General features: G+C 38.3%; 7 protein-coding genes across 14 annotated transcripts; 3 read left to right on the top strand and 4 right to left on the bottom strand.

The window, feature by feature from the left end:
* Nucleotides 1-7,910: 7,910 nt before the first annotated feature.
* Nucleotides 7,911-9,893, bottom strand: LOC117324036 (gremlin-2-like). Its single transcript, XM_033879646.1, has 2 exons — nucleotides 9,607-9,893; nucleotides 7,911-9,041 (listed from the first exon to the last, which is right to left on the bottom strand). Exon 2 carries the CDS (start codon nucleotides 9,038-9,040, stop codon nucleotides 8,426-8,428), a length of 615 nt encoding a protein of 204 aa, XP_033735537.1. The 5' UTR covers nucleotide 9,041; nucleotides 9,607-9,893; the 3' UTR covers nucleotides 7,911-8,425.
* A 6,764-nt stretch (nucleotides 9,894-16,657) lies between these two features.
* Nucleotides 16,658-18,547, bottom strand: LOC117322737 (DNA-directed RNA polymerase II subunit RPB1-like). The gene has a single exon (XM_033877676.1). The coding sequence runs from the start codon at nucleotides 18,545-18,547 to the stop codon at nucleotides 16,658-16,660; it is 1,890 nt and encodes a 629-aa protein (XP_033733567.1).
* Nucleotides 18,548-20,599: 2,052 nt separating this feature from the next.
* Nucleotides 20,600-27,568, bottom strand: LOC117324035. 4 transcript variants are annotated; one of them, XM_033879642.1, is made up of 2 exons: nucleotides 21,077-27,568; nucleotides 20,600-20,919 (listed from the first exon to the last, which is right to left on the bottom strand). In XM_033879642.1, the coding sequence occupies exon 1, from the start codon at nucleotides 27,398-27,400 to the stop codon at nucleotides 25,337-25,339; it is 2,064 nt and encodes a 687-aa protein (XP_033735533.1). In that variant the 5' UTR covers nucleotides 27,401-27,568; the 3' UTR covers nucleotides 20,600-20,919; nucleotides 21,077-25,336. The 4 variants fall into 4 exon arrangements, with proteins under 4 accessions (XP_033735533.1, XP_033735535.1, XP_033735536.1 ...); XM_033879644.1 differs by having other exon boundaries at nucleotides 20,600-21,190; nucleotides 21,350-27,568; XM_033879645.1 differs by having other exon boundaries at nucleotides 20,600-21,076; nucleotides 21,350-27,568.
* A 3,949-nt stretch (nucleotides 27,569-31,517) lies between these two features.
* LOC117324034 (mitochondrial ribonuclease P catalytic subunit-like) lies at nucleotides 31,518-49,614 on the top strand. Of its 2 annotated transcripts, XM_033879639.1 has the most exons (9): nucleotides 31,518-31,633; nucleotides 33,910-34,954; nucleotides 38,193-38,228; nucleotides 41,990-42,028; nucleotides 42,430-42,664; nucleotides 43,037-43,176; nucleotides 43,755-43,944; nucleotides 44,877-45,044; nucleotides 46,562-49,614. In XM_033879639.1, the coding sequence occupies exons 2-8, from the start codon at nucleotides 34,593-34,595 to the stop codon at nucleotides 45,012-45,014; spliced, it is 1,140 nt and encodes a 379-aa protein (XP_033735530.1). In that variant the 5' UTR covers nucleotides 31,518-31,633; nucleotides 33,910-34,592; the 3' UTR covers nucleotides 45,015-45,044; nucleotides 46,562-49,614. The 2 variants fall into 2 exon arrangements, with proteins under 2 accessions (XP_033735530.1, XP_033735531.1); XM_033879640.1 differs by lacking the exon at nucleotides 33,910-34,954 and having other exon boundaries at nucleotides 31,523-31,633.
* Nucleotides 49,615-53,958: 4,344 nt separating this feature from the next.
* LOC117324032 (adenosine 3'-phospho 5'-phosphosulfate transporter 1-like) lies at nucleotides 53,959-70,888 on the bottom strand. 2 transcript variants are annotated; one of them, XM_033879637.1, is made up of 3 exons: nucleotides 70,803-70,888; nucleotides 58,909-59,138; nucleotides 53,959-58,033 (listed from the first exon to the last, which is right to left on the bottom strand). In XM_033879637.1, the coding sequence occupies exons 2-3, from the start codon at nucleotides 59,129-59,131 to the stop codon at nucleotides 56,919-56,921; spliced, it is 1,338 nt and encodes a 445-aa protein (XP_033735528.1). In that variant the 5' UTR covers nucleotides 59,132-59,138; nucleotides 70,803-70,888; the 3' UTR covers nucleotides 53,959-56,918. The 2 variants fall into 2 exon arrangements, with proteins under 2 accessions (XP_033735528.1, XP_033735529.1); XM_033879638.1 differs by lacking the exon at nucleotides 70,803-70,888 and adding an exon at nucleotides 63,999-64,029.
* A 242-nt stretch (nucleotides 70,889-71,130) lies between these two features.
* LOC117324031 (proteasome subunit alpha type-6) lies at nucleotides 71,131-79,066 on the top strand. Its single transcript, XM_033879636.1, has 7 exons — nucleotides 71,131-71,264; nucleotides 73,774-73,868; nucleotides 74,919-75,000; nucleotides 76,445-76,600; nucleotides 77,021-77,199; nucleotides 77,629-77,723; nucleotides 78,506-79,066. The coding sequence occupies exons 1-7, from the start codon at nucleotides 71,189-71,191 to the stop codon at nucleotides 78,561-78,563; spliced, it is 741 nt and encodes a 246-aa protein (XP_033735527.1). The 5' UTR covers nucleotides 71,131-71,188; the 3' UTR covers nucleotides 78,564-79,066.
* Nucleotides 79,067-85,806: 6,740 nt separating this feature from the next.
* Nucleotides 85,807-108,839, top strand: LOC117324030 (tetratricopeptide repeat protein 27-like). 3 transcript variants are annotated; one of them, XM_033879633.1, is made up of 24 exons: nucleotides 85,807-86,032; nucleotides 87,209-87,392; nucleotides 88,458-88,584; nucleotides 88,732-88,872; nucleotides 89,156-89,258; nucleotides 89,691-89,730; nucleotides 90,445-90,569; nucleotides 91,131-91,267; nucleotides 92,981-93,090; nucleotides 93,624-93,693; nucleotides 95,088-95,201; nucleotides 95,403-95,498; nucleotides 96,566-96,688; nucleotides 97,019-97,192; nucleotides 97,482-97,535; nucleotides 97,805-97,903; nucleotides 99,996-100,048; nucleotides 100,156-100,234; nucleotides 101,136-101,222; nucleotides 105,494-105,607; nucleotides 106,019-106,102; nucleotides 107,491-107,602; nucleotides 108,128-108,228; nucleotides 108,659-108,839. In XM_033879633.1, the coding sequence occupies exons 1-24, from the start codon at nucleotides 85,954-85,956 to the stop codon at nucleotides 108,776-108,778; spliced, it is 2,526 nt and encodes an 841-aa protein (XP_033735524.1). In that variant the 5' UTR covers nucleotides 85,807-85,953; the 3' UTR covers nucleotides 108,779-108,839. The 3 variants fall into 3 exon arrangements, with proteins under 3 accessions (XP_033735524.1, XP_033735525.1, XP_033735526.1); XM_033879634.1 differs by lacking the exons at nucleotides 105,494-105,607; nucleotides 106,019-106,102; nucleotides 107,491-107,602; nucleotides 108,128-108,228; nucleotides 108,659-108,839 and adding an exon at nucleotides 102,771-102,842; XM_033879635.1 differs by lacking the exons at nucleotides 105,494-105,607; nucleotides 106,019-106,102; nucleotides 107,491-107,602; nucleotides 108,128-108,228; nucleotides 108,659-108,839 and adding an exon at nucleotides 101,614-101,685.
* Nucleotides 108,840-114,903: the final 6,064 nt, after the last annotated feature.

The raw sequence follows: 114,903 nt of genomic DNA, 5'->3' as shown, positions 1-114,903 counted from the left end.
ATATAGTCCTCGGGGACTATTTCCAGAGGCCACAAGTGTGTCCCTAATATAGTACTCGGGAACTGTTTCCAGAGGCCACAAGTGTGTCCCTAATATAGTCCTCGGGGACTATTTCCAGAGGCCACAAGTGTGTCCCTAATATAGTCCTCGGGGACTGTTTCCAGAGGCCACAGGAGTGTCCCTAATATAGTCCTTGGGGACTGTTTCCAGGGGCCACAAGAGTGTCCCTGATATAGTCCTCGGGGACTGTTTCCAGAGGCCACAAAAGTATCCCTAATATAGTCCTCGGGGACTGTTTCCAGAGGCCACAAAAGTATCCCTAATATAGTCCTCGGGGACTGTTTCCAGAGGCCACAGGAGTGTCCCTAATATAGTCCTTGGGGACTGTTTCCAGGGGCCACAAGAGTGTCCCTAATATAGTCCTCGGGGACTGTTTCCAGAGGCCACAAAAGTATCCCTAATATAGTCCTCGGGGACTGTTTCCAGAGGCCACAGGAGTGTCCCTAATATAGTCCTCGGGGACAGTTTCCAGAGGCCACAAGAGTGTCCCAACTATAGTCCTCGGGGACTGTTTCCAGAGGCCACAGGAGTGTCCCTAATATAGTCCTCGGGGACAGTTTCCAGAGGCCACAAGAGTGTCCCTAATATAGTCCTCGGGGACTGTTTCCAGAGGCCACAAAAGTATCCCTAATATAGTCCTCGGGGACTGTTTCCAGAGGCCACAGGAGTGTCCCTAATATAGTCCTCGGGGACAGTTTCCAGAGGCCACAAGAGTGTCCCTAATATAGTCCTCGGGGACTGTTTCCAGAGGCCACAAGAGTGTCCCAACTATAGTCCTCAGGAAATTATAACTACATACCAATCGGAACACTAAACAAGAGATCATCTACTGTATTCATCACAACTTTTAAAAAATCATTCGCTATGTATGTTCTGATTTAAAGTCAAGATATGTACTCCAAAATACATCGTGTTCATGGTGCTTTGTTTTCGAGCTCACTACACGAACTTTGCTCTTTTGAGGACGTTCAAGCCTAAAAACGTCGGTGTCGGCATGGACACTGGAGGTCAAGCAATTCCACTATCAGGCCATTCTGATATTCGAACACTCGTAATACAGAACAAGGACATATTAGTCGTCGCCAAATAGTCGCCTATCATAGGACCAATCGTGTATCTCCGCGCTAAAACAACTCGGCTAACAGTCATTGGCTAACTTTACAACAAGACATTGTCCGTCATGGACCAATGAAATCAACCACCCAACATCCAGTAGTATCTGTCATAACGCCTGGTAGTTCTCCTGTAGTAGTTATGACATTAATACCATGATGTCGCTATGTCAGCTAGGAGTAAGGGCTAATCTTATACATCCCAACTGACCATAGTAGACATCCCAACTGACCAAAGTAGACATCCCAACTGACCAAAGTAGACATCAGAACTGACCAAAGAAGACATCCCAACTGACCAAAGTAGACATCCCAACTGACCTTAGTAGACATCACAACTGACCAAAGTAGACATCCCAACTGACCTTTGTAGTCATCACAACTGACCTTAGTAGACATCACAACTGACCATAGTAGACATCACAACTGACCTTAGTAGACATCAGAACTGACCAAAGAAGACATCCCAACTGACCATAGTAGACATCACAACTGACAATAGTAGACATCCATACTGACCTCAGTAGACATCACAACTGACCATAGTAGACATCACAACTGACAATAGTAAACATCCATACTGACCTCAGAAGACATCACAACTGACCATAGTAGACATCCATACTGACCTTAGTAGACATCACAACTGACCATAGTAGACATCCCAACTGACCATAGTAGACATCCATACTCTCAGTAGACATCACAACTGACCATAGTAGACATCCCAACTGACCTTTGTAGACATCCATACTGACCATAGTAGACATCCATACTGACCTCAGTAGACATCACAACTGACCATAGTAGACATCACAACTGACCATAGTAGACATCCCAACTGACCATAGTAGACATCCCAACTGACCTTTGTAGACATCCATACTGACCTCAGTAGACATCACAACTGACCATAGTAGACATCCCAACTGACCTTTGTAGACATCACAACTGACCTTAGTAGACATCACAACTGAACTTAGTAGACATCACAACTGACCATAGTTGACATCACAACTGACCATAGTACACATCCAAACTGACCTTTGTAGACATCCCAACTGACCTTTGTAGACATCACAACTGACCTTAGTAGACCTCCCAACTGACCTTAGTAGACATCCCAACTGACCTTAGTAGACATCACAACTGACCTTTTTTGACATCCCAACTGACCATAGTAGACCTCCCAACTGACCTTTGTAGACATCCCAACTGACCTTTGTAGACATCACAACTGACCTTAGTAGACATCACAACTGACCTCAGTAGACATCACAACTGACCATAGTAGACATCACAACTGACCTTAGTAGACATCACAACTGACCTTAGTAGACACCCCAACTGACCTTAGTAGACATCACAACTGACCATAGTAGACATCACAACTGACCATAGTAGACATCACAACTGACCATAGTAGACATCACAACTGACCATAGTAGACATCACAACTGACCATAGTAGATATCCCAACTGACCTCAGTAGACATCACAACTGACCTTAGTAGACATCACAACTGACCTTAGTAGACATCACAACTGACCATAGTAGACATCCCAACTGACCTTAGTAGACATCACAACTGACCTTTGTAGACATCACAACTGACCTTTATAGTCATTACAAATTGATCTTACTTGACATTGACCTTTACATTTAATTGACATCAGACATCACAGATGACCTTAGACGTCACACCGAAACGTCCACTTCCTGATGGCGCCTCGTCTCGCATTCTTTGGCCTGCTCCTATGGCGGCAGGGTCGACAAGTGCAGTTTTGTATACCTCACGGAGATAGTTGGGCAGCCGATCATCAAAGCTATCCCCACACAGACACTCGTTGTAAACAAAGTGTTTGTGATTACTGAGTTTCCCCCACCCCCGGCTCCAGTCTGCTGCTGTGGCGAGCCTCACCGTCGCTATGAGGTGTTTTGAATAATAACCAAAACAATAGTCGAGGTACAGTCCGTAGGTAAGATCTCATGTTTATCCTCATAACACACTACTGGGTCCCCCCTGACTTTTCAAAATAAATGACGTCAGCGTTTGTACTACCGTGACATGACGTTCCGCTAAATTAAAGCTACGGCACTGTCTGAGTAAGAACACATCAAAAGTGTTATCTCTACACGAGTTTCTTGTATTGATGAAATGACTTCAGTTACTTTCAAATCGTCTAAGATTTCGATTCATGCCGTAATAAATAGTTCGGCTGAATTTCTTTTAATTCGTTATCGGCATCGTAAATCAGAATGAATCAACTTCTGAGTCCAATAAGGAATATAAGATTCTTAATCACTACAGTCTTGCCTTTTTTCGGATGTGAAGGAGTTGAAAATGTGCTTCTGCAGATCATAGAATTCACTCTTCGCAAAATGTCCATCCGAAATGTACCTAGAACGTCTGTCATTCAAGAGTCATCTGAACAAAGACCGAGTTTTAGAAATTCGACACTCGCCTGACTATAGGCTAAGTGCTATATGTGATATCATGTCCGTCCTGTTATCTGTGATATAATGTACGTCCTGTTGTCTGTGATATCATGTCCGTCCTTTTGTCTGTGATATCATGTCCGTCCTGTTGTCTGTGATAGCATGTACGTCCTGTTGTCTGTGATATCATGTCCGTCCTGTTGTCTGTGATATCATGTACGTCCTGTTGTCTGTGATATCATGTCCGTCCTGTTGTCTGTACTGTGATATCATGTACGTCCTGTTGTCTGTGATATCATGTCCGTCCTGTTGTCTGTACTGTGATATCATGTACGTCCTTTTGTCTGATATATAATGTCAGTCCTGTTGTCTGTGATATCATGTTGTGTGTGATATCATGTCCGTCCTATTGTCTGTGATATCATGTGCGTCCTGTTGTCAGTGATATCATGTCCGTCCTGTTATCTGTGATATAATGTATGTCCTGTTGTCTGTGATATCATGTCCGTCCTTTTGTCTGTGATATCATGTCCGTCCTGTTGTCTGTGATAGCATGTACGTCCTGTTGTCTGTGATATCATGTCCGTCCTGTTGTCTGTGATATCATGTCCGTCCTGTTGTCTGTGATATCATGTCCGTCCTGTTGTCTGTACTGTGATATCATGTACGTCCTGTTGTCTGTGATATCATGTCCGTCCTGTTGTCTGTGATATCATGTACGTCCTGTTGTCTGATATATAATGTCAGTCCTGTTGTCTGTGATATCATGTCCATCATGTTGTGTGTGATATCATGTCCGTCCTATTGTCTGTGATATCATGTGCGTCCTGTTGTCAGTCATATCATGTCCGTCCTGTTGTCTGTGATATCATGTACGTCATGTTGTCTGATATATAATGTCAGTCCTGTTGTCTGTGATATCATGTCCGTCCTGTTGTCTGTGATATCATGTACGTCCTGTTGTCTGATATATAATGTCAGTCCTGTTGTCTGTGATATCATGTCCGTCCTGTTGTCTGTGATATCATGTCCGTCCTGTTGTCTGATATATAATGTCCGTCCTGTAGTCTGTAATATCATGTCCGTCCTGTTGTCTGTGATATCATGTCCGTCCTTTTGTCTGTGATATCGTGTACGTCCTGTTGTCTGTGATATCATGTCCGTCCTGTTGTCTGTGATATCATGTACGTCCTGTTGTCTGTGATATCATGTCCGTCCTGTTGTCCGTGATATCATGTACGTCCTGTTGTCTGATATATAATGTCCGTCCTGTTGTCTGTGATATCATGTCCGTCCTGTTGTCTGTGATATAATGTCAATCCTACTGTCTGCTATATAATGTCCATCCTACTGTCTGCTATATAATGTCCATCCTACTGTCTGTGATATAATGTCCATCCCACTGTTTGCTATATAATGTCCATCCCACTGTCTGCTATATAGTGTCCATCCTACTGTCTGTGATATAATGTCCATCCCACTGTCTACTATATAATGTCCATCCTACTGTCTGTGATATAATGTCCATCCCACTGTCTACTATATAATGTCCATCCTACTGTCTGCTATATAATGTCCATCCTACTGTCTGCTATATAATGTCCATCCTACTGTCTGTGATATAATGTCCGCCCTACTGTCTGCTATATAATGTCCATCCTACTGTCTGTGATATAATGTCCATCCTACTGTCTGCTATATAATGTCCATCCTACTGTCTGCTATATAATGTCCATCCTACTGTCTACTATATAATGTCCGCCCTACTGTCTGCTATATAATGTCCATCCTACTGTCTGCTATATAATGTCCGCCCTACTGTCTGCTATATAATGTCCATCCTACTGTCTGTGATATAATGTCCATCCTACTGTCTGTGATATAATGTCCATCCTACTGTCTGCTATATAATGTCCATCCTACTGTCTGCTATATAATGTCCATCCTACTGTCTGCTATATAATGTCCATCCTACTGTCTGCTATATAATGTCCATCCTACTGTCTGCTATATAATGTCCGCCCTACTGTCTACTATATAATGTCCATCCTACTGTCTGTGATATAATGTCCATCCTACTGTCTACTATATAATGTCCATCCTACTGTCTGTTATATAATGTCCATCCTACTGTCTGCTATATAATGTCCATCCTACTGTCTGTGATATAATGCCCATCCTACTGTCTGCTATATAATGTCCGCCCTACTGTCTGCTATATAATGTCCATCCTACTGTCTGCTATATAATGTCCATCTTACTGTCTGCTATATAATGTCCGCCCTACTGTCTGCTATATGATGTCCATCCTACTGTCTGTGATATAATGTCCATCCTACTGTCTGCTATATAATGTCCGCCCTACTGGCGGCTATATAATGTCCATCCTACTGTCTGCTATATAATGTCCATCCTACTGTCTGCTATATAATGTCCGCCCTACTGTCTGCTATATAATGTCCATCCTACTGTCTGTGATATAATGCCCATCCTACTGTCTGCTATATAATGTCCATTCTACAGTCTGCTATATAATGTCCATCCTACTGTCTGTGATATAATGTCCATCCTACTGTCTGCTATATAATGTCCATCCTACTGTCTGTGATATAATGCCCATCCTACTGTCTGCTATATAATGTCCATTCTACAGTCTGCTATATAATGTCCATCCTACTGTCTGTGATATAATGTCCATCCTACTGTCTGCTATATAATGTCCATCCTACTGTCTGTGATATAATGTCCATCCTACTGTCTGCTATATAATGTCCATCCTACTGTCTACTATATAATGTCCATCCTACTGTCTGCTATATAATGTCCATCCTACTGTCTGCTATATAATGTCCATCCTACTGTCTGCTATATAATGTCCATCCTACTGTCTACTATATAATGTCCATCCTACTGTCTGCTATATAATGTCCATCCTACTGTCTGCTATATAATGTCCATCCTACTGTCTGCTATATAATGTCCATCCTACTGTCTGCTATATAATGTCCATCCTACTGTCTGCTATATAATGTCCATCCTACTGTCTGCTATATAATGTCCATCCCACTGTCTGCTATATAATGTCCATCCTACTGTCTGCTATACAATGTCTATCCTACTGTCTGCTATATAATGTCCATCCTACTGTCTGCTATATAATGTCCATCCTACTGTCTGCTATATAATGTCCATCCCACTGTCTGCTATATAATGTCCATCCTACTGTCTGCTATACAATGTCCATCCTACTGTCTGCTATATAATGTCCATCCTACTGTCTGCTATATAATGTCCATCCTACTGTCTGCTATATAATGTCCATCCCACTGTCTGCTATATAATGTCCATCCCACTGTCTGCTATACAATGTCTATCCTACTGTCTGCTATATAATGTCCATCCTACTGTCTGCTATATAATGTCTATCCTACTGTCTGCTATATAATGTCCATCCCACTGTCTGCTATATAATGTCCATCCTACTGTCTGCTATACAATGTCTATCCTACTGTCTACTATACAATGTCCATCCTACTGTCTGCTATATAATGTCCATCCTACTGTCTACTATATAATGTCCATCCTACTGTCTGCTATATAATGTCCATCCTACTGTCTGCTATATAATGTCCATCCTACTGTCTGCTATATAATGTCCGCCCTGTCGTGTACGATATCAGGTCCGCCCTGTCGTGTACGATATCAGGTCCGCCCTGTCGTGTACGATATCAGGTCCGCCCTGTCGTGTACGATATCAGGTCCGCCCTGTCGTGTACGATATCAGGTCCGCCCTGTCGTGTACGATATCAGGTCCGCCCTGTCGTGTACGATATCAGGTCCGCCCTGTCGTGTACGATATCAGGTCCGCCCTGTCGTGTACGATATCAGGTCCGCCCTGTCGTGTACGATATCAGGTCCGCCCTGTCGTGTACGATATCAGGTCCGCCCTGTCGTGTACGATATCAGGTCCGCCCTGTCGTGTACGATATCAGGTCCGCCCTGTCGTGTACGATATCAGGTCCGCCCTGTCGTGTACGATATCAGGTCCGCCCTGTCGTGTACGATATCAGGTCCGCCCTGTCGTGTACGATATCAGGTCCGCCCTGTCGTGTACGATATCAGGTCCGCCCTGTCGTGTACGATATCAGGTCCGCCCTGTCGTGTACGATATCAGGTCCGCCCTGTCGTGTACGATATCAGGTCCGCCCTGTCGTGTACGATATCAGGTCCGCCCTTCTCTCTGTGATATATGTAATCGGAATGCACATTGCTTAAATCCAAGAGTCAAACGAACCTGGTGTCACTTTTGTAAAATCTGTTTTATTTGACATACATGTACAAAATAAATAACTTTGATAGACAAAACAGTTATCTGACATTTAAAATAATTTGAGTGTCAACAGAATATAGCGTTTGTATTGTCGCCATAGCGGACATTAAATAGTAATCTATTTCCCATTTATCGTATAACTCACGGCTCTGCCCTATATATCCGTCCGGTTCTCGGCCGACACCCGGCCAATCCAGGTACACAACATCCAATAGTCACAAACGCATTAAGGACACTTGAGTCAGAAGTCTACACGTAACACGAACAATATTGCACTTGAGAAAGAATTTTGATCATATATTTTGGAAAACAAAAACAAACAAAAAATGTTTCCGTACCCGTTACAGTTGCCAATTCCACCGGAATTGACGGACGACGATTGGATTTTAGTCGCAAAGCTCCAGTTAGGTATCACACATTTACGACACCAGCTGCTAGATCAGGATGTATCTACCACACGCGATCACGTGCTTGACCACACTGTCACACGTTCATGTCCACCTTTTGTGCCATACAACGACACTTTTTGATTTTTAGGATGCGTTTTCGCTTGAGTCTGTAGTGTTTCCCAGGACACATGAGTGTCACCCGGATGGTCGAAAAGGCCCTTGGCTTACAAAACCCACAGGACACAAACGCTGCCTCCTTGAGGTCACGACGGTCAGACTTAGGAATGAAGAAAGAATTACACTGGCCGTAACAGAAGTTGTTGATTATAGTCCGGCTAAGGCACCCTGGCTCTCGAACTACCTGTGTGAAATGCTGAGTTTTGCACCATTCTTTCTTTAAATGTCGCCGTTTAGTAATCACAAATGAATTCTTTTTCCCCCTTGTTGGACGAATAATATCATTAACTTTTGCTCCAAGCGCCCTCCGCGAGTCTTTGATAGGGGTTTGTTCATCGCCAAACGGAGGTAATGTTTGTGTTCGCATTCTAGCTTTCACAGATCCACGGCGTCTGTCTGTTGTCCGCCGTCCTGTTTCTGGAGACGTCCGGTGTCTGTAACGTGTCTGTCTCATGGCTTCAGTGTCCAATAGAAACAGCCATACAATGCCGACAATGACAGTTGTCTTCAGTTGGACGTAACACAACCTCATTCTGAAATAACGATTTAAAACAAAAATAAGACGTGCCGCTGAAATCTTTGAGTACTAACTAACTAGACATTAAAGTTGAGTACTAATTAACTAGACATTAAAGTTGACTACTAACTAACTAGACATTAAAGTTGACTACTAACTAACTAGACATTAAAGTTGACTACTAACTAACTAGACATTAAAGTTGAGTACTAACTAACTGGTGTGTCTGGTGAACAGGGTCGTATGCTCGGGACACCGAACTCGTCAGAGAGCAAGTGTCCACAATCCCACCATCAACAATGTCGCCTGTTGTTTAATCGTACTAGATGTACCGTTAAAATGTTATAATCAACGGGTCACTTAGTACAACATGTAATATACTTTGGTCAACAGCAACAAATATAAATTGTAATTTTTTTTTTTTTTTTTTTTATATTTCCAACAAATATAAGCAACAGTAAAGTTTGGGGAAAACAACAGGTGGCAATCCAAGCATGAAACAGAATAGGAAACAACGGGTAGTCCAAAAGTTCCTTAAGGCAAAAACTTTAAAACAGGAAAAATCGGAGAAGAAAACTTACCTTTACGTTTAAAAGATGGCTATCCTGTACTGGCGCCCATTCTTCAATAGTATCGTGTAAAGTTATAGCAATGGTATCACACTTTGGTAGCGAGCACCGGCCGCCTGCATTGTCAAAGGAACAACTCCGACTGTCAATGTACATTGCTTCGTAATAAATGTATTTGTTGGGGAGAAGATAGACCTAAGTATCTGATAGTTTTTGACCGAGCCCTTTGGCGCCAAATGTAGAATTAGAATGGTGGAGGGCAGGCAGAGATCTGGCTGGCGGCCAACCCGAGAGAGCCTTGCTATCCCACCAGTCACGGATTTTGCCGCGATAACACCACAACACTGGTGTAAATGGGAAAAAACAGAGTCTTTAATTTGTAATTGATTTATTTGGCAAAGTGATGTTAGGAAAGAAAAAACTGTGAAATTCGTCTTAGCGCCACGATGGTGTACGCGGTGCCGGAGTTGGCGCGCTCCCTCTCATCCGCCGACTTTTCCAACCGACCCCATATATCAACTCGCGTCTGGGACCGCCATGTTACGGTCGCCGCGGCTAATAAGTTTATCGTTGAGGTCGAATTAAATGGACTTTTAAATAAATATATGATCTGGGTGATCGATAGGAACAAGGCCTCTAGACCTCCAGTCTCTGACCAGTCTCCGAGTCGTATGATTGACATCACGCGGATTTTAAAGACGGAGGCTCATTTACAAATACGATCGATATTCTGAGTCTCCAAGATCACACCTGTTACACTGAAATATATACTCCGAATTAATGTACATTATACAGATAGAATAAAAAAAATTACAGGGAAACAGCAAAAACCCAACAAAAAGGCCACACGTACCGTACACGTTTGTTCTACTGAAACTTTAGGGGTCGTTTACAGGAAGGACAACTTACGCAAGTTTACTGAAAACATCGGCCTTTTATCCAATGAATTAGCCCATTTGTATATATTTACATCTCTCTCTTCTTCACCATAGTGAATTCTGACTGCGAATAAATTGGCATATACGCAGTGAAAAGGGATCAGCGGATTAATAAGCGCTGGAATCGGTATTATAATTATGACGTCGTCTATTTGTGACGTTCCGGAACCCCGTCAACTAGACAGCGCCATTTTGAAAGGAATGATCAACACAATTTTAACGTTGCCTTCTGATACCCGATTGGTTCAGGACTAAAAGCTAACTTCATGTGAGCTAACGCGCTAACCATAGGAAATGTTCGTTGCCAACTGCGGGCATACTACCGTATATGCAGTCAAAATGAGATACAGTCCTTAAATATAACTCGTGTAAAACACACTGGGGAGCTGAAATTGATTGTGACGTCATAATATGGACAATGACGTTACGTCATGAATTGAAAATGGCACGAAAAAAACAGGTGTCCCTCACCCTCTGTTTGATTTTGTTCAATCTAATTAAAAACTTGGTGTCATGAGATCTGATTTTAAATAGATTAGATTGGATATTATTTCCTGTATTAAACAAATGATAACACATGAAACCTGTATTTTAGGCGGTGTCAGCAGTTTTTGAGGACGGACTGTAGAGTTACAGTACTAGTGTATATGGTTGTGTGATTTGATGAGGACGGAGTGTAGGGTTGTAGGGTTGTGTGATTTGATGAGGACGGAGTGTAGGGTTGTGTGGTTGTGTGGTTTGGTGAGGACGGACTGTAGGTTTGTATGGTTGTGTGGTTTGGTGAGGACGGACTGTAGGATTGTATGGTTGTATGATTTGGTGAGGACGGACTGTAGGGTTATATAGTTGTGTGATTTGGTGAGGACGGACTGTAGGAGTGTATGGTTGTGTGGTTTGATGAGGACGGACTGTAGGTTTGTATGGTTGTGTGGGTTGATGAGGACGGACTGTAGGTGTGTATGGTTGTGTGGGTTGATGAGGACGGACTGTAGGTGTGTATGGTTGTGTGATTTGGTGAGGACGGACTGTAGGGTTATATGGTTGTGTGGTTTGGTGAGGACGGACTGTAGGTGTGTATGGTTGTGTGGTTTGGTGAGGACGGACTGTAGGTGTGTATGGTTGTGTGATTTGGTGAGGACGGACTGTAGGTGTGTATGGTTGTGTGATTTGGTGAGGACGGACTGTAGGGTTATATGGTTGTGTGGTTTGGTGAGGACGGACTGTAGGGTTATATGGTTGTGTGGGTTGATGAGGACGGACTGTAGGTGTGTATGGTTGTGTGATTTGGTGAGGACGGACTGTAGGGTTATATGGTTGTGTGGTTTGGTGAGGACGGACTGTAGGTGTGTATGGTTGTGTGGTTTGGTGAGGACGGACTGTAGATTTGTATGGTTGTGTGGTTTGGTGAGGACGGACTGTAGGTGTGTATGGTTGTGTGATTTGGTGAGGACGGACTGTAGGGTTGTATGGTTGTGTGATTTGATGAGGACGGACTGTAGGTGTGTATGGTTGTGTGATTTGGTGAGGACGGACTGTAGGTGTGTATGGTTGTGTGGTTTGGTGAGGACGGACTGTAGGTGTGTATGGTTGTGTGATTTGGTGAGGACGGACTGTAGGGTTGTATGGTTGTGTGGTTTGGTGAGGACGGACTGTAGGTGTGTATGGTTGTGTGATTTGGTGAGGACGGACTGTAGATTTGTATGGTTGTGTGATTTGATGAGGACGGACTGTAGAAGTGTATAGTTGTGTGATTTGGTGAGGACGGACTGTAGGGTTGTATGGTTGTGTGATTTGGTGAGGACGGACTGTAGGAGTGTATGGTTGTGTGATTTGGTGAGGACGGACTGTAGGTTTGTATGGTTGAGTGATTTGATGAGGATGGACTGTACGATTCTATGGTTGTGTGATTTGATGAGGACGGACTTAAGGTTGTATGGTTGTGTGGTTTGATGAGGACGGACTGTATATTTGTATGGTTGTGTGGTTTGATGAGGACGGACTGTAGATTTGTATGGTTTTGTGATTTGATAAGAACGGACTGTAGGGTTATATGGTTGTGTGGTTTGGTGAGGACGGACTGTAGGGTTTATTGTTGTGTGATTTGGCGAGGACGGACTGTAGGATTATATGGTTGTGCAGTTTGGTGAGGACGGACTGTAGGTTTGTATGGTTGTGTGGTTTGGCGAGGACGGACTGTAGGATTGTATGGTTGTGCAGTTTGGTGAGGACGGACTGTAGGTTTATATGGTTGTGTGATTTGATGAGGACGGACTGTAGGGTTATATGGTTATGTGGTTTGGCGAGGACGGACTGTAGGATTATATGGTTGTGCAGTTTGGTGAGGACGGACTGTAGGTTTGTATGGTTGTGTGATTTGATGAGGACGGACTGTAGGGTTATGTGGTTGTGTGGTTTGGTGAGGACGGACTGTAGGATTATATGGTTGTGTGGTTTGGCGAGGACTGGCTGTAGGATTGTATGGTTGTGTGGTTTGGTGAGGACGGACTGTAGGTTTATATGGTTGTGCAGTTTTGTGAGGACGGACTGTAGGTTTATATGGTTGTGTGGTTTGATGAGGACGGACTGTAGGGTTGTATGGTTGTGTGGTTTGGTGAGGACGGACTGTAGGAGTGTATGGTTGTGTGGTTTGGTGAGGACGGACTGTAGGAGTGTATGGTTGTGTGGTTTGATGAGGACGGACTGTAGATTTGTATGGTTCTGTGGTTTGATGAGGACGGACTGTAGAAGTGTATGGTTGTGTGATTTGACGAGGACGGACTTAAGGTTTGTATGGTTGTTTGATTTGGCGAGGACGGACTGTAGGATTATATGGTTGTGCAGTTTGGTGAGGACGGACTGTAGGTTTATATGGTTGTGTGGTTTGGTGAGGACGGACTGTAGGTTTATATGGTTGTGTGGTTTGATGAGGACGGACTGTAGGATTGTATGGTCGTGTGATTTGATGAGGACGGACTGTAGGATTGTATGGTTGTGTGGTTTGGTGAGGACGGACTGTAGGTTTGTATGGTTGTGTGGTTTGATGAGGACGGACTGTAGGATTGTATGGTCGTGTGATTTGATGAGGACGGACTGTAGGATTGTATGGTTGTGTGGTTTGATGAGGACGGACTGTAGGTTTGTATGGTTGTGTGACTTGATGAGGACGGACTGTATGGTTATATGGTTGTGTGATTTGATGAGGACGGACTGTAGGTTTGTATGGTTGTGTGGTTTGGTGAGGACGGACTGTAGGAGTGTATGGTTGTGTGATTTGATGAGGACGGACTGTAGATTTGTATGGTTGTGTGATTTGATGAGGACGGACTGTAGATTTGTATGGTTGTGTGATTTGATGAGGACGGACTGTAGGGTTATATGGTTGTGTGGTTTGATGAGGACGGACTGTAGGGTTGTATGGTCGTGTGATTTGATGAGGACGGACTGTAGGATTGTATGGTTGTGTGATTTGATGAGGACGGACTGTAGGTTTGTATGGTTGTGTGATTTGATGAGGACGGACTGTAGGGTTATATGGTTGTGTGGTTTGGTGAGGACGGACTGTAGGTTTGTATGGTTGTGTGATTTGATGAGGACGGACTGTAGGGTTGTATGGTTGTGTGGTTTGATGAGGACGGACTGTAGGGTTGTATGGTTGTGTGGTTTGATGAGGACGGACTGTAGGGTTGTATGGTTGTGTGGTTTGATGAGGACGGACTGTAGGATTGTATGGTTGTGTGGTTTGATGAGGACGGACTGTAGGGTTGTATGGTTGTGTGGTTTGGTGAGGACGGACTGTAGGAGTGTATGGTTGTGTGGTTTGATGAGGACGGACTGTAGATTTGTATGGTTGTGTGATTTGATGAGGACGGACTGTAGGATTGTATGGTCGTGCGATTTGATGAGGACGGACTGTAGGATTGTATGGTTGTGTGGTTTGGTGAGGACGGACTGTAGGTTTATATGGTTGTGTGATTTGATGAGGACGGACTGTACGATTTTATGGTTGTGTGATTTGATGAGGACGGACTTAAGGTTTGTATGGTTGTGTGATTTGATGAGGACGGACTTAAGGTTTGTATGGTTGTGTGATTTGATGAGGACGGACTGTAGGTTTGTATGGTTGTGTGACTTGATGAGGACGGACTGTATGGTTATATGGTTGTGTGATTTGATGAGGACGGACTGTAGGTTTGTATGGTTGTGTGGTTTGGTGAGGACGGACTGTAGGAGTGTATGGTTGTGTGATTTGATGAGGACGGACTGTAGATTTGTATGGTTGTGTGATTTGATGAGGACGGACTGTAGATTTGTATGGTTGTGTGATTTGATGAGGACGGACTGTAGGGTTATATGGTTGTGTGGTTTGATGAGGACGAACTGTAGGGTTGTATGGTCGTGTGATTTGATGAGGACGGACTGTAGGATTGTATGGTTGTGTGATTTGATGAGGACGGACTGTAGGTTTGTATGGTTGTGTGATTTGATGAGGACGGACTGTAGGGTTATATGGTTGTGTGGTTTGGTGAGGACGGACTGTAGGTTTGTATGGTTGTGTGATTTGATGAGGACGGACTGTAGGGTTGTATGGTTGTGTGGTTTGATGAGGACGGACTGTAGGGTTGTATGGTTGTGTGGTTTGATGAGGACGGACTGTAGGGTTGTATGGTTGTGTGGTTTGATGAGGACGGACTGTAGGATTGTATGGTTGTGTGGTTTGATGAGGACGGACTGTAGGGTTGTATGGTTGTGTGGTTTGGTGAGGACGGACTGTAGGAGTGTATGGTTGTGTGGTTTGATGAGGACGGACTGTAGATTTGTATGGTTGTGTGATTTGGTGAGGACGGACTGTAGGGTTGTATGATGGTGTTATTTGGTGAGAATGGTCTGTAGGATTATATGATTGTGTTATTTGGTTAGAATGGTTTATAGGGTTATCTGTATGTGTGGTTTGTATGGTGTGATGAGGTCGGTCTCTATTTTTAGCCCACTTTCAGATGATTGTGAATTGTTAAATCGGCCTTCGTCCGTCCGTCCGTCCGCCAACATATTTTGTTATCGCCTGGTGACAGGACGTAAACCAAATATTGCTATTCTCCATAGATCCTATATATGTAGATCCCTGTTGGTACCTACAGAGTCGCCGTTGAGATCAATTGGGGAAAAAATGTCCCATATGTGACCGTTTTGACAAGTTTTTATGTTTTAGATTGATATCACTATTTCTTCCTCTTTGTACCCAGTTGTGTACTTTTTGGAACGACCAGAAAACAAAATTACCGTCGGGCGGCCATTTTGTGTTTTGTGGTTGTAATTTTGTTAGCATTATATAAAAAGGCGTAGGTTGCTCTTTGTCCCTAGTTGAGCATGATCAATGCAATTTTGACATTGATCACCAAACAACAGACGGTCATTTTGAATTTAGAAAGCCCATCTTTCTCATTGCTGTTTCTCGTTAAGTACCGTAACACCAGAGACCCGGCCACCACAATCATCACAACATATACAGTGTACATATGGTTTTATGTAATCTTCCCTTGTTTTCAAATGGTTCAAAGGAAAAGTGTGAAGACGAGAAAAGACAATATCAGTATTACGTAGACAAAATAAAGCTCACCCAATGTCAGGCGCCACGATCTTGTTTATGCAGCCTTGTTCAAATTCTTACACATTTGTCCGCATTACCAAATGCCAGTTATGAATCATATGTATGGTGGAAATATGCATTTGTGTTTGAGCAGGCGACACATTATCTACAAGCCGACGTCTCTGTTCCTGAGGAGGAGTAACAAATGTCGAGTGAGTTGTCTAGATGTCTTACCTGTCTATGTAACCCTATTGTTTATAATTACAATAAAAACGCGGGCCTTTGTATTGTTTGGGTATGTATATGAAGCAGGCTTGAAGCAATTCACCACCGCTCACACGTCCTCCGGATAAGTGTTCGGCGGAGCCGCATCTCAATGGGATTACAAATGCTCATTTGCCAAAATGTAAGTTTTATGGGTATAAATCGCATCGCAATATATGATATCAGCTGTACGGGGTACAATTCATGGCCTTCAGGAATTTCGGTGTCGTCTTGGAAGTGTGATAATACTACATAGTTGGCTGAACGTTTCCCTTATTCACGCCCTAGATGTCAGCGGAAGTTCGGTGGCGCTGTGAGGCAGTAGTGGGGCTGTACGTTGTGAGAGTGGTGACGCTGTGTGGCAGTAGTGGGGTTGTACGTTGTGAGAGTGGTGATGCTGTGTGGCAGTAGTGGGGTTGTACGTGGTGAGAGTGGTGAGAGTGGTGGTGCTGTGAGGCAGTAGTGGGGTTGTACGTTGTGAGAGTGGTGACGCTGTGTGGCAGTAGTGGGGCTGTACGTGGTGAGAGTGGTGGCGCTGTGTGGCAGTAGTGGGGTTGTACGTGGTGAGAGTGGTGAGAGTGGTGGCTCTGTGAGGCAGTAGTGGGGTTGTACGTGGTGAGAGTGGTGGCTCTGTGAGGCAGTAGTGGGGTTGTACGTGGTGAGAGTGGTGGTGCTGTGAGGCAGTAGTGGGGTTGTACGTGGTGAGAGTGGTGACGCTGTGAGGCAGTAGTGGGGCTGTACGTGGTGAGAGTGGTGGCGCTGTGAGGCAGTAGTGGGGTTGTACGTGGTGAGAGTGGTGAGAGTGGTGGCGCTGTGAGACAGTAGTGGGGTTGTACGTGGTGAGAGTGGTGAGAGTGGTGGCTCTGTGAGGCAGTAGTGGGGTTGTACGTGGTGAGAGCGGTGGTGCTGTGAGGCAGTAGTGGGGTTGTACGTGGTGAGAGTGGTGACGCTGTGTGGCAGTAGTGGGGTTGTACGTGGTAAGAGTGGTGAGAGTGGTGGTGCTGTGAGGCGGTAGTGGGGCTGTACGTTGTGAGAGTGGTGGTGCTGTGAGGCAGTAGTGGGGCTGTACGTATTGAGAGTGGTGACGCTGTGTGGCAGTAGTGGGGCTGTACGTGGTGAGAGTGGTGACGCTGTGTGGCAGTAGTGGGGTTGTACGTGGTGAGAGTGGTGGTACTGTGAGGCAGTAGTGGGGTTGTACGTGGTGAGAGTGGTGGTGCTGTGAGGCAGTAGTGGGGTTGTACGTGGTGAGAGTGGTGACGCTGTGAGGCAGTAGTGGGGTTGTACGTGGTGAGAGTGGTGGTGCTGTGAGGCAGTAGTGGGGTTGTACGTGGTGAGAGTGGTGGTGCTGTGAGGCAGTAGTGGGGCTGTACGTTGTGAGAGTGGTGGTGCTGTGTGGCAGTAGTGGGGCTGTACGTGGTGAGAGTGGTGGTGCTGTGAGGCAGTAGTGGGGCTGTACGTTGTGAGAGTGGTGGTACTGTGAGGCAGTAGTGGGGTTGTACGTGGTGAGAGTGGTGGTACTGTGAGGCAGTAGTGGGGTTGTACGTGGTGAGAGTGGTGGTGCTGTGAGGCAGTAGTGGGGTTGTACGTGGTGAGAGTGGTGGTGCTGTGAGGCAGTAGTGGGGTTGTACGTTGTGAGAGTGGTGACGCTGTGTGGCAGTAGTGGGGTTGTACGTGGTGAGAGTGGTGACGCTGTGAGGCAGTAGTGGGGCTGTACGTGGTGAGAGTGGTGACGCTGTGTGGCAGTAGTGGGGTTGTACGTGGTGAGAGTGGTGGTGCTGTGAGGCAGTAGTGGGGTTGTACGTGGTGAGAGTGGTGGTACTGTGAGGCAGTAGTGGGGTTGTACGTGGTGAGAGTGGTGGTGCTGTGTGGCAGTAGTGGGGCTGTACGTTGTGAGAGTGGTGAGAGTGGTGGCTCTGTGAGGCAGTAGTGGGGCTGTACGTTGTGAGAGTGGTGGTACTGTGAGGCAGTAGTGGGGTTGTACGTGGTGAGAGTGGTGACGCTGTGTGGCAGTAGTGGGGTTGTACGTGGTGAGAGTGGTGACGCTGTGAGGCAGTAGTGGGGTTGTACGTGGTGAGAGTGGTGACGCTGTGAGGCAGTAGTGGGGTGGTACGTGGCAGTGGTTGGGGTTGCTTCTCTCTAATCCCGTTACAAGTAAGACGTACGGCATGTTAAATACAAAATGGCATTTTATTGATGTGATCATTCACTTTGATTTAAATTGCAGCGGGAAGGTAGATTACGATTTTCAGTAGGACAGTGGTGAGTTCACCCTCAGAGAATAGACAATTATATTTGGAAGAGCTTTCTCGGTTAAAGAGCTTTCCACTTCGAACAACTTTTGGAATTGAAGAGAAAAAAATGTATGTATAATCCAATGTTTGAATTAGTGAAAATAACCAACCAACATTGATATACAACTGTATTAGATTTTACACCGAATTTGCTGTCACGTGAAATTGCGATACACCATTATGTAAAACGCTGAAGTGTTACCAAGTTAAACACCAGTATTATACGTTAAATTCATTTAGAGGGATATCGCTGTTAACTGTTCACTTTATCGCATTATCTTATCATGTAAACTGTTCAAATCATTCCGCTTACTGTTCACTTCATCGCCTATGTTTTCACTTTATCGCGTAAACTTTTGAGATTCATTGTATTTTAACACGTGAACTAGTGATAGCTTATTACCGCTTAATGGGTTAATGCGTTTTTAATTAAATGACAATTTTTCACGGTTTTGACGTCAGCAGTATTTCATACAGGTATACCATGTTCCTTGGTGTTTGCGGGTCTCTGGGCAGTAGCTATACTTACATGTACCGACGATTTCCCTTTTACAGACCAGAGAGACACTTGTCACTAAATAAATGTTTGGTATTTTCAATATAGACATTACATGACTGATCGACAGCTGGAGTATAGACCTCATGTTACCAACACTCTAAAAATGATGAGTATGCGAGTTAAAGTGTCGGATCCGATTTTGAAAGAAAGGTAAGAGAGCAACATGTATAAAGCAGATTGACCCAGCAATGTTAATTTGTCAGGGGCCAGTTAGTACACTATCTAATGTTCTGGTGATTTGACTAAGTCATGGTAGCATACCTCTGGGTGGTACGCTAAAGAAATGGCATTAGCTTGAATTAAACATTACATTTCCTAATAATGTAGATTACCATGACATTTGTACGTCAGAGGAAAACACTAGGCTTGTGTTGTGTCTATTCCAGTAGGTGTAAATCACTGTTCCCTGGCGGAGAGATAAAATTAAACAAGTTAACTTGGAAGCATATTTCAAAACTGCCAAGGAGATGTACTCTCTTTTTCAACATCAACAAGTTATCTTGGAGCAAGTTGGTTTGAGTTCCTGTATCTGATGGAAATTACAGGATTAGTATTGAAGTTATATACAATAAAACAATTGTTGTTTCCCCTATCCAGTCCCTGTCCGTCCGCCTCCAGGGGCCGGGATATACCTTGTATCCCTAAATTTCTTTTATACATTTTAGTACAACATTACACCTTTAGGTCCAACGGGCTTTAGGAACGAATCTCGTCATATTCCACTCAGCTGTTTCACATTGTTAAGATTTGATAGGTGAGACCATGAATGATGCTCTTCTGACTTGAAATGAGGGAGCCCATATATAGTTCATGAGTTTTCGCACACACATGATCAGGTACGTGAACGGATAGGGAGCGTGGAACCACTACCTCGGATCTTCACACGAGATAATGTGGCTGGCACTTTAACCATTTTTTTTTTACAATATTGTACTACCCACTAAAACTCCAACATATAGTTTACTGTTTGTGCTCATTTAACTGTATCTATTTAAATATTTTCATGCTACCATAAAAGACTCGGTTAAGAAAACTCTAATTTCATCTTTGACCTCCATTTAAATTTGATATTTTGATGTTAAAGGCATAAAAATATTCTATGACATGCATCCTAGCTATATGCTTCATGAATAAAAGTTCATCAAAATACTTCATGAAGCATAATAAAAGTTCATCAAAATACTTCTACTGTTTAAGTAGTGGACCAGACAAGAAATGCTAGGCAGATCGACACCATTCATCAAGATGGACAGAAAGTATATGAAGGACTCTATCATATTTGATAATCTCTGATCATCCAGCCTCTTTGGGCCTGCAGACAAGGTGGATATATGCATTAAGTAAACTGAAGTAAGAACAGAAAGGCAAATATTTCACAAACCATTGTATTTTCAGTAACATCAATAACTTGAAACAATAGAAAATATGCCACTGTGATACATGTAAAGATTTAAACAGGTGATGTAAATGACTAGAAATACCCAGAATTCTAATGGAAAGAACTCTTCCTCATTAAAGTACACAGAATAAATCACAGAAATGTAATATACAGACAACTGGTGCTGACTTTGTTATTACAGCTACATATAATATACAGACACCAGGTGCTGACTGTTATTACAGCTACATATAATATACAGACACCCGGTGCTGACTTTGTTATTACAGCTACATATAATATACAGATACCTGGTGCTGACTTACAGCTACATATAATATACAGACACCCGGTGCTGACTTACAGCTACATATAATATACAGATACCTGGTGCTGACTGTTATTACAGCTACATATAATATACAGATACCTGGTGCTGACTTACAGCTACATATAATATACAGACACCTGGTGCTGACTTACAGCTACATATAATATACAGACACCCGGTGCTGACTTACAGCTACATATAATATACAGACACCAGGTGCTGACTTACAGCTACATATAATATACAGACACCTGGTGCTGACTTACAGCTACATATAATATACAGACACCAGGTGCTGACTTACAGCTACATATAATATACAGACACCCGGTGCTGACTTTGTTATTACAGCTACATATAATACACAGACACTCGGTGCTGACTTACAGCTACATATAATATACAGACACCCGGTGCTGACTTTGTTATTACAGCTACATATAATATACAGACACCTGGTGCTGACTTACAGCTACATATAATATACAGATACCTGGTGCTGACTTACAGCTACATATAATATACAGATACCTGGTGCTGACTTACAGCTACATATAATATACAGACACCAGGTGCTGACTTACAGCTACATATAATATACAGACACCCGGTGCTGACTTACAGCTACATATAATATACAGACACCCGGTGCTGACTTACAGCTACATATAATATACAGACACCAGGTGCTGACTTACAGCTACATATAATATACAGACACCAGGTGCTGACTTACAGCTACATATAATATACAGACACCAGGTGCTGACTTACAGCTACATATAATATACAGATACCTGGTGCTGACTTACAGCTACATATAATATACAGATACCTGGTGCTGACTGTTATTACAGCTACATATAATATACAGACACCAGGTGCTGACTTACAGTTATATATAATATACAGATACCTGGTGCTGACTTATTACAGCTACATATAATATACAGACACCCGGTGCTGACTTACAGCTACATATAATATACAGACACCCGGTGCTGACTTACAGCTACATATAATACACAGACACCAGGTGCTGACTTACAGCTACATATAATATACAGATACCTGGTGCTGACTTACAGCTACATATAATATACAGACACCCGGTGCTGACTTACAGCTACATATAATACACAGATACCTGGTGCTGACTTACAGCTACATATAATATACAGACACCCGGTGCTGACTTACAGCTACATATAATACACAGATACCTGGTGCTGACTTACAGCTACATATAATATACAGACACCCGGTGCTGACTTACAGCTACATATAATATACAGACACCAGGTGCTGACTTACAGCTACATATAATATACAGATACCTGGTGCTGACTTACAGCTACATATAATATACAGATACCTGGTACTGACTTTGCTAGCACATGTTCAGCTATCATTACAACAGATGATGACTTGGTGCTTCATAAGCTTGTCAACAATAGAATAAAAATTATACTTTATATATGCAGTGAGATTATTGTTACCACAATATCACTACCAATTAAAATAACATTGAATGGATTTGCAAAACAGTCATTAATGTTGAGTATGTCAATGAACATGCAAGCATTGTAAATGTAAAAAGGGTTTTTAAAATTCACATTAAGCACATACATACATGATTGGTAAATCAACACAAATGGGTGATCATCAAAGTTACCTCCCCTTGCTAATGTTATATATGTATATATATATATACATTTGTATACCGTATATATATAGGATGACACTAATATGTCTCTGCTGTGGAACTTTCAGAACAAGAATTCTTTAACTAGAATCAGCATAATGACTTTGCTTTTACACCAAATAAATATTTATAAAGGAAGACAAGGTTAATTTTTTTATATTCAATAAAAATGAAATAATATTTTCTCCAAAAGAGGAAACTCAGTTATTTGTGATTTTAATGTTGGGCCTTCCGTACATCATTTAAAACATAGAAAAATTCTGATTTCTTCACCTGGAATTGTATGGTGTCAAATCCAATACAGGAACACTAGTACTTCCAGCAATATAGGCAGAGTGCACAATTATGAAGAGATATGAGATATCTGATTCATTAAACAGTTAATTTGGAAAAGAAATAAATAAATAAACACTAAACCAGTATAATCTGCATACAAAGGGATACAGGATAATAGCCAATTGAAAAGGTAAAAAGAAAAAAAAATTGTACATACAGTATTCCTAAAATTAGAAGGACTGTTTTTAAATATTGGATAGTCCGATACTGACCTTGTCATAACAAAAGAATTATCAGATTATCACAAGACAGTGTAGTATATTACTGAATGATACAAATGTATCCAACACAGTCATGTGTACAAGTAAAGTGTGAATATAAATGTGTGTAGACTATATATAAAACAAGTGAAATCTAACTTTCAAAATAAATTAGTTACCGGTATCTCATTCATAAATTCACATTATCTAAATCAACATGGTCCACTCTTACAACACTGCACGTTATGACCACAAGGTCCTGGGAATTATTTGACAATCTGATTTATCTACAATATTGTAGATACTATCTAAGACTTCTTATGGCATTACCTGTCAAAATTTAAACATTTCCATTGACAATCTTATCCAAAGGGATACAACTCTGGTACAAATAGTCAACTCATTGCAAAGCATATATATGGCACACAAAAATAAAATATATGAAAGAAATGCTTCAACAAAACTGATGATTATGTGAAACTCATGATCTGCTAAAGACAGTTCTTTTTTTTTTTACAATTTTTTCTTACAATTTAAATCTAATATCAATTTCTCGGAAATTGATACAAATGATGTCATAACAGATTTACATAAATTTACTTATTACTGAATAAATATGTTTGTTTAATATAATTTGATTATTTTACATAACATGATTTATATGGTATTTCCACTCTGAGTTGGAATTGCTCTATCTTTAAAGTTTAAAAACACATGATGTCAGTATAAACATTGTCTTTTTAGCAACATAATACTACAGGTCTGGGGTAAGATATTGAATCTGATACTAAATGCAAATGAGATCCTGAAATCTTAAGGCAAAATGTGAAGAGGCTACCTCCAAATTATCATAAATCTTAATAATCCTGTATTATAGGACAAGGAAAATGAAAAGAGGCTAGGTCCAATTAATCATGAATCTAAATACTCCTGTACCAGGACACGGTAAATGCAATGGACCAGATTTGAACCTCGTGCCTCCAGACTTTAAACATATCTGGATCCTAAAGAGATATCACGGACAGTCATCTGACCCAGTCCTGCTACACACCTATCAATTATAAAATCATATAGCTACACTTGCATTAATGGTGTACAAATTGCAAAACCAAAATACTGCTGTAAAAATATTGCATAATGTGTTACAAATATCCAAATACAAGTGCACAAATACAACAGATATTACAACACTGCCATTGACTGACCCACTATACACAGCTTTTACCCTGCAAGCTCCAGTACAGCACTATAGGAAAACTGCAAACACTTTTACAATAACAATATCATTATCTTACACCCAATTATACATGTATAATACAAACTGACTTTGTGAATAGTTTTACTTGGTGTAATGTACCCTGTGTATATTTTCTTGCCAATACTATATATATACTTAAGCTTATATCTTTCATGGCTTTTAATAGTACACTATGTCTGTTTTACCCTTGGATTCCCACAACCTTACCTATATGTATTAAACAGTAGCCAGGTGGATCCCCAAGACTTGCGTATCAAACAGTAATCAGACTGTATCCCAAGGCCCTCGAGCTCGGTCACCAGGACTTTTTACCAACACTACCCAGGATTCCAAAATCATGTGTACCCTTCAGTAACCTTCAGGATCCCCAAGACACGTGTACCCTTCAGTAACCTTCAGGATCCCCAAGACATGTGTACCCTTCAGTAACCAGGATTCATTGGCCCTTATATATATAATTAATCCCCAGGACTTGTGTACCCTTTAGTAACTAGGATTCCCAGGCCCTTGATACCCAAGACATGTACATGTGTACCCTTCAGTAACCTTCAGGATCCTCTGGACTTGTGACTGTGTATGCTTCAGTAACCAGGATTCCCAGGCCCTTGATACCCAAGACATGTGTACCCTTCAGTGACCTTCAGGATCGATCCCCAGGACTTGTGTACCATTCCGTGACCAGGATTCCAAGGCCCTATAATGCGAGGTTTTTTTTTTTTTTTTGCTTTTTTTTTGTGTGTTTTGACCTCAAAATCCACCAACATGTGAGGTTGTAAAATTGTATTGTTAGTGTTATCATTTATCTTAAAATAAAATGTGCTGTTATTTTCACAACGTACAATACCCGTGAAGTACTTCATAATACATATATTGAATTCAATGGAAATTCATGATCACATTACAGTGAAAAGCCAAACTCTCCATCAAGATCATAATCATAATCATATATATCATCATCATATTCAAAGTCATTGTCTGTATCATGCCCAGAGTGAGTAGTACCGCTATCGTCCGTGTCTGGATCGGAGAATCGCATTGTCACCTGAAGAGCATTTGCATAGGCATCATCATACAACTCCACAGTGTCCAGCTCCAGTAGATCAGACTTGGTCAGATAGCCAAAGGTCACCAAGGAGATGTTGTCTATTGGGGGCGGTTTGTGGATGATGGTTTGGGGATACATCTCGCTGATCTCATGCAGCGAAGTTGTGTATGGTGCTGGGTTGTTGAGTATGAAAATACTGTTGTCGGTGGCTGCCTGTATTTGATATCCATACATGTCAGTTAAATTATCAGTGAGTAATCCAGGTGTTGGCACCTTGCGAAGGGAGGTTACCCACTTACACCTGACTTCATCTAAGACAAGTGCAGGTTTGCCAGGGTGGTAGATGAGAACTGTGTCATCTCGGACACACAACATGTATGGCTTCACAAAATCATCATAGGAAATCTCAGGAGGAGAGATCTCCCAGGAGTTGAACACTTTTGATTTTGTATCAAACATGACAAAACCAACTGATTTTTTTATGCAGAACTCCTCAGAAGGACCAGTGCGATGACGGAACCATAAAAAGATGAATCTGTCATTTCGGACAGCTGCTCTTGCTAGACTGATGAAACGGGCACCAGGGATCTGATGACACTTATACTGATGATTGGTTAGACTGCACTGAAACAAGTTGCCTGCCCCTTCCTTGTTGCCGATTACATAGAGGTTGTGGCCACACACTGCCACGGCTGGTGGCACTGAGCGGTAGTTGGTCAGGGTTGTTCGGTATGTTGGGTTGTAGTAGTCTGCAGTGCGAAATGAGTATACTGCTGGTTGCCCCTTCAGAAGGTCAACAACCAAGATGTTGATCTTTAACATGTCAGAGGGGTAAGGGAAACTTGGACACAGGTACATGTAAAGGCAGTTTCTGTGGGCAACAAGGCTACAAACTGTTTGTCTGGATGGTATCATTTGAGAAAGTTTCTCACTGCTAATTGGAAACTGAAACCATTTCTGACTGTATATGCTATAGACCAAAATTCTTAGGAATTTCATACCTTGGTTGCAAATCACTGTATACAGAACTGGACAAATTGTATCGTTCACACTAATCGACTCGTGAAGAACATTTTCTTTCAGCATGCATGACATGTGTCCTTCAGCATCTCTTCTGATTGCATCCGAGAGAGAAGACTGCATGAAGATGGACAGGTCCCGCTGCTTTATGCCTTGTCCCAAAACTGTTGTAGCATTGTCCCCAGTGTCATATACCCATAGTTTGATACAGGCACACAGATCATTCTTGTACATCTCCCTGCTTTCTTTACAGTAGTCAACCCAGCGTGTGATCAGTCTTTTTAACTCATTGTAACTTGTCTGGTGGACTGTTCTTGGATCCTCTAACAACTGGAAAAGGTATGGTGGTGGAATTTCTAGAATTTCATCATTATGGATAAGGTAGTCGTGGAAACGAGATTCAATTATCTTTTGACATGCTTCACTTACTTCAAGTAAATTGTGGTTTTCAGTAAGAAATTTCACTCGTAAACAATTACTCAGATCCAAGTTACCAAGGTCAAGATAAAACTGTTGACAGTAATCTTTCACGTCATCTAAGAGTAAAAAGTCTGATACTCTGAGTATATCATCAACATTGGAAACATTGACCGTCAGTGACCCAGTGTACATATAATCCAACACGTTACTGAATATGGAATCATCTTCTAGCAAGAGAGATTCTGTCAGATCTATTTCTCGTGAGGATTTCTCTCTCATTTCACAGGTAAACATGGATAGAAAATATGGGCTCCATAGTGCTAATATAGCACGATGTGCATGATATACTCTTCCATTTATCCGGAGAACGACGTCGCATAGCTGCCCCGTCTCCCGTTGTCTCATCAACGGCCTGATGATATAATCCTGTGGATTCCTGAAGAACTGTTTCTTCTCTGCTCTCATGTAATGAGACATACTTGTGTGTTTTATGGCGATTTAAACCCATCCTCTTCTTGTCCACATTCTTGATGTTACTCTTGATCAAAATCAGAATAACCACTTTGCATTGATAATGATAAGACAGACACAATTGGCTTGGCTATGCAATCGATACTTATGTTGATGAGGAAGCGCCATATTATAAACAAATACAAAGCGTTTTATTGATCGCGATGGTTATCATAAATGCCTATATGGCAAGGCGGAACGTCTGCAAGAAACAACAGACTTCTGGTAGATATGAAATGTTCTTTCTACCACAATACCCTACCGGTACACTTTATTTGCATACGCGAAATTATACTTGGCCACGTTTCCCTTTGATTCAAGCCGATAGTATTGTGGTAGAAACAGGTCACACGACTCGAAATTGTTTGATATGGAATTTATTTCACACTCGTAAGTTGTTTTTTAAAAGTTGCAAAAAACACTCGCTAAAGCTCGTGTCTTTTGTAACTTTAAAAAAATAACTTACTCGTGTATATCAAACAACCACTCGTTGTGTAACCTCTATATCTCTAGCTGCGGAATTGCGAAACTAATGAGTTTATTACACTGTGATTCTTACTTTCTAAAATATCAATTTAATTGGAAGCAACGCATTTTTTCATACTTAAAAAAAATTATGCGGTGATCACTCAAACCGAATTGATTGCATTTTTGCCAGTGAAATATATAGAAGATATTGAATGGTTTCCCGTTTAATATAATATATATTTCACGAGTATGACAGAATATCGATATTTTCACGAGTGCGACGTGGAGTAACGTCACAAAGAGATGACGTCATTACAGATTCCCGCACTTTTTGACGCTATTAATTTAAAAAAAATTAGATTGCCATACAAGACACTAGTCAAGCATGTTATTTAATTATATAAACTATACAATTTTTTGAAATATTTCAATTTAAGAGGCCCCCGATCCTTAACAGTAATCTGAATTTCACAGACCCCAGTACACATATTCAGTGGCAGTATAGCAATATTGGCAACATTTGATCTAGGATTTCAGACCAAACTGAAAAATAACAACACTTGGTATTGCCCATATATCATGATCACTTCCGGAAAGTAAGAGATAAATCTGGAAGAAGTTGAGATGAAAAAATAACAACACTTTGTCGGCTTCCTTTCCGTAACAACCCCATCAATTCCAAGCTCAATGGCACCAGCGAAACTGGAGAAGTTAAAAATGAGTCATGGTTTCGGAACAACCCCAAAACAAGATACAAGCCATGTATCTGAATTGTTGCAGCTAAATATGGAGTTAAAAAAGGTTTTATCTGTTTAAGAGATGAAAAAAAGTTTGATTCTTGATTCTGTGAAGTTCTTATGTAGACACATCACAAAATCTAGTGCAACGAAACTATTCAAAGATGCGGAAAGAATTAAACATAGATGGGGAGGCATGTCTAATACTGACTAGCATGGAGGATAACTACAACATATTCACGAATAAATTATCAACTGCAATAGACAATCACATTCCAAAATTAAGTGTAGGAAAGAAGAAACGTCCACTGCCATTAGATATCAAAACATTGGAATCAGTCAGGAAAAAACATAGATGTTGGAGAAGATTCATGGAAACAAAGGATCACAACAAGTATGCAGAGTATGTAAAGATTAGAAACAAAGTAAAGGACTTGATACGAAAAGCTAAAAAACAGCGGGAACAAAACAAAAACCTATACCCATGCTACCTATGAAACACATTAAAAGTAATTTTGGTTGGAAGGAAATTGAGGAAGAGGAAATTGCTAAATTAATCAAAAATCTGAATTCAAACAAATCTCAAGGCCCAGACAACATACATCCGAAAGTATTAAAAGAACTTGAACCTGTAATATCAATCAATGCGCACGGGCTCTGTGCCAACAGCCTGGAAAGCGGGGAAGATGACTGCTATTTTCAAGAAAGGAGATAAACGTTATGCAGGTAACTACAGACCAGTCAGATACAATTATCGTTTGTAAACTACTGGAAACAATTATAAGGAATCGTATTATGACGCATCTAATAAACAACAATCTTCTTAGTACTCAGCAGTTTGGGTTTGTGAAAGGTAGATCTACAATACTACAGCTTCTTAAAGTCATGGATGACTGGACGAAAATCATTGATGAGGGAAGTGGTGTTGAGGTTGTATATCTTGACTTTATGAGGGCGTTTGATACCGTTCCACACAGATGGTTAATCGGCAAAATGAAGTCGTATGGATTTTCAGAAGATTTAGTACTCCGGACAGAAGATTTTCTGTCTAAAAGACGACAGCAAGTTTCTGTTAATGGTCATACCTCGAATTGGAACCAAGTCACCAGTGGTATACCACAAGGCAGTGTACTAGGACCGTCTTTGTTTGTTCTGTACATTAATGACCTACCAGAAGCCATCGGTGCCACCGCCCTATTGTTTGCCGACGATACAAAATTGTATAAAGACACCAGGGTACAGGGAGATCTTCAGCGGGACCTGGACAATTTACGAAATTGGTCGGATACATGGCTGCTAAAATTCCACCCTAACAAATGCAAAACTATGTATTTGGGAAAGAAGTCTAATAGTTCAAAAAAATCTCATTTATATCAGGATGTAGATGGCATGAGAACAACAATTACGTTATCAGAAGAAATAGAAGAGAAAGTACAAAATTTTATAAAATCCAGCGGAAGATTTTAACAAGATTTTAACAATATTTAACATGTTTGAAAATTTTATTGACTTTGTTATATTATTTTGTGTGAGTGCCTAATGTTATGTAGGCCTATATCTCTTTCGTACTGCAGTCGATCAGTCTGTAATATCATCTGTTGTCTATGTAACTATTGTAAGGAAATGGCTTCATAAGTTGTAATAACTTGTGCCAAATCCTATTTGCAAATATGTGTAAATAAAATATGTTTAAAGTAAAAGAAGAGAAAGACCTTGGAATAATTATCGATACCAAATTAAACTTTAGAAATCATTTACAAGCAGCCGTAAACAAAGCGAATCGAATACTTGGAGCCATCAGAAGACCAAACACCTACTTGGATAATAAATCGTTCTGCTCTCTGTATAAAGCTTTAGTTCGACCCCATTTAGAGTATATGGAGCATGCATATGGAACCCATATAAACAACAGGACATTGATCTGCTTGAAAGCGTTCAACGGCGAGCTACGAAACTTCTACCAGGAATGAAGGATTTTTCGCACGAAGAACGACTGCGTCGCCTTAAACTCCCGTCGTTACTATATATAGACGAAATAGGGGCGACATGATTGAAGTTTTTAAAATTTTGAGACATGAGAAAGTATTCGTTCACTCAAAGAATTGTAGACAGTTGGAACCGTTTAGACAAATTTTGGAGTAACGTCACAACATAAACACTCTTATATATATGTATATATATTAGATATTGTATAAACTATGATCTGAGAGGCAATTATCATGCCTGCGTTCAGAATAAACTAAGTTAAACTAAGTTAAAGAGCAAAAAACCCACAATAATGGGGTTTTTTCTGGAGCGTTGCCCCGCAAATGCTGTAAGTTACATATTGTTCAAAATTTATAAATTCAAAGACTATCATTATATTGTAACTATCAAACTGTATTTTAATAAATTGTTCTGTTTTATATTATCGCTGTAATATAATATTTTAAATGAAAAATATTGAAAAATGTGTTTCTTTAATTCGTACTTTACATATATTTGTATTTTTTAAACAATATATTCCACTGTAATACTTAACTTTTATTTCTCAATTTAAATGTAAATGTTAATAATCAATTAATGATAAGTACATTTTTACAACTTTCATTGTTTGAATATAATATTTTTATATTCAAAATCAATTTATACAAAATATTACAAATCTGAACTAAAAAAAATATGGGTAGGGACATCCACATTCACGATCATTAGCTACATGTACTTGTTAATACAGGCCTAGAACAAGGCTCGTATGAAAACAATATCAAATAGGCCTACAAATGTACATACAACTTCTTGTCCAACGTGTCAAGGGAAGTAACTCTGATAAATCAGAATGGTGATAAGCAGCCACTCCCCGTCTTTTTCATTGTATTTTGCAGTAGTTAAGTAAATCATCTATCTCATCTGAACGCTTAACTTTTGCTCCACAGAAAATATAAACACGTGCAAAGTTGTATACTACTTTTGAATGCTGTCAGCAAACAAAGAACATGCTTCACAAACAATTCAGGTATCATTGTAAAAAATAAGATGTTTAGAAAACATCATACCTGTTAAAAGTTTTGCGAGCCTCGTGTTGCAGCTTTGCAGAATAGATATGGTTTGTAAGAGTTAACTCCCTTCAACTGAAATATCGTTTGGACCAGAACCGATAGTTCGGAGTTATAAGATAAGTTTATTTCTGGTTCAGGACATTTCATAGTCCTCTACTGTATACCAGATTTGAACCCCCCCCCCCCCCCCCCCCAAAAAAAAACCCCCAGATATTTATATACATATATACATAACACATATAAAAAACATGTACACAAATATATTAAGATTAAATTTCAGTCCAAGATTTCTTGTTTTTTCCAGTGATTGTCCAAAGCGTTTTTGAAAGCGTTTAAGCTGGGCGCAGATACAATTATTTCTAGTAGACCGTTCCAATATTTTACTGTCCTTATTGAGAAATTATTTTTCCTAGAGCTGCTGATGTTGCTCGCTTCAGGTAGATTTTCTTAGAGTTATGACATCTGAAGGACTCGCACAACTAAATAATTTACTATGTGTTATTATTAGTGGGGGGGGGGGGGGGGGGGGTTATCTTGTACATCCGGAACATTCCGACTTTTATACTAGTATATCAATCCTCAGACCTGTGTGTCGGTCGTCTGCAATAGCCTGGTAAGTCAATATTTATATCTTAATACGAAATTTTGCTTAACTTCATCACATAGATTCAATAAGTTGATGATAATTTGTGAAGTTAATTGAGTTCATAATGAGAACAAGACAGAAACGCAAACATGAATAAGAATGCGCGGTTTTAACGTGAATAGAGTGATACTAATTACCGACAGGTACGAGGAAATACAAAAAAAAATTCGGCTCGCGCCTATGGCGCTCGCTTTATCACTAAATTATTGCCCCCCCCCCCCCCCCCCCCCTTTCGATTGCAGATCCACAGGGCGGCTTCGCCACCCTGGGACCCGCTGGGCGGCCCCCAGACCTCTCGCAAAAAGGGGGAAAAAATTGGTTCGCGCCTACGGTGCTCGCATGATCACTTAATTACTGGACCCCCCTTTCGAAACTCCTTGATCCGCGCCTGATCCCGAATTATTGGAAATGTGCTATATTCATTTTCCGCGGAGGGCTTAGACCCCCTTGAACCCCCTATCAGAGCGCTGCCCTAGACCCGCTGGGCGGCCCCTCGGACCCCTCGTAAAAAAAAAAAAAAAAGCAAAAAAAATCGGCTAGCGCCTACGACGCTTGCATTATTACTAAATTACTGGACCACCCGCCCTTTCGAAAATCCTGGCCGGGCCTGGTGATTCATGTTTTGCCATAAATAATATATCCTGATTTGCGTAAATAACTTATTTTGTACTACATAAATTATCAAAATTATCATGGGATGTTGAAATGGTAATTATTGCCTAATTTTGCGGAGATGGCATACGATTTGTTTAGTGCGTAAAATTTAAGGTTAAAAAAATTTTGCCCCCCCCCCCCCCCCACTTTTTGAGGACTTCCTACGCCACTGCTGACATTTACAGTGTACTGGAGAACCCCCATGTTGGGAATTCCCGCCTTTTTACACATGGAATCCTACATCATTATATTTTCAGTAGGAGTGTTTATTTTTGATTTTCCAAATCTCAAGACTCTACTTTTTATTCTCGTATATAGAAAGTACCCATTCATATGTTATTTACTCAGGAAAACAGCTACAACCATAAGAAACACATTTTCCTCAGGGACTTGGTTCAGGTGAAACACAAGCTGATTGGCTGATTTAGTTGTGTAAGTCATGAAGGAAGGTCTCAAAATTCCATGTCTATCTTATAAAATATAAACTTTATTGGGTCATCTTAACTGAAAGATCAGGATGATCTCATGTGCTTTCGATCATCCGTTGTTGCACATGTCTGCCCTCCGATACAAGATACTGACTAATACAAGAGCTACAACTTATCACAAAATGATCAATCAATAATTATTATATTTTATTAGAAATTTAAATGAACCACCTTCCTGCGATTTTTACCTTTCTGCTGAAATAGAATGTTGTCCTTTTCTTGCCTTTGTATACATACTGAAATGTGATGTTGAAATTTATGTAACAAAAAGAATCTTACTCATATTCCCATGTCTTTATCAAATAAATTACATGTAACTAGCTTGTCAAAAAGATCAATTTTGCATGAACCTTTGTGTGTGAAAATTCCAAGCAAATTCATGTATATCATTTGTATTGAATTACTTGCATCCTATTGATTAATTATATATATTTTTTTATTTCAGGATACTGATATTAACTTCATTTTTGTGAAAAATGACCTGATGAATACTAATGCCACTGATCACCACAAGTTCAGTTTTTATGAATATGAAGGAATGTGAGAAATGCCACAGGAAATTAGAACAAGTGAACTGGACAATGTGGATGATGTCTATGGCTTAAACATGTTTTCTAAGGTGATGATTTATAGGCTGAATCAGTTGTGTAAATACAGGTGTGGATGTTCTAAATACACAGGCATAGTACGACCTTCAGTCTGCACCAGTCATACATATCGTCTACAGCTCAACCGGGCATTGTGTTGTGTTGATCATGTTGCTTCTGGAGATATTTTCTCCAAAAAAAGAACAGTGCAACGTATGGAGAAACTAGTGCCAAAACTTATTAGAGGAGGGCATCCATTGGATGTTTATACTTTAAAATCTACTTTGCAGGAAAATAAACTATTCAACGAAGAGTTCTTCCCATATTTCATACTGAAAGCGGCCATGGCAAAAGAGCAATCCTTTGAAAATGTTGAAAAGATAGTGAAGGATCTGAACGGCAGCAAGTTTGATATTCCAGAACTTTCCATTCTTATACGTATCTACGATAATCATAAGGAAAATGAACTTGTGTTATCTACATACGAGCGTATGTGCGAAATCTCTGATGGAGTCTTTGATCAAGCAACTTTAAAGTAGTAATGAGAGCTCTGGCTGGGACTAGTAAATGGAGGGAATGCTTCAGACTGCTGGATTTGTATCTTATAATCAAACCAGATATACCCAATTGTTTTGATTCCCTCCTTGCTGCAGCAGCTAATGAAGGGGATTTCCATATTTTCTGTGACATTTTAGTTAAGATAGACAATGTGCTAAAATCAGATATTCAACCTACAGAACAAGTATTGCCATTGTGTTTCAGTGCATTTGTGAATGCATACTTGTCAGCACTAGAAAGAGGTGTGGAACATTTCACACTCGAAAACCTGTTTTTCTTGATGAGGAAGTACAAGTTTTATATTAATGAAAAGAATATTGAGTCCCTAGTCACACAGCTGAAAAGGTTTGTAACATTGTACTATGTACAATACATCCGTCATGTGGCTTATTAAAAAGATTCAAAGTGCTTCACATATTTATTATTTTCTCAGGCTAAGAAAATCCATGCCAATGAGGAAAAGTAAGAGAATGTTTGGTTTTAATTTTTAAATAGAGCCTGAAATATAAAGTAATTGATGTTATTGCATATACTGGTAAATAGATTGTTCTCATACATATGTGAAAATTTGGTGGGCATCAGTAGATATCAAAAATAAAGAAATCAACATGGCATTCTGTGACTGTTTACATTTTCAGGCCTTCCACACCATCTTCAGGCCTAATAATCGTAATGATATGACGGAATAAACAAGTACTTAAGATATCCTGGAAGACCTGAAAATGTTAGCAAACACAGAATGCTGTATTGATTTCTTTATGTTTAGCTCACCTGGACTGAAGGTCCGGTGAGCTTATGTCATTGCACATTGTGCGTCTTCCGTCTGTCTTCCGTCTGTCGTTCGTCAACATTTGCTTCAAATCGCTACTAGTCAAAAAGTTCTTGTTGGATTTTGACCAAATTTGGTCGAAAACATCCTTGGCGGAAGGGGATCAGATATTTAGCTCACCTGGACCGAAGGTTCGGTGAACTTATGTCATTGTGCAGCGTCCGTCGTCCGTCCGTCCGTCAACATTTGCTTCAAATCACTACTAGTCATAAAGTTATTAATGGATTTGATCCAAATTTAGTCAGAAACATCCTTGGGGGAAGGGGAACAGATTTTGCATAAGTGGTGACTCTGACCCCCAAGGGGCCAAAGGGGCGGGGCCCAATAGGGGAAATAGAGGTAATGCCTTTAAATTGCTACTATATATAGTCATAAAGTTATGAATGGCTTTGATCCCAATTTGGTCAGAAACATCCTTGGGGGAAGGGGAACAGATTGTGCATAAATGGTGACTGACCCCCAAGGGGCCAAAGGGGCAGGGACCAATAGGGGAAATAGAGGTAATGCCTTTAAATCGCTACTAGTCATAAAGTTAGGAATGGATTAGATCCCAATTTGGTCAGAAACATCCTTGAGGGAAGGGGAATAGATTTCGCATAAATGGTGACTCTGACCCCCAAGGGGCCAAAGATGCATAGCCCAATAGGGGAAATAGATGTGATTCCTTTAATCCAATACTTGTCATAAAGATATGAATGGATTTAAAACAAATTTAGTTGGAAACTTCCTTGGGGGAAGGGGGAACAGATTTTGCATAAGTTGTGACTCTGACCCCCAAGGGGCCAAAGGGGTGGGGCCCAATAGGGGAAATAATGGTATTTCCTTTAAATCGCTACATTAATTAAGTCATAAAGTTATTAATGCATGTTGTAAACTTGTTTGAGGTTGACAAACAAAAGGAATTGAACATGAACATTATTTTGACATTTGGTCAAATCCAACCAGGTGAGCGATACAGGCCCCATGGTCTCTTGTTGCTATATATAATGGGGGCCACGGTGGCCGAGTGGCCGAGGTGTCACGACACTTTATCACTAACCTTCCACCTCTAGGGTGATGAGTTTGAAACCCACTTGCAGGGCATTTGCCAGGTATTGACCATAAGCTTTTAAAAGCACATTAAACAAAATTTTTCTTAAAAGTATAAGTTTGAAATAAAATCTCGGCATGTAAAATCTTCATGGTAAAGAGATTATCATGTAAGTAACAAGTTTATTGAGGTGTTTTTTTTTTTTATATAATTCATTTTTTATTTTGAAATCATGGTGTATAATACATATACATGTATAATCACATACACATAACACACAGCGACAGTATTACATTGATGTTCATATTTTTACAATTGCATTCTCATTCACTCATAGAGTACGTAATATATATTCCTACATATACACATATATCCTCACATACAACATTTTAAAACTTATTCATTGTATCAATATTCATATTCATTTATTGTTTTATTTACACCCATACACCCATGCATACATACTAGTATATCCACTCTCACACTGAAACATAAAATATTTAAGAGAAGGGAAGGAGTAGGAAAGAAAGAAAAAAAATAGTGATAGAAACAAGGAGAATAGTTGTGGTTAATTTGAATACATGTACATAGAGTAAATTATGTTAAAAACTTAGAATTTAAGTATCAGTCCCCACCTACAAAGCACGGAGTTGTAAGCCTATAGTGAGTACAACTGCTAGTAGTGTACAGCCCTTTTTATTAAGTTATTTTTTTGTATTATTGTCTTTGTTTTAAACGAAAGGAAACATTTGAAATTTCATTCAGATATTATATTGTACTCTAGAAATTTATTATGACATTTTAGGTATTTTCTTTTGAAGTTTACTGCCGGAGGGAAAGCTTGATAGAAAGTGATATCATTGTGATAATTTGCATTCATTGACTGACATCCATCTTACAACATAATTTTCATAACATATCTAAGTAAATACTTTTATTTAGAGTGAACAGTCAGTTAAATAATTTCCAGAAATAATTAATAATGATGTAATTTTGCATCTATTTTTTTGTAACTTGTTGCTTATACAATTATCTTTCCAAACTTGAATAAAAAAGATCATTGGCCAATCTTGAAGTAAGTTTTTCTTCCTTTTTTTTTAGTGAGGGAAGGAAGATTAAGTGTTAATGCAAGGAATTTATTTTCCAATAGCAAATTATCTCCCCTTAGTTTTTGTTCGCTAAATGTGTCGCTCGTGAAATGTGTTTTCCAGTCAAAAATGTCGCTCACGCACTTTCTCCCCCATGAGAATTTTAAAAAGTTGGCAAGTATGTTATTTCTGTAGAGAGATAGAAATTAAAAGAGTTTCCTTTAGTTTAGGGTAGAGATGTGGGGAGTATTATTCATAATGGCATAGCTTTAGTTACAAATAGAATATAATAGTGTTTGTAAACTGTCAGGAATAAGTTTTGGCTATTAAATATCAAGACAAATAAGGTTTTTCCATTTACACCAAGTATTCGTGAATTTTGCTTTGAAAATATCATTCTGACCGTTTGATATGAATTTCTGCGTATTGTAGTAATCTTTTATGTTGTTTGCCAATGCGTTGACATTTAAGGATTTATTAAGACATCTCGTTCTATAAATGTATATTGTTTGATGATAAGAATTACTATATTATCAACTGTTGCATTAATACTATTGTTTGATATTGAGGTGTTTGTTAATTGTAGGTAAGGGATAATAAACTAATCATATTTTTTTTTTTTTTTTATATTTCCAGGTCTGGCTATTTGTGTCATACTACAGATCTCATCGAGTAAGTTGATTTATTAATAACACAGTTATATGGGCTCTTGAAGATCTTAGTTTGGAAAAGTTGTTATAACATTCAACTAATATAAACATGACCAAATGTCTAGACGTGTTGAATGACATTTCTTCTTGATGATAATTAAAAACGGGTGCTGCCTTTAATTATAATCTAAACCGTGCAGGAGCATGGAAAGGAATTACCTGCTGTATATCCCACTGGGGCCCCTTACAGGTGTGGATACAGAATCTTCCTGCTGTATATCCCACTGGGGCCCCTTACAGGTGTGGATACAGAATCTTCCTGCTGTATATCCCACTGGGGCCCCTTACAGGTGTGGAGAGAGAATCCGCCTGATGTATTCCACTGGGGCCCCTTACAGGTGTGGATAGGGAATCCACCTGATGCATATCCCACTTGGGCCCCTTACAGGTGTGGATACAGAATCTTCCTGATGTATATCCCACTGGGGCCCCTTACAGGTGTGGAGAGAGAATCCTCCTGATGTATATCCCACTGGGGCCCATTACAGGTGTGGATAGGGAATCCGCCTGATGCATATCCCACTGGGGCCCCTTACAGGTGTGGATAGGGAATCCTCCTGATGTATATCCCACTGGGGCCCCTTACAGGTGTGGAGAGAGAATCCTCCTAATGTATATCCCACTGGGGCCCCCTACAGGTGTGGAGAGAGAATCCGCCTGATGCATATCCCACTTGGGCCCTTTACAGGTGTGGAGAGAGAATCCGCCTGATGCATATCCCTCTGGGGCCCCTTACAGGTGTGGAGAGAGAATCCTGATGTATTCCACTGGGGCCCCTTACAGGTGTGGAGAGAGGATCTGGATGATGTATTCCACTGGGGCCCCTTACAGGTGTGAAGAGAGAATCCGCCTGATGCATATCCCACTTGGGCCCCTTACAGGTGTGGATAGAGAATCCTCCTGATGTATATCCCATTGGGGCCCCTTACAGGTGTGGAGAGAAGATCCTCCTGATGTATCCCACTGGGGCCCCTTACAGGTGTGGAGAGAGTATCCGCCTGATGTATCCCACTGGGGCCCCTTACAGGTGTGGAGAGAGAATCCGCCTGATGTATTCCACTGGGGCCCCTTACAGGTGTGGAGAGAGAATCCGCCTGATGTATTCCACTGGGGCCCCTTACAGGTGTGGAGAGAGTATCCACCTGATCTATTCCACTGGGGCCCCTTACAGGTGTGGATAGAGAATCCTCCTAATGTATATCCCACTGGGGCCCCTTACAGGTGTGGAGAGAGAATCTGCCTGATGTATTCCACTGGGGCCCCTTACAGGTGTGGATAGAGAATCCTCCTGCTGTATATCCCACTGGGGCCCCTTACAGGTGTGGAGAGAGTATCCGCCTGATGTATTCCACTGGGGCCCCTTACAGGTGTGCTTAGAGAATCCGTCTGCTGTATCAAAGTGGGGCCCCTTGCAGGTGTGGAGAGAGAATCCTCCTAATGTATATCCCACTGGGGCCCCTTACAGGTGTGGAGAGAGAATCCGCCTGATGCATATCCCACTTGGGCCCTTTACAGGTGTGGAGAGAGAATCCGCCTGATGCATATCCCTCTGGGGCCCCTTACAGGTGTGGAGAGAGAATCCTGATGTATTCCACTGGGGCCCCTTACAGGTGTGGAGAGAGAATCCTGATGTATTCCACTGGGGCCCCTTACAGGTGTGGATAGAGAATCCTCCTGCTGTATATCCCACTGGGGCCCCTTACAGGTGTGGAGAGAGTATCCGCCTGATGCATATCCCACTGGGGCCCCTTACAGGTGTGGATAGGGAATCCTCCTGATGTATATCCCACTGGGGCCCCTTACAGGTGTGGAGAGAGAATCCTCCTAATGTATATCCCACTGGGGCCCCTTACAGGTGTGGAGAGAGAATCCGCCTGATGCATATCCCACTTGGGCCCTTTACAGGTGTGGAGAGAGAATCCGCCTGATGCATATCCCTCTGGGGCCCCTTACAGGTGTGGAGAGAGAATCCTGATGTATTCCACTGGGGCCCCTTACAGGTGTGGAGAGAGGATCTGGATGATGTATTCCACTGGGGCCCCTTACAGGTGTGAAGAGAGAATCCGCCTGATGCATATCCCACTTGGGCCCCTTACAGGTGTGGATAGAGAATCCTCCTGATGTATATCCCATTGGGGCCCCTTACAGGTGTGGAGAGAAGATCCTCCTGATGTATCCCACTGGGGCCCCTTACAGGTGTGGAGAGAGTATCCGCCTGATGTATCCCACTGGGGCCCCTTACAGGTGTGGAGAGAGAATCCGCCTGATGTATTCCACTGGGGCCCCTTACAGGTGTGGAGAGAGTATCCGCCTGATGTATTCCACTGGGGCCCCTTACAGGTGTGGAGAGAGTATCCACCTGATCTATTCCACTGGGGCCCCTTACAGGTGTGGATAGAGAATCCTCCTAATGTATATCCCACTGGGGCCCCTTACAGGTGTGGAGAGAGAATCTGCCTGATGTATTCCACTGGGGCCCCTTACAGGTGTGGATAGAGAATCCTCCTGCTGTATATCCCACTGGGGCCCCTTACAGGTGTGGAGAGAGTATCCGCCTGATGTATTCCACTGGGGCCCCTTACAGGTGTGCTTAGAGAATCCGTCTGCTGTATCAAAGTGGGGCCCCTTGCAGGTGTTGAGAAACAATCTGCTTTTTGTATCCCACTTGCTACGATTTGTGGGCCCTTACAGGATCCAGGATGCTTGTTTGCTGAGAGAAATGTCAAATCTTTTTATCCAACTTTCTGTTATTTGCTTGTTCTTGATTGACATTGGATACAAAATGGTGGGATGTGACCATGTGCACCTCAGCTGTTTTGTGAATCTTAACACTTTGTTGTAAGCTTTTTAATGAGGAATCTGTGGTGATTTCCTTGTAATTAAAAGGAAGTTAAAAATTAATCTACCCAGGTAATTCCTTACTTCTATACATCTATACAGGACAATGAGGTAATCAATTTACAGCAGTAGGAACTGTCACTATTACAGGTTTTATCTGCAAACAAGCCCCTGTATTCATAATTAAGCCCTTTCTTAGATTTTTTGTAAAACAGTAACCAAAATGTGGTTAGAAAATAAGCCCTCCTCAAATTTCAGAATTGAAATTTTGCACTAGGGCTTAATATTTAGAAATAAATACATTACAAGTGTTTAAGGTAGTTACATCTACAAATTAATTTTGCATTTTGGTCCAATACATGTGTAAAGCCAGATGATGTCCATGCAAGTTACAAGTTTGAACATATTTTTATTATGAATAAATATATAATGGATATATTGGGGAAAATCCTTTTATTACAGATACTCTTTATATAGAGAGAAAAATATTTAGATTATTTAAATTGATGAAAAAGAAGTACAAGTAATTAGATATGGTGAACGTATTTGCTGATTCTTACATGTATAATAAAACCTGTATATAATGACGGCCTTTTAAGAGAGAAAGTGGCCCTTACAGGCAGGTCTACTACATGTAGGCTCACATATTTATATGCTATGAATTGTGTTACATAGGAAACTTTAACAGTTGGTCTTTATAGACAGGTTAACCATGTGCAGGTGGTCTTTATAGATAGGTTCACAACATACAGATGGTCTTTATAGACATGTTCATGTAGATGGTCTTTATAGACAGGTTCATCATGTACATATTGTCTTTAGGGCAGATTTGGCTGGATATATACTCTTTGAAAGAAAAGTATATAAGCTCTTTATCTCTTTCAGTCCTTTGCTAAAGTACCCAGAAGTTAGGGGATGGAATCAGTAAGTAGAGTATTCTGTTTCTATTGCTGTATGCCTGTACACATGTGTGGCATGACATCTTCTCTCATCTCTTGATTATTACGACCATTACTTGTGGTTAGGAAGGTAATGCTGAAACAAGATGTTAAATTGAATTTCATTCAAATCAAGTCAAAACAAGGTTTGAGTTGTCACACTGATAGCATTATTATAGATTGAATTAAATTTTTACAACTTGGAAAATACAAAGATGTAAATGCATTCTAAGTTTGTCTAATATCGTGTTATTAACATTGATCCACGTATTTGCAAACATTAATCTAAAAGATTACAATTTGTAGACAACAAAGTAATGAATTAGTTAAATTGCTGTTATGATTTTACTGTATATGTAGTAATAAAGTTTTGTATACTCAATTTAGGCTGCCAAGATGTGAGGTTTGCAATTTGGCTTTGAACAGAGAAGAGCTTACAAGTGAAGAGTTTGAGGATCTGCGAAATGCTTACTTCACTCAGGATGGTGTAAATGTTTATCTCAAGAATAATCCTGTTGAATCCAAGCTACTGGAAAATCTAATTAGTATAAAGGGTCCATTTGATGTGGTCGTTGACCATCTGAATGCATGTTTTGATGGAAGCAGATTGAAAACAGAAGTGGTAAGTTGAATGTGTTTCTAGTGTTGGAAATACAATTGTAGCAGAACTGGACTTGGCTGAACACCGGTGGCCAGGTAGCTTAAATGGTTAGTGTCTGTGTAGAGTTCTGAGGTCCCGAGGTGCAAGTCCCAGTCTATTAATATTGAAACTTGATGATACTAAACTGTAAACCTGCTGTCGCTCTATCTAAACGTTACCTTTAATTAAGTACAGATCTTTTTCAACCCATGTCAGACTTCTCAGTTGATCTAAGATGGACATAAATGAAAATATTTAATTAATGGGATCATCCTTAATGTATACACGTTTGTATACTTGATGTTATTGTTGAACAGAAACAAACGCATATGTACACAACTTGTTTCCTTTCAGAGTGTATCCATCTTAAAACAATTAAAAAGCAGAGGCCTTAACTGTCTTGTGGTTACCAGGAAGAAGCATTACAAAGCCTTTCCAGCTCATCTGAAGACAGAACTTGAAAAATGTGCTGCCATATTTATTTCTAAATCAGAGTAAGTATATTTTTAACCCACCATCCCAACCATCATTAGATGGTGGGCTATTAAAATCACCCTGCATCCGTGCATAAACAATTGTTTTCACTATTCCTTGATCATGAGAAGTACTGGAAGGATAATTCTCTAACCTCAGATGTAGCTTTTATATAGGTTCCCCTAGAGGATTTGTGTGTATATGATTAGTCAATATTAGTATTGTATAATTTGTATCTACTTTTTGTATCTGTATTTTCATTGCTTAAGTAAATGGGACAATCCCATTTAACCCCTAATTCCCATTCAATTTCAAGTCTGATCATGAAAACAAAATGACTAGCCCTCTTTGATTTTGACATTTGAAGTTTCTTGTTGCTTTTTCTGAAGAAGTACTGAAAGGATTTCCCCTAACTTTGTAATCTTTACAATGGTAAGCGCATAGTACCACCTTGATGTACATGTACAACAGTAGCTGTAACACCTGCGAATGCCATATTTATTCTTTCCTGTGTAATCTTTACAATGGTGAGCACTTTGATGTACGACTGTAGCTGTAACACCTGCGAATGCCCCATTTATTCTTTCCTTTGTTGCAGGTCATTAGATGACTTATTTGTATTAGATGCCACATTTCACAGTGGAATTAACACCATGCTGCTGAGCAATGATAAGTTTCATGACCATGCATGCCAACTTGGATCTAAAATGCAACAGGCTTTCTGGAGGTGGCAAAGGTGCAGACAGATCCTGCGACTCCATTCATCTAGAGGCGATATACATCTATATGTAAGTAATCTAGTGGTAATTAAGGCTCTATGAATGTTCCTGAAAGGAAGATTCTTAAATAGAAAAAAATGTGTAGCCAAATGAGAATGTTGCTGGGATTGCTGAAATATCCAGGTGAGCAAAGTCTTGATCTCTGGTTTCTTGTCTCGACTTTTCAGGTCATCATACAGTCACCATAATTTCTACAACTATACATCTTGGGATGGCATACGCTTAAGTTTACAGTAATTACACTATTTCTGAAGGAGGCATCATTGCCAATATTTTCTTTGTTCAGGGCTATCTTTTTAGGTCAACTGAGATGAAATCTCAAGTGACCTATTCTGACTGCTTTCTTTTTGCAGTCATTCACTGTGCATTCATAAACAATTTTATCGGTCAAAAACTTCTCACTATTGAAGAGGCCCAGTGTCATGATAATGATGTTAACTAAAATAAGATGCTGACAATGCTTCCAAGTCACAGGGATAAAATATGTTAAAATCTTATTTTATTTCTGCTTGACCATTTGCATCTGACCGACTCCCATTTCTGAACCGTAACTCCGAAACTGTTAAAGATAAATTCACAAAAAAATTCCACTTGTGGTCTAGTGGTGCCTTGTGGTAAGGAGTGCTTTGTATTTTTCATAATTTTCCTGTTACCCTGGAAACAAATGGTTTAAAACCTAAATATCACACTTATTATGCAAACAACCAAATTCATATTGATAAATGTGTTGTCTTGTTAAAGGGGGTCTATGGTGAAATCTTCCGAATAGCCAAGAGGCCTAGGGTCATGACATTCTGCCAGTAGCATGCTGGGCTGAAGGGCTAAAAAACTTAATTCAAATTAACGACTTTGAAAGATCATGGGTTGATATTCCATGTGTAGTAGAAATGTACATTTCCTACGTTTCATGTCATTTTCAAAAATTCCCTTTTTATTTTCAGTTTCCTGAAAGTCCTGATGTGTTTGTACAGAAATCTGAAGATGGATGGCATATCCCATATGGAACAAACTCGTTTCATTTCAGTGACAAGAATGTCTTATGTGTTAGGAGAAGTAGTAATTTGAAAATGAAAGTGTGAAAGGAAATATAATGTTTTTTCAACTGTTTTTTGTTAGCTCACCTGCCCAAAGGGCAAGTGAGCATATGCCGTGGCGCGGCGTCCGTCCGCCGTCCGTCCGGTGTCAACTTTTCCATTCAAGCAACTTCTTCTCAATAACCAAAAGGCCCAGAGACCTAATATTGGGCCTGTAGCATGCAGGGGTGAAGGGCTACCAAGTTTGTTCAAATGAATAAAGTTGACCTTCATTCAAGGTCACAGGGTTCAAAAAGGCTAAAATCTTTAAACGACTTCTTCTCAATAACCAAGAGTCCCAGGGAGTTGATATTGGGTCTGTAGCATGCTGGGGTGAAGGGCTACCAAGTTTGTTCAAATGAATGACCTTGACTTTCATTCAAGGTCACAGGGGTCAAATATGCTAAAAAAAAATTAAACAACTTCTTCTCAATAACCAAGAGTCCCAGAGACCTAATATTTGACCTGCAGCATGCTGGGGTGAAGGGCTACCAAGTTGTTCAAATGAATGACCTTGACCTTCATTCAAGGTCACAGGAGTCAAAAAGGCTAAAATCTTTTAACAACTTCTCAATAACCAAGAGTCCCAGAGACCTAATATTTGGCCTGTAGCATGCTGGGGTGAACGACTACCAAGTTTGTTCAAATGAATGACCTTGACCTTCATTCAAGGTCACAGGAGTCAAAAAGGCTAAAATCTTTAAACGACTTCCTCTCAATAACCAAGCGTTCCAAGGAATTGATATTAGGTCTGTAGCATGCTAGGGTGAAGTGCTACCAACTTTGTTCAAATGAATGACATTGACCTTCAAGGTCACGTCGATCAAGTATGCTTAAATCTTTAAACGACTTCTTCTCAATAACCAAGAGTCCCAGAGACCTAATATTTGGCCTGTAGCATGCTGGGGTGAACGGCTACCAAGTTTGTTCAAATGAATGACCTTGACCTTCATTCAAGGTCACAGGAGTCAAAAAGGCTAAAATCTTTAAACGACTTCCTCTCAATAACCAAGCGTTCCAAGGAATTGATATTAGGTCTGTAGCATGCTAGGGTGAAGTGCTACCAACTTTGTTCAAATGAATGACATTGACCTTCAAGGTCACGTCGATCAAGTATGCTTAAATCTTTAAACGACTTCTTCTCAATAACCAAGAGTCCCAGAGACCTAATATTTGGCCTGTAGCATGCTGGGGTGAAGGGCTACCAAGTTTGTTCAAATGAATGACCTTGACCTTCATTCAAGGTCACAGGAGTCAAAAAGGCTAAAATCTTTTAAACGACTTCCTCTCAATAACCAAGCGTTCCAAGGAATTGATATTAGGTCTGTAGCATGCTACTAGGGTGAAGTGCTACCAACTTCGTTCAAATGAATGACATTGACCTTCAAGGTCACGTCGATCAAGTATGCTTAAATCTTTAAATGACTTTTAGTGAATAGCCAAAGTACAGAGAGACATTATATTGGTTCTGTAGCATGCTTTCAAATAACTGCAGGATCCATATATGAAAAGATCACTGCATTGCAGGTGAGCGATTTGGGCCCATTGGGCCCTTGTTGCATTTGTTTTGCATATTATGAAAATGTTACTTGGGAGAAAGGAATCATGGAACACTGACATGGTATAAAGAGTATTTTATTTAACTAGTCATTGTATAACATTAGCCTCCATGTACACGCAACTTGCCCTTCAGACCATTTCTGATGTGTTAACTCTATCAGCTCTTGCATATATAGTATTATTAAGGTGAACTCGCATTTTAATGAACAATACAGATTTAAACCTCCATCTTTGCTACACCATCATCATATTATCGTCTATCATTTCTTGAAAAGAAGCACACTCAACCATCAATATCCGACAGTGTTCTTGAACATTCTTTTACAGTTTTATTCCACATAAACCGCCAGGTAAAATTGTAACTAAGAGTGGACATCAGGTAGGATATATATAATGGCCTTTGGGTCTAAAACCATCGTTGTTTATCAATAAACTCAAGTTCATTATTACCTCCCTTTATCAGGGGAGCAATCTATTCAAAAGTTATGTCAGTAATTGTAAGCAAAGCAGGTAAAATTAATCAAAGAACAAATATATGTACTGCCCAGCTACAATGTTGTTAAGGTGAATTGCTGTTCTAGTATTGTTCATCTTCAAGAAAAGGATTAATTTTAGATATCAACAGAGATTTGATGGCCTAATTCAATATTTAAATTCATGTTGGAGCCTGACTACAGTAACTTTTGAGGCAATAAATTGTTATATGTAGTAGCTGTGCATGCACTCTCTTCAGGACGTTATCTGTGGACAGATTTAATTGTACTTTTAATTAAAAACAACAATAAACGCTACATATTAAACACCTTGACTGGTTTTGTAATCTGTAATATATATTTTGGTATGCTATGGTACCTGGCCTTGTGTTTATGAATATTGTAACTTATTGTAATTCCTTATTTTTTTGGAGTTAAAGAAAACATGTATTAACAGAAACTTTCCTAAACATCTGTTTTCCTTCGGCAAATTCACGGAATTTCCTTAAGTCAAGGAGCAATGATATAACAGGAATCTGGCTGTGTATTCTACATGTTAAATCAGAAATATGTATTGAATATCATAACTTCTTGGCAGTCAATCTTAACTACAACTTTTTTATCAGAAACTAAAGATTGATACAAATTTGGATGTCTCGCGACATTTGTCTAGTCATTTGATTAAAAAATTCCATCTCATTATTTTTGGCAGGTTTTATCTGTCTGTTGATATCCTTGAATTAATATTTAACAAAAGTTTTAAAAAGCAAAAAACATTCTCCGTACAGTAAAGCACTATTTCACTCATGGAGTGTATGCAAAGTATGAAAATACTTCGGACTCTTGACAAATGAGTTATAGCTACTCATGGCGATTCCAGAAATTGGAAAACTTAAATCTATAACAGATAGAGATGACCTTGACAACATTGGCATGGCGTCATGGTCATATGATAATTTTATACTTGGCCGAACTCATTTGACTGGGCAAGACAGAACTAGATCTACATGGACCTTGGATCTCCCACCTTCCATATTTATGAAATTCTATAACCTTCCATATTTATTAAATTCTATAAGTATAAAAAAACTTTACATAGAACAAAAACTGATCTTTTAACATTTCAATTCTTGTATAAGGCCAGAAATATTTTACTGGTAAAGCTCTAATTAGTAGTGTCATTTACATATTGCCATTACACACTGATTTCGACACTTGATAATATAGGCACACAAACTTGGATAAATAAGGAATCCTCAATCAGTAGTCATAAGTTGAAAAACAATTAGGCAAATTACTCCCCCCACCGGATATGCAATTATATGACAAAAATACACAGATTATAAAGCTCCTGTGACAAGTAAAGAAGGAGAGAGAGCCCTGACAAACTTTAACTTTGATGTAGGTCAAAGGTCAAAATGTAGGTCATATTGACCTACTTGCAATACATGACACACTGTCTCACCTAGGTGAGCCCATGCCTCAAGTGTGAAGTTCCAGTGTCTAGCAATGTAGGAGATAGAGGCCTGGACAAAATAATGTGTGGAAGGATGGACAGACACATCACAAAACTTGAACTACCCCACCCCAGTTCCTGATGGGGACATGATCATCTGAAAAGACCTCAAGAAAGTTAAAGCCATCATAACTAATATAAAGGGGTTCAGGTAATGTAGATATTCTTATATACGCTTCCACATCATTGTACTTACACAAACTATAAATCAGGTCTAGCCTAAGTTCAAACAACAATTACACGTACATATATATTAGATCTCCAGCCAGGCCTGAGGTTTAGGAAACAATTATTTTTTCACAACTACAAATCTACTGATATTTCCAACCCACAGCATCTTGTCAAGAAGATAACTTTCACTGAGTATTGGGATGTTGATACCAAAGTCCAAGTTTTGTATTTTCTGATGCCCATATTTTGATAATTAATGCTTAGCAATACATTGTAGGGCTCCATTGAACATTTTGAAAAATATCACAGATTCATATATTCAGAACATTTCATAAGCATTTATAGTATTATAAAAAAATTCAAATAGTACAATGTTAAATTTCTTAAAGCAGTGGAGAAGTAATCTGCACAGATGTCATTCATCCAATACAAAATACAAATGTATAACCATTGATTTTAATGATTACTGAAACTGTAAGGTTAGGGCAGTGAATTTAAATGAATCAGAAATAACTTTTTGAAACTCTAATGTTATATAGGTTTACTACTTATTTACAGACCCATGTCCATACTACTGCCCATTTAAACAATCAATTAAAATCACATATTATAACAATCATCCGATGCCGACTGCGACAAGGCATGCTTATTATTTACCAGTGACACAAGCATACCTATACACATCTCCCAAATACAATATTTGTTGATTCACTAATTAGGAAAGCCACCAATGATTAATTACATATACATGGAATGAAAGGCATGTAAATAAATTCACAAGTGGCTGGTCTGGTCAAGATGATGTGTACTATCATATACATACAGCACTACTTTTCTATACATGTATTGTACTTCCACCCAAACAAAATAAAACCCTAAGCGAAAAAAGATATATATATACACTTATGTATATAACAATAAAACATTCACCATAACTGAGACTCCAAGATTACCAGGGTTTTACACTTAAATCTCATATCTAGACAAAAATGAAACAATAAATTATAAATAATATGCAATACTCTTAATGCTTTAAGTTGAAAATAAATGGGGGAAAAATGAAAAATAAAAACAAACCCAAAAAATGTAAAGGTACTGTAAACTAATTGGAATGAATATTAATTAAATGATGGTTACATAAGAATAAATGGACCCCGCTCGATGGTTAATAAAACATATCTCTTGACCCAAGATGTCCTGTAGTGCTAGTAGTAAGACGGAAAGATTTAACATTTCAAAGATTTGAATCTTGTTAAATTAAAGTTATATGGAGAATGGATTACAGATAGCATATAAGATTTCCACAAGAACTTGTGACTTGTATACCGTTACCTAGGTAAATAACTTGTGACTTGTATACTGTTAAATAACTTGTGACTTGTATACTGTTAAATAACTTGTGACTTGTATACTGTTAAATAACTTGTGACTTTGTGATGTACATTTATAAAAGTGAAATAAATAAAAACTCAGATCTACTGATTTTTAATTGAGGAATTAGTAAAACATTAAATAATCTGACTATATTTATACAAGGTTTTAATATAAAGATCTAGCTTTTATAATACTGACATAGGAAGCACAACAATGGAACCATTAAATAAAAGTAAAATTTGAAGATAAAAAAAAAAATATTAAATTTCCTCACTGTTATGTTGATGGTTAAAAACATATCTCAGAAGCAAACTTGATAACAAATTTCATCACAACTGTATGTATTTTACCATAAATATGACACCTACTTGTTTATGGCATCTTCACTAGCCAAGACTCGAGACTTGGCGGATAGTAAGTTTTGACTAGCGAAGATGGTTTAGTGGTTGAGAAGGGACTTCAGACTTTTTGTCCAGTTGTAAGGTGATTAAGTGAGAACTGGAATGTTAGCTATATATGATTACTTTACTCAATTTCTAATGAGTTTCTTTTAGAGAGTACCAGTAGAAAACACTATCACAAGAACTTGGCAAAAATCCCATCCCCAGGGTCTGTACATGTATCCCATCCCCAGGGTCTGTACATGCATCTCATCCCCAGGGTCTGTACATGTATCCCATCCCCAGGGTCTGTACATGTATCCCATCCCCAGGGTCTGTACATGTATCCCATCCCCAGTATCTGTATATGTATCCCATCCCCAGGGTCTGTCCATGTATCCCATCCCCAGAGTCTGTATATGTATCCCATCCCCAGGGTCTGTACATGTATCCCATCCCCAGGGTCTGTACATGTATCCCATCCCCAGGGTCTGTATATGTATCCCATCCCCAGGGTCTGTATATGTATCCCATCCCCAGTATCTGTATATGTATCCCATCCCCAGGGTCTGTCCATGTATCCCATCCCCAGAGTCTGTACATGTATCCCATCCCCAGGGTCTGTACATGTATCCCACACCCAGGGTCTGTACATGTATCCCACCCCCAGGGTCTTGACATGTATCCCGTCCCCAGGGTCTGTACATGTATCCCATCCCCAGGGTCTTTATATGTATCCCGTCCCCAGGGTCTGTACATGTATCCCGTCCCCAGGGTCTGTACATGTATCCCATCCCCAGGGTCTTTACATGTATCCCGTCCCCAGGGTCTGTACATGTATAAAACAGAGAAGGGTAGATGAGCGTTTGTTCCTAACTTTGTTTACTACCAATTTTCTCTTTATTTGGTTGACAAACAACAAAATTATACAGAGTACATGGATTTGTGCTTATTTTCCCACTAGCCCATGTATATTTTAATATGGTTTTTAAATGATGTAATGCTGCTGTCATAATGTTTTCAACTGATGATACACATATACAAGTAACAAAAATGAGATAGGGTAGTTCATTACATTGCCGCGTAGGGTATACGTAGCATAGTGCAATCAACCATGGGTCTCCAACAATGGTTTCATAAATAATCATGAAATCTGGCCTCTATACATGCTTTTTATTTGTATGGTAGCCTTGGTAAAGCATAGTACTTGGTCAAATATAATGATTCATTTTCTGCAAAATATATATATACATGACTTAGGAAAAGAAATTAATGGAAATTTTGTTTAACATAATCTTCTGTAGGCTAACAAATCAATGCAGACAAATTGACTTAGTTTTGGATTTGTTTTTTTCTTGTATCATCTTGTAAGGGAATCATAGCTTATGAATGTATATTCTATGTATGCAGGGATGCAAAATTATGATACACACTGAAGCATTAAAAAATGAAAAATTTGTAAATCTTCATACATTATCTGGTCGAAAAAGGATTTCCCAATCCGCAATGATAACAGTAGACCTACACAATCTGATCAGGACATGTTGATGTAAAACCTTCCATTACAAGTATTCCCTAGATAAATTAATGCTATATATCAAGTCACACACTAACTACCAGGTAATACCGGTTACCATATCGAAAACCACCAAAAACAAGAGGCCCAGGGGCCTTAACGGTCATCTGACTCTAAATTAAAGACCCTTATAATATTGTAGTATGCATTCTCTGCAGGTTTAGTGGCACTGTTGGCCATGGCGGCCATCTTGGATTTCTGACCTACCTTAAAAATAATAACACTTGGCCATGACCATCTCAGGATCATTTCTGGTAAGTAAGAGCCAAATCCCAAGGGTGGAATTTGAGAAGAAGTTTGAAATACGTGTTGTTCAGGAAAAACATGATTGCGCAATCATGTTACAAAATGGCCACCGTGGCTGCCATTTCAAAGTTTTTACGATGGCCGAAAAATAACAACACTTTGTTGGCTCCCCGTCCTTAACATCCTCACCAATTTCCAGCTCAATCGCACCAGTGGAACTGGAGAAGAAGTTTAAAATGTGTTTTTCAAGATGGTTGCCATGGCAGCCATCTTGGATTTCTGACCGACTTGAAAAATAACAACACTTGGTCAGGACCATCCAAGGATCATTTCTGGTAAGTTAGAGCTGAATCCCACTGATGGAATTTGAGAAGAAGTTCGAAATAGGTGTTGTTCAGAAGAACCATGATTGCGCAATCATGTTACAAAATGGCTGCCGTGGCTGCCATGTCAAAGTTTTTACGAAGCCGAAAAATAACAACACTTTATTGGCTTTCCTTCCTTAACATCCTCACCAATTTCTAGCTCAATCGCACCAGTGGAACTGGAGAAGAAGTTTAAAATGTATTTTTCAAGATGGTTGCCATGGCGGCCATCTTGGATTTCTGACCGACCTGAAAAATAACAACACTTCCTCAGGACCATCCCAGGATCATTTCAGGCAAGTTTCAGCTCAATCTCACCAGTGGAACTTGAGAAGAAGTTTCAAATGTGTTTTCAAAATGGCGGTCATGGCGGCCATCTTGGATTTCAGACTGACCCAAAAAATAACAACACTTGGTCAGGACCATCCAAGCATCATTTCAGGCAAGTTTCAGCTCAATCCCACTGGTGGAACTTGAGAAGAAGTTTGAAATGTGAAAAGTTTACGCACGGCGCACGACGACGGACGAAACATGATGACTATAGGTCATCCTGACCCTTCGGGTCAGATGACCTAATAAAAGTCATATACACCCACACAATGATTGAAACTAAAACTTAAAACGCATTGAAACTAAAAAATAAAACGCAATTTGCAACATGTATATACTTAAACAGGAAATGGTATAACTCTCATAAAGCTAGAAAATGTCTATAATTCATGAATACCCCCATATAAGTATAAATGTTTGACACAAACACTAGCTGTAAAAGGTGACATTTATGACTTGCCTGGGCCTTGTGACACTGATCTTTGTATGTAGTATTATCAAAAGGCTTCAAAAATTAAATTTTCTTCTGGTATTGATGATTTTCTATAAATAGTAAAGGTGACTTTGACCTTGCCTTAGAGTCATGAAAGGTGAACTGATCATGGTATCTTATAATGACCTTTGTATGTAGTTTGATCAAAATTCATAAAGAATGGAAATTTCCTGAGTGATGTTGATGAGTTTTTAAAAAGCAAAAGTGACCTTGACCTTAGCACCCTGAAAAACGAACTTATTTATCAAAATCACAAAGGAAATGCTCTTGCAATAGTGATAATGATTATATTTAGGATTGGACAGGACAATATAATTGTGAGGACATAAAAACAGTTATGGTAAGTACACAGGTTTTACTTCACTATTATTTAAAATTGTTTAAATATAAGTTTTCACAAATTCAGATGGAAACTAGAATTTGTTTGTCTAAACAAAATTCTGTAATTAAGACAAATGGACAACAATCTGATTCCTAAATGGCTTTAATCTGGTCACATGTTGGGGTATACTGTAATTGTGTAATTAAACTCAAGATATCATAGCATATGGTAAAAGATTTGTCTAACTTAGGTCCTAGATAGGGATTAGCAATCTAGCATGGTCTAATGCAATACATGTAATAAATAATAGGATGGACAGTGTCCAGAGGCGTGGTGGAATAAAACAAGTGCTGTGAAAAAAACTCCCAAAAGAAATAAAACCAAAATTAATTAAATAATCCTATTTCTCCAGTTTTAAACTCTTACAAGGTTTGATACAAACCACAATACAACATAAAGTTGGTTATAAGTAAGTTCTCCCCTAATACATAAAAAGGGAAATTCATTAAAATACAGTAACACTTCCTATTTTCAAAATATTTGGCATACAATCTAAACACAATTGTCCATAAAATGTAGTGAGATTACAATGTCATTTCACACAGAAAAACAATCAAAATAGGTATATATTGATCTAATGTACAAAACACAGAATAAAGTTTGCAACAGGGGCACTATCACAAGAAAACATTGGACAACAATGGAGGAGATGTCTGCTTTAATAGAAAGTAAGCTAAGTGAATAAGTTGTACTACCAGACACTAGTAGCCCAGTATAGGTTTTTATTTCGTATAGTAATAATAAGACCACAATACAGTATAACCACAATATTTAACCATTTAAATATAAAATCAATGATATAACCTTCACAATCATTCTTCTTGATGTATACCAAGACTAGTATATAAAAGCCCTCCACTTTTTTTCTTTCTTTTTTTTTTTGTAAAAAAATATACAAACCATACAATGAAGACAGCCAGTGTACCTACTGGTGTAATGGAGTACCTGGGTAGCTTATCTTTAATTAAACCAGTTTTACAGATCATAATCTTCAATTAAAGCAGTTGTACAGATCATCACATAACACAAAGAAATTGAGATAAAAATCCTTACAATAAGAATTACGTATACATGTACCATGTTTTTTACAATCTTTGATATTTTTATTGTCATTAAGTAAAACAGACATTTTTATGATGTTAGTTACTGGACAGAAATAGTGAAAAATAAAAAATATAGCTCATACTAACTTAAGGTAGACCAATGTACAATACATTTATAATGATCACAAATTTCACAACTGGATATTATTCAACTTTGGGTGAATGATTTATTAGCGGGAATTGATGTACGTGTTGACAGGTTACTATAAATTGGCTCAATTTGCCTGACTTCTGTTATATAGATTGTGAAGTTCTCGATACAATTGAAACATTATAGGAATGACATGACTATTGCTTATACATATATATTATTGTATTTCAAAGATGAAATTGATCACAATTTTATCAAACATATAGTGCGTATAGTCTGTGCATTTCTTTGTCTATCAGCTATTCATGTTTTTTAAGAATTTATCTCCATTGAGGTGTGGAGACAAGATCCCAATGTAGATTTGTCTAATACACATCACCAACATCACCCTGTAACTATCAACAATAGGTTTTTGACTACCTTTCTTGTCAATATCAAACACATAAAAGGGTAAAAAAAAAAGATATTTCGTTTTTTTCAAGGCTTTGGTTTGCTTTGATACCAAATTAAAATCTTCATTACAACAGCAAATAATGAAGATATTATCTGGTCAGCCTTTGGTTATAGAAGTTACAAGCCAGCATGTCTTTTTAAGTACAGTAGTTATTTTTCACAATTAAAATGCGGTAAATGAGCAGTGAATGAGATTGAAAAGTGTTTAAACCAGTACATGTATATTCAAATTATCACAAGAAATAATAGAATGATAATCATAATATACATGTACATAAAACCATGTTGATGCCCTTAATGAACTAATATGCAATACACTGTACTAGGAATAAAGCTAAAAAAAATGAAAAATACAAAAAACAAAACAAAACAACTAATAATAAACAAAGTCAGATAACTTATTTTATAATAAGAAAATAATTAAGTGAACTAAAGTTTCACTTTCAATGAAATGTGTGAATTTTCATGTCAAGGTATACATAGAATTATGAACATGTATCATCTTCAAATTTCAAAAAGATTATGTAAGTCCCACAGGTTATATACATTCCATTAAAATGTCAAAATCGCACACTATTCAAAAATGATTAATATATAAACCCACTTCATCAACTTTGTCAATTTCTGAAACAAGCAGAAATATTACAAGTTGTGAATAAATAACAAAAAAATACAATATATTTTGTCACAAAAAAATAAATGACACCACTGCTGCAAAATGAATACAACAGAGCTGTGTCAAAATGTAAGTTTAATAGTGCAAAACTATAGCGACTATATAACAACAACAGATATATATAACAGTCAATAATCTTTGTCATACAAAAATATTTGTAAAAAAAAGACAATTTCAAAATTTATTGATTCATGTGTATTGACTCGATTTCTAAACATTCAAAATGTATCCAAGGCCAGCTTTTACTATAGCTGTTGTAACATAATGTTTGCTTTGTCTAGGTAGTAGGGGAGTGATATTTTATATCCCTTGTCCTTCAAACCCAAAATCTGTAAGCTAATTTTTTCTTCATGAATTGCCACTAATACCAGGTAATTCATACTGGCCTATTCATAACAGGGGCAGATCGACAAAGGTGGTTCAAATTCAACTTAATTACTATTTAAAAACCGTACCACAGTATATATACATGTACTTGTAGCTCTAATAGGAGATTTTTTTTATATACATCTTATCGAAGCACAGTACTCTGTCGGTTGAAATGAAAGAAACTGGGTAAGATTGTATAAATAGTATTAATAAATATGCTGAGATTAAAAGCGGGGCTCCACTGAACCCCCCCTGGATCCTCCATTGGATAATAACTCTATTTTCGTGGTCCGCGATGTACACTGATTCACCTTCAGTCAAAACATTTATACAAAGCTATTAATTTATTGCATCAGACTTTGGACACTCCATTGTTGCTCTGTTGTGTTGAAAGCTGCTGAACTTGTCTCTTCCTATAGCCTGCATAGATTTTTAGAAAGAGAGCAAAGAAAACCACCATTATTCCGAAAAAGCCGACAATTGTCACTGGATGCCCGTAGATTATGCAAGACAACAGAATGGCGATTCCCTGACGAATGGTCATTATGATTGTAAATGTCACAGGTCCAAACCTAGAGAGTGTGAAAAATATAAATAATTGTCCAAAAGCAGAACAGAGACTCAAGATAACGGCATGAAAAACGAAGGCTGGGTTACGACTCATAAATCCTAATGAATCAAAGAATCCTCCTTGTTCTAGCAGAGAGACTGCAGTGAGAATGCATGAGAATAAATTCACACCCGTCATCATCTGGATGGGGGACATCTTGTATCGTCTAAATAATTCACCCTGCCAGTTAGATGTAAAGCTGTCAAAGAGTATGTATCCAGCCAACAGTATCACTCCTGATACAGTCGTTACACTGCTTTTGTGCCGTGTGACATCACCACTACTTAAAAGGAACATGCTAATGCCAGCTGATATCATCAATGCAGTGATGTATTCGTGGTAGTCGTAAGTTTTGCGGGATACTACTTTACCCATCAACATGACAGGTATTACCTTGGAAGCTTTAGCAAGCACCTGCGTAGGAAAGCTGACAAATTTCAGGGCCTCATATTGGAACCAGCTGCTCATTATATTGGAGAAGGAACTGTAGGAATACTTAAACAAAGGAGCATTGTGTGGGGGTTGAGCTCTTGCAATTAGCACAATACTTCCAATAGCAAGTGCCAAAATTCTGTTGATGAACACTAAAAACTGAGAATTCTTGAAAAATTCTCCTGGTTCTGTATCAGTTTTTCCATATTCAAATGTCATAATCCTTTCCTGTATAACGCCCCAGGTAAGGTAGGCCCCTTGCAGACCAGCCACACAGAACATTAGTGTACCACATTTCTGAAACTGGTTGCTATTGTCCTCACTGCCACCACTACCTTTTGATGACCCGCCTTGTTCCAGAAGTCCCTTCTCTGTTTCCTTACCAAACACACAGTTCTTGATCATCTGTGACAGCAGACTTGGACCTGTAAACAATAACTATGTGATTAACAGATCTGGATATAAACTTTACATTCACAGAGGATCCTACACATGTTACTTTTAGATTTGATATATAAAACAAGTGTTAGAATATTTCATATAACTCACAAGCATGACAGGCAAGCTAAAATGTAAAGTGTTCAGCAATATAAATGGATATTGTATTAACCTCATCACAAGTTCCTGCTGGCTGTAACAGGACCAACAAGGGTCTCTTTCAGAAAACGAAAACCCCAAAGATTCTACATATCTGGCACATAATATCTTGCATTGGTAGTAGGTCAAAGACATTAACATGATGAAACTGTTTAGCATCAAATCCCATGCTGCCAAATACAATGACCATGGACCGGATCTTCAATGATTGAATAGTGGCCATTTTGATGCATAATTTGGCATGCAAAACAGTGAACGTTAACTTGAATAACGGACATGTCCATAAGGTCTCAAGAACATCCTTTCAGTAGCCTTGAATTCAAAGAAATAATGGTAACACAAAAACTTAAATATCAAATTCCAAAATGGTGACCGACAGCCATCTTGAAAAAGCCCATCAACTTAAAAATGTGACATATGCATGCACAACTAGAAATCATACTGGAAATATTTATTATAAAATCCCCTCAGAAGTAAACTTCCTGAAAAATTTCTGCAACAAGAAACTAGACAGATGGAAAATGAACAGAATGTTAACTTTGACAATTTGAAAGGCTCATCATCACCCATTTGTAAGCTTCTGACAATTCTGTGATCAAGTATCACACTGAGAAATCACTGGTCCTATATGTTGATTGAGAAAAACTACATGTACAGTAGTGTATAGATTGACAAAAATTGCTCCCCTAGTTACAACACTTACCAGCTGTTTCATTATAACGTTTATCCCTGAAGTACTTGATCAGAAGAGCACCAGGCACAAAGATGGTTGCATAACCTAGGATGTTGAGACACAGTCGCACAAACCAAAAGTCTACCCAATGAGGTTCCACCATCTCATTGGCTGCAGTCGACTCTTTCCCCAGACACAGTGGTAGCACAATATTCAGCACCAGAATGCCTAAGAACCACATTGTGGCCTGCATCACAATACTGAAAAGTCAAAATACATCTGTGTTAATGTAAACACAATAAAGATAAAAATGAGAGTTCTTGGGTTCAGAATCAAATCCATTATCAAAATAAACCAGTTATCAATTCAAACAATCTATAAAAATCCAAGTAATCATAATATAATGAGCCCTTTAATTTCCACTATTTAGTATCATAAGACACATCAACATATAATAATTTATGATGTCACATGATTGTCTCTGTAAAGGTAAAACATTTGATTCCACTCAAGTCGAAATTTACCAATCTTATATAAAAATTAATTATTACAGTCTCGTAATTATGTGATCAACAGAATCATACACTGATGGCTATGTCTATGTAATTTATTAAACTCACATAGCCGGTGTCACAAATGTAAGAATTGGCTTTCTAATTAGTATATATAAAGCGTGAGTTGATATTGATATATTTTAGTGAACTATCACTGAACATTTTGTATGTTAATATAACTGGGACTTCGGAAAGGATTTCTTGGGTTCATAAAATACTATATGTATCCTCTATGGAAATGTCCTCTTTTTTTCACACAGGGATGTAAACTCTCACAACCTTGAGGTAGTCTGATTTTTTTCAGAAAAACTGACTTTTTAATATATGGGTCAGAATGATATTAAAGAAAAAGTTGATAAAACATCAGTATAATTGGGACTACTTAGGAGGGAGACCTTTCTAATTCGGACTACTTAGGAGGGAGACCATTCTAATTCGGGCTACTTAGGAGGGAGACCATTCAAATTCGGACTAATTAGGAGGGAGACCATTCTAATTCGGACTAATTAGGAGGGAGACCATTCTAATTTGGGCTACTTAGGAGGGAGACCAGAATAATTCGGACTACTTAGGAGGGAGACCAGAATAATTCGGACTACAAAGGAGGGAGACCATTCTAATTCGGACTACTTAGGGGGGGAGACCATTCTAATTCAGACTACATACGAGGGAGACCATTCTAATTCGGACTACTTAGGAGGGAGACCTTTCTAATTCGGACTACTTAGGAGGGAGACCATTCTAATTCAGACTACATACGAGGGAGACCATTCTAAATCGGACTACATACGAGGGAGACCTTTCTAATTCGGACTACTTAGGAGGGAGACCATTCTAATTCGGACTACTTAGGAGGGAGACCATTCAAATTCGGACTAATTAGGAGGGAGACCATTCTAATTCGGACTACTAAGGAGGGAGACCAGAATAATTCGGACTACTTAGGAGGGAGACCAGAATAATTCGGACTACTTAGGAGGGAGACCAGAATAATTCGGACTACTTAGGAGGGAGACCATTCAAATTCGGACTAATTAGGAGGGAGACCATTCTAATTCGGACTACTAAGGAGGGAGACCAGAATAATTCGGACTACATACGAGGGAGGCCATTCTAATTCGGACTACATACGAGGGAGGCCATTCTAATTCGGACTACATACGAGGGAAACCTTTCTAATTCGGACTACATACGAGGGAGACCATTCTAATTCGGACTACTTAGGAGGGAGACCATTCAAATTCGGACTAATTAGGAGGGAGACCATTCTAATTCGGACTACTAAGGAGGGAGACCAGAATAATTCAGACTACTTAGGAGGGCGACCAGAATAATTCGGACTACTTAGAAGGGAGACCAGAATAATTCGGACTACTTAGGAGGGAGACCAGAATAATTCGGACTAATTAGGAGGGAGACCATTCTAATTCGGACTACTTAGGAGGGAGACCTTTCTAATTCGGACTACTAAGGAGGGAGACCAGAATAATTCAGACTACTTAGGAGGGCGACCAGAATAATTCGGACTACTTAGAAGGGAGACCAGAATAATTCGGACTACTTAGGAGGGAGACCAGAATAATTCGGACTAATTAGGAGGGAGACCATTCTAATTCGGACTACTTAGGAGGGAGACCTTTCTAATTCGGACTACTTAGGAGGGAGACCATTCTAATTCGGGCTACTTAGGAGGGAGACCATTCTAATTCGGACTACATACGAGGGAGACCATTCTAATTCGGACTACTTAGGAGGGAGACCATTCTAATTCAGACTAATTAGGAGGGAGACCATTCTAATTCGGGCTACTTAGGAGGGAGACCTTTCTAATTCGGACTACTTAGGGGGGAGACCATTCTAATTCAGACAACATACGAGGGAGACCATTCTAATTCGGACTACTTAGGAGGGAGACCTTTCTAATTCGGACTACTTAGGAGGGAGACCATTCTAATACAGACTACATACGAGGGAGACCATTCTAATTCGGACTACATACGAGGGAGACCTTTCTAATTCGGACAACTTAGGAGGGAGACCATTCTAATTCGGACTACTTAGGAGGGAGACCATTCAAATTCGGACTAATTAGGAGGGAGACCATTCCAATTCGGACTACTAAGGAGGGAGACCAGAATTACATATAATACAAATGTGTTCTTTCTCTATATCTACATCATGTGAAGAATAATGTAACAGAATCAAAAACCTGTGTATGTGTATATAATGTTAAAATTACGCACCTTTGTCAGTGACTGACAGCAAATTAAACCAATACACTTCATCAAACCTAGCAACCTTAAAGGTTTGGCGAAAATGTTAGTGCCAGAATTTCAAAAGCTGGCGTACATGTCAACCCATTATAAAATTATATGTCTAATTAAAAGTATTAAAAGATGAGTCATTGTCCCTACTTGACTCAAATCAATCATAAGAAGTTTGTGAAATGCTTCTCATTGTGGAACAAAATTTCATATGCTACATTGTTTATCACAAACGTGTACAAAATTCAAGTTAATCTAATAATATTTGAAGGAGTTATCCCCATTCTTACTTAAGTTAAGAAAAATCAAAATGAGACAAAACTTACTTGTATAGAATACCTAACATAATTATGTACCCTATAAATGATTTTTATAATTCTGAATACATGCATTTTAGTCTTACTAAAAAATGTTATATGTTTCATGGTATTTGGTAAGTATGACAAGAGATCCCAGAGGGATCTTGGCGCCCACCATTGAATGATCTTTATAGGTTCCATGTCAGATTGATCTTTTCCCTACTTTTCCCTTCCTCTAAGTCTTACTTATCTGTGTAAATTCAGAAACAGCCCTCTAGTACTATTTAAACAAGGGGAACCTATATATAGAATTTAAGATTTAGCTATAATGGCTGTCTGTCGGCCATGTTGTTTTCGTATTGGTCCCAGTATGCAAAACTAGGCACTGAGGGGAACCTACATATGAAATTTGAGAAAGATCCCTTCAGTACTTTCACAGAAATAGCGATAACAAACTTCAATTGTCAAAATCCAAGATGGCTGCCTGTCAGCCATGTTGTTTTCTGATTAGTCTCAAAATGCAATATGCATAACTAGGCACTGAGGGGAACCTGCATTTGTAATTTCAGAAAGATCCCTTCATTACTTTCTGAGAAATAGCGATAACAAATTTTAATTGTCAAAATCCAAGATGGCTGCCTGTCAGCAATTTTGTTTTCCGATTGGTCTCAAAATGCAATATGCATAAGTAGGCACCAAGGGGAACCTCCATATGAAATTTGAGAAAGATCCCTTCAGTTCTTTCACAGAAAAAGCGATAACAAATTTCAATTGTCAAAATCCAAGATGGCTGCCTGTCGGCCATGTTGTTTTCCGATTGGTCCCAAAATGCAATATGCATAACTATAGGCACTGAGGGGAACCTGCATATGAAATTTCAGAAAGATCCCTTCAGTACTTTCACAGAAATAGCGATAACAAACTTCAATTGTCAAAATCCAAGATGGCTGCCTGTCGGCCATTTTGTTTTCCGATTGGTCCCAAAATGTAATATGCATAACTAGGCACCAAAGGGAACCTATATATGAAATTTGAGAAAGATCCCTTCAGCACTTCCTCAGAAATAGCGATAACAAACTCAAATTGTCAAAATCCAAGATGGCTGCCTGTCGGCCATGTTGTTTTCTGATTGGTCCCAAAATGCAATATGCATAACTAGGCACCAAGGGGAACCAACATATGAAATTTGAGAAAGATCTCTTCAATACTTTCTCAGAAATAGAGATAACAAACTTCAATTGTCAAAATCCAAGATGGCTGCCTGTCGGCCATGTTGTTTTCCAGTCGGTCCCAAAATGCAATATGCACAACTAGGCACCAAGGGGAACCTACATATGAAATTTGAGAAAGATCACATCACTACTTTCTCAGAAATAGCGATAACAAGAATTGTTTACGGACGGACGGACCACGGACCACGGACGCAGGGCGATTTGAATAGCCCACCATCTGATGATGGTGGGCTAAAAACACACAATGTCACATAATATAACACATTTGCAAATTCATTTTCAAGAAATCATACCAGTAAATATATTCAACTTTTATATTTTTATTGATTAAAACTGTTAAAGGGGCATTCCTTCATTTGCACATCAGAAACATGCACAATTTCTATTGTGAGAGTAAAACTGCCTTATCAATGTAAAGATTATAACTTTTACTATTAGGAAAAAATACACATTTTTCAGTAAATTTGATTTTGACGACCTAAACTTTATCTAAAAGAAGGAATGCCCTTTCAAAAATATCTTGAAAATACACCAAAATTCTCATCTGAACAAGCAAACATCATCCCAATATAAATACAAGAATGTATAATACTGTGCTGTTGGTAATTATAAGGCTATAAATTTAATAATGCACACCACTGAACTTTAAACATGAGACAAGGCCAAATTAATGCTGAGAGTAACAAAAAGGCTCTCTATCAGCAAAGTGCAGGTGAGATTAGAAATACACAAAAAAAGAGTTCTTGTATAGCTATCAAAACAAATCATTACCTTAATTCCCAAAAAGCTTGTTGTTTATTGCAGGAATTGAGAGATCTGAAGGTACATCAAAAGAAAAAAAATGATTGATGGATACATACACAATGTATGCTTAAATAAGGCCAAACCAAAATATGCCAAATATGGTATGAAAGTGTTGAAATATCATTTCATAATTCCATTACTGTTAAATACCGGGTATGTATAAAGATGTATGCACACAAAAGGGTATATATACACAGCTACTCAATCATTGAACTTGTATCTCCAATAAATATATATTGCATTACATTATGCTCAATCATCATTGTTTTTAACAGTACATAATCTAAATCATGTTTGTAGGCAACAAAAAAAATATTTTGAAGACGCATTTGCTTAATTTAATGTACATGTATATATTTAAATTTGTAACCTATTTACAAAATCAAAAAACAAAAAAACATGCTATAAACATAACAAAAATTAATAGTTTTTATGTCCAAGGTTATGTGTATGATATTAAAAGCAAAAGTTCAAACAATGTCAGTAGCATGCCACAATGAATCTCAAAACTGTAAGTGAATACCGTGTACATGTATAAATATTGGTATATATATATCTTCCATATGTCTGCAACCCATCTGGTTTTATTAGCCTAGGTCAATGTTCAACATTTACCAAAATGCTGGAATTTCTTACCATGGTATATTATTAATTTCATTAACTTACAGTGGCATCAGAAAACCATAACAATACAACAGAATTGTCAACAAGACACACTTCAAGTGTGTGACAGTGTATGGACAGTATATATTTATTACATTTTTACCAAATATCAAAAATTATTCATTCTATAAAAGTGATATTTTTCACTAGTGAAAAATATCACTTTTGCTGATTTGACCAATCAAATTAATGATTAGAAAATACCAAAATAATTGACCAATCAGAAAGCCTGACATATATGTCAGCACCTGGACAGGGGAAACTACTTTTTTTGTATGCAAACTTTCGCTGTAGGCCTAGTTAGCATACGGGGTAGGTTTTTCGATGATAAAAAATGTAATAAACAGAATATCTAACAGTGTCTTCAGTAATACCAAATATATTTCACTCATGTGGCTAATATTTTGATATTTTTCACTCGTGCTGCGCACTCGTGAAAAATATCAAAATAGTAGCCCCACTCGTGAAATATATTTGGTATTACTGAAGACACTGTTATATATCCTCTATATATTAGACACCTTAATTATAGGTACATGACTATAATATTTGTATTGACATATATTTAATATACTATCTGCATGTAATATCTGTTAACAGTTTTTCTCAGACAGAAATGTAGATATATATCAATGTATATAATAATTGTGCTTCTGATTATAGAATCATACATTCCTGGATAAACTTCAAAAGAAACAAATGACATGTCTTGGTTGTGCCCATTAATTTCTGTAGGACAACTGAAATACATTATTGAACAAGAACAGAGATATCTATCTAAAACAACAATACAGAACCCATTAGTACTAGAAAGCCACCTGGAGGCAAACTTTCTTAACACCTGATCATGATGTAGATTGATCAAAGATATATATTGTACACTGGCTTATTGCTGAAGGCATATTACAGGGAAAAAACAAATCAAATTTAACAAATCACAAACCAGGATGTTGTATGCCTGGATTTTGTCTACAGAATACGTCCCACAGTCATTTAAGAAAGGAACTGTCATACCAATTTTCAAAGGAGGAAATAAAAATCCTTCCGACCCATCAAGTTTTAGAGGAATTACACTGACATCGTCAATTGGTAAACTTTTTGAAAAAGTTTTGCTGGAAAGAATGGAACAATGGGTTATACAGAAAAAGATCAATTTCCCACACCCTCTACAATTTGGCTTCAGAAAGGACATGGGCTCGATTCCTGCAATATTCACGTTAAAAGAAACTGTGTCATTCTTTTCTGAAAGGAAATCCCCACTTTATATCGCCTTTCTTGATAATGAAAAGGCGTTCGACAGGATATGGCTAAATGGATTATTTCATAAATTATACGAACTTGGTATTCAAGGGAACCTATGGAAAGTTTTATTCAACTCCTATATGGACACAACAGTATGTATTCGACTGAAGGGTGAATTTAGCGACTACGTTCAAGTGACGCGCGGGGTCGGTCAGGGAAAAGTATTGAGCGCATTTATGTTCAAATTGTATATAGATGGTTTAATGAATAACCTATGTGAGACAAAATGTGGAATTAACATCGCAGACAGGCATATCCCTGGTCTTCTGTTGGCTGATGATACTTGCTTGATATCATCATCCAAATCCGGCCTACAAGAATTATTGGAAGTGTCAAGGACATATGCCTTCAAATGGCAATTGAAATATAACGCTGAGAAAAGTGCGATAGTCGTGTTCAATCAAAGAAATCAGCAAGAAAGTATGGAATTGTACATAGGTGGGAGCAAAATCAAAGCAAAAGAAAGTGTAATTTACGCAGGAACTATTATCTCAAATATGCATCCTCTAAATAAGTTAATAGAAAGGGCATGCGGAAAATTACGGAAGTCTTTCCACTCGCTGCGGGATATCGGTCTCCGGTTTGGGGACATTAATCCGATAGCGTCTGCCACTATTTGGAAACGCGTGATTGTACCAACTGGAATGTACGCGTGTGAGATGTGGGGAGAGACACGAGGCACATATCTGGACAAACTTGAAATAACGCAAAGGAAATGCTGTCGCATTCTGCAAGGGTTTGATAAAAACTCACCGTCTGAAAGCACTACAGAAACTCTTGGAATATGTAGAATGATGCATTATATAGATAGACATAGATTATTGTTTTTTGGAAGACTTTGTTTAACAGATACATCAAAAATTCATAAACAGCTGTTAAACTTTAATATAGGAATTTTTCTCACTTTTGGTCTTGCGGAATGCACGGAAATATTCCGGACAATGATAACTACACTTTACAAATATGGCCTAGAAGAATTCTTAAACAGTTTTATTAAGTATGGATGCTTCCCTAGTAAACTTGCTTGGAAATACACAGTGAGAAATACTATTCAAAATACTGCGGAACGAGACTGGAAAGAGCGTATAATGCGGCGGACAGATCTGAATCGCTTCCGAAATATACATGTACGAATATCTCCACATAAACTTTGGCTGTTGAGCTTAGCGTTACCCGACATGGTCCTAGAATTTGGATTTCTAATTAAACTCGGATCACTACCCATTACCAGTTGTGTGTGCGACTCTTGTAAAGAACACGTTAGTGACATCGTGAAGCACATAATAATAGACTGTCGAGTTTATTTTGATGTAAGAGACGCTCTACAAACATTAATAGTAAATCTACTTCCGGTTGTACAGAGTGTCAATATTTTGGGTGACGATGATAGACTTACACATTTTCTACTTGGAGGAGAAACTATGGCATTGACAATGAGTCCTGAACATTGGAAACTACTCATGTTGGAGTCTGCGAAAACGTTTTACAAAATGAAACCAGCATTAACGTATTGGTTACACCGACTGTAGAGGTGTATCTATATTGGAACTGTGTGAATATATATATATAAAGTCAAGAAATAGTTCAATTAATCGATAATAACATTTGAACGTGACGAGAAATGTTATGAATTAAAGGGAACAAATTGTAATGTAAATATCAATAATATATCAAAGACACGTAAATGTCATATATATTTCAATATTGTATTATTTTTCATAATCTTCACTTGTTGGAGGAAATAAAGATATTCAATTCAATTCAATTCAATTCATTGTATCTCGATTCCATTCATGATCAGTTCCTCTTAGATTTAATTGGGCTAAATTGACTAAAAATAATCAGAATAAGCAGTGAGTAAGCTCATTAAAAAATAAAGCAATAAACTATGAACAATTGTGTCATAGTATAACTTGTCTTTGTTGAAATATGTGAAAGATATATTTGAAGAATGTAGCTTGTTAGATATATTCAATGTGATCAACAACTTATACAGTACTCAATAACAGACGGAAATATATGTCTAAATATTTAAGATAGACCAAATGCATTTAAATTTAATACACATTATATATTCAATTATGTAACTCAAAATGAACCTGTTTCATTGGCTAAATTTATTATTGATATAAATGAGATAATTAATTCAAAATACTGATGTCCATCCTGTTTTACCATGTATCATTGTTGTTATCCATTTGTTAATACATGTATTCATATTCTGTACTGTTGTTGAAACTGAGTTTTTACAATAGTATGAACAATATATCTCCTCTATGAAAAATGTGCATAATATACACATAACACATTTTAAGTTCAACAAAAATTCATCAAATCACAAATAGATTTGTCAAGACTTTCTCATGCAGACCTGCTATTCCTTCTAAACACAGCTCCATTCCAAAACTATCTGTATACAACAATTTGAATTCTTATATGAATATTCCCATGCAGGAACTATCATGGTCACTGACTGGAATAGACAACTCCTCTAGATCTAGTCTCTATAATGTTTCTCTTATCCCTTATATACAGAATTCCAACATAATCTTCAACTTGATATACATATATTTTGTATACCGTATTTGACCTGATAAGGGCGCAGGGCGCGGGTAATATTGACAGTGGGGGTGCCCTTATTAAGATTAGTTATTCTGAAGTTTATGAAACAGACTATACCTTATAGCAGAATACCCAAGACTGTGGAAACGGTAAAATATTCAGTCATAAAAATATTGCAGATGAAGATATCTATTCATTATCATTTATTAAACTTAAACATCACTTGAATATTCCTGTAAACTTGTAAACCATGCCAGCTGATCTTTAGACCAGAGAACGCGTGTTCCAGCATTATGTTTAAATGGAACTCTTTTGTGTTCTATTTATAGACACAGGTGATTTCCCAGATCATATCATACATCGTTTTCTTTGACCTAATAATTGATTTACAATGTCTTTTTCTAGCTTTCTGTTCTGAACAAAAGTTATTTATCAACAAGAATGAAGTCTTTTACTTTATCTTCAAATAAAGATGGTAAGTTATTATTTGTATGTGTGTTTAGTTTCGGGTGCTCTTTGCACTGACATGTCATCTGTAGGAATAGACAAATTAATTTCCTTGAAAAAAGGTAGGGGTGCCCTTATTAGGTCAAATACGGTATATCAAGTTGAAGATTAATTTATGTTGGAATTCTGTATATAAGGAATAAGAGAAACATTATAGAGATATAGCATAACTCGGACATCAGTATATATGGCAGAAGTGCAGTAAAGTACGTACTATATATATATATACATGTAAATTGTAATAGTGCATTTCCCCTTACAAGCTAGTTAAGTTTATAACTCTATATATATATATCACTAGTCTATCAAAGTAAAGTATAATATGACAAGAACAAAAACATAATTTTCTTATTCAACAGTATGGAGTATGAAAATTTTCCAGGTTCAAAATTAAATCACAAGTATTAAATTTAGCTTTATAAAGTAAGTACATTGTACTTCTTTTAGTATAGTCACAAGACTACTATAGTCCCAATTTTACCTGGTACATGTTTTTAGTAAACACAATTAACAGATATACTTCTAAAACCCACTTGTAATATATATATGCCAGCCATAAATTAGGCACCACCAAAAAATACACATTGTATGTAGTATATACTTTCCATAAATCATATCAATAATTCAATATTTCAGAACTCACTGATGGAATTAATTACTAAATCTTTACCAGCTACAGAGAAATGATTAGTGTTAGGAACAGTGTTATTTTTCCTTTTAAAAACTGGGCACAAATGAAAACCAGAAAAAATACCATAAAAGTCAAATATAATGACAATATAATGGCTAAATTGTTCATATGAGTGAATTTACTAAATGTCCAATGAAAATATTTTAGATCTCTGCATCATGAAAACATATATATGTATATACATCGTTATCAGATAATATTTGTTCATTGATAATTAACATGTAACAATATTTTCAAAACAGAAATCAACATTTTTTTTTAAATTTAAGCATTTGTATCAGAGACATATACACAAGTGTGTATATATGTCTCTGTTTGTATTTAGTGTATATTCTTTCTGAATGCAGTGCCCATGCAAGGTTTACTTTTTCTTATAAGACATTCCGATTTCAGCTTCACTGTCAATTTTAGCCTCCTCCAAACTGCAAACTTGTTTTTTCTTATACATTGAACAACCTGCTGATACTGCATTGTGCATGAATGATAATTTTAAAAGGGACAAGTTGTTGTTTTGTATTATGCGAATTAAAGTGGTCAGGGCATTAATGACTTAATGTGTCGCATTATTAATTAGTGTGACATTCACTGTACATTTGCTTTATGTATTACACTCTACTTAGTGTATTGTAAACACATATAATCATATTACCAAATTGTAACATTATCATAACCACAGAAACCCATGTGTTATATATAACCTACAATAATTTAGGCTTGAAGACAGTTAAAGTTGCAGATATTTGGAGAAATACTTGATGCTATTTTCAAATCAGAGCATGGTGTCAAGCAGCTGCACGTCATTAGCAAGGGACATAATTGTCAAGTTATGTTACAAAATTACTCAAAAATCACTCGGATACATACATGTTTTGTAAACATACAACACATTACATGACGTGGCATCTTACCGCTGATGTGAAAACTTGATATCCAACATAATTTGCAGAGTCTGAAAATGCTTAAATGCGAAAAAGTATTAACCATATGGAAGGAAATAATTCGTCCATCCAAAAACACGTGGACGCACTGTTGTTGACATGACATACCTGTGTAATGTTTCTTCTTACACGACAGATTGATGGCTATGACCTGTGATGATTGATGCTACCGACAACTTCCGGTTCGGTTTGGAACAACTCCGAAACTGCGGCTTTAGCCAGCGTGTTCACTTTCGGAACTTGATACGCTATGAAATGTAGATCTAAAACACCACCAATAAAAAACTATTGCTTACTGATACATGTTCAAGATTTATTATTTTTTTCTCAGTTAATGATATATAAAGAATGTTTTAGAACAATAGATTGAATTATTTTAGGTGTTATGAGAAAATGAAAATAAGTTTATTTTGTATTATTGCGCATAATGCAAAGCTAGTTTTAACAAAATTTAGCAAACTCACACCGGTCCAACAACAAACAGCACTAAGAAGATGTCGCGGGGCAGTAGTGCCGGATTTGACAGACACATAACTATATTTTCTCCGGAAGGACGACTTTACCAAGTTGGTAAGGACAAATTACAAATCTGAAACAAGAGTCGGTCAGGATTCGATTATAAATTCCTATTGAAGGACACAATTTACCAGTCATGCACCCCCCCCCCCCCCCCCCCCCCCCCCCCCCCCCCGCACTCCTACGTTGATCTACAGATTATTCTCAATATATGTTTTGGTAATCAAGCTTCAAAGGTATAAAGGAAGTATGTTTTGAGATGTGCAATTTTTAATCATTAGATTTAGAAATGTAAAATTAGGCAGAGTTTGGCCCGGAGCCTCACGTCCGGACTTTTGGCTCAATGAATGCATGCTCACCTACCAAGCAGGAGATCCCGGGTTCGATTCCCGGTGTCACCGTGTGGTCAAAACAGTGCCGTCGTCGACAAACAGATTTTTCTGCTCCATTCGGTGATGTCGGACTGTCCTTGCCCTATATGCATGGATCACCATCACAAATGATATGTGGTAGCTTCCGTAAGTTGAAACGGGTATGATCTCGGAGGAATAAAAAAGGACCTCAAAATTAAGATGGAGAGGAATATGGTAAAATTAGGCAGCGTTAACGTTGGGCCCTCAAGCTTAGCATGCATGCTTCTGGCTCAATGGTAAGAACGGTCCCAGGTTTGATCCCCCGTCTGGTCACAACAGTGATGAGCAGATGCTGGAGCACCAGCTAAATCTGGCTTTAAAGTTAGATTTAACCATGGCTATAAAGTCAAATCTGACCACATATTTATAGGACAAATGTAAACAAAAAAGGCACACCTGCCCACAAAAGCATGTACACTTGGAAAAAGTGATTGATGAATGTTGAAAATTGGTGAAACATAGGATTTTTGTCAAAGGACAGTTTTCTGAGAGTTTGTTGAATTTCATCAATGCAAAATTTGGAACTTGCATCCTTTCATTCTTATGTTCTGATACTCGCTAGCTTCCGTTGCACAAGGGCTGTGCATGCTATTGTTTTTGGCATGCAAGGTGCATGCTCCAAGCGCACCTATGGCCTGAATCATCAAAAAAAGTCTTGGGATGACACAACAAAGCCATATCTGATTGACTCGCATTAGTCTGTTACTAAATACGGGAATGCGGATACTGAATAATTCCGACAATGATATTCTTCAGATGGGACTGAAAATGAATATAAGCAGACCAATATTTATTCATTTTACCAACTTACATGTTTTGTTATTTCGCGAATAGAAATTTAGGCCTTATATTTAGGAACTTCGTACCTATATGGATGAAAATATGTTCCAGTGCTTATATAAATGCCTTGTAAGGCCAATGTTAGAGTACGCCACCGAAGTTTGGTCTCCAGTGCTTAAAAAAGATCAAATAGCAGTTGAGAATGTCCAACAAAAAGCTACCAAAAAAGCCTAGAAAGTCTTTCCTATCCTGAATTATTACTCAAACTTGGCATTCCAACACTTTAATACAGAAGATAAAGGAATGACATGGTGGAAACTTATAAAATCATGAACAACATAGATATCCTAGAGAAGGATATATGCTATTTACACCTGTAGATTCAAAGAGAACTAGAGGAAACTCTTGTTAATTGTTAAAGCAGGACCTCCATTACACAGGGAACCTTTGCCAGGAGGGTAATTTGACCACTGGAATGTCCTCCCTCCCTGATCATGTGGTTCTAGCACCCACTCTGAATTGTTTTATGTCTTGATTGAACAGACATTGGCATACATGCACAGTTCCCTTCAAATTTTATCCAAGTTTTTTAAACTCTGCGGAAACTGTACATAGTAATGATTATGAAGAAGCGCTATCATTAGCGAATAGCTAACATCTGTGTCGAAGACAGGACTTCACCTGTTTATTTTCATTTGTTGGATATATGCGTGTGGTTAGATATGGCTATGTAGGGCTTGAAATGTGCCTAAATTGGTCAAATCAAGAAATGGGGGCCTAAAATTTATATTGGCAACCACCTTTTGTGCCAAAAAGTGCCAGGCAGTTGGCAACCTTCGAAATTGCCTGAAATTTGGATAATTTTGCCAGCCAGCCAGACCTTCTGCGAATCATTTAGGCACTCCAGTAAAATTTGAATCAATACAGTGCCTTTCTGCATACTTTTCAAGTGTACTGTTGATCTAACATTTTGACATCAATGACATTATGGTGGCATCAAAAGCCAATTGGCTCGTTCTTTGAATGAAGAAACGAGGAATCCAAATCTTTGAAATGACATATGTTGCCTTGGGAGAAACACATGAAGGAGAATGTTCAGACAAAGAAATCAAAATATGCATTCCAGCCCTGATGTAAACGTGTTTTCTTGGTTTGTTTAATTTCCAACATTCAGGCGATAGCATATACCATGAATATTCCTGCAACTTCTGTTTTTTTACTTAACATGCATAATTTCACATCATAATTGATATAAAAAAAATTGAGATTTAACTGTAATTAATCATGTCATTTTTAAGTTAAAAAATGATCATAATGTATGTGATTAATTGTCAATATAACTAAGATTAAACCTGTGTTTACTTCTACAGAATATGCATTTAAAGCCATCAACCAAGGTGGGCTCACATCCGTAGCAGTGCGAGGTAAAGACAGTGCGGTTGTTGTTACACAGAAAAAAGTACCTGTAAGTAGTCATAAGCATGTACTGGATATTTAATATGTTTTTAATTAGTCCATGTCAAAAAGAAAATCACACTTTTTCCGTTTTCATGTAAACAATCCCATGTTATTGCAATTGCTATTTCTTGAGAAGTACTTGAAGGATATTTCATATGTGTAAGTTCCCTTTGATCCTTTGTTGTGCCCATTCGATTATGAGACTGATCAGGGAAAACAAAGTGAATGGCTGACAGGCAGCCTTCTTGGATTTTGACATTAGAAGTTTGTTATTGCATTTCTTAAGAGTAGTACTGGAAGGATATTGCTGAATCTTGACATGTAGGTTCGCTTTTAAGCTTGGACCTTACAATTGGTTGTGCCTATTCAATTTTTAGACTGGAAAAACAAAATGGTTGACATGTGACCATCTATAGTTGAATATTGTTATAGCTATTTCTTAAGTACTGGAAGGAAATTTTTTAAAGTATAATTTGTGTACACATGTGTAGTCGTATAATAGTTTTGCCCATTCAATTTTGAGTTGAAGACAATATTTTGGATTTTGACTTGAATTTTGTTACTGCTATTCAAAAAGTATTTCTTGTAGTACTGGAAATATTTTTCTAGTATGATATGAAGGTTCCCATCAGTCGGTTTCATTTTGAGATTGATCAGAAAAACTGACAGGAGACTATATTGGAATTTATTGATATTAGTTATTATGGTGCCCTCCTGACAAGTCAGTGGGGAGATATAGCTATAGGGATAGGCTTATATGTACGTACATAACCAGATAATGTCCTCACTCTACTACTGACTTTGTTTATGATCCAATTGTCATTAAACTTCATACTCTTATTCACAATATTATCTCATGCATATGTTTGTGATTCAATCACCTGGGGTAAATAATTATGGTCACTGTTTAAGTTGACGTTCCTATAAATAGATTTTCAATGTCCTTGCTCTACCGACTCCATTAATGATCCAGTGAACTGTAGAACTATGTTTCGATCATGAGACCCAAAATGTTACACTGAATTACATGTAAATGTCATCTTATATTATTTTACAGGACAAGCTGCTTGATGCTGACTCCGTCACTCATTTGTTCCAACTGACAGAAAATATAGGATGTGTGATGACAGGAATGGTTGGTAAGTACAATGGTTGGTTATAAGTACCATACTACATAAACTACTGTAAAGAAGAACTCGAAGGAGTTGTAGTACAAGCAATGGAAATACTTTAACCTGACAAGAAACATTCCAAGATTTATCTAATATTTATGGCCACCTGTGGCCCATCTTTACTTTTTTCAACCAAATATCTGACTACCTGATAATGTACCAGTACATGTTCAGTGAGTAAATGTGTACAATATAAATCTTCATTGAGAAATTTCAAAGCGTTAAAAATGAAAGGCTTTCATCAGATGGTGGGCTATTCAAATCACTCTATGCCTGGTGTCTGTCCATTCTTGCGTCCTTAAACAAATCTGTTATAGCTATTTCTGAAGAAACACTGGGTTAATCAATTTTCATATGTAGGTTCCTCCTGGTCCCTTTTTGTGCATGTTCAATTCTGGGATGATCAGACCTTGAGATGACCAACAGACTGCCATTTTGAATTTTGTCCCTAGTTGCGCATGTACCATTTTGAGACTGATTGGATTGGAAAATAAGTGAAGATGGCCCTTTTTGAATTTTGACATAGTTTTATGTTTTCAGACACTTCTTTATGGATATTTGAAGTTTGTCAACTTTAAGAATATTTCTCAGACAGCTCTTGATGGATCTAGAGTTAATATGTATAGGTTCCTCTTGTTTTCAAATGATTAAGAGGAAGAAGAGAACATTAGATCAGATCAGTCTTCCAGAGATCCATTATAGGTCATTTGATGATGGGCATCATTGTTATAAGAAGTGATGTTCAAATCTTTATCTTTAAGACAACATATGTTATGGACCAACTTTAAAAAAAAATATGCCTGTCTATTTCAAGTACACATTGCAATGTACACCAGGAATTAAATGTCAGTGATTGTTCACAAAGGAATATTTAATTCCAGTGCGAAAAATACATGGCTATTGCTTGAAATTTATGTTAAGTTGATATGGAAGATGCTGCTTTTGTACCTGGCCCTTATGTTTGACTTGTTTAGGGTTTAACATCCTCGCAATAGCCAGGGTCATATGAGGAATTACTGGTGTCTGTTGTAGTATTGGGATACAAACAGAAGAAAACGATCAACAGAAAAGACAAGACATTGTCATCACAAGATGATTTTTTGTCTGTTACTTTGAATGCATGACAGAAAAGCACAAATATTTCTGATTGGAAAACATTCATGTCACATGATTGAATTGATAGGCTTATTCTGTACTATAGAATAGAAATGTATTAAGATATACAATGTACCCTAATGTTGCAGCTTGTGTTGATGTTGATATGTTTATATGTGCCAAGTTGTATAGGTATTTATGATATGAAGCATGCATTTGGCATTCATTGTCACTTTTGTTCATAAAAATTCATAAAACCTAAATAATATTGCTGACCAAAGGCAGTTTTATCATATGTTATATCTAATATTTACAGCTGACAGCCGCTCACAGGTACAGAGAGCCAGGTATGAGGCAGCAAAATGGAAATATAACTATGGTTATGAAATCCCTGTGGACATGCTATGTAAACGTATAGGGGACATCTCACAAGTCTACACACAAAGTGCTGAAATGAGGCCATTAGGATGCAGTAAGTAGGACACTTCATTTTGTGCGGCTGTATTCCATAATTACTTTCAAAAAAGGTTTTCCACATTTTTTCCAAAGCTCTTGCAGTATCAACTTTATCTCAAAACATGAGGTCAAGTTAAAGGTCATTGATAATTACATTTGTATACAGTGAGAGATATGACCTCACCATTGTGCCATATAAATATAATGTTGATATCTGAATGAACTTTTTAAGATCTAATCTACTTGGTCATTATTCAAATACTAACTGATAATATTTTCTTTTTAAAACTAAAAACTTTATACATTCACAGATGATGTACAGGTTACAAAGTTGTCAAAATATCAAATACTGAAGTAGATAAAGATAACACAAAAACAGTGATTAATGTTATGTATCTTTATTTCTATGTGTAACAGTGTTTACATATTATTACAGGTATGATTTTATTGGGCTATGATGACGAGAATGGACCACAGATATACAAAACTGACCCAGCTGGTTACTTCTGTGGGTACAAGGCCACATCAGCTGGAGTTAAACAACTAGAAGCCAACAGCTTTCTGGAAAAAAAAGTCAAGAAGAAGCAGGAGTTTACATTTAATGAAGCAGTAGAAGTAAGCTACATTTGTTGGATTTTTTTTATAAATCTTACAAAAAATATATATCATATATAGGTACCATATCCCCTGAGGATGAACAAATATCTTTAACATCAGGATCCATTATTAGTACCCCTCCACTGAAACCGGGGGGGGACTTTAGGTTTCCTATCTGTCTGTCAGTCTGTCCTCTCAATTTTCCGCACAGCCATGCTTCAAGGTACTTTGTTGAAAGTTTGTATGTAATTTCAAGGTTAAGGTCACTGCTACTATTTTTAACAGGGGCCAGTAGGGGACATGTATTGCTTGAGCAATACTCTCACAATGCTTGTTTAACTTACTCAAGCTTTCAAAATCTTCTTATGATAAGCTATCACCGGTCACTAGGCCACCTTCACATGACATTCTAGTTATAGATATTGAAAATTATTCTTTTATTCACAGATTGCAATAACCTGCCTATCAACTGTTTTATCAGCTGACTTCAAGTCCTCAGAAGTTGAAGTAGGGGTTGTAACAACAGAACATCCAAAATTCAGGTAATAATTCAATAATGTATGAGTGACTTTTTAAACTAATTTTGTGAGTGTGTGCATTTCTCCACTGTTTAAAAATGCTTTGAATGAAATGTGAGGGGAAAGCACATATATATACAAGGTAATGATTTATCTAAATAATGAGGAGGAAAAATTTAATGCTTCGTTTAATATCTTTTGTTAATGTGGTGTGAATTGTTTGTTTTAAAAAAATCAAGGATTGGATTTCAATAACTTATAATCCATAGAGTACCATATTTCTGATAGTCACACAGATAACAAACTTTAGCAGATACAGTATATCATGAAACATTGGTTATGTATAAACTTTGTTATTGTCATGATTGCTATGGAGCAACCAATATTAATATAAGTATTGTGGTATGTATTATTGTTATGTTATTGGTGCATGGGATAGCCATGAAAGTTTGTACCCTGAATCCCATAAGATAATTTGAAAGCTCCAAATCATGAAAGAAAGTACACACAAATATTTCATGCAGTATATCACATCTTCAGGGGTACTACATAATAACGTACATCATGTGAAATTTACCTCACTTACTTCAGCTAAATTGGTTCAACTTCAATGTCTTCTTCACTGACTGGGTAAAGGCTCTCTATTAAAGTGGAAATAGGGCAAAGGCATGTTTCAAAGATATTTCTTATCTTAACTCTGTATTTTCTGTATGTGAATGTATTTTGATGAAATGAGATAGTGCATATTGCAATAGATATTTGTTGATATTGCATTATTAATTTTTCATGAAAATTTAATTTTCCAGGGCTTTGACAGAGGAAGAAATAGATGCACATCTAGTAGCCATAGCTGAGAAAGATTAACATACATTCTACACCAGCATCATTTGCATCCTAATAGTTTTTCATCATGTGGAACCACTTCTCTTCAGTGATGCCAGACAGAGAGAAAAATCTCTTTTACGGTGTGACATCTGTCATTCTATACATCATTTCCTGAGGTGGACAGTTTCTGACATCATAGTAGTGCTCCCACAAAGACAATTGACAAAAGTGCTATACAGTTAATGTTCAGCTAAAATTTAACTTTCAGTAAAATAATACACAAGTTTGGTACATATCTATGGAAAGTTAAATGAATATTTATTGAAATATCATTAATTAAGTTCTATGTTTCCTAAGGTACACTACAAATATTTCTCAAAACTTGTGTAAGATGGTAGGTCCTAGAGAATTCTCTGATGGATCATATAAACAGAATTTGTAATTTACATGCTGTATCATAACTAGCTGTACATCGTTTTCATTTAATGAATGAACAGACTGTTTCTGTGGTTGAATGATAAAATTAAATGTGTCAATTTGTATTTAAGTGATTTGTTTTTATATGTTGACTATTTGCGGCTGTAATGAATTTTAACAAAATACCCCTGCAGTTATAAATGATGCAGTCAGAAGATGTTTATTAATCAGTAGAGAGTGGAATACCATGACACATCTATAAACTATTTTATTGAAATCAGACCATATCTACATTTCACCTATCTGAGGCTAAGAAACCATGGTAAAGAGTGGGGAGAGACACATTGAATGTACACTAAAGTGGGAAAAGACATGATCTGTACACTAGAGTGGAGACGCATGATCTGTACACTAGAGTGGGGGGACACATGATCTGTAACTAGAGTGGAGACACATGATCTGTACACTAGAGTGGAGACGCATGGTCTGTACACTAGAGTGGAGACGCATGATCTGTACACTAGAGTGGAGACGCATGATCTGTACACTAGAGTGGAGACGCATGATCTGTACACTAGAGTGGAGACGCGTGATCTGTATACTAGAGTGGGAGACACATGATCTGTACACTAGAGTGGGAGACGCATGATCTGTACACTAGAGTGTGGAGACACATGATCTGTACACTAGAGTGGGGAGGGACATGATCTGTACACTAGAGTGTGGAGACACATGATCTGTACAATAGAGTGTGGAGACACATGATCTGTACACTAGAGTGGGGAGGGACATGATCTGTACACTAGAGTGGGGAGACACATGATCTGTACACTAGAGTGGGGAGGGACATGATCTGTACACTAGAGTGTGGAGACACATGATCTGTACACTAGAGTGTGGAGACACATGATCTGTACACTAGAGTGGGGAGGGACATGATCTGTACACTAGAGTGGGGAGACACATGATCTGTACACTAGAGTGGGGAGGGACATGATATGTACACTAGAGTGGGGAGACACATGATCTGTACACTAGAGTGTGGAGACACATGATCTGTACACTAGTGTGGGGAGGGACATGATCTGTACACTAGAGTGGGGAGAGACATGATCTGTACACAAGAGTAGGAGAGACAGTCGGTATATTTGAGTAGAGAGAGAGACATGCTCTGTACATTGGAGAGTGAGACGCATGCTTTGTTACCTGGAGTAAAGAGAATCACATGCTTTTGTACACTGGGGTAAGGAGGGTCACATTCCGGTATACTGGAGTGAGGAGAATCACATGCACTTGTACACTGGAGTGAAGAGACTTGCATGCATTTGTACACTGAAGTAAGGAGGGTCACATTCCGGTACACTGGAGTGAGGTATGAAACACATGCTTTGTACACAGGAGTGAGGTGACACTCCACACTGAAGTGGGAAGACACATGCACTGTACATAGTGGAGGGAAGATACCTGTGGTGTGTACACTGAGAGGAGAGATACCTGTGGTGTATACATTGGGAGGGGAGATACCTGTGGTGTGTACATTGGGAGGGGAGATACCTGTGGTGTATACATTGGGAGGGGAGATACCTGTGGTGTGTACATTGGGAGGGGAGATACCTGTGGTGTGTACACTGGGAGGGGAGATACCTGTGGGGTGTACATTGGGAGGGGAGATACCTGGGGTGTGTACATTGGGAGGGGAGATACCTGTGGTGTGTACATTGGGAGGAGAGATACCTGTGGTGTGTACACTGGGAGGGGAGATACCTGTGGTGTGTACATTGGGAGGGGAGATACCTGTGGTGTGAATATTGGGAGGGGAGATACCCGTGGTGTGTACATTGGGAGGGGAGATACCTGTGGGGTGTACATTGGGAGGAGAGATACCTGTGGTGTGTATTTTGGGAGGGGAGATACCTGTGATGTGTACACTGGGAGGGGAGATACCCGTGGTGTGTACATTGGGAGGAGAGATACATGTGGTGTGTACATTGGGAGGGGAGATACCTGTGGGGTGTACATTGGGAGGAGAGATACCTGTGGTGTGTACATTGGGAGGGGAGATACCTGTGGTGTGTACATTGGGAGGGGAGATACCTGTGGTGTGTACATTGGGAGGAGATACCTGTGGTGTGTACATTGGGAGGGGAGATACCTGTGGTGTGTACATTGGGAGGGGAGATACCTGTGGTGTGTACATTGGGAGGGGAGATACTTGTGGTGTGTACATTGGGAGGAGATACCTGTGGTGTGTACATTGGGAGGGGAGATACCTGTGGTGTGTACATTGGGAGGAGATACCTGTGGTGTGTACACTGGGAGGGGAGATACCTGTGGTGTGTACATTGGGAGGAGATACCTGTGATCTACACATTGGGAGGAGATACCTGTGGTGTGTACACTGGGAGGGGAGATACCCGTGGTGTGTACATTGGGAGGGGAGATACCTGTGGTGTATACATTGGGAGGAGAGATACCTGTGGTGTGTACATTGGGAGGGGAGATACCTGTGATGTGTACACTGGGAGGGGAGATACCTGTGGTGTATACATTGGGAGGGGAGATACCTGTGGTGTATACACTGGGAGGGGAGATACCTGTGGTGTATACATTGGGAGGAGAGATACCTGTGGTGTGTACATTGGGATGAGAGATACCTGTGGTGTGTACATTGGGAGGGGAGATACCTGTGATGTGTACACTGGGAGGGGAGATACCTGTGGTGTGTACATTGGGAGGGGAGATACCTGTGGTGTGTACATTGGGAGGAGATACCTGTGGTGTGTACATTGGGAGGGGAGATACCTGTGGTGTGTACAATGGGAGGGGAGATACCTGTGGTGTGTACATTGGGAGGGGAGATACTTGTGGTGTGTATATTGGGAGGAGAGATACCTGGGGTGTGTACACTGGGAGGAGAGATACCTGTGATGTGAACATTAGGAGGAGAGATACCTGTGGTGTGTACATTGGGAGGAGAGATACCTGTGATGTGTACACTTGGAGGGGAGATACCTGTGGTGTGTACATTGGGAGGGGAGATGCCTGTGGTGTGTACATTGGGAGGGGAGATACCTGTGGTGTGTACACTGGGAGGGGAGATACCTGTGGTGTATACATTGGGAGGGGAGATACCTGTGGTGTGTACATTGGGAGGGGAGATGCCTGTGGTGTGTATATTGGATGAGGAGATAACTGACCATCTGTTCATGTCTTGACAGAATTGGTTTTTATGCGCCACAAAGTTTAATCAAAAGTCAAGTACTACATGAAGCACCTTGCCACCTCCTTCAGCATTCTTTTCAAAAATCACTCTTTATCAGTGGTCCCTTGTTGCGCATGTTCAATTTTGAGACTGATCTGGAGACAAGATTGCGACAGGCAGCCGTTTTGAATTTTAACTGTTGAAGTTTTTATCGCGTTTCTCAGAGAGATCTACATAGATCATTCTCAGAAATCATACATTGTATGTTGGTTCCTCTTGGTCCATATAATTTACGATTTCAACTTTCTCTCAATAACCAAGAGGCCCAGGGTTATCATATTGGGCCAGTAACATGCCGGAGGTGAAGGGATACCAATTTGTTCTAATGAATTATCTTGACCTACTTTTAAAGTCACAGCTAGGGGTCAACTGAGTTCTAATCTTCAAATAACTTCTCATTAACCAAGAGACCCATTGTAATGAGCATGCTGGAATGAAGTTAGGGATACAGAGATTATAGAAATGAATGATCAAGGTTGCAGGATTCAAATCATTGAAATCTTAAACATTTTATTCTTATAACCTAGAAGTTTAGAGATATGGTATTGGGTCAATAGCATGCCATGATGAAGAGCTACTAAGAGTGTTCAAATAAATGACCTTGACCAATTGAAATGTTGAAACAAATTCTTTCCTGTAGCCAAGAGGCTAGGTTCATGGTATTTGGCCGGTAGCATGCTGGGATGAAGGTTGCCGATGTTGTTCAAATGAATGACCTTGGCCTACTTCCAATGTCGGGGTCAAATATGTTAAAGCTTTAAACCACATCGCAATAACCAAGAGGTAATTTAGATGAGCATGTTGAAATAATAGATACAAAGTTTGCATGAATGAAAAAACCGAGATGTACTTTCAAGGTCACAGGGGTGAGGTGTGTTAAATCTTACTTGAAAAGAAAAACATAATCTATCTAGTAGTATACTTCCGAACCCATGTGACCAATAAAGCCCATGGGCCTTTTGTTTAAAAATTATAATAGACCCGACAACTGACAGACAAACTTAAAATGCGGGGTTTCGGGAAATGAATGCACGAAGACGGGATGTTTAACGCCCATTAACGGGAAATATGTCGACTGATTTTGTACCACTAGACTTCATATTGGGGAATGCTACCTTACTGGGTTTGATCTAGAGGTATTGGAAATGATTCTGTCGTCAACGCACCAAACAAGATACACCACAATCGTATGAACAAAATATTTAATATAAGCAACCGTTATCTTCATCATAGAATATATATACCAGGTAATAATTATAGGCTTTTCTGTAATTCTGTACAGACTGTGGTTCTTATATCTTCTTCTTCTTTTTTTTCTTTTATAAAACTTGAACACTTATGCAAACACATCGCCACCACCGCCCAAACAGGGAGGGATTGGTAGTTTAGTACCGTGACCTACATATATGCCAAGTTATTTATTGATATAATTAATTTTTATATATTTGAAAAAATAACATCACAAAATATTCACTCTTTACCTGACAAAACCATCAGAAAATTTAAAAGTTTGCAGAATGTTTGAAGGGAATTCAAGTGAAATATTTTGATTGAAATTATGTCTCCGAAATGGGGTAGTTTTTCATAAAATCTCCTGTAGCCAACCCTTCAAGAACGTATAGAGCATAGACCAAATCCACCATGATAATTGTGTTGATAATTGTGTTGATATCGTACATTACCAACAAGTTTCCAGATTCAGATTCTTTATTTGCTTAAGTTGTTTTTTTTTTTTTATCTCATCACAATTACATAAGACATAATACAATATTTACATACACGAACACATTAACTTTTCATACAACAGTAAATCTAATTGAAATTATATATAATCCCTTGGATTATTGTTGATACATAGTACATACTTATGATTTCAATCAAATTTCACTAATTCACATGCATGCACACCATATACATTCATACCAACATAATGATTGACATAGTAGTATAGAGAGAGAGAGAAGTATATGAAATCATGGACTTAATCTGACAACAACCTTCTTCTGTACATAGCTAAACCAATATATTTTTTCCAAGATTATATACTTCTTTCATATTTTGTGTGCTTAATAATTGAATCAGTTTGTATATATACTTGGATTCTTTACATAATAAGGTTTAAGATATTTTGCTCGTAAATCTGCATAAACACTACATTTTATCAAAAAGTGAAATTCGTCCTCAATATCATTATCATTGCAAAATGTACATATCCTCTAAATTTCTGTATCTTCCTCTTTCTATATTCAAGTAATGTGCAGATAACCGAATCATAGTTACATTTCTCTGTATGTTAGTGTCTAATGGCTTATTCAAATATGACTGACAGTAAGAGGAAGTGATAAGATATTTATATAAATCTCCTTTAGATGAATTATTTATCAGAGTTATACACTCCTGACGGAAAATATCCTTTATTCTTATCTTGAATAACTCAATATCAAAATTTTGTACAAATTCCAAATGATATATATAACCTATCCCACAATTGTTTAATTCCTGTTTCAACTGTACAATCCAACTATGATTGTTTTCTTCCATCTCTATAAGACATTCTTTTAAAATGCAATTATCAGTATTTTTCAGCTTCATCCAGTACTTTAATATTCTAACTTTCCTAATAACTGAAAAAGAAACTCTCCCGATTTCAGTATAAGCCGTAGCATATGTAACTTTTCAATGTCAGCTGCTTTATGGAAACCCCATATTTCACTCCCATAGTTCAACACACTACTCACATAAGTATCAAAGACTGCTAAACAGGTTTCAATATTAAAATAATTACTTTTACATACATTCAATATAGCGAATAAAGCTTTCTTTCCTTGTTCTGAGATATGTTTTTGAGTCTTAAAGAATTTGCCATTATAATTCATTTACTATCTCTGTGGATATAGCTACACATTTACACATCGCCGTCGATATTAAAACTTAAAACGTCCCCCCTTTTTACCCTTGACGGGATTTGGCTGTGGAACTATGATATCAAAAATCATTTTTTGATCATTTTGAAATTAAGAAATATGAATAATAAAATAATTTTGATATAAACAAATCTTGATAAAACGGCGCCTTAATTGTTACCATATATTTTCTTTATTTGGCACCCCGAATTCTATTGTCCATATCCAATACGTGTATTATCAGAAAATCGACTTGGATTTTTGATGTAAAAATAGTGAATAAACAGTCACATTCACTGCATACATGCAAATGGAAGAAGAAGAAGAAGAAGAATGCTTCAAGCGGTTTTGTCATATATGACGGCATGAGTTGTTCTAAATATAACGAAGAAAAATTCTAAGCGATAGATATTCAATTTTGTCCGTTTAAATTAAATATCTATCTCGAAGAATAATTATATGCTCTGTCGATTTCGTTTTTGCGCTCCAAACGGTTGGACCAGTGTTGTTCGTTTATGAAATAAAGACGGACCTGGTGATTTTATATTGTTTTCAGACGAGCCTTGGCAAAGACTACCAAGGCCTGTATTAACTTCTGAATGTCCGTCAAGATATATGTTTGAAATATTACATTTAAAAAAACGAACAGGCCGCGCGAAAGCCATCAAGGGGAGGCAACTCTGTTGAGACAGCATAATCAGTCGTTTAATGGTACGAGAATATGTCTCGCGTGGCAATTACTTTTACGTATTACATTTATTACAACATCCGGTTTATTAACACGTGAGGTTTCGAGGTTCTCCGACCAGTGTGTCTGCTACCATAAGTCCTTTGTGACGGCAACACAATGTCGTCCGAAGACACAAAGATGAGAAAATTTGAAATTGATATTCTACGTGACCAGAGGAAACCAGACGAAGCCGAAGGTATGTGTGAATTCGGTTGGCATGATCGATGTATGCCTGTATCAGTATACCTCCATCAATTTTAGCCGATTAATTATAAAATAATGAAATTTTTTTTGCTATCAAGTGCAAGATATACATACAATCGATGTACACAAATTTTATTATTACATGCATGTACAGTATAATATTAAGTCTATGGGTCAGAACCGAGAACCTCTTTATTATTATTATTTATTATAGAATTTGAACCTGTAAGCTTAAATACAAATATATCAGAAAAACAGATAGGCCTACCTCTATTTATGAAAGATATACAGATATCTTTTTTCCAGATATAGATATCTAGATCTATGTAGATATGGACATATCTCAAATGTATTTGTATATCTGAGTTAAATTGGTAAACCCAATCAGCTTAATTGTCATTTGAGGTACATAATACTACAACAAGTTTCCAAGAAAGCAGTCTACCCATAGCCCAACATGTTATCCACCGGGAACTGAGGGGAAAGGGGGTTTGAGTAAGGGTTTGTTATAGCTTTGTGTCCTTCCTTTTGGCTTCCATTCCTCTGCACTTTAACTTGTAATTAGAGCTCTTATCTCCTACAATACCTGTCATTGGAGCTTCATACTACAATAGGTGTGTGTCATGTATCAAATGTATGTAATTCTGATCTACATTTTTTACCTTTAATCTACATCAGAGAAAACATTTGTCCTTAATGCTTCATTTTCTTGGGACATGGGTCGACCTAGCTAGATGAGAGTGTGTCATGTATCAAAAGTCTAAATCTGCTTTAAGTCTGATCTAAATTTTATCCCTTCACCTACATTTGGTATGGCACTGTTAGCAATAAAATGTAATTGCCTTGTTATTCTTAATCTTATGTCCAAGCCAAATTGACAAAGTGAAGTTGATTATCATGTTGGACCAGTTGACACTCTTTTGAAATCCCAAGTGTCAAAAGGGTTGAAATGTTTGCAAATTGAGACTAGAATTCATCTTGGATATATATACATGTATATCCCTGAATTGACCATGGACATTTAGCAAACATTTTCACTATACTTTATTTCAGAGAAACATAAAACGGTGTAACAAATGTCCATATATCTACCATTTGATGAAGCAAACTTAAAGTCCTTATTTTCATAATTATAACCACTTCAAAAAGAATATTTTTTTATTTGCAGATCAACAATGCAGAGAACTTTTCAAACTCATTTTTGATGGGAAATATGAAAATGTATTATGTCATTCCATTGCTGAAAGAATTTTGAAGAGAAACCAAGAGAACAAGAACTGTATTGAGACCATCTTAAAAGACAATGTTGAAAAATTCTTCATTGATTCCACAGAAGAAGACAGATTTACATGGTAAATTGATTATGAGTTTCATTGGCTATTTTACAACCAGACTGGACATGATTTACCAGTAGATAGGAGATACAAGTTTAACATGAGCAAGACAGTTTGTGAAAGGCAAATTTCTGTACACATACCAAGGTTATAACACTAGTATAATTACTGGTATTCATCTTTTGAGAACGTTCCTCCAGTTACCATAAAACATTAAATGTTTGTTGTATACAAACTTTCCTTGCTTTCATGGTTGCTATATATATGGATCCAAGAATATATATAACCATGATTTTTTTGTGCTCACAAACTAAGTTAAAAGCTCCAAACCATGACAGAAAGTACACATGTTATACAGTATGAGTATATAATTATACATACACCTAAGCTTATATATGAAAGTGGTACATGTTTAGCAAGGAAATCAATCCAACAATATACCCTCTCATGGAAGGTAATAAAACAATTTAACAAAACAAAACTATGGTTCAATCAAAAGAAAAAACTTGAACAAACTCACATGGACAGAATTAAAAAGTAAGTACCAGACAAGTATAGTAACACACGGAGAACCCTGTCCAACTGACAGAACATGGACAGAATACATTATAAAATGTTGAGTGATGGAAAACTATTAGTACATTTAATTTATAACAATATTATGAACTGTGACCACAAAGCCATCTTAGCTGACACCTGCATTGCTCTTAAAATCAGTGGAGACAGCCTAACTGAATTAACTTTCACTTTTGGCACTTTTTCTAAATTGACCTTTTTTCTGTTTGAAATGTAATATTTCGATACTCTGGAGATAGTGATATGCAATGTATATGATATAATGGTAAAATCTTAATTATCTCAATCACTGCCTCCACTAGGGATCGAACCCGGGACCACTGGCTTACTAGCTATAGTCTTACACTCAAGCGATAAAGCAAAAGAGAAGTTCTCTCTAGCCGAGCGGTGTATTGTGGCTAGTTTTTACCAGAGTTACAATTACACCTATTATTTGCAATTTGATCATAGGTCTGTTATTGAGTGTTCAGTAGAAGTTTTGTTTATTATTGGACATGTCTTTTTCAGTGAGTTGGAGTTACTCTGTGTGGCCATATCCTGTTTGCAGTTATTTGTACAGAGTAACTGGACTGGGCCACTTCTCAAGTCAATGCCGTCAGACCATCTTCCCAACATTTTCTCATCTCCAGAACAGGTTGGAATTTGACTATTTTAAGTATTAATAAGTATTTTTGAATTCTCAAGATGTAAAACCTACAAGTATACAAGCCATAAAGTAATTTTAGCTTTACTGACCACAGCAGTTGCATTAATATTATATGTTTATATGTTTTCTTTTCAGTTCAAAAAGCTACACAACTATGTATTAGAGGAAATGTCTACAGACGGGGAACCTGTCTATGACAAATGCCTCTGTATTGAACTGTTGTTTGTAGCTCGTTTTCTGTTGCTGGACTGCAGGGAGTTTCTCAAAAATCTTCAGGTGTGTACATATTTTAACATACAACCTCAAATCTGCCATTTAGGTAATATCTTAACCTGTTTAAGTGAAAACTGGATAGTGTATGGTAACTGTTCAGGTCAAACTGGGCATATTCTTATGAATGATACTTTTGAAGAATTTAAAGGAACACTGGGAATATTTTATTTAATACAAATCTACATGCACTGTAGTGTATTGAATTCATAAAAATGTGAAAATGAGTAATCAGTCACTGTCTTAAGGTTTTCTCCAGGAGTGGTAATGAGAGGTATTTTACTTATAGACGGCAGACTGGTGGCTGTTGAGGTGTATCTCTGTTCTACAGCAGGTGTTAGATGATAGATCACCTACACTAAAGGAGACGACTCTAGAACTCATTGACAAAGGTAAGATGGAACACAAGGAGGATTCAGTAAAAAATGTACATTATTCCAAAAGTAGAAAACAAACAGCGCTTAGTCTCCAGGTTTAGAAATGTTCCATTGCAAATTACTCTTCTTGCAGCTTGACATTATTTACATAGCCAAAGTATAATTTATATAGTCTTGATTTTCAAAAAAAAAAAGTACTTTTCTGGCAATCTTGGTGTTTGTCATCTTAAAAATATCTTAAAAATCTTCCCCTTTGGTTGAGATCCCTAAGTCTCGCCTCAAGGGGTAAGTTCTATTAATTTCACGCCAGTAAAAGTTGAGATACACCTTTCCAGGGTAAGAGGGAATTTTTCTTCACAAGTAGGTTTAAATCATAACACACAAGACAGCTAAAAATTGAAACATTAATTTTAAGGTAAACATTTTTTTCTTGCATTATCTTTTCAGTTTCCAAGCTGGAACCATTACTTACAGATGATAAAAACAGGTAAAACATCTTGTCCTACCAGGTTAATTCTGCCTAAGTTATCAGACACACGACACAAGATTACAACCAAATTTTGTGTAAAACATCATAAGGGGACAGCAATCATAATTTGTATAAATGAGGCTTGTGGGACCACTTGGGACAGAGGGGCGAGGCCCCAAAAGGGGAACTTAGCCAAAATTTTGCTTAAAAATGCTACTCCTCCTTAATGCCTTAATTAATTACAACCAAATTTGGTTTGAAACATCATACGGGGATGGCAATCATGATATATATAAATGACACAGGTCTGACCCCTTGGGAAAGAAGCACTTAGGTTAAATATTGCTTGAAAACGCTAATCCTTCTTAATAATGCCTTAATTGATTACAACCATATTTAGTATGAAACATCATTGGGGAAGGGCAATCCTAATTGATATAAATGAGGCTGGTCCGACCCATGGGGATAGAGGGGCATGGCCCAAAAATAGGAACTTGGCTGAAATTTTGCTTTAAGATGCTGCTCCTCATTTAAGCCAAAATGGATAAAAACCAAATTTGATCTGAAACATAATTGGCTGCGTATAGACAATTTATGGTAATAATGCTGGATTGAGGGGTGTGTCGGTGCTTTGTTTGTCAGATGACCGTTAAGGCCCATGGGCCTCTTGTTTTATGTGTACATTGTATTTTCTTTTAGAACAAATGATATGCTACTGTATTTGTGTTTCAGAGATCTAACGATACAGTTTCGGCTTGAGGCCGGATATTGTACCATGTTTTACTATGAGTACAGTATGGCCCACGAACATTTCATGTCTGCAAAAAAAACTGCTGGTCTATCAGTTGAATTATCAGGTAAACTATTGAGTTTTCTCATAACCTGTAGGTAACAAATTGTCATTTATATTTTTCTATTGTCTTTTGCAAACTTGCCAACTCTCCCTATTAGGAATTGGAAATTTCTAATTACCATATCCTAAATATAGACATAAATTATTAGTAAATCTTCTGTGTTGTTCATTATTTTAGATATCAAATTAAGAAAAAACATCAGTTTGAGATTTAAACAGGTCAGATATTAGTTTGTATAAAAGAGGTCTTTAAATGTATTTTTCTAAGATATAGAAAATTGAACATACACAAGATTCATTCACACGAATAGCAGCCAGTATATTAATACAAGGAAAACACACAAAGAAAACATACAATATTGTTTTGTCTCATTGAGTGAAATAACATTGCCATCACACTTAGCTCATTGACATTCTTAGTTTTCTTAGTTTTCTTAGTTTACCTCAATTTTTGGAATGACAATGCTCTCCTTAGCCTACTCCAGTTTAAACTGGTATTTTGGATTGTGAGAAGGATAAAGTGGTCATCTTTGAAGATTTGAAACTACATATTAATTATTTACAGGTGCCATGGGCAAGAGGACAAGATTCCAGGAGGACGCTAAGGCTCAGTTGGTGCTGAAAGTCCAGAAGGATACATCACAGGCTTCTCCATGTGGAGGAGATTTGATACGCTCTCAGGAGAACCTGGCTTTGCCAAAAGTAAGTTTTTATTAATTGTTTCACTATTGACAGCTCTCAATCCACAACCAGTAGGTAGTTGTGACATGGACAGGTTCATGGCTTACCCATGTTACTGACCTATTACTGTAAATCACTTAGTTTTCGTGAATACTTTATTTCGCTAACTTATCTCCTCAGACATATTCGTGAATACATGATTTGGCAAGCACTTGATAACAAATCTAACAGTCTAGAAATGACTAAGTTCGGGAATGATGAACTATAAGAGTCATAGATTCCATATGACCACAACATTGATTTGATGCTACAATATGCATAAATGCTCCATTTCAATATTTTGTTTTACAAAAAGTATACATGTAATCAAATTTGTATATGCAAGAGTTGTCCCCTATTTCATCAAATTGTACACATCATGCAAATTAAGTGTCCAATGAAGAAATCTAGTGCTTCCCTCTTTACAGAGTTATTGCCCCTTGTATGTTTGTTTCTTGCCAGGGCCATAGGTCAACAGTTCTTTGCTTATATTTACTATACTTTGTACAGACTTGCATCTTTCGGTGGTCGAGTATCAGATATAAGACTAGCGACTTTAATTTGCCCTTTCATACAGAGTCTTGCCCTTCCAATGTAGCATGCTTCAGTGAGGTAGCATTATAGAGTCAGCATCAGTCCGTGCTATCACAAGGAGATAAACCCAAACATACCACAGCCTCCTAAAACACACACACTCTCCACATGCATGAATCTTGCACACAGAGGAGACTGTCCTTCAATGATCACCAACAATACTAATCTAAACTTAACCAAAATGTCGTCTTGTCATCCAACAATTTCTTGTCTGGGCAGTAACATTTAAACCATTAAAAATATCTTAAGTTGTTGCTTACTGTTATCACCCAATGGTGAAGTACAGTGTTCTGGAGTATTGCGAACTTGACCTAGGGTCAATGGTCAAATAAGTGCAATTTTTATCCAGGCCTTAACTTCTAAACCATTGAAGATATTTTGCAGTATGCATAGTATACATACTTGCATCACCTAAAGCCAATGTGCAGTGCACCGCCATTAGGTCACTTTGACCTGGAGGTCAAAGGTTATTTTAGTGCATATTTTCCAATAATTTTTTTGTCTAGGTGATAATTTTAAAACCATGGGAGATATGTTAATAAACTGTATACCTTTATCACACACAGATTATTTGCAGTGCTCTGTCATTGGGTCATTGTGATAACTTGGAAAGAAAGCAGACATTTGTATTAAACTAAAACATGTTCAGTAAACTAAAACATGTTCAGTAAACTAAAACATGTTCAGTACACTAAAACATGTTCGGTAAACTAAACATGTTCAGTATTAGTAACGAAGACATCAGAGAGGACTTGTTCTTTATAAAGTTTATAAACCTACTCTATTAGACTGGGTCATTGCAACATTCATTTTCAGGTCAAAGGTCACTTGAGTGAAAAATATCCATTGCCTTGTAGGGGATCAGGAGGAGGGGGCATATTTTCACTCACAAAAAATCACCAAAACCCTGTAGAAACTCTAGACTTCCTTTTGTCTGGACCATAACACCCGAGCAGTTGAAACATAATATATAATTCTTGTTTCCAGTTATTTTCCAGATACAAACACTTAATGTCACTGAGGTTCCTAAAGCATAGTTAATTTTAATCCATTTTGTGTAATATTGGGTGTAGAAAGCATTAACAGTTTATTCCACCACAGGACCTGGTCCTAGGTGATGATACAGTGCTCGAGGCCATAAAGTTTGAAAAAGACGAACAATTTGCTGACAACCTTTCGGCAATAGACCAGGCTGTTGTGATTGGGCTGATGTAAGTGTTCTATTTGTATTTATTTTATGGCCTATTTGTTGAGTCAGTCAAAGCTTTACAGTAAAATTTACTTTGTGTCAGACCTATTTTTAGCTGAGTCGATCAAAGCTTTACAGTAAAATTTATTTTGTGTCAGACCTATTTTTAGCTCGATCAAAGCCTTACAGTAAAATTTATTTTGTAGCCTATTTGTTGAGTCAATCAAAGCTTCAAATTTTATTTTGTGGCCTATTTCTTCCTGAATCAGTTTTTCTGTAAAATTCCTTTCAAGTGCTAGTGAACATACATTTTAAATAAATGTCAGTTAGCATGGTCAGATTTGTAGTATTGGTGTAAACCAGGAAATGAGGGAAATTATTTTGTTTAAAGGTCAATTATTTGAAATACTTTCAGTGTAAGCTTTCCAGTCAAGCAGTATTTATATACAATGTACTATAAAAGAGGAATCACTGAAACTTAATACTTTGTGCAGCTGATATCTGGAACTGAAAAATTCTCAAGGAATCCAAAAAATTAAATCATTTGTTGTTTAGGGAGAACTACAGACGAAGTAGAGCTAGCTTTGAAAGGTTGACAGAAGAAGAATTAGAGGCCTATGTATCTGTAAGTACTGTGTGATTCAGCTTTGGGGCCTATATACCATATTTGACCTAATAAGGGCGCCTGCCTTAATAAGGACGCCCCTACCTTTTTTTCAAGGAAATAAATCTTTGACTGAGTGTCAAAATGGTGTTCAAAAGTAATAATTCATGTGAAAAGTTTTGCTACTTTATGTGTTCAATTTTCTTCAGCAAATTAAATAACTGGAACACAAGTTTTCGCCACATTTTGTCTATTCCTACAGATGACATGTGAGTGCAAAGAGCACCCAAAACTAAACACACATGCAAATAATAACCATCTTTATTTGAAGATAAAGTAAAAGACTTCATTCCTGTTGATAAATAACTTTTGTTCAGAACAGAAAGCTAGTAAAAGACATTGTAAATCAATTATTAGGTCAAAGAAAACAATGTCTGATATGATCTGGGAAATCACCTGTGTCTATAATGAACAAAAATGGTGGAACACACGTTCTCTGGTCTAAAGATCAGCTGGCATGGTTTACAAGTTTACAGGAATATTCAAGTGATATTTAAGCTTAATATATGACAATGAATAGATATCTTCATCTGGAATATTTTTATGACTGAATATTTTACCGTTTCAACAGCCTTGGGTATTCTGCTATAAGGTATAGTCTGTTAAAAAAACTTCAGAATAACTAATCTAAATAAGGGCGCCCCCACTGTCAATTACCCACACCTTGCGCCCTTATTAGGTCAAATACGGTATGTGTGAGTACAATATGATATACAGCTTTTTGGCCTATATATCTGTGAGTACAATGTGATACAACTTCATGATCAGGACCTATATCTGCAAGTACAATATGATATACAGCTTTGGGGCCTATATATCTGTGAGTACAATGTGATACAACTTCGGGACCTATATATATCTGTAAGTACAATATGATATACAGCTTTGGGGCCTATATATCTGTGAGTACAATGTGATACAACTTCAGGGCCTATATATATCTGTAAGTACACTATGATATACAGCTTTGGGGCCTATATATATGTGAGTACAAAGTGATCTACAGCAGACTTCAGATGCTGTTTATGGTTGAACACAAATGCCACATATTTCCAAATTCCCGTATATAACACAAAGATAACTTCATCAAGTATTTTGATATAAATCACGGTAGAATGATATCAGATGGAATCACTTGAATAAAGAATACAAATCTTTGATGTGTGTATGGTATTCTAGTTTGTATTAAATGTGTATTTTATGTAACATGTTGTGTTAGTATGGTATTTTATCTGAAGTTTTTTTAATAAGTTGTGGTGTTATATGTATATTTTATAGAATGCATTGTGGTGGTTTAAATTTGTTGTCATGTTATTTTGTGTTGTATACTTGACATTGTACTTGTTGTGTTACAGTGTATACTGGCCCAAGTGAGATGCTGGTCATCATCTGTTCACTGTCTGGTCTTGAGATCGACCTTACAAAAGCGCAGCAGTCGTCGTGTGGAGAGATCCATGATGCAGATTGAAGTAAGTTTTCCGGCTTAGTGAAACATGTTTATAACATACTTCTGAAGATTGAGTTAAATTTTTTATTTCATATTTAGTCATCAGGCTAAAATGAGATTATGAACATTTAGCTATCTTGCATGAGTCATAAGGCACCCATAGGGGCTTGAATGATTACCTATCACACGTTTAGATTTAATGTAATGATCTTGTTACTGACAGGAGATTGTGAAGCAGATCAGCCGCCCTGAACCTCCAGCCCAGCCCAGACTCCATCTGTTTTACTGCCATAGAGTTCAGTCATCCTGGATGGTTAAGGTAACAATACAGCTTGTTGTTGGAGTGGGAGTAATATTACGTTGACGGAACAGCTTGTTGTTGGAGTGGGAGTAATATTACGTTGACGGAACAGCTTGTTGTTGGAGTGGGAGTAATATTACGGTGATGGAACAGCTTGTTGTTGGAGTGGGAGTAATATTACGGTGATGGAACAGCTTGTGGTGGGGTGGGGGGATAATATAATATTCAGTAACGGCACAGTGGTAATGGCAGAGCTTGTGGGCGGGGTAATATTACGGGGGGGGGGGGGGGGGGGGGTGGAGTAATATTACGGTAACGAAACAGATTTTTTTTTGTGGGGGGGGGGGGGGGGGGGGGGGTAATATTATAGTAACAGCACAGCTTTGGGTGGAGTGATATTATGGTAAAGGCAAAGCTTGTGGGTGAAGTAATATTAAGGTAACAGCACAGCTTGTGGGGGAAGTAATATTACGTAACGGCACAGCTTGTGGTTGGAGTAATATTACGATAACAGAACAGTTTGTGGTGGGGGAGGGGGATGATATAATATTCAGTGACCGCACAGCTTGTGGGTGCATTAATATTATGGTAATGGCACAGCTTGTGGGCAGAGTAATAGTGCGGTAACGAGCACAGCTTGTGGGGGGAGTAATATTACGGTAACAGCACAGCTTGTGGGGGGGGGGGGTAATATTACGTAATGGCACAGCTTATGGTGGGGGAGTGATGTTACGGTAACGGCACAGCTTGTGGGGGGGGGGGGGGGGGGTAATATTATGGTAACAGCACAGCTTGTGTATGGGTAGGTAGAGTAATATTAAGGTAACAGCACAGCTTATGGGGGTAATATTATGGTGACAGCACAGCTTGTGTATGGGTAGGTAGAGTAATATTAAGGTAACAGCACAGCTTGTGTATGGGTAGGTAGAGTAATAGTATGGTAACAGCTTTTAGAAGAGTAATATTATGGGAAATGACACAGCTTGTGATTTATTAGTGTTTGTGGTTATTACCATACTAGATATTGAAATTTCATGTTCACAAATGCCTTTTTATGTAACTAATTGTTGTGATACTGTCTACAGAAAGAGCTGGCAGAACTATTTTTGAGTCTGGGAGCTGTTGGGTCAGCCTTAGATGTGTATGAACAGCTACAGTTGTGGGAACATGTTATTGCTTGTTACAAACGTCTTGGAAAAATGGAAAAGGTATGTTGTTAACATCAATTATCAAAAGGGATTAACATACTGTAGCGTACAAATTTTAGTGGTAATCATATTTTAACGCTTTTTTGTGCTAGAAGCATTATGCTAAATTATAATTGTGCTAATTGCACTTTCTATGTACCATTCCTATGTAGATAATTTTGGAGCTCCAATTTATGATCAATGCATTATCTGTTTCAATTTGGAAATGTGCTAAAATTTGAGTGCACCTGATAATGTATGTTTACAGTACAGATTTACTTAAAATTTACATTGCAACAGTCAAATACATGAATATGACTTCCTTAGTTTATGATATCGTTGGTTTTTCAGGCAGAGACCTTGATCAGGGAACAGCTGGCAATAAAAGCGACACCAAGTCTGTGGTGTTACCTTGGTGATGTAACAAGGGACATAACTCACTATGAGAAGGCATGGGAAATGTCAAACCACAGAAGTGCGCGGGCCATGAGGTGTATGGCATACCACTACTTCGCCCACGAAGATGTAAGCTGTCATCTGTATTTTATGTTGTCAAGATATTGCTGCAACTGTCTCTTGTGAGATATACATTAAAGGAATCGTCTAGTCGATGTATCCATCTGTCCATACATCTGTATCCTTTTCTCATCCAGAATGTTAAAGTTAATGTTGATCCAATGGTTTACACTACAAAATTTACTGGTCCAGGATTCTGTCATGATTGAGTTAAAATTACTCTACATACAATGATCAAGACTCCATTATGTAGCCATCGGTGACTGGTACTTATATTTGTCTTTTGTTTTATTTTCAGTTTGAAAAGAGTTTGGAATGTTTTGAAAAGTCATTGAAAATTAACAGTCTACAGGTAAAGTAGTATTTGGTATGATTTATATGTTGTCTGCCTTGAGTATTGTTTCAGTGAAGTAATTGTATATCTTGAGTCAAGTTCATGTTAATTTTCTATTTAGGGCAATTAAGTTTTGAACAGTACACTGGCTTTTGACCTACATTTGTATTTAGCTTTGACAAGTTTGTTGCTCACCAGTGACTAACCTGATACAGATATACTTCCTTATAAAATTCAGCTGTTTCTCTATAACATCTTATTTTACTGACTGTATTACATATATATAGGTGGCAGTCTGGTTTACATGTGGATGTACTGCTCTCTCAGCAAAGCAGTTTAAAAAAGCTGTGCACGCCTTCAAGATGTGTATCAACATTGACTATGATGTAAGTACTATAACTACTGATAGGACATCAAGGGTCCTTTCTGAGTGGGAACATCATGTGTCCTCTCTGAGTGGGGACGTCGAGGTCCTCTCTGAGTGGGGACGTCGAAGTCCTCTCTGAGTGGGGACGTCGAGGTCCTCTCTGAGTGGGGACGTCGAGGTCCTCTTTGAGTGGGGACATCAAGGGTCCTCTCTGAGTGGGGGCATCAAGGGTCCTCTGTGAGTGGGGACATCGAGGGTCCTCTGTGAGTGGGGACATCAAGGGTCCTCTCTGAGTGGGGACATCGAGGGTCCTCTCTGAGTGGGGACGTCGAGGGTCCTTTCTGAGTGGGGACATCGAGGGTCCTCTCTGAGTGGGGACATCGAGGGTCCTCTCTGAGTGGGGACGTCGAAGTCCTCTCTGAGTGGGGACGTCGAGGTCCTCTCTGAGTGGGGACGTCGAGGTCCTCTCTGAGTGGGGACATCAAGGGTCCTCTCTGAGTGGGGACATCAAGGGTCCTCTGTGAGTGGGGACATCGAGGGTCCTCTCTGAGTGGGGACGTCGAAGTCCTCTCTGAGTGGGGACGTCGAGGTCCTCTCTGAGTGGGGACGTCGAGGTCCTCTCTGAGTGGGGACATCAAGGGTCCTCTCTGAGTGGGGACATCAAGGGTCCTCTGTGAGTGGGGACATCGAGGGTCCTCTTTGAGTGGGGACATCGAGGGTCCTCTCTGAGTGGGGACATCGAGGGTCCTCTCTGAGTGGGGACATCGAGGGTCCTCTCTGAGTGGGGACATCGGGGTCCTCTCTGAGTGGGGACATCGAGGGTCCTCTCTGAGTGGGGACGTCGAGGTCCTCTCTGAGTGGGGACGTCGAGGTCCTCTCTGAGTGGGGACGTCGAGGTCCTCTCTGAGTGGGGACGTCGAGGTCCTCTTTGAGTGGGGACATCAAGGGTCCTCTCTGAGTGGGGACATCAAGGGTCCTCTGTGAGTGGGGACATCGAGGGTCCTCTGTGAGTGGGGACATCGAGGGTCCTCTCTGAGTGGGGACATCGAGGGTCCTCTCTGAGTGGGGACATCAAGGGTCCTCTCTAAGTGGGGACATCGAGGGTCCTCTGTGAGTGGGGACATCAAGGGTCCTCTCTGAGTGGCCACTGCATGAATTTTAGATTCCAAAATACAGATTTTGAATTTCACCTTATCCCCTCCAAGCATGTAACTAGTCCACCATAGTAAGATAAGATATAATAATTATAATTGCGCTTGGTTCATTGGACATCAAGGGTCCTTTCTGAGTTGGAATGTCCAATGTCCTGTCTGAGTGGGGATGTCAAGGGCCCTCTGTCAGTGGGGGCATCGAAGGCCCTCTGTGATTGGGGACGTCTAGGGCCCTCTGTATGTGGGCGCGTCTAGGGCCCTCTGTGAGTGGGGATGTCAAGGGACCTCTGTGAGTGGGGACGTCAAGGGCCCTGTTTGAGTGGGCAGGTCAAGGGCCCTCTGTGAGTGGGGGGCGTCGAGGGACCCCTGTGAGTGGGGGTGTTGAGGGCCCTCTGTGAGTGGGGACGTCGAGGGCCCTCTGTGACTGGGGACGTCGAGGGCCCTCTGTGACTGGGGACGTCAAGGGTCCTCTGTGAGTGGGGGCGTCAAGGGCCCTGTGTGAGTGGGCGCGTCGAGGGCCCTGTGTGAGTGGGCGCGTCGAGGGCCCTCTGTGAGTGGGGGCGTCGAGGGACCTCTGTGAGTGGGGGCGTCGAGGGACCTCTGTGAGTGGGGGCGTCGAGGGACCTCTGTGAGTGGGGGCGTCGAGGGCCCTCTGTGAGTGGGGATGTCGAGGACCCTCTGTGAGTGGGGGCGTCAAGGGCCCTCTGTGAGTTGGGGTGTCCAGGGTCCTCTCTGAGTAGCCACTGCATGAATTTTAGATTCCAAAATACAGATTTTGAATTTCACCTTATACCCTCCAAGCATGTAACTAGTCCACCATAGTAAGATAAGATATAATAATTATAATTGCGCTTGGTTCATTTAAAAAAAAAAAAATTAATTTCCAGATTGATTAATTAGAAATATGCTAGATGTAAAATAATAGTCAGTACTTAACATGACCAAATTGTGCTGTTACAGAACTTTGAGGCGTGGAACAACATGGCAACGGCATATGTCCAGCTGAAAGAAAAGTAAGTGTCGTTGATCATTGTATAGATTCTGTCACATGTCCAGATTATTTGTTGGGCTGCACCAGCAGTTAACCCTGTAAAATATCTTTTAATTTTTGTTTTGGCAGGAAGAAAGCCCTGAAAGTTTTGTCTGAAGCTACCAAGTACAACTATGAGAATTGGAAGCTATGGGAGAATGTCCTCATAGTAAGTGTGACTCCAGGTCCCAGTTTAATTTACCTGTATAGGTAGCAGTGTACAGTAAAAATGCCCAATTCTGAAAAATATGGCACATGTTTTAGATATGTAAACATTGCCAGTTAACCCTACATATAACCTCTAATAAAGTATATATTTTTATAATCTGTACAACATTTGCAAGTTTGATACAGCTCTGAAGGATAAGTAAACTGATATTTTCTGTGATTTTTAGAGCTGTGAATACCATGGTAACAGCTTAAAAAATGCTCAAAAATTGCAAAATATTATATTTGACCCAAAATGACACAATTCTCTACACAATTTTTTTTCTGAAACCTATTTAAAATTAAATATCTCTATCCCAAAGACAGAATTAATCTTGTTTTGAAATATGTTGTAAATTAAGTTTTTCCGCTATCTCACCTTTTTTGTGGGCTTCCATTTTGCGCTGTAGGCAAAACTAAATTTCCTGTGTAAACACACTTGCGGAAAACCCGGAAATTTAAAATCCGAAACCAATTTATTAAGTTTTGTTTTAACAAATGTGAAGCCTGTATGTACTACTTCATACTGAATATACCAATTATAGTGTACATTTATTTTTTCATTTTTATGCATATCATAATACAGGAGTTATTTGCTTAACAAAAAAATCGCCCATGGCCAGGCTGTCCTACTGTAGTGTGCTACCATATTCCTTAACTTAAGTTCTATTCCTCAGCTTGAAATTTTCCTTATGAAAGCATTACAGAACTTAATATAATCTAGATTTTTCTCTTAAAGCTAATCATGCTTTCCTTTAAAAAGATTTAAGTGAAGGAATTTGCTAGTTAATTAAGGAGTCTAAATTACAACAGATGAATTTCATAGTGTTTAATTGATTAAAATATTGCTGTTGATTTTACAGGTGGCGACTGATTGTGCTGATATAAATAGGGCTGTGTTGGCCTATAACAGAATCCTGGATATAAAAGACAAGTGGGGAGATGGTGAGGTATGTGTCTACACTAGTACTGGGATAATGATTTACAGAGTATCCTACAGTACTACTGGTTGTCAATCCATTACTTACAGATTTATCTCCCATTTTAACTGTTCAAGATTTCTCTGTCATGCCTTAAAGTGTGCTTTCTCTGTCAACCCCTAGAGTATGACAGCAAGTGCTCTGTAAACAACTGGGACATTCCTGACTGAGAAATCATCCCTCGGTTTGGCTATTTCTATGTCATACCCTCAAGATAGGAGAAATATTTAGACCACCACTTAGTGAAGGGGGTACATATTTGATATCTTTGTCTGTGTATACATGACTGTTGTAGGTCCTGAGTACTTTGGTACTGGCCATTACTGGGGACTATGTAGTAATATGTACACGACTGTTGTAGGTTCTGAGTACTTTGGTACTGGCCATTACTGGGGACTATGTAGTAATATGTACATGACTGTTGTAGGTTCTGAGTACTCTGGTACTGGCCATTACTGGGGACTATGTAGTAATATGTACATGACTGTTGTAGGTTTGGTACTGGCCATTACTGGGGACTATGTAGTAATATGTACATGACTGTTGTAGGTTTGGTACTGGCCATTACCGGGGACTATGTAGTAATATGTACATGACTGTTGTAGGTTTGGTACTGGCCATTACTGGGGACTATGTAGTAATATGTACATGACTGTTGTAGGTCCTGAGTACTTTGGTACTGGCCATTACTGGGGACTATGGAGTAATATGTACCTGACTGTTGTAGGTCCTGAGTACTATGGTACTGGCCATTACTGGGGACTATGTAGTAATATGTACATGACTGTTGTAGGTTCTGAGTACTATGGTACTGGCTGTTACTGGGGACTATGGAGTAATATGTACATGACTGTTGTAGGTCCTGAGTACTATGGTACTGGCTGTTACTGGGGACTATGGAGTAATATGTACATGACTGTTGTAGGTCCTGAGTACTTGGTACTGGCCATTACTGGGGACTATGTAGTAATATGTACATGACTGTTGTAGGTCCTGAGTACTTTGGTACTGGCCATTACTGGGGACTATGTAGTAATATGTACATGACTGTTGTAGGTCCTGAGTACTTTGGTGCTGGCCATTACTGGGGACTATGTAGTAATATGTACATGACTGTTGTAGGTCCTGAGTACTTTGGTACTGGCCATTACTGGGGACTATGTAGTAATATGTACATGACTGTTGTAGGTCCTGAGTACTATGGTACTGGCCATTACTGGGGACTATGGAGTAATATGTACATGACTGTTGTAGGTCCTGAGTACTTTGGTACTGGCTGTTACTGGGGACTATGTAGTAATATGTACATGACTGTTGTAGGTTCTGAGTACTATGGTACTGGCCATTACTGGGGACTATGTAGTAATATGTACACGACTGTTGTAGGTTCTGAGTACTATGGTACTGGCCATTACTGGGGACTATGTAGTAATATGTACATGACTGTTGTAGGTTCTGAGTACTTTGGTACTGGCCATTACTGGGGACTATGTAGTAATATGTACATGACTGTTGTAGGTTCTGAGTACTTTGGTACTGGCTGTTACTGGGGACTATGGAGTAATATGTACATGACTGTTGTAGGTTCTGAGTACTATGGTACTGGCCATTACTGGGGACTATGTAGTAATATGTACATGACTGTTGTAGGTCCTGAGTACTCTGGTACTGGCTGTTACTGGGGACTATGTAGTAATATGTACATGACTGTTGTAGGTCCTGAGTACTTTGGTACTGGCTGTTACTGGGGACTATGGAGTAATATGTACATGACTGTTGTAGGTCCTGAGTACTTTGGTACTGGCTGTTACTGGGGACTATGGAGTAATATGTACATGACTGTTGTAGGTCCTGAGTACTTTGGTACTGGCCATTACTGGGGACTATGTAGTAATATATACATGACTGTTGTAGGTTCGGAGTACTTTGGTACTGGCCATTACTGGGGACTATGTAGTAATATGTACATGACTGTTGTAGGTCCTGAGTACTTTGGTACTGGCTGTTACTGGGGACTATGGAGTAATATGTACATGACTGTTGTAGGTTCTGAGTACTTTGGTACTGGCCATTACTGGGGACTATGTAGTAATATGTACATGACTGTTGTAGGTCCTGAGTACTTTGGTACTGGCTGTTACTGGGGACTATGGAGTAATATGTACATGACTGTTGTAGGTCCTGAGTACTTTGGTACTGGCTGTTACTGGGGACTATGGAGTAATATGTACATGACTGTTGTAGGTTCTGAGTACTTTGGTACTGGCCATTACTGGGGACTATGGAGTAATATATACATGACTGTGGTAGGTTCTGAGTACTTTGGTACTGGCTGTTACTGGGGACTATGTAGTAATATGTACATGACTGTTGTAGGTTCTGAGTACTTTGGTACTGGCTGTTACTGGGGACTATGTAGTAATATGTACATGACTGTTGTAGGTTCTGAGTACTTTGGTACTGGCTGTTACTGGGGACTATGTAGTAATATGTACAGTGGACCCGCGATAATCCGGACGCCGATAGTCCGGAAAACTCGCAGTCCGGACGGAATAGCACGGGAACGGATTTCCGTAACGTTATTTGTACTCACCAGTCCGGAAATTCGGTTTCCGATTCCGGAAGCCCATTTTGGGAACGGAAAGTACTTTTCATTAGTAAATTTCCCCCGATAATCCGGACGATTTTTTCACCACGAGGAGAGAAAAATGTCGGGCAAGTCACCCGTGTCGACAGCTGCACAGGCTATCGCTTGACACTGTGCGTAGTCATAGCGACCGCTGCCAGGTCATAGCCCCGGGTGTTTACCTGTGTTACAATGTAGCTCTGTTTTTATAACGGTACATTGCTTTTCTTTACGATCGACCTAAATGCTTCAGTATTAAAGGGTTTTATAGTGTAGACTGGTCTTGCTTTGATCAACTTGACGTACAATATCTATTATAGTTATTTTACATAGTGCTATTTCGTAGTTAGCAATAATTAATTCACTAACATACAGTATGTGATACGATACTTAATCAATCACAAATGCATGTAATAAATTTATTATCGGTAATTAACATCACTAACAATTGTATTGGGTAAACAAGGATATCGGCTTGTAACACCGTTACGTGTAATGACGACTCATTGAAAGATGCATGTTATTAATTACACACATGGTACATTTACCGGGTCTTTCATTTCAGGTTCATAATTTACGTAAAAAAACGTACATTGTACATAGTGGGTCTTTCATTTCAGGTATTTAACGTATGTAATTTCTACTCGTTTGTGAACCTCTGGGACGTAACCCAGGTGTGTTGTTTGTAGGTCACATATGTCCGCTATAAATAAAACAACTTTCACTTCACATGTTCTTTTAAAAACATTGTTTATTTTTTAGTTTCTACAAAATAAAAGAAAACAAGAATCATATCAAGAACATAAGTATATTTATTTTTTAAAAAGACTGACAATTAGACGTGTTTATGAAACGTCATTAAAACGTCCCGTATTGTATAGAGTCAAGGGAGATAACTCTTACACAACAATTTTTTTTGACCTGGTACACGAAATTCGGTAGTCCGGAAAACTCGTAATCCGGACGGTTTGGGCTGGGAACGAAGGTGTTCGGATTATCGAGGGTCCACTGTACATGACTGTTGTAGGTTCTGAGTACTTTGGTACTGGTTACTGGGGACTATGGAGTAATATGTACATGACTGTTGTAGGTTCTGAGTACTTTGGTACTGGCTGTTACTGGGGACTATGGAGTAATATGTACATGACTGTTGTAGGTTCTGAGTACTTTGGTACTGGCTGTTACTGGGGACTATGTAGTAATATGTACATGACTGTTGTAGGTTCTGAGTACTAGGGTACTGGCTGTTACTGGGGACTATGGAGTAATATGTACATGACTGTTGTAGGTTCTGAGTACTTTGGTACTGGTTACTGGGGACTATGTAGTAATATGTACACGACTGTTGTAGGTCCTGAGTACTTTGGTACTGGCTGTTACTGGGGACTATGTAGTAATATGTACATGACTGTTGTAGGTTCTGAGTACTTTGGTACTGGCTGTTACTGGGGACTATGTAGTAATATGTACATGACTGTTGTAGGTCCTGAGTACTATGGTACTGGCCATTACTGGGGACTATGTAGTAATATGTACATGACTGCTGTAGGTTCTGAGTACTTTGGTACTGGCCATTACTGGGGACTATGTAGTAATATGTACATGACTGTTGTAGGTTCTGAGTACTTTGGTACTGGCTGTTACTGGGGACTATGCAGACATTGATGGACAGCCGGCCTCCATACACATACCCAAGTTACTGACACTGCTTGGTAGAACAACTTCCAAGGTAAGATGCTTTCAGCATATGGAGGCTGCTTATTAACAATTTAGAATTAAAATAAAAAATTTTGATACATTTTACGCGAAAAAATCAATTTACAGTTGAGATTTGATCAAGGTGTAATTACAAGTTTGTAAATATTTTCATAACCTTATCTAGATTTTTTTAACAAGCGTTCCTTGGTTATCTTTTTCCCAAATCTGCATTTACTCTTTACGAGAAGGACTGTGTTGCAGACATCTCTTTGATTCCCTATACTATCAACTGTGATCCTGCAGATTCATGAATTTGACATATGTATTGAAATTAATTTTCCAACCATTCCCAACACTTACTTTTCATTAAGTACACATGTTGCAATAAATATTATAAATATTTAGATATGAATGTTATCAAAACATATTTGACTTTTCACAGGTTACTAACAATGCTGAGATATGGAAAGCTTATGCCAAATTGACAGCTTTCAGTATGGAAGGGAAAGAAGAAAAACATGAAGTGGTAATATCTCCAAGTGTTCACATGTGTTCTATTTCCATGTTTAACATGTTTTAAATAACCCGAGTGCTATACTAACTTGCCAGCTTTTAGGATTTCCTTCATCAAAACTGTGGGGGAGAGAAACTACATGAATATGGAAACATTCATCTCTCAGAATGGCACATTAATTTTGTAGACCCCTTTTGATAAACTTGTACCTTAAAACAATACACACTGTTGTTTATGGTGGACAAATCAAACAGTTTTTGGCTCCCCTGGGCCAAAGGGCACAGTGTCCGTTGTTTGTTGGCTGTCATTCGTCTGGTGTTCGTCAGCATTTCCTTTAAGTCCCTACTTGTCCTGAACTCCTGAATGGATTTTGATGAAAGTTGTATGAACGAAGGATGTGGCTCCCTAGGGCCAGAGGTGTGGGGCTGAATATGAGAAGTTGAGGTAAATCCCTACTTGTTCTGAATGGATTTTGATGAAATGTGGTCCGGAGTTATTAAGCAAAGGAGATCTGATTTGGTTTATACAGGATGTGGCCCCCTTGGGGATCAATAAGGGAAATTGCTGTTGGTCTTGAACAACAGAATGTTGTTGTTGAAATTTGTCTCGAGAATTAATGGACAAAGGAGATCCACTAGGGAAAATATAGCAAAAAGCTTTTAAATCCCTCTTCTTCTGTAAGACTGACAGGATTTGGTCCACATTTGGTTTGAAACATTGTGCAGGGAACAACTTGAATATTCAGATAAGTGATGCAGGCCCTCTGGGCCTCTTGTATTGATAATCAATGACTTGTCCTAATTTTGGTTACAATAGCTTCCTTGCAAAATAGGAAGGACGGGCAGGTAAACTGTGCCCTGGAAGTACAGTGTATCATGGTGTCCATTAGACTGTCTGTCCATCTGTCCATCTCTCCATCTGTCCAAAGATTCATTTCTGCCAAATCCAGAAGTCTTAATTTCCTGAAATTTTACATGGTAATATTAACTAATATATTCTTGTATGAAGTCAATGAGCAAAGGGGTTTAACAGGTTCGTAAGATCACCATCAAGGCCACTCTCGAAAATAGGGCATGATTTAAAATATCTGGTCTTGCACTTGCACTGTTTATAAAAACAGTTTATCAATTTTTCACCAGTTTGTTAGATAGTATTATGAGGTTGTGAATTGTGAAACTTGAATGATAACTTTTTATGGAATTGATGTCTTAATTCAATCACTACAGATAGAAAATGCAAATCTTTAAAAGGGAAAAAAAAGTTTTGATACTATATAATGATGAAAGAAATATAATTCTTGTTGATATGATTAATACTGATAATCTTGTGACAGTTAAACTGAGATATACCTTAAAATCAATTATATTATAAAAGTACTTTTACAAGTATTCTTTGTACAGGTGTTGCAGCACCTACAGAAGGCCTACAGGTGTGTAACCCAGGACCCCAAGTGGGAGCAAACCACAGACAAGTGTAAGGAGATCGCTGACCAGGCACTGGAGCTGGCTGAAAGTATGTCATTACAGTCTCAAAAGCATGTACTTTTGTTTTATGAAAATAAAAGGACTGTAATCAAGCTAAATGTTCAGTGGGTTGTTTTAATGAGGACCAGGGGAACTATATTTAAGTTTTGTGGGATCTCATACATTCTTTAGGTGGTGTATCAAATTTCAAAAGTAGATCAATGATCTACATTTAAAAAGATTTGTCTGAGCACAACTTTTTATACTTTTTATTGGAACTTCTGACTCTGGGCATGGGCTCAGCTGCATTGAACTTCTGATATCGCCTACTAAATTCATTTACATTTGTTGAATACAATGGGTAATAACTTTTATACTTCAATTGACTATTTTCTACAATGATTTGTTGTATGTTATAAACTTAAAAATTCAAAACAAAATTCAAATAATTATTTTCCTGGCCAGGAGTACAATTATTTGTATGCATTTTCTGTTGTGTTCCATACATAGACATTGTTGAGACATTATATTTTACATTAGAATGAACACTGACCCATTATTAATATTGATTCAGGATATGAGGAATGCAGCAGCAAAGCACACAACTCCACCAAGGCCATCCAAATGTTATCCTCGGCTAAACTCATGGTTAAAGGTGTCCTGACAAAAATCAAGGTAACTAAGAACAAATCAGATTAACTATATTATCAGGCAAAAATCAAGGTAACTAAGAACAAATCAGATTAACTATATTATCAGACAAAAATCAAGGTAACTAAGAACAAATCAGATTAACTATATTATCAGGCCTGCATACATCTTTGTTACTGTGGCCTGTATGTAACACAAACACAAGTCCCTACAGTTTTGGTTCCTGATAACATGAAAATATTAAACACTATCAAATTAGAAATCATTCCTTCATGGAATTGTGATATTTGATTTTAAGAGATGTTAATTAGAGGGTAGAGGCAAGAGCAACAGTACATTTTTGTGTTTCTTCTTTTTTTTCTAGAAGAGGTAATCAATTAAGAATGTTAAATCTGAAAATGTTTTGTGCTGATGATGAATATCACAATTATTCTGTTTTTTTCTTATTGTTTAGAAACAACATACAGATGTGGTGTCTGAAGTATTGGATGAAGCTGTAGCGGCACATTGCTCCAAGTTGGATGTTAAACTGCAGGAAATCATTTCAAAAATTACTGAGCTCAAAGGAAGTTGATCTGGATAATCAAGGACTCTGAACATCAAATATATAAATAAAAATCTCAATGTCATTTTTATATTGCTTTGTTTTTGTATTTAAAACAATAGCACTAAATTGATTGATATGGTTTAGCCAAGAGTTCCCTCCACTAAGACAATACAAAAGCATTATAGAAATGTTATCTACATTGTAAATATAAATGTAAGAATACACCACGAATGTCATGCCCTAAGTTTATTACTTGGGTAGTGAACCATGACATAAAGGTTCAAATCAACCAGATGACAATTGAAATGGTGATAAGTCAATAGCAGTAACTCCAATAAAAATTATCTGAGGGTATTCTTTCCAAAAAAAAAAAAAAAAAGGGTATGGTCAAATATTATTCACCTTTCACATTAGCTCGTTTTTGCTTATCCTGACCATAAGAGATGTTTATATGATGACTTGTAGTCAGATTAGTTAATTGATACTTAAATTAAAATATTATATCCACTTTGTTTTTTCAATTTCTCGATACCAGCAAATGGTAGGAACATGTTTACGAAATAGGTTTTTAGTTGTCATTTGATACATAGAAATAAGAATGTTTATATGTTAGATATTTGAGGTTTGTATTGAAAAAAAATAAAGAGTCTATGTAATAGACGATTTTTTACACTATTCGTATTTCCCGCGTTCGATGATATTATTTAATATTTGATTGGCTGATCATGTCACGTGATTTGGTTTGAGCGATGAGTCTGCGCACAAGCTATTTCAGGCTGACGGAAAAAAAAATTCAGACGCCATTTGCCGCGGCAGCTTCATATAGTAAAGAATGATCAAGATATTTTTCGGAGATAATATGAAGCTTTGTGGCGCTTTTTTAAGGCCGCACCTTCACTCAAAAAACTAGTCTTTGGAAAGTATTTAATTTTTAAAAAAATTTTAAGAAAAAACTTAATATTTAAAAATAAAATTCTTCGGCCACCTTCATAAAGGTGAGCCAGTTTTCCGCCATTACCTTGTTGTGTTGTTTTGTTAGATTAGTTTTTGATTGAACAGAGCTTGCTGCTTTAGGTGGCTTTTATTTACGAAGAAGTGGAAAAAACCCACATTTTTTTACATTTATTTTTTTGATTTTGAAAACGGTCACCTTTAGGTCGGAACATGCCAATATGCGCCATAGAGAATAGTAAGCACTGACAAGTTGATATGAAAGAAAATCAGGGACAATAACTCTAACAAAAATTACCTGAGAGCACTCATTTCCCGAACGTCATAAGAAAGTCAATTGATAAATGGCATCAACTCCCAAAAAGACTTACCCAAGATCACTTTTTTGGACAAGGTATTGTTGATACGTCTTCCAGATTAATTTGGTTAATATCCATTGGAAATGAAGAACGAAGAGAACTACAAAAAAGTTCACTAAATATATAAGCGCTCATTTTCGACTTCGATCAAGGTATTGTCAATACAATATAGTTAAAACCTATCATATCAACGACAATAATAGATATTGCGTTTCCATTTCCCCTGAGAAATTGCCAAAAAGATCTAGAAAATGTGTGTAAAATGCTAATACAAAGCAACAAATCGATCACATAATGCAACTTGCACGAACAAAATCAGAAAAAGGACAAACTTCAAAATGCTTTGTAGTTCGATATAAAGACTGAGCCACTTTATATTATCACAAACACAGGATAAATACGAAGCAGCAAGCGGTGCTGTTGATGATATAAACTCCAAACAAAATTACACGAGAATGGCTATTTACATAAAAACTGACGTCACAACTAAAACGTATCCATCAAGCTTTAAAAAAGCAAACACGAAAACTAACAGAAACTAAATTACGCTCAAGTATGTCCGTTTTTAGGTCACCTGAGACAAAGTCTCAAGTGACCTATTCTAATCCCCTTTTGTTCGTCGTTGTGCGTCGTGTGTCGTGCGTCGTCCGTCGTGCGTCGTCCGTCCGTAAACAATTTACATTTTCGACTTCTTCTCCAAAACCCCTAAACCAAATTCAATGAAATTTGGCAGGATGCTTCTATGGCTAAAGGTCAACCAAAATTGTAAATTATATGGTCCCCACCCCCCAGGGGCCTCAGGGACGGGGCTAAAAAGGGTCAAATTGACTAAAACTTCAAAAATCTTCTTCTCTAGTCTCAGATATGATGGAATCAAACACTCTTCATAGATGCAAGGGTCTTAAGGTGCTTTACCAAAATTGTAAATTTCATGACCCAGGGGTCTCACGTTTGCCCCTGGGGAGGGGGTAAACTTTACTATAGTTTATATAGGAAAATCACATTTTTGACTTTTATTTGTTTTATTTCTATTGGAATTCATTCTAATTTGGTTAACATTATCAGCATGGGATGACAGTTTGATGGCATGCACATGTTGGCCCTGACTGACCCCCAGGGGCTGATGGGCGGGGCTAAAAATGGCCAAATTGACTGAAATTTCAAAAATCTTCTTCTCAAGACCGAAATAAGTTGGAATCAAATACTCTTTAAAGTTGGAAAAGTCTTAAAATGCTTTACTAAAATTGTGAATTTCATGACCCCGGGGTCTCAAGTTTGCCCCTGGGGAGGGGGTAAACTTTACTATAGTTTATATAGGGAAATCACATTTTTGACTTTTATTTGTTTGATTTCTATTGAAATTCATTCTAATTTGGTAAACATTGTCAGCATGGGACGACAGTTTGATGGCATGCACATGTTTACCCTGACTGACACCCAGGGGCTGATGGGCGGGGCTAAAAATGGCCAAATTGACTGAAATTTCAAAAATCTTCTTCTAAAGACCGAAATAAGGTAGAATCAAATACTCTTCGTAGTTGGAAGGGTCTTAAGGTGCTCTACTAGAATTTATTAATTTAATGACCCGGTGGTCATAAGTTTGCCCCTGGGGAGGGGTTAAATTTTACTAGTATAAGTTTAGATACGGAAATTACATTTTTGACTGATTTGTTTGATTTCTATTGGAATTCATTCTAACTTGGTTAACATTTTCAGCATGGGATGAAAGTTTGATAATATGCATATGTTGGCCCTGACTGACCCCTGAGGGCTGATGGGCGGGGTCAAAAAGGGTAAATTAAATTAACTGAAATATTTCAAATCTCAGGTGACCGTTAAGGCCCATGGGCCTCTTGTTACCAAATATATCGTACGATAGTATATTGTCAAGACTTAACAAACGTCATACATTGACATAGGTCATTAATTAAACAATGTGGAATGATTAAGCTGTAATGATAAATAACGTTATTTGTAAACTTAAGCTCTGGTTCGTTCTGATGTTTAACGTCAATGATATCACCACTAGACAGACTGTGTAGGGGTTATTCGAGGCGTCTGGAATATCGTTAACCTGGATTGATTGTACCTGGGAGTTCCTGTTGTTTATTCCCTTATTTAACCTCTGACATTATCTATGGCATTGAGCGTGCCCTGTGTGGGTTACTATACGATCATGTGACCATTCATAGGTTCATTCATTCGTTCTGGAGAGAACCATGGGGATAATACATGTCTGCATTCTATACTGTCTGACCGTCCGTATTCTATACTGTCTATGACCGTCCGTATTCTATACTGTCTATGACCGTCCGTATTCTATACTGTCTATGACCGTCCGTATTCTATACTGTGTGACCGTTCGTATTCTATACTGTCTATGACCGTCCGTGCTCTATACTGTCTATGACCGTCCGTATTCTATACTGTGTGACCGTCCGTATTATATACTGTCTATTAGCGTCCGTATTCTATACTGTCTATGACCGTCCGTATTCTATACTGTGTGACCGTCCGTATTATATACTGTCTATGACCGTCCGTATTCTATACTGTCTATGACCGTCCGTGTTCTATACTGTCTATGACCGTCCGTATTCTATACTGTGTGACCGTCCGTATTATATACTGTCTATGACCGTCCGTATTCTATACTGTGTGACCGTCCGTATTATATACTGTCTATGACCGTCCGTATTCTATACTGTCTATGACCGTCCGTGTTCTATACTGTCTATGACCGTCCGTATTCTATACTGTCTATGACCGTCCGTATTCTATACTGTCTATTAGCGTCCGTATTCTCGAGAAAGTCATCACAATAGCACGCCGAGTTTATAGTTTTATATACCGCTACATCGCAGCAACCTAGACATCTCAAAGCAGTTCACAAATCATTAAACGTGGTTATTGGGTCTTTAACAACCAGCCAACGTCTTTCTCAACTCCCTGCGGAGCTGCCATTTCGGCACTAACAGCTTACACACAGCATGTCTTGCACTGTCCTATTACATACTCATTTACAGCTGAGCCGACTGGAATACAACGGGGTCAAGTATCTTGTTCAAGGATTCAACACCTGTACAGCGCCCTTGCCTTAGTCCTGTGTCCTATCACTGGATCACATGCCTCCAATAATATCTTTGTTCACGTCTCGGGACGACACAGTTATGGATTTAAGCTCTACACCAGACCGACCGTTAGACGATCTAATAGCGCCTCTACATATGTTAGACGATCTAATAGCGCCTCTACATATGTTAGATGTCCGTTGTGTTCAGACTATTTTGTATTTGCATCGAATTCCCTTTTCAGTGTTACGATCATTACCAGAGGATTCGGTTAAAACTGTTCCTGGCAACATTTGAAAATAAGCTTGGAGACTTCGTGAATTATCAATGATATAGCCATATTGCTCCAGTTACTCTGCACTTTTTCGAAGTTGTATTTGCCATAAGGGTATATGTGCTATAATGTTAGTCTGATCAAGCTAACATACCTGCGCACTATCGATACAACAGCACCTCTGTCATTTCTACCGTTCTTCTAAACCCATTGCTTTTCAATTACAAGAATACCGAACAACTCCTGCGCCAAGTTCCTGTTCTACTTCTCTGTACATCTGCGATTCAGTTGGACATGCCATAAATGGGCATCATCGTAATATTCAAAATGATAAGCTACGAGAGGTTTTCTTGAAGGGTCTATGTTATCGGAAGACTTATAAATGGAGTATGAATTTTATTACACTAATGGATTCCGTCGAAGAATTTGACAGATAATTGGTAAAACGAGACCACGCTGCATTGCATTCACTGCCAGAGTGCATTATATCACTTGGTTCACAATCCTGTAAAGAATAAGCAGCTTTGAATCCAAAATGAAAAGTACAAGTGTGTACTAAAAGATTTGCATAACAGGTTTGTGGCTGTGTCTGCATATACAGCTTTGAATAACTTTATCGTCGTCTGTAAACACAATTATAAAAAGAATTTGTCCAGTTTTACTAAAGAGGAATTACTGACCAATCATCGTTCACTATTGCAATCTTTCAATGCACCAGATATGAGGACGGATATGGTCTTCCACATTGATATTGGATTCCTAAACTACATATAAAGCTTGCTAAATATCGTTTTATTCCCGAGCGGAGTAGGTCTTATTACTGTTTACTCTTCAACATCATCCGATAACCCCGATCTTTACTTATAACGTTACCAAAGAGCCAGCTTACAACTAAGCTCTGTTATAAGTGTGGTTATTTTAATTTCTCTATTTTCCATTTCTAGATAGTAACATCCCCCCCCCCCCCCCCCCCCCCCCCCACCCCACCCACACCCCTTCTCATGGACAAGGTTTGACATCAAATATTTAAGCAAGGCTTTCTAATGAAGAATCAGCATGCCCTTAAAATAAAGTGAAACTCAATTTACCATAAGTAACAGTGTGAAAACGATATACAATGTGCGGGTTTTACGTAAAATGCCATTTCGTGATGTGATTATGTCATAAATTCAAAGAGTTGAATGGTGACCATGGATTCACGTTCCCCATTCATAAGTTAAAAATACATCCTATGAATGAGACTTGCAATGTTGTTGATACATATATGGTAAGTGTGAGCCTCCGATATTGGCATTCACTTTGATGTGCACATTAGTTCCAATCTTTTAACATCTGATAGCCTTATTGAACAGAATACGCCAATTAGCCAATAACGCTGAACACGCATAACAATCTAAGCAACATGTGCACATCAACCTTGCGTCTTCCTTCTATCTCTTACTGGGACGGGCATTGTCATTAACCCCCACACCCCCTTCATGCTCAGCTGTAGTAGGG

This window comes from Pecten maximus, chromosome 3 (genome assembly GCF_902652985.1).
Source record: "Pecten maximus chromosome 3, xPecMax1.1, whole genome shotgun sequence".
Taxonomy (NCBI): Eukaryota; Metazoa; Mollusca; class Bivalvia; order Pectinida; family Pectinidae; genus Pecten; species Pecten maximus.
This window is presented reverse-complemented; position numbering and strand designations above follow the sequence as displayed.

Bases quoted from the DNA above. Each gene is read 5' to 3' on its own strand.
- LOC117324036 (XM_033879646.1), bottom strand. From the start codon at position 9,040: ATGAGGTTGTGTTACGTCCAACTGAAGACAACTGTCATTGTCGGCATT.
- LOC117322737 (XM_033877676.1), bottom strand. From the start codon at position 18,547: ATGCCGTACGTCTTACTTGTAACGGGATTAGAGAGAAGCAACCCCAAC.
- LOC117324035 (XM_033879642.1), bottom strand. From the start codon at position 27,400: ATGTCTCATTACATGAGAGCAGAGAAGAAACAGTTCTTCAGGAATCCA.
- LOC117324034 (XM_033879639.1), top strand. From the start codon at position 34,593: ATGAGAGCTCTGGCTGGGACTAGTAAATGGAGGGAATGCTTCAGACTG. The intron at 38,229-41,989 runs GTAAGTTGATTT...TATCTCTTTCAG, and splicing joins CATACTACAGATCTCATCGA to TCCTTTGCTAAAGTACCCAG. The intron at 42,029-42,429 runs GTAAGTAGAGTA...TACTCAATTTAG, and splicing joins GAAGTTAGGGGATGGAATCA to GCTGCCAAGATGTGAGGTTT.
- LOC117324032 (XM_033879637.1), bottom strand. From the start codon at position 59,131: ATGCAGGCCACAATGTGGTTCTTAGGCATTCTGGTGCTGAATATTGTG. The intron at 58,034-58,908 runs GTAAGTGTTGTA...TATTGTTTACAG, and splicing joins ACGTTATAATGAAACAGCTG to GTCCAAGTCTGCTGTCACAG.
- LOC117324031 (XM_033879636.1), top strand. From the start codon at position 71,189: ATGTCGCGGGGCAGTAGTGCCGGATTTGACAGACACATAACTATATTT. The intron at 77,200-77,628 runs GTAAGCTACATT...TTTTATTCACAG, and splicing joins CATTTAATGAAGCAGTAGAA to ATTGCAATAACCTGCCTATC. The intron at 77,724-78,505 runs GTAATAATTCAA...TTAATTTTCCAG, and splicing joins ACAGAACATCCAAAATTCAG to GGCTTTGACAGAGGAAGAAA.
- LOC117324030 (XM_033879633.1), top strand. From the start codon at position 85,954: ATGTCGTCCGAAGACACAAAGATGAGAAAATTTGAAATTGATATTCTA. The intron at 93,091-93,623 runs GTAAGTGTTCTA...TTTGTTGTTTAG, and splicing joins GCTGTTGTGATTGGGCTGAT to GGAGAACTACAGACGAAGTA. The intron at 108,229-108,658 runs GTAACTAAGAAC...CTTATTGTTTAG, and splicing joins GTGTCCTGACAAAAATCAAG to AAACAACATACAGATGTGGT.